Source organism: Centropristis striata, chromosome 12 (assembly GCF_030273125.1).
Source record: "Centropristis striata isolate RG_2023a ecotype Rhode Island chromosome 12, C.striata_1.0, whole genome shotgun sequence".
NCBI classification, from domain to species: domain Eukaryota; kingdom Metazoa; phylum Chordata; class Actinopteri; order Perciformes; family Serranidae; genus Centropristis; species Centropristis striata.
Genome location: NC_081528.1, coordinates 30,361,977 through 30,499,304, shown reverse-complemented (window position 1 = coordinate 30,499,304; position 137,328 = coordinate 30,361,977). Strand labels below are relative to the sequence as shown.

Sequence of the window (137,328 nt, the reverse complement as noted above, 5' to 3'; positions counted from 1 at the left end):
GGAGGCGTGAGTCAGGGTGATGAGCACTGGAAATAACGGGCAGAGGGGTACTGCTGAGTAATCAGAAGTCGGCTGGCCAGTTACAGTAACTCTACAACAGCGCTACACATACTGTCCAGACAGAGAGGTGGTCAAACACACATACACACACTTATTGTGGTGTTTTGTGCCTTAAGAAACCATTCACTTCTATTCCGCTTTTGTTTCTGAGCTCATTCATTTGTACCACTTTTTAATGATGTCACTCCATAGCAACAGATATTTAACACAGTCCTAAAATGTTTTAGAATAGAGTGAATAGCCCTGAAAGCAGTTTTGTGTTCTCTGTATAATAGCATGACATTTTGGGAAAAGCTGAGAATAAGATGAGAACATCAATATCACTCTCATGATTGTACACCAAATGTGAAGATGAAGCCAGGGGATGATTAGCTTAGCTTAGCTTAGCATAAAGACACAGGGGTAAACGGCTAGCCTGGCCCTGTCCAAAGGGGACGAAATCCAAATACGAGCACCTCTTAAGTTAATCAATTTACACCTAATATATAGTGTATTTATTAAAGCATGTATTTTATGTGCAGCCCCTGAATGTTATAAGAAATGCATTTCATTTTAATTGTCCTGAGCCTTTTTAAATACTTTTCTTTCAATAGCTTACTCCATCGGCTACTGCATGAAACTGCACAGCTCTAACAGGTGACAAAATCACTGATTTTTATTATGTAGCATCAAGCTGGTGATTTGATTGTTAGTTTATTGTCCACCATTGTCTGTTATGAATGTTGTAGTCACTGCATTGCATTGCATTGCACAGTGTCCAATTTATGCATACTGTAATATTTCAGAAATAGATATAGAGTAAAAGTATGCATGTCACTATTGGTTTCATACTATTGTTTTTTGGTACTAAATAGAATGTTAGTATGGAATTGTTAATTTTACACTTGAGGTGACCAGATGGATGTGACATGTTCCTCACTCTGTCACCACAAATAGCCATTTTGACATTTCTGTTTGAATATGGATTATATTTAACATTCATACTTAACAGACAGATATGAGAGTGATATTGATCTTCACTTGAAACTCAGAAAGAATGCAATAATGTCAAACTATTCCTTTAAGTAACTTCACATTCCTGAACACAAAACATTAGACTAATAGATGTGAATATGTCTGTGCGTTTTAAAACATGAAATCAGATACTTTTCCTTTGGCTTAATCTCTTTTCCAGAATAAATCTATTGTTATGTCTTTACAATGTGCCTTGGATGATGTGGATAAAGGTTGTGGATCATATATCTATAATATTTATTGAACAAGATGTTTATTTATTTTTCTCCAGTGTGGATATACTGTATTGTAACTCAAGAGAGAATAAATAGTAGCTTTTGTACAGAGCGTGGTGTTATTGGTCATTTGGGAGCCCATGGAGACAAAAAAGAAATGCTTATGGGATTTTTGTTTGCAATGGTTTCAGTTTTATAGGGATGGTTTCGGGTGATTGGCACAAGGGGAGAGGAGTTTGGGGTCGGGGCGTTTTCTGGAAAACAAAGGCCGGCTCACATTCATGACAGAAAAGTAGAGCGAGAGAGAGGCGGAGTATGAGAGAGTTTTTATTTGTCTGTCCTGGTGAAAATTTACGATCTCTCATTTTTCCTTTCATCTCTCTCTTCCCACCTCCCACGGCAACATCCCTCCTCCCACTTTGCTTTCTTTTCTCATCACACTATCTCACGAAGCTCCTCTTCCCCCAAAAACATCCCTCTGACCTGTGACAGTGAGGGATTTACATGCAACAGGCACAGGTACAAACACCCCCCCTGATAATCCCACCAACCGCCCGGGTCTCTTGTTGTGTCTGTGTTTCAACGCCGCCGTTCTCCTGTCTCTGTCACTGCCTCTACCTCTTATCGTTTTTGCTCTTGTTCTTCCGCACCCACTCTTTTATCGCTTCGTCACCGGTTATCTTTTTCATTCTCTTTTTGTTTGGCTTTATTGCTTTTGACTTTGTTTTTCCCCCCATGTTCTCTGGAGCTCTCTCGCTCCCTCTCCTCGCCCCAGGCCAGATATTAAAGGATCAATGAGAATCTCCTTTCTATTACCTCGGAGGTACACACCTGCACACAAGCCCGCCCTGACACCGCACACACACAAATGTGGACGATGCACTGACAGACAAGTGCCCACATGAACCTTTAAAAGCAGCATTAGCTCACCAGGAAGTGACTTATATGGGGGGCGGGGGTCCACTGTGCCAACGCTGACACATCATCACACACACAGTCTCACTAAGTGAGGGAAAGGGTTAACACTGACAGAGACATGACACATATGTATACACACACACACACACACACACACACACACAAGACGCTGTGTTTTTTACATTCAGTAAGCAATGACTGAGGGGCTACCAGTAGTCAACAAAGGCCGCTTTGTATAACCTGTGTGTGAGTGTGCGTTTATCTGTGTGTGTGCATTGTTTGCCCGAGTGTGGGCTTGCAAGCACAGCACGTGTGTGAATCATTATCTCTATGTGTCAGAACTTTGTTGGAATGAGGCTTGTCATGCATAGCTATCTAACAGCCATCACTCAGCAGTGTCTCTCCTACTCTTTCTGTCTGTCTCTTGCTGTCAGCGAAGCAGAGACAAATTGCTGTAACTAATACGTAACAGGATCGCCGAGCCCTGTTCGTATGACTCAGCTAGCGAGTCCTTCGATAATAACTGATACTGTGAGTGACAAGGCATCGACATTACAGGCTTGTTCGGTCTATCAGGCAGCTGCTGACAGAAGAAAGCTCTGCGGCTACGACAGGCCTGTCTGTCTCGCTGGCAAGCTGTGATGTAAGACCTAAAATCTACGGAGGAGTCGACGTGTGACCATCTTGTTAAAGAACTTTTATTTGCTCTTGGAGAGCACCTCTTCTGGTGTTTTTACTGGCTGCTTAACGCCACACTTCACCTCGTTTTAGTCTTAAAGAAACACAGCAAGATTTTGGTGGATTCTTCCATGTCCTCGATGTAGGTCAAATGTTATGATGGCATATTGTATTTTTATCCCACACATTCTTCTCCCCAAGTTAATACCTGGCACCTACATTACCCACAATGCATCCCAACCACCAACAGTTCAGTTGTACATTTCGGGACATCACCAATTAATTTATTTCACTTCACTGCTCTACTGAACATCAGACTCTTTGAAAAAGTAAGAGCATTTGTGCATGAAAATGTAGTCCAAGCATTTTGGATAAGAATTTTTTTTTGCACATGCAGAGATAAGAATAAATTGAAGTTAAAGATTATGCAACTGAAAATATTCAGCAGTTCACTGAGTCAATTTTAGAGAAGCTACGTTTTATACAGTGTCCCAAGTTATTTGGAATCAGGGTTATACCTAGACGTTACCCAGAGGATTTGGATGTGAAAACGAAAATGTCTAAATCAATTGAAGCGGACATTAAACCGACTTTACCCCGCGAGCTCCCTAATAAAATACTTGCGTAATGTCACATTGAGCCCATGTGTGAATAGAGTAGGTCATTGTGTGCCTGTTGATGACGTTTCTCATTTCGCTCAACATGTGGCTACAGCAAATACAGGATCATTTTTTAAAAAAGATAACAAAATATGGATATATGTAGTAAAATTAACCAGAAAACATGTTCACCTCTGAAACACCCAAAAATATCAATGAACTACTAACGTAAGAATGTACCAGTCAATAGACCATACAATGAAGGCTCTGTTTTGCATTGAATTTCATCTTTTTGATACTCAAATATCTTCAAGATGATTTTTGTGAGTGTGATCTCATCATAAGGCAAACCAATCTCCTAAATCCTCTGTATACCTTTAAGATACACAGACGCGCTCATCGAGTCAGACCTCCTCTTCCGCCCTTCTGTCCGCCTGTCTCTCTCCTATTTATCCTCTTTTTGGTCACACTCTGCCTCCCAATCTTTTTTCCATATGTCTCTCTGCTTTCTGTAACCACGTCCATCTGTATGCCAACCTCTCTCTAAACAGCATGAGGGAACATTTTGTGTCATTTTGTGTCACTTTTGCTTCGTTTTCACCCCATGTGTCCCCTCTTCTCGGCTACAATCAAACCCTTTCACGCTTTCGCCTCAAATTCCCTCAGCCACCCCCGCGTTCTCTCCCTCTTTTTCCATCTGTCTATCTCCTCGTCTCCTCTTCCCTCCCTCTCTGTCCTGCTCACCTGCAGCACATAAAAATTCCTCTTTTCTTTCTCCAGAGGATTGTTCAGTCACTTAGGGATTTACTGCATTCCTCTATGCTTTCTTTCCCTCTTTCTCTCCATATCTGTCTCCCCTCGTTTCTCTGTATTTTGGCAGCACTACACAGTGTTTGATTCAGATCTTCTCCTTTGTCTTTTTAACACATTTGTATCCGTCTCTGAGCCCCTCTGTGTTTTCTTTCTCCATCCCTCCCTGTCTTTATGAAAACACATACTAATCCCATACCTGTCGTTTCCATGACCCCACCCTAATTCTTCTTTTTTTTACTCTGTATAGCACCCACTCTACCTGCCCCACCTGGCCTCTCCCTCCTGCTGGGTTTCTGCCATAAGCTGAAACATCCCGCCTCCACTTACTTAGCTGGAGGGTGCAGGGTTGGGCTGAAGCTTCTCACCGCTGTTTTTTTTTTGGTGCGGTGGAGGGGGGCGCTGCAGGGCCCGGGGCCTGGGATGAGGTTGATTTATGAGTTAATCAATTGGTCGTCCGTGTGAGTGAGCAAAACCACAGAGGTGTGTGAGCTCTTTCATGTCACTGTCTGTGCTTGTTGACTTAGTCCCTTAGGAAAACACCGGGAGCTGTCATTGCCCATGTTGCTCAGCTTTCCGACATGTTTTCAAAAGCAATTAGGGAGAAAATGGGACTGGGTGTTCATTCATCTGATGGTTGAATGGCTTGTGTGTGTGTGGATGTTCGTGTTGTGGTTGGTGTGATTGTCTTACAGAAATCTTAGCTGACCATGAAAAGTCATGATATCAGACGTGCATAAGGTAAATTTTGGCCGGAAATAAACTCAAGCATTCATTTACTATGTCAACTTATCAACTTCGTATTAGCAACGAGGCAGAAAACAACTTTTCAACATGACAAGCTCATCCAAGTATCTTCTCACCACCTGTTGACACTTTGCCCAATAACCACGTAAGCGATAAAACTGATTTGATCTATGTGCTCTGTAGACAAATACCTTTGGTTCATTCATTTGATAGATGATGAGAGATGATGTAAAAGACGTTAACAGATTACTGTCAGGGACAATTACACTGAGTACAGATTTCCATCCTTCAATCTTGAGTGTCATGTACAGATTTGTTCTACTTCAAGTCCAAGAAAACCTCAACATTTGATGAACTTCTGACGGCTCAGTTTTTTTCCGAGGATCAAATCACCAAATGGCGTATGAATAACACACCGATTTCTTAAAGGCACCCTCCACTTTTATGCTCCCTAAAATGTCTGACCTTGACTATACTGTCCTGTATCCGAGCAAAGTTTGTCAGTTTTCACAATCCTCTACTGAAGGGGGAGACGTCTGTGCTCTTCCCTAAAAATGCAGATTCAAGTTGGGCAAGCTCACAACTTCAAAATCTCTGAAGTCACGATTCTTCTAACGGCGAAAACAGACACTGACACTGCCTCTGCAGTCTGCAGACATCTGCTGTGGCTGGCTCACACTGCCCTTTCAACAGTCAACCTAACACGGGCAACAGTGGCTGGTGGGGGTATGGAGCCAGATCCACAAGTTATTTTTTTACTTTTTATGTGGGAAAACCAAGTTCAACAAAATATGAATCATATTATTATAGAGTATTATTGTATACTTTAAAATGTGTCAGGAGGGGGGTTTAAAGTAGTTAGCATTTTATCACTACACATTTTTCGAATGTCATTTCACATTTTGGCAAAAATTGATTGGAGCGAGTGCTACACTCGTCAGGTGACATGAGGAAAAAAGGTGAACGTCAGGGTTGATGGATGAGTCAGGCAAACATGAGTTTGGAGTCTTGTTTCCACTATGTGAAACCAAAATTCAACGTTGACTTATTTACATTGACTATTTAACTTGTGTAAATTAAAATATATAAATAGCAATAATTTCATAAATTAATTTATGAAAAAAATATGTTGTTTGAATTGTTCGTCAGATGACGACAATGTGTCTGTATGTCACTAGTTGGGGATGAGAACGAGGCGTTAAATTACACACAAAAAGCTTAAAATGTGTAGACGTGAAACACAGAAAGTCCTTAAAAGAGTTTATATGCTTTCCCATGAGATCACATTGCTAAAATCCTCACATTTTATGTTCTTCATGTTGTTTTTAGTAGAACAGTTCAGACTCCGTGTAATCTTGAAAATCAGGCATTTCAGCTTCAGAGCATTGTGTGTTTCATCATGCTGTTCTGTGTATGTGCTGTGCTAGAGTGCTTCTTTTTCTCTTTTTCTATCTGTCTCTTTCTTCCTGCTTGTCTTGCCAAGGTTTGCATTTGACGCATGTTTGTATGTGTATGTGGGGAGAAAGTGATGAAAAGAGAAAACGGGCAAGAGCTACTTTAAAGGAGGGGGAAAGCAGAGCCAGATGATAGACAGATGATAGAGCAGACGTCTGATGGCATCTAATAAGTCTGATAACTGACATGAATGCTGGCACAAGCACAGACACACAAATTCAAAACAGGAGGGGGAAGCGAAATAGAGCGGGATAAACACACTCATCCAAACACAGGGTATATCTCAGCACCTTTGTTCCCTGAGCCAAGCTATCCTGAGGTGATTCCAGCTGTTATAGCCAGGAACTTCCCTCCGCGCATTTGTTTTGCTCATTTTATGACAATCATATTCCTCCCCATCCCTCGTAAAATTTCATTTATGATAAATGGCTGCAGTGGTGTGTGAGCGAAAAGTTTTTTTTTCCTCTTTTCTTTTCCCCCCGAGGCCTTGGGTGGGAGTCAATGAGGCGTTTTACATGTTGCTGTGTCGCGGTCTACATTACATGTTTGACGTGTCACGGTTTGTTAGAGACTAAAACGCCTGTTTTGGAGCAGCTGTCCACCCACCCCAGGAGGACTTACAGTGCTCTGTCTCACTATCTCTCTCTCTCTCTTTCAAACACACACACACCTCCATCCTGCTCTGCGACCTGAAAATGGGAGAATGGTGCGAAAGGTAAATAGAAAGCTTTTAAACTGTCTGCGGGACACACAAAGACAGGAGATTATGGAAGAACCACAGACTTCCTCACACACACACACACACACACACACACACACACACTCAATAATACACACACATTTGCACACTTGTTTTTGTCCTTTAGGAAGAGACGTTAACTTGCATTAATTCCCTGGAAACCTACCCTATAATCTTAACCTTACATGCCACAACCCCACCTTAAAGTTGAGTGACAATCCATATTTTTCCTACAGTAAACAAATCTCATTGAAATATATAATTAATTTCTTCCAACCACATCTTTGTAGCCAAATCTAGATATTGATTGATTGTTTTAAAACACATCAATGAGTGACATGTTCCTTCATTATGATGAATATGGGCACTATAATGTAATTATGCATTGGGTTGTGTGTGTGTGTGTGTGTGTGTGTGGTTGTGATCATCCTCCGCTAATCTTGCCTACTACTGGATACATCTGTTCATCCCAATATTTTTTTGTGCATATTTATGACTGTATGCTTAAGGACTTCCCATAGTTGCAGTGATTTACAATGAATTAAAAAACCTATTTTATTGACTGTTGTATTGACTGCTGAGTCCCTGCTCTGCTCAATCAGCTTTTAGGGGCTGCAAGCCATCATCAACTGTTTTAGTATGGAGTCTTGTTTCGTGTGTGGCGTACATGGTGGTCATATAACAGTTGTCAGATTTTTCCCCCAGCATTTTTATATTAAAATTGACATTATAAATTGCTAGATTTGCACGCTATGGTGCAAACTGTGGCTTGTATTCATTCAGTCAAACAATACAGCAGTGGTTATTTAAAAACTTCAATAATATTAGCCAGCTGCGGGAATGTATTTAACTCATCACTTATAGTGGCTTAACACTGGGCAACTTTTTGGTCATTAACATGACAGGGCAATATGCTTGCCAACAGATTTAATCCATACTGAATGCCTTTGGAAATATTGCACATTATCACAAAAGGCACTTCTGGCAATCAACTGGGCTAAAAGCAAGCCTTACTTAGCCTGTTGCAGGCCACATTTGGGGCATCCACAAAACTATTTGGTCTGATTTTGAACTGGAGCATCAACAGATTAATTTCATATTTAATATGTTATGGTCCATTAAAGTTTGGCACAAGAAGATGAATAAATCCCTCTTCCTGGGGGAGTAAGTAATAGACTAATTCATCCATGATTTTTGGTCTTTTGGGATTGTAGACAATAACAAAAGTAGTGAATATTGCAAGCCTTTAACCGAAAACTGAACTGTAAACTACTTCATTCCCACACCTCCACAACATTTGATGCACACTTCCACAGACACAACCCACATTTCATCAGACCCACACTCAAGAAAACATTGGACGATTTTCTATTTCTTCTCCCACAGTGCACCATTACAAAAAGCGTAGGAAAAGGCAGAACCAAATACTTTCCCGTTTCAGGCCTGGAAAGTACACAGTGCATTTCTTTTTACGGTCCTCTTAAGAACCCCACAGTAACATGATGCTACTTCTTCATTCCGTCACGCTGTCTGAGTTTTCTTTTCTTTAATTCCTTTCTGGTTTTTCACCATTTCAACACATTAAGACAAGACTGGACCAAAACAAACTCCAGCAAAGCATGACTGCCTGGACAGAACGGACAAAGATGACCTAAGAGAAGTTTAGAGAAAGAGAGTCTGGAATCAGTTTTTTCCCTCTTTCTGATCAGACAGATGAATGCGTCTGAGCGGTTTTGATTCACATCCTATTTGTGACACCAGTTTGATGTTTGACAGAGATGTGAACTCTCAAACCTGCAGAACACCACACGACTACAGATATCCTGAAGAGAGATTCCCACAGTGCTGACTGTTTCTATCAGTGCTAGAAGTTTGAATGCGGAGAGCTTTTACATCTTGAAAATTAAAAAGAAACAAAGGAATAAGAGCACAGCTGCCATGCAACTCTGCCATGCAAGTATTTACTGCTAGGAGCAAGATTTATCAAAGGGATCCAGAACAAGTTGTTTTGAATAAATTGTGCTTTCATGTTCGCTTTGCTTGGTAGCTGGAACAAAGATCAGATGCGTTGGTCAGTTTCGCCCTGGCGTCCTGGGTTCTGTGACAGTCAAAGTTAATCCCTCGGCAAAGAGCTCGGTGGGAGCAGAAATAACGAGTGACTAGAATTAGATTTTGCGCAACATGCCCTGGCTTGATTGACACATTCTACAATCAAATCAAAGTGGTGACAGCTGGTACTGATTTCCCACAACTGTTGTGGTTTAGAGACAGAGAAGCGAACGAATGGGAAAGCAAAATACAGAGAAACTCAGTAAAACAGAGACAGAGCTTGAAATACGGGAGAAGAATAGGACTTCTTTTCCCCTTGACGTCACATGAGATCATTATTTGGAGCTTGGGTGCTATTTGTTTTCTATTACGCTGACTGTTGTCACTTTTTACACAGAGGGTGACTGAAAAGTAGGAAATTGAACTTTACCACAGAGATGCTCGGATATTGTTGCTTCATAGTCTACAGCAGCTACAGAAAGGCCTTTTACAATGGTGTCTATTATGTCATTAGATTAATACGAATGGGTAACACATTGTGTTTACAGTTTCAGATCCCACAACATGTAGAAGCTTAGGCGACTTATGGTATTTATTTATTGATTGATTAATCATTTCCATCAAAGGCAAGTTGCAGTACGCAAAAGTCACAACAATGAGCTAAAAGATGCTAAAACGTTCTGTGAAGCTGAGGGCAATGCAGAGTTACAATTAATTATTTGTGAGTTCATCACTACAAGTGACCCTCTTTCACAATAAATATAGTCATCTGATACATTGTTGACATAAAGATTATAATTAGAGCAGCTTTGTTGAGTTGATGTTAACAATCTTGAAAAACAGCAGTTGCTAACTGTGCACCACTTGAAATTTTCCTGGGAATGTCTCTATAGACACCCAGTTTATAATACTGAAAATGCAAAAGCTTTCATCAGAGGGTCAGAGGCTCAATCACAGTCGTGTTGCTTCATTCTGCGATAAATGGTGACTTAACAGACATTTATTTAAATGGAATAAATTTAAATGGGTGTTGACTCTGATTTCCCTCCCTACTGTTTGGTTGAAACAAACTCGTTGCACCTGGATGTACACACAAAAAGGGATGTTAATATACAATATTTCTGCATGGTTGTTCATATTGGAAGAGTGATTTCTTCCATTTTCAATTGTTAAAGTTAAAGTTAAAGTTTTATTTGGAGAGTTTTTGGGTATCCGAACAGAGGGTCTAATGACAGATGAAGTCTTGTGCTGTTGTAAAGCCCTTTAATACAGATTTGTATTTTTCATATCTAAAATTGACTTTACTAGTTTACAACTTTTAACTTGTAGTTGTAAAAAGGCTAAGAAAAGTCCACCTGTCAAGCCCTTACTCTGACACACGGTTCTAATAAGGGTCGAAGTTTGACTCAGTCACTGTTGATTTGAACAGTGATGAGGTTGCGGTCTCCTTGAATCCTAAACTTGGCCCTATCAAGACTCAGTCGAAGTCACAACATTTCCACAAAGAAAAACTTTAGAGCTTTAAAAAAAAAAAGTTTTCCCTCTGCTGCAAGTTTTGAACACAACAGTGAAGAAAGGCAAAAATCCAACTGTGGCCGTTCAGACTTTAAATAGGGAAACATGATGAGTGTAAAGAATGGTGAGAGGGGGAGTTGGGTTAAACGCAAATATCGGGGAACTCAAAAACATCTACCACGAACATGTATTATCCTAACCTATCTCCTCTTCTCCCTCTCTAATGCTCTCAGTGGAGTTTCATTAAAGTATGCTTTTAAGTTAATGCAAGATCTTATCATGCATCTCCACTCAGCTCAGCTCCTCTCTCTGCCCCTCTCGCTTCATTTGTTATCACTTCTAATCTTCTTCTTCCTTCCACTGTTTCCCACTGCCTCACTCAATCCACCCTCACCCCTCACACACACACACACATACACACACACACACACACACACACACACACACACACACCTTTTCTCTCTCTCTCTCCGATGTTCCCATCTGATTCACTCAGCCTGCTTCAAGGCACTCATTATCTACTTGAAGTTATGGAGTTCCTTAAAAGGCAGAAATAGAAGAGGGGTAATACTTGAGGCCTGAGACACTAAGACCTCCACCATTCTCTCCTCCTCCTTCAATCCGTCTTTTGTTTTGCCTTTTGCTCCCATCCCTTCATCCACAGTTTCTGTTACACCGGTAGCCCTGTCTCTTTCTCCGCTTGCCTTCTTCATGTTTTCTTTCCCTGGCTCATCCATCATGTGCTGTCGCCGGCGGTTGTGACGCTGTCATGTAATTATCTCATATTTATGCGAAGATGCTTGTCCTGGACTAGTGCTGTGTTGGTTTTATGCACACTCAGGGTTCCTTTGACTCCATGCCCCTGACTTAAAAAGCTTCATGTCATAATTCAAGCCAGAAGGGGATGTTTGATTGGCCCACAGGCCCAATGGCACAGCCGGATCTCTTTGATTTTCCACCGCTCTCATTGGAGGCTGTCATTTTCAGACAAACAATGAATGTGCTAATTATTTTAAGGCACCTACTCGCCTCACAGGGTACAAATGCACCATAAGCAATTTGGAGGATACATTTTATTACTGGTCTTTCAGTGCTGCGCAAACATACAGTTTCAATTTAAGGAGCCACAGTGGGAGTCTAACCCCTAACCGCAGCACGGCTGGTGCCATGCTCTGCCCGTTGAGCTTCAGAGCAGGAGCGTGCACAGAAACAGCAGGGAGGGTAATCACAGTCTACACCCGATGCCCTCAAGGTTCAAATGCTTTTTGAAAGTATCGCTCAGGCTACGTTTAACCTGGACTCCATTTTCACATCTTCTTTCAATTCTAACCAAGGTCTTTTTTATTTATAATAAATTCCTTGTACATCATTCTTGCCAGCACAGTCGGCTCCTCACTCCAAAGAACAATGCTCTCAGGGCCGGCTTGATCTGTAATGATGGAAATTGCAAAAAGGTTTGAAGGACTCACACAGAAATCTTCTATTCAAGGAAATATAATATATTATGCTGAAATTGTGTGTGCAAATTTCTCCACTTTTCAGAAGAGAATAAGCCAGTTTAAGCTATCAGCCTTGGTTTCTCTTTTCAATAGCTGACTGACGTCATAGACTAGAGTCACTAGTCAATCACTTGACCTAACACACTAACTCGAAATCAAAACGCCACATCATCGCCAGGAAATCGCTTGCCAGAAGCCAGTTTCTTCAGCTGATGTATTTATGCAATACAAAGTGAACATGCTAGATAGCTGGTGTGAATCAGGAAAGCATTTTATCAGATTCCTAAATATCCTGAAATACGGCAAAATGGATTATTGCAGTAAAACTAGAAGCGAGCAGAAGAAAACTGAGCCACAGGACATCTCAAGCAACAGATTTGGATAATGTAATGACCACTTTATAGAAGGTAAAGAATACAACGCTGACTAACGTTAATATCTTATTCAACAGACTGTCATTATGGCCCTAACACAACCACCCATGGCTTCAACGGATGAGCAGTTAATCGAACGATTCACCTGTAATAAGCGTTTCATGACACTCTAAAGCATGGGTCTCAAACTCGCGGCCCGCGGGCCAATTGCGGCCCTCATGACGATATTTTGTGGCCCTCACCTTGATATGAAAGTTTAATGTGAGTTTTATATGAATGGCACTTTACCGTGTTGTGTGTGGAAGGTCCCTTTAATTAAATTTTTTTGTAATTTTGTGTCTTTTTTGGTAATTTTGTGTCTTTTTAAGATAATTTGTGTCTTTTAATAATTGTGTGTCTTTTTTAATAATTTTGTGTCTTTTTTTAAGTAATTTTGTGGTAATTCTGTGTCTTTTATGTCATTTTGTGTCTTTTTTAAAGTAATTTAGTGTTTTTTCAGTCATTTTATGTCTTTTTTAGTAATTTTGTGTCTTTTTTTGGTTATTTTGATACTACATCCAGCAGCCCCCAGGTACTTTGAGTTTGAGACCCCTGCTCTAAAGGTAACTGTTGTTTATCATAAATATATAATTGCCTGTATGAGATGATGATTTGTGATTAATTCAGACAGTAATGACGTAGGTATGCTAGATACAGACGTTAACTGTTAGCTAACGGCTACTTATGGTTACTTACCCTTCTAGTGACGTCAAGCAGTCTAGCTGGTAGACCCCAACGTTGAATATTATTATGATGTTAAGGCTGAAGTTAGAAGACTCACTCAGAAATATTGGAATGAGGCACAAAATGTCAATAAATATTGTATTAAGTGGGAAATGCCAAATGAAATATGAAATTGCTAAGTACGTAAGGAGATATAGATCTGATCTAGCCAAACAGAGAAGTTCAGAGGAAGACGAGATAGTATCTACTATAACCTCCCTTTCTCAAAAGCCACCGGATTGTCTCTCTACTAGTGAAAAGGAAACTCTCATTGAATGTCAGAGTAAGATAGACAACTTATATATACTCAAAGCTAAGGGTGCCTTCATTAGGTCGAGGCAAAAATGGATGGAAGAGGGAGAACGAAATTCTGCCTATTTTTTCAGGTTGGAAAAATCTAATTGCAAAACTAATTCTATCCACCAACTCAAAATTGATAATGTTATATGTGAAAGAAGTGTTTCTGCCCTTTTAGATTCTATTGAGGTGAATAATATCAGTGATATAGACAGAGATATATGTGATGCTCCTTTAACATTGCAAGAAATAATTGATTCCATCAATAGCCTCAAAAATAACAAGTCTCCCGTTGTGGACGGATTCATCTTTGAATTTTGCAGAGCTTTTGTGGAGCAGTTTTCCCCTTTCTTATTGAAGGTTTTCACAGAAAGCATAGATAATGAATCGCTCCCCCCAACTCTAACACAAGGCTTAATCACACTTATTCCGAAGCCTAAAAAGGATGTACTGCTTATGGATAACTGGCGTCCCAACTGTCTTTTAAACAATGATTATAAGGTGTTAGCAATTGCTTTTGCCAAAAGGCTTAAACTAGTGTTGGATATTGTCATAGACGAATTACAGTCTGGGTTCGTGAATAACAGACACATATGTAATAATATCAGATTGGTTTTGGATTTGTTGGATTATTCTGAATTAATCACTGATAACAGTTACATCCTATTTTTCAGACTTCTACAAAGCCTTTGATTCGGTTGAACATCAGTTAATTTTTAGTTCTTTGGAAAAATTTGGTTTTGGGCATTTTTTTTAATAAAGCTATTCGAACCTTATATGCTAATAATGACTGCTCTATTAAACTGAGTTCTGGCACAACCCCACGTTTTGACATTAAACGAGGAATCTGGCAAGGTTGCCCCATCTCTCCTTATCTCTTCCTCCTTGTCACTCAGCTCTTAGCTATTCATATCAAATCAAGCGCTCTGAAAGGCATCACAATTGCAGAAAGAGAAATAGTTATTAGTCAGCTTGCAGATGACACAACTATTTTCTTAAAAGACTCTTCTCAAATACCTTGTGCTCTAAACATAATCTCTGTATTTTCTAAAGCTTCTGGATTATGCCTGAATGTAAATAAATGTGGGTTAATGGCAGTGAAAGACTCGGATGCTCGCTCAATATCAAACATCCCTGTCAAAGATACAGTTACATATTTAGGAATTTCCATCACTAAAGATCAGACAGCTAGAAATGCCTTAAATTTTGCCCCTGTTATAGAAAAAGCCCAAAAAAGATTTAATCTCTGGCTCCTAAGAGATCTATCATGAAGAGGTAGAACATTAATAACAAAAGCAGAAGGAATATCTAGACTTACTTACGCTGCCCTCTCATTACATATTGACAAGAAAACCATCGAATGCATAGATCAGATGTTGTTCAATTTTTTATGGAAGAATAAAACACATTACATAAAAAAAAATCTGTTGTCATAAACACATATGAGAACGGGGGACTAAATTTTTGGATTTTGATTCTTTGAACAACACCTGGATTAAGCAAATCCTGGGGAAAAAACAGACTCAATATGGAATTTTATCCCCAATTATGTTTTCTCAAAAATTGTTGGTTTAAAATTCCTTTTAGTGTGTAACTATAACATAGAAAAAAAATTCTGTTCACCTTTCCAACTTTCACAGACAAGCATTGCTTGCATGGTCTGATGATATATGATACACAAATATGATATACAAACACAATACAAACACCACACCGTTCCTCTATATGGAATAACAAAGATATAATCTATAAGAACAGATCTATATTGTTTGGGGAATGGTTCAACAATAGTATTATTTGGGTTAAACAACTTTTTAACAGCAACTGTGTTTTATTTTCGTATCAAGAGTTTCTTTAACAGAATATGATACCTATCACTCCTAAACAGTATGCCATAGTCTTCGATGCTGTTCCTTCTGGTGTACTCATGCTATTCAAGAGTAACATGTCTGTTTCTGTGCTTGATGTTCCTTCTACTGATGTAACTGACTCACCAGTTGGTAAAATCTGCTTCAACCCATCTAGCTGTAAGAATAACCGTAAGATCCATGCTCCTTTTCATTGTAATATTGTTTCTGTTTCACCTGGAATATCCTACTGGAATAGTCATGTTGATAACTTATGTTGGGAAACAATCTGGTCCCTGCCTCAAAAATTCTTTGGTTAATAAGGTGAAAGAAGTGTCATTTAAAATTATTCATCGTTGGGATCTTTTTTTTTAATTTTTAATCAAATTCAAATATTTTGATCTAGATCTAAATTGTCCCATTTGTGACTCCCATACTAAGACTATTGTCCATCTCTTTTGGAAATGTAAATATACCCGTAAACTGTGGCAAGATATTTGCGGATTTATTTTAGATAATTATCACCTGTGACTTCAAGCTCCTCTTGCAAGATGTACTTTTTGGTTTTAAAATGAGTCACATTTCAGTTGAAAAAGAATATTATTTAATTAATGTAATTATAATCCTTGGAAAGTTTTACATCCATAAATGTAAATTTTCCAAAGTGAAACCTTTCTTTTGTGTTTTTATGAAAGAACTGGAGATGTACTTCAAGTCAATATCTAATGCTTAAAAAAAGAAAGCTATCAAAACTGTGCGATTATGCTCCCACTTCAGTATTTTTGATTCAATTTAATTTGTCTTTGCTTGTGACTCCTGGCAATTTTTATTTTATATATATATATTTTTTTTTAATTATTATTTTACTACTATTATTATTTTCATTTTCAATTTATGTATTTATTTTTGTATTATTTAGATGTTTCTCAAACAGTATTAATGTAATGTTTACCCTGCTACTTCTGTTACGGCACTACTGCTGTATATGTTCAATAAATGAAGGTGAAAAAAAACAAAAAACTTTGAATATTATTCACAAATCCAGATCCATCCAATCCACAAATCCATATATACCCCTCCAGGTTGTCTGGGACTCTCCAGAGAAAGTTGACCATGTACTTGTAGTTGCCAGGATACTGCAGGTGTTACGGATTGTCGAAAACAGCGTTTTGCCTTTCTTTGTTTGAGAAGGCTGGATAGCTCATCTACATAATACATGCGTATTCAAACAGACCCCAGAGACCAAAGATAAATTTTGTAATGAAAAGGTAAAATAAAATGGCAGCTACGTTTTCAAGACTCGTCAAAATCACCCGGGGGGGCAATAGAAGTGACAGTAATATTTAAAGCAACATATTTTGCAATGTGACATTGACTTATAATGCACAGTGTAAAGTTGTATGGCTTGAAATGACCACTAGTGCCATTTATTTTACTTAATTTTACATTTCCCGCAAAAATGCTGGCGTAAACAAGCAGAGTCACGTCACATCCGGAGCAACTCAACTCTGTATGTATGTACGTATGTATGTATGTATGTATAGATGGATGGATGGATGGATGGATGGATATCTTTAGTGTCATTTTAAGTACAAGAAAACGTATAGATGCAATAGAAAATATTTACAATACAGTATATGGAAAGATATTTCTAAATGCTATGTACTAACAGTGCGAGGTAAATAAGTAATTTAAAACAATCCTATAAAATACAAATAATACACACCAGAACAGGGCATTCTGTGACTTAAAGGTTAGTTATTGGGCTTGTAACCAGGGGAAATTGGTTCGTATTCCAGGACAGACAGATCAAGGACTGAAGGGTCTGGACCACTTTGTTATTGTATCAGTGTCAGAGAGAAAATTGAAGATATGAGAAACTTGGCAAACGTGGTAAGTTCTCCTAAATCACTCAAGAATGAAGCTCTTTGTCCAAGTAGTTTTAGCATGAGGCCCAATGACTTTGTCCGCCTCCTCTTTAACCTTAGCACTACATAAGTTAACCTGGGATTTGAATCACAACACCAAGGTTACCTGTTGTCACACCAAATGAAACGCCAAAATCAACAACTCTTATTGTATTTGCAGCAGGTTGTTTGCATGTGAATACAAACATTAGTTCACATTAAGTCACATTTAGCTAATATTTGCCAGTGATGGTTGCTTTACAGTCACGTTGCCAGTGGTCTTTTGACACTTCTGCGGTTCACAGTTTTCCCCATTCTGTTGCTCATAATTACAATCTAAACTACGTGACATGAACATGTCATCAAAGTCAGACACGCCAGCTGGTTATTTGCCTGTGTGGCCGTTGGAGACGAAGAAATGTTGAACTATATTGTCGACCTACACAGAGACTGTATTGATCCAATAAGAGTCACCTCCACGGAAGAACTTTAATGTAGGAGGCTAAATCACACAAATCCACAAATAATTTAAAAAAAAACAAACATTTTTTCTCCATTTTTCAGTTTTGATTCATTGAGGCAAACCAGGGATGAAAGAGAGACTCAAGTAATATTAACTTATAGAATTTGAATATCACTTTGACTTTGAGAAACATTTCAAAGTCATCTTTTCCTCATGCATATTTATTTTTGTTTTACTGTCTATATAAATGAATGGCAGGTGTGCCTTAGCGTGTTGAAAACATAAAGTGTTTGGGCAGATTCTTGGTAAATCATTAATCTTTCAGGTTTGACGGCCGCACCCACTTAAGGAAGATATATGAGGCTCTGCAGGAAAGCAGCTGATGAGATATTGGGGCAGAATCAGAGCAATGAAAAATAATAGGAAAATACGCTCCAAGTTGGACAAGGTAAGAGTTATATCAAGAGGCAGAAAAGCCTCCAAATCACTGGTGGGAATAAAAGGCTGGAACTGAGGCAATGTGTTGAAAAGATGTATTCATGCTTTGCTTTTTGTGTTTGTGGAGAGCACTGGATTACATTAGGGAGAAACCTCCTGTTCCAAATGTTACCAGAGGGTAAATAACCTCACTGGAAACTGTTTTGTTTCACAGTACAGTCTCCTAAATGATGGCCAGTAGTTAAAGAGGTTAAATACACTTCTCTTGTAAAAAGGAGCACCATGCTGTTTTTACAGGCCTCTGTTGCCCTCCTGTGGTGAACAGTGAGCATTACTATTAGCGGTTCATGACTCCTCAAGACCCCTGAGTGTGTTTGACCACCTGCGTGTAGTTTTGAGCTGAGAAGAATGATGTGTTATGGTCTTCTGCTAATGGAATCATGGGATTAGATATGTTTAATGTTTCAGGTACCGTGAGACGCGCCCGCTCCCCTGCCAACCCACCAACCGTCCTCACATTAATGAAAATTAAGACCACATTGAGTTTGTGTGTGTGTGTGTGTGTGTGTGTGTGTGTGTGTGTGTGCTCACTGATTGCTGTCTGGACCTTATTTAAGTAGAAACAGATTGAAGAATGATAATTAGGTCTAATAAGATGGAATTTCCCTAACTATGTCAAACAGCAGCCGCATCACAGGGCTGCTTTTAAAGGGTCTGCAGGTCAATTGGAACCACACACACACACACACACACTCACACACTCACGCACAACATAGGACCAAAAAGTCATATGATGCCTATGATGACTCTTTCTGTATTCCTCTGTCTTAAAAGGTAAAAATTATGTAAATTTACAGTAAAAAGGATTTAAATTTACAAATAATGTAGATTGTGCGACAAATTTCATGCATGTTAAACTTAATGCAATAGTTTGACATTTTGGGTAAACACACTTGCTTTAGTGTCATAAGTTATATGATGAGAAGATCGACATTACTCTCAGGAGAGGTATTGAACTTCTTATCTAGTTTTCAAGCAGAAGCAAATAAGCATATTTACATAAAATGTCTAACTATTCCTCCAAATAAATGCCAACAGCCACTTAGCTTAGCTTAGCTTAGCTTAGCTCTGTCCGAAGGTTACAAAATCCACTTGCCAGCACCTCTAAAAGTCAAACATTAATACATTGTATATTGTTTGTTCAATGTGTTTAATCTGTGTAAAAAAAATGTGAATGGGTTCTTCAGATAGATGCCATTATAATCAAATGTAAACATCCCATTGGATCTTTGTCGAGGAAACCAGGGCGATGCTAACTTCCATGTTGGCCTGCTTGCTATAGCCTCACATTTAACAGAGTGATATCAATCTTTTCTTACTCTCTGCAGGAACAAAATACCAGCAAGTGTATTTTCAAAAATGCAAATAACCCCATTTTCTCACAGTGGCATCTGTCCTGACAGATTAGGAGCAAGCCTGACAAATGTGTGAAACGTTGGTGTTTATCCATGGGAGAAAAGCACAGGTTTGAGAACCATTCCACGTCATGATCAAACACAATCCCTCAACCTTTCCAGAGGGACGATCTTGACGCCTGTCAGTCTGGAAATTCTTCCAAAATCATTCCAAAAGCTCCAGGACTCCACTGAATCTAGGCCAAATGCATGCCGTACAATTGCAGAAACTGTGGGACAATATCTTCCAAGAAGTGATCATCCTGCCAAAATCTCTCCAAGAGCAAAGAATAAAAATCAGACAGGAAGTCAAACAGAACGCCCATATCAGTGTCTAGGGGTCTGCAGGATCCTTTTGGCCTTGGCTTCGATCAGTGTTCATGAGTCCACCATCAAAAAGAAGCATGAGAAAAATGAGAGTGATGGCAGGGTACCAAGATAGAAACCACTGCTCACTGGGAAGAAAACATGAATGCTTGTCTGAAGTTTGCCAAAAAGCTTCTCGATGACCCTAAAGAGTGAAAACTTTTTGGCCAACACACATACAGTAGGCTTCATAACAAAACTCCTGCTGTTTATGGAAAAAACAACATTGAGATGTACAATATATAAATATTCAAACTTGGTATAAGTCGGGATTCATCAGGTTAAATCAAGTCATTTTAAATTTAAGTCAAATTAAGTCATATGTGTTACTTGTTATTAAAACTGCTGTTCTTTTGCTCAAGAAGTCAGAAAAATAAAAGTATGTTCATATATCAGTTAAGAGTTAATAGAAAACTACCACAGCTCCTGAGGTAATGGGCCTCACAGCAGACATGTAGACTGGTGTTACTCAGAACATTTTTGCATGTTAAATTGGAGTAATCATAATTACAACTTTCCAACTCCGTTTACGTCAACTACACGGACGGATTATGGGCCCCTGGGCACAGACAAAGGAGCAAGACTTACAGAATATGTTTTTTGTTGTTGTTTTGGGTCTTCTCGTTTGGCAACTTCATGTGGTTTGTGTCTCTTTGTGGTCATTTTATGTCTCTTTGTAGTTGTGTAGTTTTGTTGTCTCATAATGTTTCCTTATGGACATTTTGAGTCTCTTCCTTGTTGGTATGTGTCTCTTTGAGTGACACATTTCCCAGTGAAGACTTGGTAGGTCACTTGGCCTGTGCCCAGTTGGCCCGTTAAGTAATCCAACCATGCTTCCAAGTCACAAGTACAGCTGGGGAACTGTAAGTTTTCTTAGAGCTCTGATCTATCCAACGTGGAGCTTACTAACACAGAAGGACAAATATGGACGTGTCATATCACCCAAGACTGTCTTTCAATTCAATTAAACCAGAATTTAATCTATATGGTACTTTATGTCAATGCACAGTTTTAAAATCCTCACACAACATAACTGTTATCATCTTGATTCAATGAGAAAACATCAGTCTTATTTTATTTTTAAACTTGACCTCGCAGTATAAAATGACCTCGAGGATGATTACAGCCTTATGTAACTTTACAACCACAAACCAAAGACCTAAAGGCATTCAGAGGATGTATGGCTTTCCTAGGTAAACCACATAAGGGACCCCCTTATGTGGTTTACCTAGGAAAGCCATACATCCTAACAGGATGTAACAGCAGTTCCTAACAGAAATAATCCCCATTAAGATTCCAAAAATGCTTTTCTAACAGAAATCTCCATGTGAAAAATGTTTGATACCAACTCAAAGTATTTTTAATGTGTGGTTCCCCAATGTCTTGGTGTACTTATTTGGTATTTTGGAGAGCTTTTTGGTGATGCTGTAGAAAGCACAGGTGTAACATTAAAAACAACCACATTCCTTTTAGGTGATTCAGTTTCAGGGTCCTGGTCTTGTTCGTGCTGGCTCACTGTCGTGGCTAAAGAGATGGAATCATTGTTAACAAAATTTTTCTCCCCTTTGCTTTTTCTGCTTTGACAAGTAAAAAAAAAAGGCCTGTTATACTCACTGAAACGTAGAACAAGCACTTAATGCTCTCAAAGCAAAACATCTTTTGAGTTGAATCAGTTCAGACTTTAAGAGCGAGAGGAATGCTGGCTGTGAGAAAGCACGAGACGGAGAGTGTGTTTGACTGCAGAGTTTTGGCTGCTACATGCAATAGCTATTTTTTGAGTTTAAGGGATTTTGAGTTGCCAAAATAGGGCAGCTGACCGTCAGAAAAATTTGACACCCCAAAGAAGAAAAGGGATTTTGCAGTGTTACAGAGGAACATAACAGGCTGTAAATTGAAGGAAATTAAGAGCTTATTCTTTCACTTGTAGGCTTTAATAGGAAAGCCAAGTAAAAGACCACATCAGTTCCTGAGGCTCTCAATGACAGGTCAAGGTCAAGGTCACGTTTATTTGTAGAGCACCTTATACACAACCATGGTTGACCAAAGTGTTTTACATAAATCAATAACAACAAAAAACTAGGACTGCAAGCAGTACTGAACGGGCCCTCGCAGTACACGCGTGTCGGGGCATGCTGCCGTCGGGGTGTGTGCATTACAGGGGCCAGTCTATACCACCCCTATGAATTTCATTGCCGTAAGTGTTATAGTGTGGCCCTGGTACCAAATATGAAATTAGACTGCCACCACAGTGCCACCTAGGGGCCGATCAATAAAACCTTAAAGGGTTATCCTCAGGAGGGCATTGACAATAATTGTACCAAGTTTTGTATAATAATGCACAAACTATCCCTTTAATCCTCATACAGTGTCTGAAGGAGGACTCGTAACTGATATGTATAAGTTAGAAGAGGCAGGTAGCAATGGTGGAAAGTAACTATGTACATTTACTCAAGTACTGGACTTAAAGTAAAATTTTGAGGTACTTTTATGTACATTTTATGTAACTTTATACTTCTACTCCACTACATTTTGAGGCAAATATTGTACTTTTTACTCCTCTACATTTAGCTGACAGCTTGAATTACATTTCAGGTCAAGATTTAAAATGAAAAACATGATACATTTAAAATTATTACCCATTTAATAAATTAAACCACTTAAAAGTTTATTAGGTAGTTAAAATGAGTGGAGTCATTTCACATTGTGATATAAGTACTTTTACTGAAGTAAAGGATCTGAATACTTCTTCCACCACTGTCATTTTTACTTGTTTCCACCATTGCTACCTGCCTCAATGCCCTCCTGAGGATAACCCTTTAAGGGCCAATTTTTAAAAACAAGCATCAGGATCCTAAAATCAATTCTGAAACGGACAGGAAGCCAGTGCAGAGAGGCCAGAACTGGGGATATGTGTTCCCATTTCTTTGTGCCTGTTAAAAGACGAGCTGCAGCATTTTGCACAAGTTGTAGGCGTCGCAATGATCGCTGGTCTAAACCTACGTAAAGCGAGGTCAGAAAGTCAGCACACAATAAGAAGGACACTTTGAGTTGGCATGAGCATGGATGATGATGTAGATAATTAATGATGTTTTGGCATACAAGTGAGTTTCCTATTACACAGTTTTTTCATTGTCTGTTTGGGTTTAAGATGGACATTTTCTGCAATCTGTTATGAATTACTACATTTTCCTGCACATGTGATTAAAAAAGCCCTTCTGCTACTGCATTTCCCCCCAACCATAATTCACTTTAAATTTGCATACAAATCATCTTATTGTCTCAGATAAGTGTATTAAGTATTTCTGTAATCATGTTACTCTTTCACACTTTACAGCGCTCTATCGACAGAGGATTTTCTGAACGTTTAATCTATTTTCTATATTGAGGTCAGATTTCAGTGTTTATCCTCACACTTTGACTGAAATAGAAAAATTGTCTTGTCACAGTCATGCAAACATGTCAATTAATCTCTGAATCAGTCAAAACATGCTCTCTGTGCAGACCATCTCACTCTTTTCAGAGTCATTCATGGAAGTCAGATGTCCTCACTGAACTCATCAGTCTCTGTACTGTTTGTCCAAAGTTTGCTCGTTGCTCATGGTGATAAAACAATTTATTCAATCTCTTGTACTGAGACATCTTAGGAGACAAATCAAAGAGTGTTTCCGTGTCTGTACATGTAGAGTACCAGTCGGTGGCAGTAAATTAGTAGCTTTATACCCCACTTTGATGTTTTATTATAAGTGCACTGACGGCCACTTTAAACAGCATTTGGTCATTATAGCTGTTAGAGATGAACATTTTTTGATAATGACACAAGGCTGTATGGAGAAGCTTCATTAAAGGTATAATATGTAACTCTTCAGCATTAAAATGTCTAATAACAACTGACCCTATGCTGTATATTTTGCTGAGTTGTGTAATTTTCATACCTAGAGAAATTTGTCATTTTAATAGAGGTAGTGGTCCATTTCACTGGCACTGGCACCCTAAGCCAGTGTTGTTGTTGTTGTTGTTTGCCAAAAGCTCTCATAAATTAACTTTGTATCCATTTTAAAGCAGCATTTTTATGATATACTTTTTATATGGTTTTTAGTCAACAGCCTACTTTCCAGCGTCACCAAACTCCATAACACCATTACATAATGCGGGTTTAACACATTTTGTGGTCTTCTGATTTCCTTGGGTATATTCTGAATGTGTCACCTATTAAGTAATTAATGTCACACATCATGGCCATGAAAACATTGCTATATTTCCATGAGCAACTTCAAAAGAAGAGTTTAAGGTGTGTGAATTATGACTAAAACAATGTTAATGAATGAACAATTAAAAAAGTTATGGTTTAAGTTTCTGATTTGAGGGTGAATTTGGATTGATGTAGTCTTCAGACTCTTCTCTGACCTGCAGAGAGAGGACCTGCATGCATGGGGGGACATGAGACAATATGTCCCTGGTCACAGACATGAAAAAGGCCCCAACATCTCTCCTACTGGAGCAAGACACACACTTTTTTGGTGGTTTTGTCTCTTTGTTGTTTTTATGAATTTCTCTTTGGGGCCTTATTTAGTTGTTATTTAATGTCCCTTTGCAGTTCTCCTTTTGGTATTTCTGTGTCTCATTGTGGTAATTCAATTTTATGTTAATATGAGTTGCAGATGACACTTTTGGTTCAGTAATCATTTCATGCCTGCATGAAACTGAATAGTGTGTGTGTATAGTTGAATCCCTCGCCTGTCTGTCCAGCAGATGGAGCTCTCTGACAGGTGGTCAAAACTTGGATCCTTTGCAAGTTTTTACATGGCAGAATGATGAACAGCAAACCAAGTGTCAGACTCCGTATAGGAAAAAAGAACATTTAAAAAATTGTAAACAAAAACTGTGTCTGTCCATACAGTCATCACTCTTTGTTATTAATTTATTTTAACTGGGTTAAGATTTTAGATACACAGATGAACATGTACTAAAATCTAAAGTCTATAAGTTATTGATCAAATAAAAATATAGTAATTCAAATTGCTTGTTTTTAGCATATACATAAAGGAATGATGAATCTGATAAATTATAGTGTGAAGAAATCATTCTTGACACTTAAAGAGCAAAGACACATCAACAGTAATATATCATGTGATATCGCAGCAAGGCCTCAAAGGACTGTAATACTTGAACCAACAATCTCTCTGAAGAAATACTGTAAAAAAACAAAACATGGATCAGCATGATGGTTTAAAGTCTAGATTGTGGCTTTGTTTCTTTTTGTTGTTGTCAGAAGAGTCTGACAAATCAACTCAATGAAAACGTTCATTGCTGCAGAGTCTACCCGGCTGAGAGTCCTTTCAGTTAAGCACACAGGGTGCCTCTCTGTGAGGCATAAATCACCATTTAAAAAATCACTATTTATTAATTCAAAAAGGAACTTTGCAATTTCTGAATATATCTTTTTGGAGCTAAATATGTTTTGAAGCCAACAGAAAGATTACATTACATTAGTTTGTGACACAAAACATTGCCTGAAAATGTGCATGTAACATATTTCAAAACTGCAAAAAAAATTGTTTCTGCATCGTGTAATCACTCAGCAACATATTTCTGCCAGTGTTCCCCCAGTTTGAGGAAAGTACCGTATAACATTGTCAACCTGAGTATAAATCAACCTGACTTTTTCTGGCTCACATGGACATTGCAGTTTGCAGGTGGGGTTGAAGGGTTAGGTGTCCAGGTGCCCGCAGCTGGAGAGAGCTCACTCAAATTCCAACGGGATTATTTTATTAAGAAACTGGGGCCCGGAGTTCCTACATTTGTCCCTGCAGCTGGAACAAATGTTTCATGACCAACTGTAAAGCTATGACTGTCAGGAACCGACTATGGCAAATTGCTGTATGTTTGAAATGGAAAGCTGGGCACTTCCCTGTAGAACCCAGCAGGGTGCAGATTTTCCTTTGTGTTGGGAGCACTGTTGGAGTTAGAGAATAAGCAGGACTTATGCTGGTGGATGGAAAGCAGAATTAGTAGAGAATTACTCAAGGTCAGCTGTCAATCCAAGGAAGTAATAAAGATTGAAGGAAATACAGGAAAGATAAGCTGATGATCGACACTATGTTTAAAATGACTGGCTTTTATGTGTATAGCTTCCCTTTGAAGAATATAATTTTTAAGATGGTTTGTGCTTGATTACCAATCTCCTCAATCTCATTGAAGTCTTGAATCAAGTTTAAAGCTGGTAAAAAGGTAAGATATATTGAGTGCAGATCACCTATGTGCAAAAGTTTTACTTGATCACCTTAAATGTTACTTAAATCTATGCTTGTCTGTTATTTTACTGTTGAAATTCCATTCATTGAACTCTACTCTTGGCCAGGTTTCCTTGTAAAAGAAATCTTGATCTCAATGGGACATTTCATGTCTGCTTCCCCATTTAAAGAAAATTATTCTGACATGTGGCAAAGACCAGGGCCAGGTAATAATCAAACATTAAATACATGCATCAGACAAGATGAATAAACATTCAAAAGCCCATAACTGACCTTCTGTGAAGTTACTTAATATTAATGAACACCATGACAGATAAATCAGATATTTTACTGTATCATAACGCCACAGCTGCATTTTAGTTTTCAATGCTTTGGTAACATTTGAAACAATATGTAGGACAAACAGGTGTGTGCAAGGTTGTTTCTATTATTTGATAACTTAGGAGGGGGTAATATAGAGGAGGTAATATTCCCTGTCTACTAAAAGTACAAAAACCCCAGTATGAGTCCATTTATTTTGGGTCACTTGGTACCAGGGCTGTAATTGGGTATCACTGCTCTGCTTTGTTGACCTATGCTGCATTTTTGCTGAACTGTACTGCATCTAAAATTCACTCATGAACTGTCTAAACACACACCTCCTGGTGTGTCATGAAAATCACAATAAGATAACTTATTCTGCCCATAACTTGGTGACTTGTATATCTACAGGACGGAATGTGGTTCATACATAAGTTGACTTGCACAGTAACTTAAAATAATAATGCAGAGGTTTGGTTTCACAGAGGATGCAAGCACCAGTTTCCTGTTGTTTTCTTTTGAACCACCCATCTATCCACCACTAACTCTCCCTTAGTGGAGTCTTTCACTCTTTTATGCCACCTGACTTCCTCCTGTGCTCCTGTGAAAAATTACTGCGGCCACTAAAAGTAGCCGCCTAATAATAAATGTCAACTTTGGTCGTAATAAGCTGCACCTCCTGGCTCATGATGAGATAGGCCGTATAAGACTTTACATTACTTTTCAAAGGTGTAAGTACCAACTGTGATTGACGAAAATGAAAACATAAAAGAGTGAAACGTGGAGAATCATCAGGTAAAATAGATTATTAAGCTAGTAAAAAGATAAAAGACTCACTTGACAGCACATTTGAAGTAACTGTCTGGAAGATATTTATAGGAGGAAACTGATTGAGCAAAAGGACCACTGCACCTCTTGCACACTTCCTCTGATCTGGTGATGAGCCAAGAAATGCAGCAATGATCCACATAACACATTGGAAACACAAGACTTGATATCATGAAAAAAACTCTACTTTTGTAAATGTTTGATGAAGGAGGAGACGCAGTGAATCCGTTTGTCAGGCCTCAGGGATGCACACAGCTTACATTGATGATTAGCAGGCAATGTAAACAGAAACTTTCCTCATAAAACTTCACAAGGCTGATTTCCATTTTAAGTTTTAAATATCCGCTTTGAGTATTTCTGCTAAAAAACTGCCTGCTGAAGGCTACAATAAAAATATATGTGCATGTTCCATGTGAATATATTTTACTTGGCTATGTTCATGTAAATTCATAGCCAAGAGTTTGAGCAGACATATAAGATTACATGAGAAAAACAAATCATTGTTGCCATGTCTGCATTTTTTGTTTTGTGCTGCTGCTGTCACTTGACTGCTGGTTTCAAATGTCATCATAGAGACATGTTGTATCACACGTTTTGTTTTAAGAGACGGCGTAATTTAATGATATCTGTACTATTGTTAATTAATTATTGTTGATTAAGTAAAATTTTGAGGGTATTCCATTTTGTTTAGACTTCCTCTTATCTACAGTTCATTTATTTGACAACTTTAATTACTTTTAAGATTCAGTAAATATAACCAGCATATAAATGATTAAGCAATATAAAATGTTTTTTTTTTTTAATAAGACTTCATTAATCTGAAAAGCATATTCACAAGCTACCAAGCATCCTGATATGGGATTTTTAAGACAGCTGCAGATACTGATTTTGGAGGGGGAAAATTCATTGATATTCCGATAAAGTGGCCGATATAATTATTTTCTGAGCTGGAATGAAACCACTCTTCAAATGTACCCAGAGAGCTACTTTTTCAAACATAAAACTTTATCAAATAATATTTAACATTGTTATGCATTATTATTCTCATTGTCAGCAAATTATATAAATGATAACTGAGAAAATAAATGATAAATAGGAACTAAATACATAGCTAAATAAACATCACTACTGTTCAGCGTCAGTCAATTGCTGACTATTTAAAACGAAAATGAATATAAAATAATAATAATACCATTTCAAAATCACGCTAAGCAACATTTCCTGCATTATATATTGTGTAAAAAAAGTTTTCATAATGGCACATATCAGACAGTATACACCGATACTGATCTGTCAACTGGCTCTAAGAATTATTATTCAATAATATATATGGATATGTGAGTGGGTAGTTTTGGTTATTTAGGTATATTCTAATACTTGACAGAGTGTTAACACTGTGATAGTGCTACTTCCTCCTCAAGTAACAGGCATGTCTACCTATTTGTTACATAATGTTGTGACATATTGCAGCTCCAGCTTCATTTTTTGAATGACAACTGGTTATCCTATGCTTTTGAGCTGCAGGCTATTTGCATAGAGCCGAGTGGAGTAAAGACTTCTCTCCACCCATAGAAAGAGGGAGGGAATTAGAAGTCAAATTAGGGGAAGAGGGGGGAGTCTGTAATGAAACCAGAGGAAGAAAAAGAAGTGTGGAGTCTTTTAAGGACTACCACGGAACCTCCGCAAGGAAGAGAGGAAGTAGAGAGAGGAAAAGGTTTATTTAAGGGGGTTGACTGCCTTAGAGCCATCAAGAACAACAGAGAGCAGAGTTTCCATCCTTTTTTCACTCTGAGCAACAAAAAAAGAAACAATTCCAGCTTTTTACCCCAATCTTCACAAAACTGAAGTAAGTAAAAGAGTTTTCCCTTAAATATTCACTATATAGAAACTATTTGATGAGCTGTAGGGCCTATAATAGGCCTATTAAGTGTAATAACGTGTGTAAACTGGCGGCATGAAGCGGGACGGACCGGCTGCTGATACACGTGGCACTGAGACTTTTGACGTTAGACACAAAGGCACGTTGTACACATTAAAATATGCGAATATGTGTAACGCAGAAAAAGACTCATTTTGGGGGGGGCGTTCACACAGCGGGAGAAAGTGTCAGTAGAAACCACAAAATGAGGGTGAGTAAAGCTGAAAGGAGCGGGCTGTTTCGGAAGTGACCAAATGACTGCTCTCATGCTGTTACACTAGATTCTGTGTTTATCTTTCTTTCAGCGGTAAACTCCCCAAATTCTGCCACGGTGCTCATTTGTAGGCCTCTAACAGGCACTTTGCTACAATTAGACACATGTTTTATTACACTCTCTTTTAAACGTTATTGTCTGTGGTCGCAGACATGTTTGGGTTAGCCTCTATTGCCTTCATGGGCACCCCTGAAAGTCAGGTTATACTTATATATTTATATTAAAAAAAACTTTTATGATCATGGATTCAAATCATAAAAAAATCCAAAGAGGTCTGAAACAAATGGCATGTTTAAATGTGTGTTTCATGTAGTAACTCAGGAATTTTATGCAAATGTGGGCATAATTAGAATGATAAAACGTGTTTTGTTACCATACATTTTCTTATACATTTGGAATGCAACAATTATTTTTGATGAAATGATGTCAGAAAATAGAGAAACATGCCCATCACATATATCAGAGCCCAAGGTGACATCTTGAGAAAAAAAAAAGTTTGTCCTAAAAATCAGTCCAAAAGATCCAAATGACATTTAATTTCTAGTGACATAAAACACAGGAAAGCACCTAATCCTCACATTTGAGCAGCTGGGCCTGTTCGGTGTTGTGGGTTTCTTTTGCTTTTAACATTACTTTATTAACCATTTCTTAGATTAAATCAATAGATTAATCAGGGAACCACAACTAAATAATATCCCCACATATTCTGATGAATAATAGGCATATTACGCCTAAACTCCATAGCAGAAATGCAGCACAAAGTGTAACAATAATGAAATTACATGATATAAATACTCGTTGAATGAAGAGCCTATATACAAGGTAAAAGAGCCATAATTGATGTGAAAAAAGTAGAAAAGATGTGCTTGAAGTTGATTAAATTCCTCTTTCTTACCACCTCATTCTCACCTATAGACAGGTATTATATCGTGGGAAACCGGTGCTTTTGACATCTTTGTGGGGGTCTTTCCTGTGCATGGAACTCACAATTCCAGCGTTTCGGACAGTCCCTGAATGTGGCAGCAGGCTTGCCCCGGGCCGGGTCTTTTCAGCGGCCGTCCCGGTAACCGGACCCCGGGCTGAGGTCATGCCCGTGGAGAGACAGCTGCTCGCCAGCCTCGGGGGTTGCGCTTTTGGACTTGCGGGGAACAGATGCTCCTAGAGCGCGTGGTTTGTTTTTTGAGGAACTTGTGAGGATAAAGAGTTTGCCCTGCGGTCCTTTATGTCCAGCAGAGGTTGATAAACACGGCCGGTCAAGGTCAGAAACATCCCCACGGGGAGAAAAGAGCAGGGAGCATCCGCAGAGGGACTTGAAAGAAAGCAAGACACGTGATGACTGAAATATGTCATGGTCAACTCAGATTTTAATACAGAAGCAGGGGACATGTTTGATCAAATCATAACAATCCAAAATGTTACACAGCCTCATATAACCCCTCCACTATAAATACCAAAACTGTCCATGACCATAAAAGTGAAGTTAGTCACATTGGTAACATTGCATCAGCCTCTGATGCTCAGGTATTTCAGGAAGCAGATCCATATATGGTGTTGATCTCGGTGCTGGCTTCACCTGCTCTGCCCACACACACACACACACACACACACACACACACACACACACACACTTCACAGTTTCATGACAGGACTCACAAATGCCTGTCAACCCCGAAGGCTCTTTGCCTTTTTTGTGTTTTAGCTTGTTGGCACATCTCTGTTGTGTGTTGACCTTCTCGCCACACAACACCAGCCACTCCTTAAAAGCCTATTATGACAACATGGAGTTCCCAGGTAGCTGCTGTCGTACAAGCAATAAAAAAAACTAGCGGGAAGCAGAGAGTAAGAATGTGTGGAAACCAGAAGTAGAGGCGGAGGAAGCTAAACAGATGGTTGGCTTGAACTTACATGACTCGTGTGTTAGAATTTACCCCTAAGTGATTTAATAATTTTAGTTTCTTCGTAAAAATAATGTAACTTATATTTATTTAGTATTTGATTACTTTTTTTAACAAATGTTTGAGTTGAAAGAAATTTCCCAAACAAGCTGTGCAGTAATGTATGAGCACCCTTCTGATTTCAGAAAAGAGAAAAAAAATGTTGGATTTTCATCAGTGACAGAAAACATGGCCGCCAGCCTTGGCATGGCGGTCTGGTCGCAGGCATGGCAGACATTTAGAGCAATGAGCATCGATTAGACTGGAAGACGAGAGGCCGCGAAATTCATGAAAGACAACCAAACTAAAACAGCCCTCAGAGTGTGTACTGCCAAATGAACGGAGCTGTCTGGATGTAGAGACAGCTGCTTGGAAGCCATTATGATTCTTAATGGTGCTACATTCACATTTATCCCAACAACTTTGCTGACCAATGCTGAAACATTGAAACAGCTGAAACATGTCAAAAGAACGTATTCCTGAAAAGATGCAAAGCAACAGAATGAACGTTATATCCTACATACATGCAACAAAAGTCATATATTTGGATGCAGCCCCTTAGTAATCACCAACATTTTGTTTTATTACGTGTGTGTGTGTGTGTGTGTGTGTGTGTGTGTGTGTGTGTGTGTGTGTGTGTGTGTGTGTGTGTGTTGTATATCCCCTGTGCTCAGATATACACATTAAGGAGCAACTGATACCTTTCTTTCACATGCCCTGTTGTCGTGACACCAGGTAGCCATGACTCTGTGTTGCGTTGACAGCATGGTGTCTGGAGCAATGAGTGTGTGTCATGTGTATTTTTTGTGTTGCAGCCACTGGAGCGTAAAGCCGAACCATGTGACAGTAGGCTCGAGGCCTTTAATGGACCCTGTCTGTTCATGTCTGAAAGAATGCTGTCTGTTCATTCTGCCGGATTAAAATGTAAACAAATAATAACTTTGACGTCTACAGCGTTCCGATTCGGCACTTAACATTTGACTAAAATGTTAACAAAGACACAACCTCTAGCCTCTGACTTTAAAGTCATGCTGCTACCAGAAACAATATGATACATTAAAGTGATGTACTGGTGCTTACAGGGCTGCACAGCTAAGATTAGAGATATTCAAATCTTTTGGCTCGCAGCTTCTTGAACATTTTATGAAGCTATTGTTCAAGCTCATTCAGTTTCTTTAGCTTGATTCCCGCTTCAGGCCTCTATAGCAGTTTGTTGGAGTTATCAAACAGATGCTTAATGCTGAACTTGATATAAGAAAGAATCTGCATCCTCAATTATGTTTCAAGGGGAAAAAAATCCCTATATGGTTGCAGTTTGATTGGTATGATTGTTACATTACTTAAGTTATGCAACATGCTAATTACTTTACATATGTTAAATAAGTTCAAATAAGTCAAGGTTGACAACATTGACTGGACACTAACAGTGGTCTTCTGGGTGAAAGTCCAGTGTGTGCCTACGCTGACTTTGATTAGAAGCGTATTTGTGATGCGTCAAGAACAAATGTAATCCAGGAGAAAATACCTTTCCCTTCTAAACATAATTGGGAATACAGTTTTGTTGTTTGGGAACATCAGGCCTGCATTTTCATCATGTTTCATATGCGATACACTTCATCAAGTAGATTAAATGATTATGCAAACAATCGTTGGTTGTCCTTTGTTTCGCCCCTGATTTTAGTAGACACTCATAGGCAACAAGTCCGTCTTTACAGTCTGTATACTCCAGTTGTTTAATTCACAGATTTATCTGTGGATTAAACATTTACAAGACTGAGTGAATGAGTGCTGTCTCGCTTCGTCGCCTCATTGTTGAAAGTTGGGGAGTTGTGTGTGTGTGTGTGTGAGTATAAGCTGAAGTGGTGGGGTGTCAGTTACACAGAAATCCCCCCTTTTCAAACTCTGTTTTCAGCACAAAGGCAGTTCAGTGGGCTATGGCTAATCGTATTACATGCACGCCTCACGAGCACATACGCAGACACATGGCCACATGCAGAGACAAATCTGTCCCATTAGATCCTCTCGTCTTCTCCCATACACACAAACAAACACAGTGAAGACATGCCCTCATTAGGAACTAATAAAAGTCTTTCCTGTTTGAGGTCTCAGCTCGCACTTCACCCCCACCTCCTCGCCTCTTTTCAAATCAAGTGGCTGAGACTTTTCCTCCCTGTGTTCTTTTCCACTTCTTCTCTGGTTCTCCGCCAAATGGAATAGCAGGTTATATTTGGATCTTTTTTTTCCTACGTGGATGTTTTCTGTGTGTGTGTGATCCTGTCAGGGGGGTCATGACTGGATTCTGTGTCTTGGTCACTCATGTCCCAGGTTACAGTGACCACTGACCTGTCCTGTGATTGTGTGTGTAATCCTGATTTAGGCTTCTTTGGGGACACATTTTAAACCAAAAACCAGTTAATTGCAACCTGTTCTCATCACATATGGAGGCTTTGTCAGAAGCCCTTCGCGTCACTCTTTATCACACTTGGTAGCCTTTTGCATGAAACTACAGTTTGATGCTCCCCTATGGTCATATCTTAAACACGTGGAACATATAGGTACTGTTGTCAAGCCCCCACAAGCAACCTAAGTAAACATGTGTGTGTACTTCCAGGTGGTCATGACTAACCTGACTTTATTTGGTCAGTCACGTCATATGTTTCAGTATTCTGTTCGCGAGTGTGTTGTCTGTTGACATAAAAGCTGCATCACCATGTTGACTTGTTCGCCCCTACAGTAAACTGTAACCTAATTTACATGCTGGTGAAAAGACTCCTCGAACGCAACATTCAGATGGAAATGTCACTCCCTTTTAAGATGCAATCCCTATTTCCAGAACAAAAGCAGACAAGTGAAGCACACAGCATTGTTTCCTCTGGTCAAAATGAGGTGAAATAGCTGCTCTCTTGACAGCTCAGTGGGAGGATTTCTGAGGACAATGCAGTGCAAGGTGTCAGGTACCCAACTGGGATTTACAAAACAATGACCTGTCACATGGGCTCTCATTAGGCAAATTGAGAGAAAAATGCCCGGTCCGAAGGGGCTCCATCAGGTCTCCCCAGTGAAATTAACATAATTCAATAGTACAGATTTTGGGGGAAGAAAGAAAGAAGTGAAAACCTTGTGGAACTTCTTACCCCAAAAAATAGATTCTCATTATGGGCTTTTTCACAATTAACGAACACTTATTTGTAGCCTGATAAATAATAGACGTAATCCTTAGTTGTTGTTTAGTTGCTATTTTTATCTACATTGTGTCTATTTGTATGAAGCCTAATACATTAGGATTCATACATTAATGCAAAGACACTGAGGCTATTATCCATGCTGTGGTAACTGGCAGTGATCCATGTGCCATGTCCATCCAGTGCTTGTTCATGTCAAATCATTGACCGCCATCACCTCTCCTCCGTTACAGAGCGATGGCGCCCTCTCTCCTCCAGGCCTACAGGAGGCGCTGGTGGATGGCGGTGACGGCAGTGATTGAAAACCTGCTGTGTTCTGCCGTGCTGCTGGGCTGGGGCTCCCTGCTCATCATGCTGAAAAGGGAAGGCTTCTACTCCCACCTGTGCTCAGGTAAAAACAGCAGCTCGCCATCACTTAACCCGACTTTTTGTTGCTCTTTAATTCCTCATAAAACATTCCCAACATTGTTTTGTCAATTTAATACTTCATAACCTCCCCTGTTTTTTTTATAATTGCTTATGGATTTTGACCCAAAGACATGTCCATGTACTATTGTAGTGACATTAAAGAATCTTGACTCTCTTGACCCAAGACTCAAGTTTTTGATTGGTCATCCTCTGTTCACATTCTTACCACTCCCCTCTCTTATCTTGTCCCCACAGTGAATGAGTCTGTGGTCGTGTCCTTGGGCAACTCCTCCGACGGTGAGGTGGAGGAGTGGCTCAGCTGCGTGGACCAGGAGGAAATGCTAAATCTGGGCTTCACCATTGGGTCCTTCCTGCTCAGTGCCACCACCCTGCCACTTGGCATCCTGATGGACAGGTTTGGGCCGCGCCCAATTCGCCTGGTGGGCAGGTAATGGCCTTAAAAAAGTCCCACATAGTTCATATTTTTGAGGGAATCTGCATCTGTTAAGTTTAATTGAACAAAAAGCTTCTTTTTTTTTGCGATCAACTTTTTATTGACACCTTTTCAGTAACAGATACATGTGAAATAACGGCAAGCATGACGCTTCATGCATGACACTCAAATGGTGTACAAGAACATAGCACAACAAAACTTACCCCCTCTCCCACCCTCCTCCCAGACAACAACCCATCTTATCCTCCCACTGTTCCCCCAACACACACTTAAAATACAAATCCCAATCCAAAAAGCTTTTTTTAAGATACAGATTTTCTTTATGATTGATGTCATTTGGAAGTTTATGATTTCTTTTGAAATGCTATGATGGTCAGAATCAGGAGTCTGTTCCTCATCTACAACTGATGGATAGTAAAAGAAAAAAGCAGATGGATCACATTCCCAAAGTAGTTTTCCCTCAGTGTGTGAATCAATAAATGTGGGTGTGGCAGTAGAGCGTGTGTGAGCCCGTTGTTTGTATAGTAAGTAGTGAAATTCTTTCTCGTTGGGCGTGAACACAACTGCACTGTCAGAAACAGAGAAGGACTGCCAGTACTACCACATGTGCACCTATTCTCACTCACGTTCAGTTTCGGCAGCTGTGAAAGTGAGCAGAGAGATGCTTTGACAATAAGATGAGAAGTTTATCTGCAGCTGCAGGCTGTTTAACAGTTTCAGCATTTGGCAGATGACCAAAGACTTAACTGCTGTTTTGTGTTTTAATATTATTTCTGTATGAAAATATTGTTTAACTTATGCTGGTATATCCACATCTAGCTAGCCATGTTAAACAAGTCATTTGAATCCCACTTTCACTAAATAACGTGGCGGTTAGATGACTCAAGAGATTTGCAACCACGGAGACTGCTGAGTCATCAGCTGTTCTTCTGGCTTTCTATCATGGCTTCTCTGGGATTTTCTACACGTGTTGCATACGATAAAAATGTATAAAATTTGACTTTCAGTGTGGTAACAGACAATATGCAAGAATTTAAAAAGTCTTTGTTGTTTTATTACAGTTCGTGTTTCGGTCTGTCCTGTGCCATGATGGCCATGTCCGCCTACGACCCACATGGTGAGTACAAACACTAAAACGAGCCAGATAGAAGTTAATCAACTGAAAAATGTGGTCTGAATGTTATCTTTTAGTTTCTGTCTGACAGCTGGAAGCACAAGACACTTACATATGGTGATTATCTCAATTGTTATAAAGCCTGTGGTTTGTCTTGAAGAGCAACATTCTCCATGTTTACATATTTCACCAGTTACGCACATTATACAATACACACATAGCTAAGACGTGAAGCACTAAGTCCTTAGGACTAATATTTACATAACTAAAACTATACATACATTATCAGTAGTAGAACCCTGTAAGTTGTATCACAATTTGATAAGCATCCCTCTTTTAATGGTGGTCTATGGATAAAATGCTTTTTGGATTTTGCGCTGCAATACCGTGAGTAGCCACAGGAAAAGAATGGATGCAAGGTGGAGCAGCAGTGGGTCTTATCCAGTTCCTACAGTCATGGAAAAAAAATATTAGACCACCCTTGTTTTCTCTAATTTCATGTTCATTTTAACGCCTGGTACAACGAAAGGCACATTTGTTTGGACAAAAATAATGATAACAACAAAAATAGCTCATAAGAGTTTCATTTAGGAGCTGATATCTAGCCATTTTCCATGGTCTTCTTGATAATAACCAAAATCATTATCAAGAAGACCTTTACAGTTACTGGCACTATAGCAGCACTTTCTATCTATATAAAGTATTATACATAGCACCTTGACCAGCTTCATAATGGAAAAAAAGAAAAAGAAAATCTCACTTGTTACATTTGTTTCTACGTTTAAACTTATCAGCACAAGACAATTGAATGTCACAGGTGTGCACAGTTGTAAAAATGGGCAGAATTCAAACACTCCACATATAACTTCTTCCACATCCTTCTTTCACAACTGTCCATGTAACTCTTAAGTTTCACCGACTAGCTCTGGCTGCAATGGACACCATGTCATTTCAGATGGAAAGAGTGTGACTGAAAACCAGATCAGGTTCTGAACAATGGCTGACAGCCAGCCGTTATCACACACATCTTTAAAACAGTGGCTCAGCTGGAACTAAATACATACCAGGAAATGTCTGCGTGCTACCTAAAATGCAATGTTTTTTTGTTTTGTTTTAATTGTTCATAGCAGTCTCCAAAAATAAACTCACAAACAAGACACAAAATGCATTAAAAATGTTTAGTTTTACCCTGTTTATGATCAGCTTTTCACATCATGTTCAAGTGTTGCATGTCCACCAATTTTATTCTGAGAGAGTTGATTTGGCCTCTAACCTTTCTGTGTTTTCTGTTTTTCTCTGCAGTTCTGTCAGCGCTCATTTTCTTGGCTCTCTCCCTGAACGGCTTTGGAGGCATCTGCCTGACCTTTACTTCACTCACGGTGAGACACACAGAATACAGATAAATATAATATTAATGTTGACACATGAGACTAAATATTACCTTGTTAATATTGTGGTAATTACATAATCAGTTGTGCAAAATTTAGATACATCATCAGCGTATTGCAGATGTACACTGCACGGAGATAACTTTCTGTGGTCAAACAGTCAATAATCGAATCGTTACTTTGTTTTTTTTTGTTTTCTGTAGTTGAACTGATTTGACTCTGACTCTTCTGTGTGCAAGTTTCATTGTTTTGGTAGATGAGGTCTAGTTCACATGATCAGGGACACCCTTATTTTGGTTGGGTATTGTGTGTCATTTACGCCTATGCAAAGGACCTGTTCTGACCTGGTGGAGAAAGAAAAAAATGACATAGAGGGAGAAAAGGAAAATGAACTGTGCTTCGGGAGTGTTGTTGTATTTTATCAAATGTCTTTGCTTTCACACAATGTACTTTATGTGTATTTAAAGCTGTCTTAGGACAGCCTTAACAAAATGTTATCTTTAAAGGGATAGTTCCGTTTTTGTAAGTGGGGTTTTATGAGGTACTTATCCATAGTCAGTATTGCCTACAGTAGATGGCCGTCAGCATGCCCCTAGTTCGGAGAAGCAGGCAGGAGTAAATGATTAAACATTTTTATGTAAAATGACTGTTTTTGTCAACAACTAGCTTCATGGTAAAAAAAAAATAATATGGGGCACACAAAAATTATTAAATTATTTGCGGTATATTTAAGTCAGGTTTCGAGCTGAAAGGAAATTAGGTATTTATTTCTGTCTCTTCCTCTTGAGTTGCTAAACATAACAACCAACTAATGTGAGAAACAAGCATGTCTCTTAAATCAGCATCATGTTAAGAATTGTCAATGAAGAAGAGGGTCATTTCGAAGGTTGTTAGTACCAATGTGGCACCAAAATGATCCACCATGAAGCCGACCCCCAGTTCCTAGCTCTCTACTGTGGTTACATAACTCATATTCTGAGAAATGACTAACGCAAGTTTGTGTGTGTACCTGGAACAAATAACGGGACAGTTTTGGTAGCTGAGAGTCTCAGCGTGGTCGGGGCCTCTATTTGTCTCAGCTGAGGAAACAGAGTGTGCTGTGACTGGGAGCTGTGTTTGTTTACTTTCACGTCAGGCATGTGTGTTTGCGTGTGATGTGTCAGCTGGTGCCAACATTATCAAGTGTGTTTTATTGGTGCCGCCTCCTGTGTCCTGGCAAGCATTTAGGTATGTGTGTGCGTGTCCGCGCTGCACATGACTTCTCCCAGATGGAAAGTCTCCCATTCTTCTTTCCACCAATAACGGCCCGGGGTTGATTGCACACCCTCCCCAAAGCTCGGCCCTCTCACCTCTAATCAAAACAGTCAAGGCCAAACTTTCTCTTGTCCCTTCTTTTCTCTCTCACTTCCTTCCTTCTTCCTTTGTTCTTGTCTTCCCATCTTCCTGACCTCTGCCGTTTCTCTGTTCTGCCCAGCAGTCAGCAGAAAATCAATGCAGAACCTTTTAAACTCTGCATGACTGTGCACACATGTGAATGTACACGTGTGTGTGTGTGCACGGTTATGCACACACAAGGAAACGAACATGAAACAGATGTTTAGGCAGATGACCTTACCCCTGTATGATAGCTGCAGCCTGGCTCTGCACCAAAGAAAAGCTAAGACACCTGTCTCTGTCTGTGGCTCAAATTAAATAATATGCACCCTTACAGTAAGCTGTGCCAAAGAATCCATAGTATCCATGCAAAAATCGTGTTAATTTTTAATGGACAGATGCCTCACTTTAATAAAGTTGCTCTCATGTCCTGCCATAAAATTATATATTAATGTTAGTTTCCACTTTTACTGAGTAAAACCTTTTAACCAACCAGTCCTGATCATAACCACCCAATAGTATATATTATTTTTCAGCATTTAATCATTTTAAATGCCAGTTTAAATTACGAAGAATTCTAAGAAAATCACATATTTGAATTATTTTGTTTATTTGTTTAGTGGGGAACTTTTTTTCCTTATCAGAAAGAGTTTCATTGTTATGTTTTTATCAGTGAGCCTCCTTCGACCTTATGTTGATCTTCAACCACCCTTTGTTGCTTGCCTTACATGTCGTCACTTCCCCAGACGGAGCTAGCTCTGCACACAAGTTTTGAGGCTTATTTCTAGGTCACAAGTCCACGTTGACACTTGTTTATATATGTTGATGTCTGCATTCGGTTATCTGGAGGTCAAAAGACCCCTTTGAAAATGACCATGCAAGTTTTTCCCTTGCCAAAACTTGGAGCAATATTTACCCGCCTTCCTAACAAGCTACCATGTCATTTTTTTACAACAATTATATTGGTAATGATAACAACTGCGACTCATGGTAGCAGCATCACGGAAACATGGAAACTAGTTTTAGTGTTTGGCCACAAACACACACTCAAAACATTCACACAGGAGGCAGTGTATGCTTTCTACTCTATTAATACTACACAAACACAAAATTATTATCGCACACACACATGTACAGACTTGAGTAATGTTCCGCTCCCCCCTCCTCCCCTCTGTCCCCGTCTGACCTCTGTGTCTTTGTTTCCACCTCTAACTGGTTTGGCTGTCGCAGCACTGACTGACGTCCACACTGTTGTTGTTTTTATTGTCGTTCTGGTGAGCGAATGACAGAAGAGGACAAGGACAGAGAGACATTCGCATGCATTCCATCATGATTTAAACCATGTGTTTTAGAGTGAACCTCAGTTCTTGCACAAGGAAGGAAAGAAATAAAGAGCATGTGTGCCTCCATGAGCCATAATTAGGGACATAACTCCACTGATTCAGAGAGTCTTTTGCAGGATTTAACACAATCACAATTGTTAATTTAAAAATACACAATAATGAAATATATTTTAAAGTTTTCTTGATTGGTGGAAATCATGATACAATTTAAAACAATAATACTTGTGTTCCGTGCATATATACTATTTGTATAGTAATAATACATCAAGTCATACTGAAAACAAAATCTTAAAATTTGCAGAGACATTAAAATTCCACAGAAGGAGCCAGTAAATTACAGTGCAGAGGGCAAAGGATTATTGGTTTAAATTCATGGAGCAGTGTCGGAAATCTTGAATTAAGTGATTTCGTTGACAAAATAACCATTTGAAGATGGCTCAGATTGCCCTGTTTAAAAAAACTCTAAATAGGTAGTTTGTGATGGTTTTATTAAAGACTTCAAAACATTATTGTGTGCTTTTCATTCAACGTTAAATTAGAGTTTTGGGAAACATTATAATACACTATCATGTATAAGTAAGAGTGATTGTTTAACTTTCTGATGAGCATGTGTCACCTTACATAGCCTCAGCCACCATTACATGAATGTGTGTGAATAGGTTAAATTCTGACATGCAGTGCTTTTGGTGGTTGTAAAGGAAATGCAAATGCAATCTATTTATTTATCTTTCTGGCTTATAAATTATCCAAAAAGTGTTTGTTTGTGTGCATGGATGTATACTGTAGGTATGTGTGAGTGTAAGGATGGAAAAATACAATAGAAAAGCATAATAATAAAAAGAAAAGGGAGTTTTCATATAATTTTCAAACGTAAAAATGTGTTACGTAACGTTGCCCTGAAAAAACGAAAGAAACTGTGATTGAAATGTCCAAATGTTACACCGAACTCTTTATTTGGCCTCATTGATCTGTGCTAACACACTTTTGTCGTTTCCCAAAAGCACACAACCTTCAGGTGACCTGGTTTCCAAATACTTAACTACCATTAATGATGCATGTCAACTATGTCACGTATGACTGTCAGCTTGCGTGTCCGATTAACAATGAAGGAATGAGAAACTTCTTGTTGTAACTTGTTGTAACAGATGTAGTATTGTCCTTCAACAGGACTGGCTGCACACAGGGGCATGTCAGATCACATGCTAGTGACAAAACTTGATCTTGGTTGTTCCTTGATGTAATTCATTAGAGCTGTCACTCATCCATGTGCTAACTTTGGTCTCAGCTAGTTGAGAGAGGCTCCGCTTCTTGTAAATTTGCTCTACAAATAGAGGCCGCTACAGGGAATTGTGGATGACTCTTAGAAAGATGCTCACACATTGTGGTTTGAGGCTTTTATAAAGGGCAGCTTGACCACCATCTTTACATCTTCTTTTTTTCATCTTTTTGTTATATAAGTGTAGTGCAGCTGAACATGAGCACTGTGCCAACGCTGTGAGGGCTAAGGGTCTGACCAACAGTATGAAAGGGCGGCAGAGAATTGAGGTAGAGAGAAGAAGCTGGTGCTAATCAGCTGTGGTTTAGTGTTTCCTGCTGGGATCTCCACAGAGAGAAAGGCTGCAGCTGCAGCTTGGGGAGATCAGTCAAACCAAAAAAATGTTCCTCCCACTACTTCTCTTTTTCGTCATTTCTCTCCCTGCTTATTTTTATACACCGCTCTCCTACTTTCTCCTTCTTCTGTTCCATTTTTTCCCCACTTTAGCTCCCCGTATTCTGCCTCGATTCCACATGTTCATAGCTGCATCACAATTTCGGTGCTCATTAAGCCACTATTTGGCCCGTGCTCTCAGTGATTAAGGTCTTAATTAAACTTGGTGCCAACTTCTTACAACACCCAAGTGAGTGAGCACAGCAGGAGTAGAGCCTGAACTGATTAGTCGTGACAAGAGAATGGGCAAAGCTCAATTGTGTGTGACTTCTTGACACCAGTTGACCCTCGGGTTGCCTCCATACAGTCACGTGTTTCTGTCGTTAGCGTTAGCATGCAGGACATGTGCTGCAAGTGTGAAATATGTATTTTATGAGAACAAGAACATGAGTGGTGGGAATCACGCCTGCTGCTGGCACATGCACACACACATTTCACACTTTGTCTTTGCTTTCTGCCTCACACACAAATCTGTCAGACACACTGCTGCTTTTCTGAAAGCAAACATCAGTTTTGCTGTCATCTTGCATGGTTGGAATATCTTTGCTTTAACATTATTAAGAGATGGAAACTCCACTGTGTGCTCAGAGGGCCCTCTCGCCTACATTCCACAAACCAAAGAGTCCAGCGCCGTAGATCTCATGGCCACAGTCAGGCAGTGAAGTATTTCGATTCTCAGAAGCGCTGAATGAAGACGGGTGTTCTCCGGGATGTTTTTTTCCCAAACTCGCCCAGACAGTCAGGCTCTCTCTTGAACATCCTCAGGAAAAGTTTTTTTCCTGTTTACCTGCCAACCTCGTTGTTGTATCGGCCCTATGTGTGACCTTGTGCTTCCCCCTGTAACACATGGAGACACACGCACTAGTCTGCTAGCCACAAACTGTCACCACAGCCTAATCTCCTGACGGCAGCCAACACACTTAAACATCTTTATTCAAAGAAAAGCACACATTAATTCTTCCACCTTTAGGTCTTGCTGTACTCAAGAACCAAAAGCAGCTGTAGGAATGTTCATACGTGGTTTTCAGCCTTTCTTGGAAATTATTTAACAGCTTCTTGGCAACCACTGAGTCTTTTAAAGAACAGTCATATAACAGTTTAACAAGAGTTTATGATAAATTCCCAGTCGTGATAATTAGAAACACATAATGAGATATATAGCTGCTCATATCAATAGTTTTTTATATTAACAAAGCATCAAATGACCACTTGTATGTGTAAGTGGTCACTTGAGTTAACAAAACCACACATAACATACGCCTTCCCCCTCATGATTTATATCTGAATCTTCAGTGTCACTCCACCCAAGAAAGTCAAACATAATGTGAAAAGAACAGATAAATGTCTGAATTGGTAGGTTCTTTGTTTCCATTAATTGCAAAAAGTGCATCATTGTCATAATGTTACCAATTTCTCAACTCTGACTTGACATAATTTAGTCCAGCCTTAGTGAGATCAGTGTGGAAAGTGCACACTGTGGGGGAAAAAAAGGGACACTGACACTACAAGGTAAACTGTGACCAAGCGGGGAGATTAAGTGACGCCAACAGAAGTTTGGAAAACCTTGCTCAGTGTTGAGAGAATAGTGAGCTTGTCAAATCCCCCACATGTGATTTTATAATCATGATTGACCCATTTAAAACTCTAATCAAAGGACACTGAGTGTGCTGGCAGCACAATAGGTCATTGTTATGTTCGCTAAGCTTCTTACTACTGTAAATAGGTCGACCTAATATATGATGTGTTAGTGCCTGGTGCCCACCACCTTGTCCTCTTTGTCGTGTGTCATGCGTGACCCCTCGCCGGGTCCACCGAGCCCTCTGAAGTTCCACAAAAGCTGGCTATAGGTCGGCTCCCACATATTTAATCCCAACTCAAAAGAATTTGTTGAAAAAGCAAAAAAAAAAAAAAAAAAGATGGTGTGCCTGAGTAAAGCTTAGTCTGTGTTTGAACTATAGGGTCACTCAAGGCCCAAACTGGGTCATGACTTTGTTTCTTGTTTCCTCATGACATGGAAACTAATATTTTTTTAATGAGTCTGCTCTGCGGGGAGAAAGAAGTGTGACTGGGTGCAAACCCAAGAGGCACCAACAGTTCACGGTCTGGTTCACCCTGCTGACAGACAGCAGCTGTCTGCCCTCTGCTGGTCAAAATAACACACTGCATCTGGATGAAACAGAGGTCTGCATGAACATGTTTGATTTGTGTAATAACTGACATATATTGTATCTGTCCCTGCAGCTCCCCAACATGTTTGGTGCTCTGAGCTCCACCGTCATGTCTCTGATGATTGGCTCCTACGCCTCCTCTGCTGTCACCTTCCCTGGAGTCAAGGTAAATTACAAAGACTAAGTAAACAGAAATGTAATGTTGTTAGTTTTCCTCAAACAAAGCACATACATTTTAAGCCATGGTACTACATTACATGACTTTTCAGGACATGAACAGTGTTATCGGTAAGATTATGTGTTATTTATTTGATTTTTAAGAAAAAAATATCACATATTTATGAGCTCTATGAGGGTGTGAGGTTAGGTTCCAAGACACGATCAAGTGATGGATTTTCAGAGGACTTCAGAGTGTGAGAGCCCAGGACAAAACATGGTTCAAATCCATTTTTAAATTTAGTACGTACCCTGAGTATGTAGGTACTGTTAACTGCAGTATGCTTACAATTGGGGCACTACTTCATCATGACATTGTGCATTGAACTTTGACCCTCTTGCTCACAATGCTGCACACAGGACTGTGGGTCAGAATAGTCAGAAGAGCATGCTGGCTTCTGCAAAATGTGACCAAATACAAGAGCAATTCCTGGTATTTTTTGGCATACTGCATTTGACAGACATACTAAATATTTTTGCTGCGTAGTAAATTGTACAGCATGATGGGTTTTGGAACACACAGTTTGCTGGTGTTGTCTTTATAGTTTGTTCTGTTGCCCCCAAGTGTCCAAACAGTAAATGACATTGCCTAAAGCACATGTAACTTGCTTAAAAAATAACAATTATATTCCTCCCCTCTTATCTTCATCACAGCTGATCTACGATGCAGGCGTGTCCTACCAGGTGATCATGTGGACGTGGGCAGGTCTTGCCGGATTTGTCTGTCTCAACTGTTTCCTCAACTGGCCAACAGAAGGCTTCCCAACACCTGATGAGGTCGACTACAGGTCAGTGTGTGCTCTGGTTCGGCTGAATCTTTTCCTCAGAGACACAGCAAAAAGATGGTTATCAATTTAATTTCTCCTTCAACCTCAACCTCAAACTCAATGTGTGTGTGTGTGTGTGTGTGTTTATCTATAACAGTAAGATTCTCACCAGGCAAGAGTTGCCTACGTCTGACGAGAAGGTTGTTGGCGAGAGACTGAGCCAGAAAAATGGAGACATCCGACACTCCACAGAGAAACTACCTAATGGATCTGACGCTGCACCCAGTCAGTTAATAACAAACAAACACACACACAACTTTTGCTCCCAGACATTTACTTAACATTAATGCCTACCAGTCTTATCATCTTGTGTACCATGAAAACAAAAGTCAACTTTATTTGTAAAGCACTTTAAAACAACCATAGCCGCAACAAAGTGCTGTACATAAACAAACAGAACAAGAGACAATAAAATAAATACAACAGGTATAAACACTAAAATAAATTTTAGTGAATTTTAGTAAAATAGATTCATTGTTTTTTAAAAAACAGTTTAAAAAACAATAAATAAAAGCAAACCATAAAACACTAAAAACAAGAGCAGAATCTCATGGTTAAAAGCCAAGGAATAAAAATAGGTTTTACCTGGGACATCACATGGTGGATACTTCATCAGGGTGTGACTAATTCAACCAAAAAGCAATTAATTTTTCTTATACTAAGAAGTTAAAGAAATTTAATTGGTCATTTACAGGAAAAGTTATCAAAGAAAGAAGTTTGTTTTGCAGAAATTGGCGTTTTCGGCTTGCCTGTCCTGTTAATCATCTTGTCACATGATTATCAGGACAGGTATAGGGGTTCTCCTGGGTGGGCTGTGACTTCCAGGCTTTGAACAACCTTCTTATACTTATGACAGAACTCCTTTGCTGAAAGACTGACAACTTTTTCACATTATTCTGGTAGAAATTAAGAATAAAAGCGTGTGGATAAAAATAAATAAATTAACTTGTGTCCGATGAAACTAACCGTGTCCCCCTCTCTCAGATGCTGTTCCCTTCCGTCGCTCTGTGTTCTCTCCTATCTTCCTGTGGAGTCTGGTTACCATGGGGATGTCCCAGCTGAGGATCATCTTCTTCATGGGGGCGATGAACAAGATGCTGGAGTTTATGGTCACCCACGGCGAAGAGCATCGTGAGTGTCAATCCCTCAACCACATTCCCACGAAAATAATTAATGTTGTTGTACGTTATCCAGAACATCTAAAAGCTACTGACAGAGTGGGTCTTTGTTTTTATATTTCAGCATCTGAGGAGCTGGTGACTGAGGCAGCAGAGAAAGGTGAGCCATGTAAAAACTCATCTTAAATTCCTGTGGACCAGTCTGGACATTTTTGGCTTTTTAGTTTTCAATTACTTTATTTGTGTTTATGCATTTGGAATACATTTTGGCAAGGAGGAGAAGTTTTCACTCTCCCGAATTTTGGAATTTCAACCTCAGCTCCTATAATGAGCCTAATGAGCCAAAATACAGACACTTAGACCTTTAAGAACAAAATATCCCCATTGAAACCACATTTTTATCCCATGGCCATTACGGCATATAATCACAAATACTATTACATCCAGTAATAGCCCTGGATTTAAAATGTTTTCGTTTTTGCTATTTTTTTTAACCAAATTGAGTCACTTGCCATCTGAGGAAAATACAGTACATGATACTTTTCTGGTTTCCACTGCGTTCCACTGACATATCCCAGACTGTGAAAAAGAAACAAGATAAAATCCCCTTAGCATCTAGTATACAAAATATTTTTTTTTTCTTTCATAAACAGAACAGTAGCATTATGTTAACAAACTATCATTTAAAGGGTTCAAATTCGGAAAAATAAATGGTATAGAGGTGAAAGTGGAAAATAATATAAATATATAATTGTCTTCTGAGATAACAAAAGGGGGCTTTTTAAAGGGATCCACAAGGGTTAAATGCATATAGTTCACATGACTTTTGTATAACTTGTAATTGATTTTTCTTCTGAATTTCTTAATTTCATTTAATGTGTTTTCCTTCAGTTGGTTTCTACTCGTCCATCTTCGGCACGCTGCAGCTGCTGTGCCTGGTCACGTGTCCTCTGATTGGCTACATCATGGACTGGAGGATGAAGGACTGTAACGATGAGAAGACCGCAGGCGCAGAGAAGAAGTATGCCTAGGAGTCTTATATACAATAAAATAAAATAATACAGAGAGGTGGTGCATCACAACTCGTAGAATCAACTATACTGATAAAATTGTCGTGGCAAGGCAAGTTTATTTATATAGCACATTTCAGCAACAAGGCAATTAAAAGTTCTTTACACAAGACCTCAAAAGCATCACAACAAAGGGCAGGATAACAAATTTAAAAAGGACATTTGATTTCAGTTAAATAAAAACCGTTAAAATAAAATAGAAAGAAAAAACAAAATATGTTGTAAGTTAGTAAATTATTAATATAATAAAACTTTCATACAAAAAGAGTCAAAGTTACTGTGCAGCGTTATATACACGATCGCTCATAAAATTAGAATTAAATATGTTCTCAGACACAATCCTCTGTTAATTGTGGTTTCATTTTCATTGTGATGTTTGGAAGATATTGATTAATAAAGTTTTGAGAAGATATACACTTTATCTGTCAAGAATAAATCACATTGTCACAATCATTTCATGGAAATAGGTAAAAAATATTTTATTCCAACTTTATGGGCGACCATGTAATTAAAAAAAAAGTGACATATGAATAGAATAGAATAGAATAGAATGCCTTTATTGTCACTATACACATGTACAATGAGATTTAAGAGCTGACTCGAGAAAGCAGTGTGACAATAAATAAAATACATAAAAGATATACAATATAAACATAAACATACACCTACTTAGGCAAGTAAATGTAAAGAAAAAAATATATATAAGATATAATGTAAAACATAGGCAAGAAAGGGAGGTAAGGTGCACAGTCTTCAATTGAATTTGCCATGATGCTATTTAGTGTTCATTTGCACATTGAAGGACAATTTATTGCACAACTTATTGCACATTGCCAAAGAAATATGCAATGCAATGTAATAAAATAAGTTAGTAAAAGGTGACATGACTTGGTTCAGTCCGTTCAAACATGTATGCGGGATGGTGCCCTTATAATTGTGAGTGGTTGAGCATCACATTAACATAAAAACACCCCTGTGTCTGTTACCTCATCAGACCAGTCAGTGGCAAGAGAGACCGTAAGATCCAGAAAGTGACCAATGCCATGAGGGCCTTCATCCTCACCAACGTGCTGCTGCTCGCTTTCGGATGCTGCTGTCTCATAGACAACCTGCCTCTACAGGTAGCGCGCACACACACACACACACACACACACACACACACACACACACACACACACACACAAACAAGTAAAGAATAAATAGTCCCACATATTCACTAAATGTGCTGCATCTTTTTTCTCTTCCCCTTCCTCAGATCTTGACCTTCATCCTCCACACAATGGTCCGAGGCTTCATCCACTCCTGCTGCGGAGGTCTTTATGCTGCTGTGTGAGTACTGCAATGCCAACATCTGCACCTTCATCACACAAATCTTAGCAGAGACGGGAAAACATAGACCTTCGGGGTGCAATGTTTCACAAAATTCACGCTTAAACCATGAAGCAATCATTAAAGTGGCGTCATGATTGAACACATTGTTTTTTAACAAAGTAGAAATACGGAGTAGCGTGCCTTTAGTTTCCAGTTCATTAATGAGATCATAAACTTTATAACAGTATAATATTTGAAACCTCCCTCATTTAGAGTTGTTTCCAAGCAGCACATAAACACCAGACATAAAGCAGCATTTTACAGTGTGATAAAAGCAACCAGATGTGGTGACAAACACAAGGGATTCTGCAATAATACTGTTAAATAACCACACCTCTGCAACCATTCAACACGTTCTTTTAACAAAAAACACAAACTGTTTGGTAGTCTAGTCTCGAACAATGAAGCAAGATATCACAAGATATGATACAGTTGAACCACTGTTGTTTACTTGCAGAACATGTTGTCATGTATGTATGCCTTTAATGCACAATTAATGGAAAGTATTAGTAGTGTAGTGTGCAGTTACTGGAGTTTTACTTTTAATGTGGTGTGTCAAACTGTCGGTGACCACCTGTATTTTTCCCACAGCTACCCGTCCAACCACTTTGGCACTCTGACCGGCCTCCAGTCCATGATCAGCGCTGTGATCGCCCTGCTGCAGCAGCCACTCTTCATTGCCATGGTGGGACCTCTGAAAGGAGACCCCTACTGGGTGAGGATGCAGACTTATCTCTAACTCATACATATCTCTCATGTGATCTTCATACCTTCACTCTACCTCACTGCATTTAAAAAAAAACAAATTTGCACACTCTTCTAATGCATGGAGAATGTTATCTGAGTAATTCACACCCAGAGGTACTTGTACCTTAGGGGATCTTTCTTTAGTTTGGGGGCGTAGCTCAACCAATTTAAATAACTGATTTGATGATAAAATAAAAAAAATATATATCCATATATTGAGTCAGTTGCATATAAACAGCAATGGAAAAAAAATATTAGACCATTCTATCTTCAATTTCTTGTTCATTTTAATGCCTGGTACAACTAAAGGTATATTTGTTTGGACAAATACAATAGTAACAACAAAAATAGCTCATAATATATATAAATTGTCTTTATGTAAGCAACTATCCTACTTTTTATATATATATATATATATATATATATATATAACCCAATAAATATGATTGTTTTATTGATTAGTTAGCAACATTTTGCTGAAAGTAATGTGTAAATGCTCAAGAACCAGCTAAAAATAACGACTATACAGCTCAGTTAGTTCGCTATCAAAAAGTAGTGGCTAAATGGATGAAATACTTAATTAAAAGTATCCTGTTGAAATAAAATGAAGGGCTTAAAACTTGACTTCCCTACCATCTGTGTCTGCCACTAGCGCGTAGTGAAAATGCAAACTTAACCAAACTAACCTTAATACTCAAAGCTATTCCTGTGAAAACAAAAATACCAATATCGAATATTGTAAAACTTGCTGAATGAACTATGGCACTCAGCAGGAACTGTCTGACTCACACTATGAATTTACATCTCTACCATCCAGATCAACCTCGGCCTGCTCATCTGCTCATTGGCCGGCTTCCTGCTGCCGGGTTACCTGTTCTACCACCGCAGACAGTTGATGAAGGAGAAGGAGTCCAGAGACAAGCGGGCAGCCGAACAGGAGATGCAGGCGCTCAACAACACTGAGTCCAACGGCTACAAACCTCACAGCAACGGCCTCGCTGCTGTGGAGGCTTAGAGCGGCGCAGAGCAGAGGATTGGGGGAAATTGTAGGATTTATTTTTGTACATGCCGTCAAAATGAGCAACAGCAATCGACTCATCCATATGTTTTTTGTCTTGATATTTTTTTTTTTTTTTGCTGGTGCACATTTTGTTGGCCACAAACCATACCACAGATAGGATTCCTCGTGTTTTTTCGGGAGATGTGTCATCATCATTTGTTGCTGTTTATTTATTTTGGTTTAGTTTCCAAAAGCCAAATTAGTGTGATTTAAAGCCATAGATTTCACTCACAAGCACACGCAGAGACACACACACACCCTGGTATGGCCTGTGTGTCAGACTGCAGATATCACGGTACTTGAAATAGTTTTCAAAGACGTCTGATAATCATCACAGTCCTCGCTAACACCAAAGAACAGCTTGAAGATATTAGTAAAGTTACACTCTCTACTCCAGTATTGTTTCAAAAAGTGTGCTTAATGAAGCAGCATTTGAGTATATTGTGCTCTTTCTACTGTAATCCCTCCCAAAGATATAAATATATATCTATAAAACAAAGCACACAAGTGTTTAAAGCATCTGAACATCTGAAAACCAGACTTCTATAAAGAGGCCTTTGGGGTATTTTCACACAGACACACACACACACACACACACACACACACACAAGTACACACACAGATAGGCTGGTTGTAGAGACACCATAACTACCTCCTCGTTTCCTTTGTTTTTGTACCGTCTCTCTGCAACCGACTCCTACATCTGTCTTTTTTTCACATTAGGAATAATTAATTAATTCTTCAATTGTCAAAAAAACCCCAATATTATGAATTTAATCAGTTCAGAATTTCTCCTTGTACATGCATGTTCTTCAGATGTATTGCTCAGTCAGCCCTCACATTTCTGGATTTTTTTTAATGTAGGAAAACATTTTTTAAATGAAAAAATCCACAAGGAAAAATATGACTGACTTTTAAAACTCTGACACACAGTGTGTGTCAATGTAATAAATCACTTTGTACTGCTTTATGCACAAAAATGAACTAGTGTGTGTATAAAATATGTATTTAAGTGTCTTTTTATACTCTAGCTGCAGTAGAATTAAAAAGGGAAGCATTTGTTTCTGTATCAGTTACTTTGTAGTGTGCTAATTATAAATGAAGCTCAGATGATTTGTGTATTCTGCTTTTGCCTTTTTTTTGTTGTGTATTGATTTTCAAACAAACCTCCATCAAATTTCTTTTGTAAATACAACTAAGGTGTGTCTTTTATTTTGTTACATATTCTGCTTGCTTTACTATATATGGATGTGTACGGTATATTAACTGAAGACACTGGCTGTGGTTAAACTTGTTTTTTAAATGTGATTTTTCTGCTTGAAAAAAACAGAAAAATGTGCATTCTTCCAAAGTGATGACAAGATGTGTGTCTATCCTGTACTGTTTGTTCTGCAGATTCTGTAGATTTATTGAATTTGTTGTATATTTTTTAATTTTTTGACTCAATCTATGTCAGTGTCAAGACCGCTTTAGTAGAGTTTCCTTTCTTGCTTTCTAGTTTTCCATCAGAAATGTTTAGCTTCTTGAATGTTTGCTTTCTCTCCATGAAGGAGTTTCTGTTTTATTTCAACTCTGTGCCTTTGCTGCCATCTTGGCTTTATTGCAATATATATGAATGCCTCTGCCAAACATCTTTCTCTGTAAACCAAAGCCATGTGTAGAAACTGTCCATAGCAAGGCCTTAAAACACAAAGCATTAGTGCTGCAATAGATACCGATTTGCCTTTTGTTGATAGTCACAGGTGTTGATTCAGCTTTATGGTAACTTTTGAGGCTGTACTTTGTGTTGTTAAGTATAAATACTGTTGAGTGCATTACAATCAATGTGTTTGTGAGGTTTGTCATTACTTTCCTCTTGTACTGTACATTATTTTGTGATGTTTGAAACATATGCACCAGTGATTCTTTGCAAGTTGCCTTAAAAGACCCAAAGAAATAAGTGCTTGTCAGGTCCTTGTTATATTAGTCTTTGGCTAAAAAAACTCTGGTTTAATCAACACCTGATAGCCTCACTACAACAAAAATGTTTTGGTATGTCTTGCTAAATGTACACCTTTGTTCCCGCCTTCAATCAATATATCCAGCATATGCATTTAATAAACGAATGAATGCAAACATTCTGTCTGTGTAGCATTTTTTTGCCATCCATGCAAATGATTCTCTCACAAGAGGTCTAACAAGGACACACAAGCAAATATAATAACCAAAGTTTATTTGATTTTGGCATTATGGTCAAAAGATATCCCAACAAAATCAAAGAGGGACATACATACAGTGCCTGCTCAGTCATCCATAAACACACAGCTCACCAGCGGCCTTCTGCCTTTTACACTGTTCTGTAACATCTTTCCATCATCACACACATCCACTGAGTCGCTGCTCCGTTCACTCACACACATCATCATACAACCATTTGCATTCTTTGATTCATACCCTCTTTCATTAAACATACTCCCAATAATACAATTATCTGTAAAACACACACACACACATGCATCCTCTTACAAAATTGCACACACACATTCAAACACAGGCGTGCACACAGTGGGCTCCTGTCTATCTGAGGCTGTTGCTGTTGGGTTGTGATCCAGCGAGGCCGGGGTGGTCAGGACTGTGGCGGTTCTGTAGGGGGACAGGGAGAGCAGTGGCACATTGATTTATACGTAATATATACATTTTTGAAGTCATAATCAGACTTGTTCTTTTACCTGTGTAGACATGCAAGCGAATAACTTTTGTATCAGAGATCTGAGCCAAGTGGTGGTGCAATTTTCATTTACATGCACATTAATATTTCACTTCACATGTCACTTAGTTTTGACATGGGTGATGTAAACAGCATATTCTAGTTTGGGTTTTCCAAATAAGGCCTTTTTTCCCAAATGTAGCATCTTCCAATTAAGCCATGAGGTATGCCAATATCATTTGGAGCATTATTTGGACATGTACACAGGATTTGAAATTTGCTTTTTTACTGCAGCTTGCAACACAGTCTCCTGCCTGTTGAACACAAACTAACTAGCCAACAGTTTTCAAGGCTCAGGTATATTTAGACATATCCCAAAACCTGTTCATATCGCTTGTTACCTGTAGTGATTATATACACTTAGCTGCAAAAATGTGAAGATGAATCATAATCAAATCATAAATAAAAGTATACATGTTTTGTTCAAAAGCCACACATGTTCTCAGACTAAAACATGCACATTTATGGATCCTAGATTTATGTACATACATTTGACAAAAAAAATGTAGTAGTAGCAGCTAGTTCTGAATGTTTTTACTCCCCTAGTGGCTGGAAATCAAGTAATATGGCTTTGGGTTTAATGATTAGCTTAAAATGTAAATTTTTCAGTATATGGTGATAACCTTGGTATTGGGCACAAGTTTTAGGAATGGGTTTCATGTGATTAAAAACGTCAGGACATGGGTCTCCTTAGGATCCATAATAACAAGTACAAATGAATAAACTACTGGGTGGTTAATAAAAAAAATGTTTACCTTCTTCTTTTTCTTGTCTTTCTTCTTTTTCTTGCGGTCAGGATCGTCATCCCTCTTCTTTTTCTTCTTCTTGGGATCAGTGTCTGATGGAGTTTCTGTGGTGTAAAAAAGATGCACTCAGTGGCTTGTAAACATGATGCATTTTTAGTGCACCTGTGAATGTATAGTTTATGTCATACCTTGTGGTAAAGGGTCCTGTGGTCGATGGTGTTTGTGCTTGTGTTTGCTCTTCTTCTTTGGAGGCTGTATGTGCATCAGTCTGTACTGTTCTGGTAGCTGGGAAAACAAACACAAAACATGCATACATTATAATTAGGAGATTAAGGATACCTGCAGGCCAGGGCATGCTCACTAAAGAGTCCTTCCTGTAATACTGCCAATATATTCAGTTAGTACCGGTCCTGTGTGTAGTCTGAAGCCTGTGAGCAGAGCGCCCGTCAACGGGCTGAAGGAGTTGCCACACACTGGAGGCTTATCAATCAGAGAGCGCAACGAGCTACCATCTTGAGTGCCTGGACAGTCGATCATACCTGCAGCACAGAAGAGAAAGGACAAGTTAGAATACAATTCAAGAGTAAGGTGGTCGGCATTAACAGCAATAGAAGACGGAAAAGTTTTCAGCTGTGTTCACCATTAAATAGATAATAATTCAGTTTGTATTTGGATAGCAAGTAAATCACAAACAAAACAAAGTGTTTAGAGTCTAACCCCTACATTCTGTTTGGGTCAAATTTGACCCGTAACTATTGCAATGGATATTAGATCCGCCAGTAAGTGCTTTTGGGGAATCTTGAAACAGTGAAACAGCCATATGTCCATAAAAGCACAATGGTACCTGAGCTAGTTTAAAATTAGCAATTTGTTCTCTGGTTATATTGTTAAATGTGAATTAATATTAACATATTAGTTATGAAGACTTTTTATGCCTATTTATGGCCGAGAGGACAGTGCACAGTAACAGTATGTTCTTGCCATTTTCATTTTCTAATAATATGGATGCAGCCTCCATCATTAACACAGTTGACCCACCTGGTAACTCTGGCAGAAAGTTGCTGAGTTTCTCCTTCACCTTCTTCCCACAGAATTTGTTGTAGGCGTGCTCCAGGTTGTAGTGTGTGATGAGGTTGGTGTTGCCAGTTAATTCGTTTCCCACTAGGCACAAAGATCTATATTAGCATTCATCGTGAAAACACCAAAACTCGTGTCATTTGTAGCCTCAACTCATTTATACATCTTGCAATTGAAGTAACGGCAAACAAACGTTGCCAGGTCCAACCGGAGCTAATGTAGATCACGTTTAACTTTAAGAGACGAGTTAAAATATAGCAAAAACTCAGGTGGATGTTTTGTCACACACGAGATTAAAAAAAAATCAACACATAAAAAGCTGGGGGGTAAATAGTAGTAATTGGTTTTCTCAACACTTCTCACGTTAGCTGACGTTAGCTAGCATTGTTTACAAACTGCTTAGCAACCTTCGATGGGAAGTCCACTATTTATTTTTAATTAGCGATTAAATACATAACATACATAAACAAATATAAAAAATAATACAACTGTCAATATTGTCCGACAGTACCAGGAAGCTCCCGTAGTAAGTAGAAAGGTTCATTCATGGCTCCGGGCTTCCGCAAAGGAGGCCCTTCATCCCCGAGCTGCGGTGGCATCTGCCCCGCCATGGAGACTTGATTCTGCGGCAGAGGCGGCGGAGGTTTCCCCGGTCCAAACCCCAGAGACGACGAGCCGGGCGGTCCCTGAGCTTCATTTTGCCCGTACAGAGTTGAAAACATTTCCGTCATATCTATCACGAATAATACATTTATATGGGAAGAAAAAGCCGGTTTCTTCACGCGTGTGGCCTGTTATTTAGTAGGATGTTCACCACGAATCCATCCGTGTCAACTACTCGACTCTTCACTTCTTTGTGGCATTATTTTCATGGCCCACTTACCGTAATACCAGGCAGAAACACGCACATTACCATAATTATTGGTGTGTTGGCACACAAACAAAGATATAATCAGAGGTCACAAAACAATTTTTATATCCAAGACTTCAACTTTATTTATATTCAAGCAAACAACCACAGTAAACAGAATCAATATGTACAGTTAAGTTAGTTGATATATCTGCAGGTCAAATCATTTGAAGATCACACTTCAAAGACATCAGCAGGGCAGAGAGAAGATGCCAGCCTTTCAAACTCTGTGACCGAAACCTAGAAGTGAGAGAGAAAAAAAAATACAAAAAACTGTTAAGTTTTCTTTGTAAGCAACAGCTGTCAAACAATGGCCTCCTTCAAACTACCATTGCTAATGATTTTTTTCCACCTGTATATAGTACACACACATTTTTCTTTTGATGTCAAAAAACCAGTGGCCATATTGCATCACTGCAATCATCATTAAAAACTGTATGTAATAATAATAATAATAGGCCATTATTTCGTATGGATGATTTAGTTATTGAATTCCCAGAAAACATTAAGTTTTGTGATATATATCGTTATTGAGATATAAAAGAAAAGGGATAAAAGACTTTTGCCATATCGCATAGCCTGACAGGACAGTAAAATGAAGATGCTTTTGAATCATACTGCTATAAGTTGCTATTGATGAGACTTAAATTAGAATGTGTTTTCTTTGCATTATATGATGGAGCTTTGGGGCTTTTTTTTCTAGGTGACATTTGATGTCCAAATACAATTGAGAGCTGTATTATGAGACTCAAGCATTACTTACACTTTTATCTCCTCTGTAAACATCTCAAACATGATATTTTGTAAATGTTATCCTGTAGCTCGAATGTCTCTTTTGCCGCTTGTTGCTCTCTCACCTTCCACTCATCAACAGCAGCAGAAATATGATGTTCAGCCTGAGCAACACTCTCTCTTCCAGCCTGGACCTGCTGTGCAAGGGCGGCATTCTCTGCTTGAATCTTTTTCAGCTCCAGTCGCATGTAAGCCTCCTGCTTTTGATAGTATGGCATCAAAAAGCTGCAAAAGTCCTGCTCAGGAACCCCACTTGGCCGCCTAGCAAAACAAGTGAGACGGAATGGGATTTAAACATTTTGTATATTAATTATGTTGCAAAATACATAAAAACCAGTGGTGATATACAGTGCAATAAAGAAAGGTAATGCTCCTATTTTACTGTTAGTGTATAATAATTGTATACAAGTGCTCAGACAATAAGGTGTTCCTTGGTGTTTACCACAATAGTGCTGGTTTAAATCATTGTCCTGCTACCCAACAACTGTCCACAAAGTCTCCCTGTGTATCCTTCTTGCTGCATCAACTTTGAGGAATTGTGGTCATTTCCCATTATGAGGAATTTTAAAATCTTCAAATATTTATCAGTAACATATTTGATCAAAGACAGTTTGCGTACAATTTATAGATTTTTCATATCCTTAGCCTTATCCTTGGCAAGAAAATGACTGCTTACAACTTGCCTGTTGGAACAATTTATAAATGAATGAATGATTAAAATATTTATTAATAATTTGTAAAGAACAAGGTGCCGGAAAGTAAAGAGTTTAAAAACTGTTTACTGACCATGCAGGGTCTGGTTTGTTTTCGGCAGCCTTCTCCAGCTTGTCCAGCTCGTTCAGTTTGGACTCTAACTTTCCTTCTTCGATCAATCTGCTGATGTCATCCTTCACAAACAAAGACACAAGAGTTCATGTAAGCAAAGAAAGAACAAAAGTGGGGTAGACAAGTCGATACTGCATACACATATACAGTATAATACAAACAAGGATAAAGTAGACCTTCCATGTGTTGTTTATTTTTTCATACATGTTATGCCTTTGATGCACTGCTTACCTGTATAGACTTCTGCAACTCCGCAATGAACTGCTTATGAATGCTCTCCATCCTCTGCGGGTTCTTCTTGTACAGCGGACGAAACATGCTGGCAAATCTGTTAAAACTGTAAATGAAAGCAGGGTTAACCAAAAGTGCAGGGAATTGTAGCTTTTCCCAAAACACCAGACCTTTTCTCGGGTAACCAAACCCGAAAATGCCAAATATGAACTGTTTGCTTTTGTAGCTCATCCGTATCTTCATGTGAAGTAGTTTGAACTTTCAGATTATTTAATCCAACCCAATTTGTGCCTTTCATGTAGGACTGTAAGAGTTTTTCATTATTGATGTTTCTGACAATTATTGCAGTATTGATTAATTATTTTGTTTATAAAATGTCAGAAAATAGTGAAAAATGTGCACTCCAGTTTCTAAAAGTTCAAGGTTATGTCTTTAAATGTGATGTTTTGTCAGTCTAAATCCAAAAGCTGTTTCTGGTTGATCAGACTAAAACACAGCACGAAACCATTGATAAAATAAGCCATTAAAAAATATATATTATTACAATATATATTTTTTAAATGGCTTATTTTATGAATATTCACATAGAAGCTGTACAAGAAAATATAGATCCAAGTCAAATTATTTGGCTTTAATAAGGTCTTGTTTGGCGGGTTCCGTGCTGTGTTTTAGCCATTTAAAAATATATACATTATAATAATATATATTTTTAAATGGCTTATTTTATGAATATTAACATAGACATAAACATAAATCCAGCTGAGGTTGAGTTTGGGCATCCCGTTAGAGGTGTTCCGGAAATCAACATTTTAAGTGGCTGCACATTTTTATGATATTTCTCCATGAAACATTACTGCAAGGATTAGCGTTTATTGATTATCAAAATATATAACGATTATTTTTCTGTAATTGTTGCAGATCAACTTTTATACAAATGCTGTTTTGCCATTCTAAAGCTCAAATGTATTTTTTTCATGTGATATTAATAAGAGACAGCTTAACTTTCGTGGAAATGTAATATAAATACACTGCATTTTAAATCAAGGGTGATCTATAACACGAGATTTACAGACTAATGTTACTGCATAAAACTGCTTCTGGTTTTTCGGGACAGATTTCCACCATCAACACAAGTTACCTGGCAAGATCGACGAACTTTTCCAGGCTTTTCTGCATCACCTTGTCGAACAACTTGAGCCGGTTGTAGCGAGCCTCCGTCTCCTCGGAAGGCTGACTAACTGACCCAGGGTTTGACATCTGTGAGGAAACTTCTCCCGTACTTTCATTCACCTGGCTTTCACATGAATCTCTAACACAAACTTTATCTACAGTCTCCTGTTTAGCTGCAGCTTCGCTTTCCCCCATTTTCTCCGTTTGTTTACGTTTTGTATTACCCGCCCAATCTACGGCGAGTTGCTGCGCCAACTCTTCTTCTTCTTCTTCTTTTGAGTTTTATTGGCGGTTGGCAGACCAACGTATATGCGCATTACCGCCACCTACTGGACTACTGGAGTGGTGGCGCAGTAGATTGACAGGAAATTAAACCTCTGAAGTCCAGAATATTTTGGTTCAAATTTGTCAACTTCCTATGCATTCTGTCTCTGTTTAGCATCTTTCAGTTTGTCCTTACATCACATGCATGGCTCCTTTTTCTGTACACAAACTTTGCTATCAGTCAGATTTTTCATTTTATTTTAAATAAAGTATAAAGCTGCCAGGAACCGAAAATACAAACAAAAGACACAGGTGTCTACGGAAATGTACCATTTAAAAAAAACATTTATACACACAGAAACAGCAGGAAAAATAATAAATAATAAAACTACAATATCTAACTACACAGTCTATTTGCATATAAATTAAAAATAGTAATAGTTTTCAATGTAGAAAGAAAATTCACATTTTAAAAATGGTCTAGAAACATAAATGGCACACTGCGGAAACTCCTATGATTGCACTTTCAACTGGCTTTCTCAGCTTGTCTACATATCATATATAAATAAAGTCATTACTGTAAATAAAACATGTGTATTTTCAATAAATAGATGGACTCCAGAGGGTTAAGGAGAGAAAATAATAATACTGATAAAATAAAATAAAAATAAAAATAAAAATAAATAAAGTAATAATAGGCTAATAATAATAATAATAATATAATAATAATAATAATAATAATAATAATAATAATAATAATAATAATAATAATAATAATAATAACAAATAAGATAAATACATTATTTAACTGGAAAAGAGGGAACCAAAGTGTAACTAATAGCATTTTACAATACAAATATAAATAATTAAATACATAACTAAGTCCTATTTCCCTCAGGTAATTAAATAGGGGATAGCTTGTTTTCTTTGCATAACGCTGCACCCATTAAAAACTACAACGCTTTTGTTAGGCGCATGCGCAGTCAGAAGCCGCAGGTTCAGTCAGCTCCTTCAGCTGTCATTCCTCCTCAAGTCCTTTCGAGGTTGACTGTCGTGTCTGCCGGCCAGCATGGGTCTAATCACTGGAGTCTGTACTTTCTTGTACCACCTTCCTCAGATTTACAAATGGCTGCTGAAACCGTATTATATCACGTCGACTCTCATGACCGTTGCCTTCCTGCTGGTGCGAAAGGCTCCCGGTCTGTGCGAGCACCTGGCGACCCAGCGGGAGGACGGCAACTCCTGCGACTTTGACTGGGTGAGCATGGTGGGGACACGCTGCTGCCTGCTGCTAAATATGGTGCTGGGGCTAAGTTAGCTATTGTGTGCTGAATAAGCTGTTTTCTTTACACACTTTATTATTATTATCAAAAAAGTTTTTTCATGTTTTTTATTTTTATTTCAATAGAGAGAGCTGGAGATTCTCATGTTTCTCAGTGCAATAGTGATGATGAAGAACAGGAGAGCGAGTAAGTACACACACACACACACACACACACTCACACACACACACCCACACGTTTGTATATGTGTAAACTAAACCATGTCATAACATTACTTTTTTTGTTTACACTGTAAACAGCCACATCATCAAAAGTGGCCTATGCACCAAGCAGGTGATGCTTAATTTGTGAGTAGGGAACTAGCAGTATGTATATAAAGAAACATAAATCTCATGTTTAACCTACACTGTCCACAATTATATGACTGTGTTCAACATAATATCTAACTGGAACAATAGGCATTAGTGTCCTATACTGTGTAACTGTTACACTTCAACCAAAAGGGTATTTCTGACTTAATGTTTAACTGTTAAATCCTGAGCAGCCCTGCAGCACGCCTCATCCAGGAAGTGCCTCACTAAAAACTTTGCTTTGTTGTGTAAACAACAAACCTCTGACCTTCAACAGCATTATCAGCAGCGTGAAGGTTTTTCCTCTGCTTCATTGTCATACATTGTTCCGCCTCTCTTTTTCTTCTTCTCTCTCTTTTTCTCAGTCACGCTGGAGCAGCACATAGGCAACTTGTTCCTGTTCAGTAAAGTGGCAAACGTCATCCTCTTCTTCAGGCTGGACATCCGGCTCGGCATCCTTTACCTCGCTCTGTGTGTCGGTCAGTGGCCTCATAACACTTATTACAAATACTGCCCCACGCACTACTAAATTTGACTTATGGGAAGGAATATTTATGTAAAAACTGCTGTCCATCAAGAAGGACACATTAAAGTAGTCTTCATTACAAGCAGCAGACAATGGCCCATCACCTCCAGCTCAGATGCAGAGTGTCCCCCAGTAAATTATAGGTCAGACATGAATCCTCACACATTTTTGTTTCAACAACTTTTATTGATTTTTAACAGTGAACAAACAGACACACAAACAATAATAATAATTACAAAATAATAACAATATATATATTAAAGTATATATATATACACATACATACACACATACACACACACACATCCATATATATATATATATATATATATATATATATACACACCTACACATATTCACACATACACACTTCAATTAAATAAATAAATACAATTTTAAAAAAACTTGGGTATCTTATGTATGCACATATATATACATACATATATGTAAACAAAAAAATGAAATAAAATAAAAAAAAGTGTACACAACAAAATAATTGTTGCATTATACAAACAATGATGAAAACAAGCCCACACCTTCCCAGACTCTCTAAACTCTCCCTTCGTTCTCTTTAAGTCCAAAACTTTGTAAGGATATTGGGGTGAATCCTCACACATTTGCTCCATTGAACTAAACTTAAAAAAAAGGAAAACTCATAATATATGTGTTGCTGTGTGAAATATAACACCTGCACATTATGTGTTATTTCATGAAAAGTGTATTCATTATAGTTAAGGCAGGTGGTCCTTATATCTGGTTAATCACATTAAAACACTGCAGGAAACCCTCCAAGTAAGTCCTTATTAAACCAAATATTGACTAGTAGATTTATATTCCTTGACAGGAGTTTATATTTTATAGATTGATAGAATAAGCCAAATGTAAAGAAATCCATTAACGTAAATAGATAAGAAAAGTATCTGCAAACTTTATTGAGAGATCCTGTTTAGTTATAGATGTTTCGAGTTACAGACATCACTATCTAAGATTAAAGCAGCTCTGAATCCAGTATATTTCTTTTATATTCTCCTTCTTTATATTCAAATTCCGCTGAGGTAACTTCCAACAATACTTTTAATTACTTATTCGTTAACCTAATCTGAGATTTTCATAGTTTAAGAAAATGTAAAACTTACATTTAGCCATATTTTTTTCATCCACTGAAATGTAAACTTATCAGTCTCTTTGTCTGTGTCTTGTTTCCAGCGGTCGTCATGACCTGTAAGCCTCCCGTCTACATGGGCCCCGAGTACATCAAGTACTTCAGTGACAAGACCATAGATGTGGGTATTCCACTGCAGATTATGCTGAATTAACAGCTGTTTAAATGTTTGTAAATTCCATTACAATGTGGGAGAACTGATTAAAATTATATTGCTGTAAAAAAAAAAAGGTGTATGTACGTATTCATTATGCAGTATCATGAGAACATAAAGATGCAAGCTTCTTATTGGAAAATACAATTCTGTAATTCTGTGTTGTTGCGTCACCAGGAGGAGCTGCAGAGAGACACTCGCATCACCTGGATTGTTGAATTCTATGCCAACTGGTCGTCTGAATGCCAGTCTTTTGCTCCTGTCTTTGCCGACCTTTCACTCAAGTAAGAGATAAGTAAATGTAGGCCCTTCAGAGAGCAAGATACTGAGGCGGTCACTGTCTCAGTCAGGGTTTCACCACGTCCTTGAACAAGTTAATTAGTCACTCATGGTAAATAGGATATAGTGGAGATCGCCTGACTGTAAACCTACAAATCTTGAGTCATACCTTTGCTTAAATAAGGTACCTTGATAACTATTCACTTTGCAGGAATTATATTGCTTATGATAAATAAACATTTACAAGTTTAACAGCCACATGTTTCTTTTATCCACCGCTATAATAGTGTTTTATTAGTTCCTATCTGTTCTGCAGTAACTGTAAAATCAGAGTCTTTGATTTATTTCAAATGAAACATAATATAATTGTAGTTATTTGATAACAACACTGGTTTCTATCAGTGAGACAGACAAGAACCTTCTGCTACATGATAGTGTGTTTTGTTTTGAGAGCTTTTATTCAATAGATTGGCTTAATAACTCCCTATATCTCATATTTAATACTGTATTTCTGTAATTTTTTTTAAAGTTAAAGTTTTTGTTCACAATAAGCTATAAATTGATTTTAAGATGCACTGAATGTTTCCTTCAGTACTCATATCACATTGCTGGATTAAACTGCCATGTTCCAAGTTCTGCAGACGATTTCTAGTGAAATGCTCTTTAAAAATAAATGTTAAATGTTGGATGTTTTGCCTCATTGTCTCCTGCTTGTTCTCTGTGTTCTGTAGGTACAACTGTGCTGGACTCCGGTTTGGGAAGGTCGACATCGGACGCTATGGAGAGGTTTCAGAGAAGTGAGTCATTTCCTGCACTCTACCACTCTGCATGTTTTTAATGATGCAGCAGCAGTTTTAATATGTAGAAACACATTAAATGATCCTTATTAACACATGGTAAATTGATGGTTAATGAAATAAGTTATTTTACTCTTAAACAATGAAATAATAATCTTTATTAATTGTTAGTAATGCTATAATTTGTTATATTCCCAGTTTATTATTGATGATCACTCAGTGACCACTATCTATAAACACTATTTAAATAGTTAATACTTTATCAATGATTAATAACTGTTTAGTAAAACATATATAAACATTATTTGGATGGCTATGAGAAGGTTGCAACAAATACTTATAATAAAAATGGTTTATAAAGCATCAAGTTATGTCCAGTGGGCCCTATTAAAGCTTTCATTGGTATCACATAAAAGTGATTACTGTGTACTGATAACAGGTGTCTGAATAATGTCAAAAAATGCTTCAGAATTTAAGTATTTGCTCATTTGGTGGTTGAAAACGATAATTTGGTAATCATTAACAAATACTTTTATGTGTACAAAAATAAACAGGTAACAGTGTTTAACCGTAAAATAACTTAACTAAAGTTTAATTCACTATCCATTAACCATTTGTTAGTAAAGGTTATTATGAGGTGTTGCCTTGTTGGTTAATGATTTCCAGAGTTGACAGATTCTCTCGAGGAGTCTCTAAGGAGTTGACTGACCCATGAATTCTCTGTAACAGGTACAAGGTTAGTACTTCTCCGCTGGCCAAGCAGCTGCCCACACTGATGCTTTTCCAAGGTGGGCGGGAACTTATGAGACGTCCAATGGTGGACAATAAAGGCAGAGCTGTGTCTTGGACCTTCAGTGATGTAAGTCTTGACACACGGAGCATGTTCTCTCATACTGACATATACATGCTGACGTGTATCTTATTTCATCTTTAGGAGAACATTATCCGGGAGTTCAACCTCAATGAGCTTTTCCAAAAATCCAAGAAGCTGAAGAAAAGTCTTGGTTTCATAGAGCAAAACGACAATCAGCCAGAGGAGGGCAGCGACGAGCTCCAACCTGAAACAGACGACCTGGAAGAGCCCACAGAGAGCAAGAAAGACCAGTGAGGAGGAGGATGATTCAGAGAGGGTCTGCATGAAGTCTTTCCTTTGCTTCTGACATTGCCATGCCTTACATTACTGCAAAAGTCCAGAATTCAAGGAAGAAAGAAGGAAGCAAGGGTTGAACTACTACTTGATGTCATGTCTACACAAGTCTTTACAGATTAATACCAAAAAAAAGTGACTGGGTATGATGCAGTGTGGGTTGAATAGCTATGCAAAAGATATGCAATGATTTTTGGGACATTTTATTACATTTATTAAGTTATGTGAGAACAAATGCCTTTTTTGTAATTGTTTTTTGGCTACCATGATCACTGCATGTATGTTTTTGCTGCTTGTATTTTGCAACTAATGTGTGATGTCTCCTGTTTCAAAAAAGCCAAAGTTGAAAACATAAATAAAAGATCGTGTGCACAGTAAAGAGTCACAACACATTCAGTTTTTCATCAGTTTGACCTTTTTTTATTCTGAGAAGACATCTTTTTAAAAATTCTTTATAAGGCCATTTTGGAAATGTTTTTTGTAATGTACTCGTTACAGATATTTGTGAAACTCGTTCCATTCATCACAGCCCACAATAGCAATATTTTATCTCACATAGAAGTATATTTACTGTACTCACATAGTTTCAAATTGTTCAGTGGCCACCATCGTTGGCCAGAGCAGGAAGAAAAAGTAACACAGGTTCTCTTCATCTCCGTACGCCGGCTGCCTGTGCCATTAATGATGCTTCTTTTCTTGTTACCACCCCACAACATCAACCAGGTGGGCTTTTGACAATATTCTCACAAGTACACACGTCAGTGAAGCATTCAGCACGACAAACAAAAATCACATGCACACCGACAAAGACATAGCCTGGCAAGGTTGAAAACTTGTAACACGGTCGTTTGGGTTGAACGATGATACTCATGTGCTTCAAGCGTGTACTTTCTCCCCAAAGACGTGTTACATTCAGCCAGCTCTGACATTCTACTGCTAACACCGCCGTAGGCCTTGACTGAATAAAAATAAAATAAAGAAAACGTCAACTGTAATGCCCAATCCTGACACTCCTGGACACACCTCACTCACTAATTTTTCCTTTCTTTACATAGCTGTGGGTAAAAAAAAAAAAAAAAAAGTACCTTTACAGAAGTTTTTCAAAAGTCAATCAAAAAAGAAAAAAATCGAATCAGCCTCACTTTTAAAAAAAATACAAACCAATAGAAAAAAATACAAATGCGCATGCTTCTCTATGAATGGTTTCAAGGCAAAAAGAGAAAAAAAAATCCAAAATGTCCAATTGCAAACCAGTCCCTCCTTGAAATTCTATTTAGTGGCATATCACATTTACAATTTCATTTATAAAGTTTTTTTCATAAAAAATATTCATACTTTTGTTTTCTCATAAAGAAAAACTGGTAGAGACCGGTTTGAAATTGTGACTAAAACTAGAAGGTTGTCTTGTGAAATAAATAAGCCTTTCCCTCGCTGCCCCTGTTTGGCTGTCCATCTGTTAAAGGTTCTGCTAGTATTGACTGACAGACAAAACATTACAGAAAAAGAAAAGAAAACACCAAAAAGACATACAATGATCTTAAAGCTACTAACAGATTTTGCATAATGTCTCTAGCATAAACATTACAAGCGTACATTCCACAAAGATGCTTGTGCTGCAACCGTGATTCAGAATTTCTTTGTGGCTTTTGGAAACTTAAGCTCAATAATTTGCCACTTCAGCTGTCCACCAAATGGTCACCATTCTCTTTGGATGATGAAAAATTCCAGCAAGAGCTCATGAGTGGCTGATGCAGCCATTAAATACAAACAGGCAACTGATTTGAAATCGCTTTCAAGAATAATTACACACACAGTACATCTGCCACCCTCAGCCATAGTCATCTGCAATACCTGACAAGTTGACCCAATAATAATCTGTAAGATTGTATACATTTATATAAAACAATACTTAAAAAAAAGATTTATAAAACTAATATGATACTGTGTTTATATTGAACTCTTCTCTCTGTGACTCGTTTCCATAAACAGGTTGTGTGGTCCGTGGTCAGACAGTGGAGAAGACGTTTCTATTGGTCAACAGTCCCAAATCCTCCCTCTTTAAATTCCACTGGATAAAGGCTATCCTTTCCTTAAGTGTCGGACATACTCTGTGTGCTAATGTACCAAATAAAACAGCAAATCATTGAATAGCTATGCGTGTTCTATAGACATATCTGTACCCAGCTGTGATGATACAGTCACATCAGTCTATGGCTCACAAAGTGGCTAAATGGAGACGACTTTATCCTTTGAAAAATAAACCAGTGTCCCCTTCTACTCTTTGTTCAAATCTGAAAGGCTAGCAGGGAAGAGAGGCCAGTGGCGTTAAAAACATAAAGTGAGTACCCGACAGGCCTGCTCCTTTAGTCCTTTGCAGCGGAAAACAGTCATTTTTCAGGAGCCTGCAGTCGTGAATAATGTCCAGCTCAGGTCAGAGACAAGTGGAAGTAGTCCAGTGACTTTTCCTCCTCCCTCCTCGTGATAGACCGCGAAGGATGTCTGTCACTCAAACCGATATCTCGTAAGTGGTCCCTCCGACACCTGTCACCTTCTTCACTCCGCCTCCTGGTTTGGATGTGGTGTGATTGGCCAAGATTGGGCGAGAGGCGGATCTGATTGGACAGCCATCAGGAAGGGGAGGGGAAGAGTGGATGGGGGGAGGGGTGAGGACAGGATAAATGGGTGCGGAGGTGAGTGGTTCTACTTCAAAAATAACAACAAACAAGCACAAACAGCAAAATGTTTCTCTACCATTGAACTTGTAAGGCATTTGGTAGCTAAACTTTGTGAGTAAGAATAGGACAAGGACAGAAAAGGCTACAGGAGTTTGGTTCGGCATGCTTTCACAGAGCTAAACACACACTGGCATGCTTTTAAAACTAATCATCCACACAATCCACCAACTGAAGCAATAAAACTTCCATACACACTCCCAACTGTTGAACACTTAACAAGCAGAGACTGACTGTAAACCGTGGAGGAGGAAAAGGAAGACTCACACAGATCAGGGAGGAAGAGGAGGGCTGACACAAACCAGGGAGGAAGAAGAAGAGAATTAGGAGGAAAAGGAGGAGGAAGAGTAGCAGGCTGACGGATCTGATGATGGATCACTACTCACTGTTGAGCCTGTTGCCCTCCGGCTCCTCCCCCTCCCAGCACAATGCCTCCTCCTGCAGGCCGAGGCTTGTGCTGAGGCCCCGCCTCCCCGATGTAAGACTGGGACTTGCCGAGGGAGAGGCCGCGAGGGGGCGGGGAGACAGGGGGTGATCGAGCCCCCGGTGAAGAGGATGAGGAGGAAAGGTTACGAGGGACTCTGGAGTCCTGGTTATGGTGGAGCAGGTGCTGGATCTCAGGAGGCCCAGAGGAGGGAGGGGGCGGGCTGACAGCACGCAGGTAGGCCCTGTGGGGGGAGGAGAAAGTGGCAGAGCCCTGGAGCAGCTGCCCCTCCCTCTGCTGGGCGATCTGAGCTGAGAGGAAGGGCGACGTGTAGCCCTGCAGCGGGCTACTGGGTGACACCACCTCAGGCTGGCCTGTGACAGTCGCTGAGGGAAACGGAGCGCGAGGCTTCTGCGGTGACAGCTCGTGAGCGGCTGACTCGAACTCTGGGCTCTCGGATGGTGTCAGAAGGCTGTCATAGGACAGGCTGCCATTCCGAGGCGTTTGATTGGCCAGGCTTTTGTAGCTGGTGTCTGTGGTGCCCTCTGATTGGAGCGTCGCCAGTGGGTTATGTGCTGTGTGCGCTGAGCGCAGGCTGGAGGAGCGAGAGCCGCCAGTGGACAGAACCAGAGAGGATGGGTAGGAGGTGTAGGAGCGCCCAGTCAGGGAGTAACCTGACATCCCCCCTGGCATCATCCCAGCAGTCCCGCCAGGGCCTCCGGGGCCCTCTCCCCTCTCCCCTCCCCCTCTGCGCGCCCCTACACCTCCCCCCACCACTGTGGTCCCGTCCAGGCTGCTCGGCTCCGACCGGTAGCTTGGCTGACGGCTGGACTGCAGGATGGAGGGAGATGGGGAATCGAGACTCTCCCCACGGATCATCTGAGAGGAGGAGAGCAGACAACAGACAGAGAGGGGGAGGAGTGTGATGAAGATGAAGGCAGGAGTGAAAAGGAGGGCGAAAGATGAAAATCATTATGTTACCTCAGGAATAGATAACATAGCACAATCTAGAGATTCTAACAGAAATAAAGAGTGGTGGGGAGAAATTGGATGCTTGACCGGTACTCTACTCCATCATCACACTACTGGATTGGAAACATTGACTGGCTTGAACAAGCACTGACACTGCATGTCAAAGACTAGTGCTGTGTATCAATTCGTGTACTTCTGTACTTACACTTGCTATTTTGAGTACATAAGTGCGTTCACACTATAGGAAAAAATGAGGTGCACTATGATGTTGCACTCATAACGGTCAAAAAGTTGTATGTTTACCGCTGGGTACTTCTCACCTTCAACAATTGCCATCTTTGCAGGCAGAAGGAGAGGGGCCATTCAAAATGGTTAAAATGTCGAGCAAGGAAGCTGCAGTGGTTGCGATTGAAACAGCGAACACCAAACTATACACATTCATCGTAAAATCATCATAATCAGATAGAAGCCATTTCTGGGTAAATTTATCAGTCTGAATTGAATTACTGTCATGTCCGCGGCTGACGATCACCAGCAGATCTAGTGAGCTTCCGGTAAGTGCATCAAAGCTGTGTGTGATTTGAGACAAAATTCACGCACTACGCAAGTAAATTATATCCAGTGTACTTAATGGAAGTGTACTAACAGAAGTATCCGAATTGAGACACAGCATGTGTGTATCAACACATGAATGGAAATACAAATGCATACGGTACATGAACTACACATTCCAGTCAATGCAGTCTCAGGGGAAAAGGATAGATCCACTCAAACACACAGAGACAGCCAGAGGAATACACACAGATGACACTAGCTGAGACTTACTGATCGACCGATGGCCACTGAATGATCAGTTCAAAGTAAAAACAAAAAAAGAGGGGCAGGTAATTAACCACAAAGGAAATTAGAAGGACGTGGGCATATCAGCCACCAGACCATCTGTTACAGTAATCTTTGGGGTATTCTCTGTTCTGTTCTCTTCACTTCTTCGTGTGCAATAAAGTTAACCACATCCCTTTAGGTTTTACAAATGCTTAAACATGCTTGCTATGTAATAATCAACAAGGTCGTATGTACATATATTTAGATTTACATGAGACTGTAGTGTGTATACAGTGTCTACGTAATGTCATGTGAACAGTTTATACCCAATACCTTGAGGTCTGTGCAGGTGTGTATTGAGGTACCTTGTTGGGGTGTGTGAGGGCAGTGTGGTTCCTTCCTGGGCTGTTGTAGGCTGGTCTGTACTTGTACATTGATGGTGTAGGTGGAGCTTCAGTCAATAAGCTGCTCTCTGAGTGGCGAGAAACCAAAAGTGACATTTAAAAAAAGACGTGTTTGTGATGAGAAAACAAACCTCAATCCGGTCAGCTTGGCTGCACCTGATGGTCCACTCTCAGATGTCAGGTGATAAACCTGCAAATACCTAGGCTCATGCTTGTATTATATTTTGTCTCACCCTCCGTGTCAGCACGGGGCAGGCCGGGGTAACGAAGCTCTGGCTTTGGAGGAGGTGGAGGCTCTGCATCAGCTGACTGGCTCTCCATCTGATCTAGACTGCTCTTGGACTGGAGACACACAAAGAAGCCATGTAAGCAGACATACAGGATCCGGCTGTGGTCAGGCTGACAATAGCACTGAATCAAAAAACCAACTCATTGAAATGGATGATGAGAACACAATGCAATATCATCTGCCAATGCACGCACATTGCAGGCAGAGTCCTTTGTAACCCGAGTGGTGTATCCTATTGTTTACCTTGCAATTGTTGCAATGGACGATGAAACCGTTGTTGCCATAACAACTACTTGGAGGGAGAAGTCCTGTTTCATAAACCATTGTTTCAGGTTTTGGCATCTGATAAAGTTTCAAACTCAATGATGTAATCAAACTATTTTCAGTCGGAATGCCTGCTTAAGCTGCTGCTAACACGTGGCCTTCATTATCTAGATGAGGTAGAGTTTTTAAAAAAAAAAACTGCAGCAGTCACAGGTTAACACACACATGCAGCGAAAAAAAAGTGCCCAGTTTGGCAAAACTCAACATTGGAACCAGCAATAGCCCATTCCCTCACTCACCCTGGTGCTGTGTCGGTCATTCTGGATGCCGTTGTCCAGGACCTTGGCTTCTAGTTGGGCCTCAGTCAGATGCGGTCTAAGAAAGGGTGGCTGTACATCAACTGCTTGAGAGCTCCGCCACCGGCCCATGTATCTGTAAGGGGGACATACATACATTTAAATCTAAATAAAACAAGCATTAAGCAACAGGACTAGCAGTGTTGCTCTATTGACAAACATTATTTAACTGCAGAAGCTGCTCACACTGAAGGCCTGAGCTCAAATATTCCGTTAACTAAACTGACAAGAGAGAACAATAAAAGAGAAGGCTGGAAAGTGGAAGTGGGGAGAGAGCAATGGAAAGAGAGAGGCAGTGGAAAAAGAATAATTGGGGAGCGGAGTGTTAAAGGAGGTTAGTAAACAGATGAGTGCAGAGGAGAGAGGAAGGCTGACCTGGGGGCCTGGGAGCTGCAGAGCACATGAGAAATATTCCTCACGCAGCCATTGGTGAAAGGGTTAACACCTCCTCGAAACTTCCCGGTCACCTACAGTGAGGAGGAAAGAAGAACGTTTGAGCTCAGATGGACATTAACATTAATGATAACAGTACAGATATGAAGTGAGTCTGAATGAATTAAATTATGTAGGATTTGAAAAAGGTCTTGTGTGTACCTGTTCGTTTGTGGTTCTACCACGGGCCACCAACACCATGTGGAACCCAGTCAGGCCAGCGACTGGGACAAAAAACAGACCAGCCACACACATTACAGCCATACTGCAAGGAAAGGGTCAAGGAGGAACACATGCAGCAGAGAAAAACAAAAACACCACCACCAGGCTAAAAATCACAATGCAAATAAAAAACGTGAAAAGAAAGTCCCATCATTTTTTCCTGCTTCTTTATGGCTACAGCGTGAACCAGGTGAAGGATACGTAACAGCAGCGTGTGGCGTGTCCAGCTGCTGGCGGTGGTGCAGGACATAAACCAAGCCAAAGCCAAACACGTTCATGATGTGGGTGGTAAGTGACAGCAGGAAGAGGAAGAAATAGCGATAATTTCTCCGACCGATGCAGTTGTTCACCCATGGGCAGTGGTGATCAAAATCCTGAGAGAGCGAAAGGACAAAAATGTGCAAGCACCAGTAAGGATACGACAGAGATGAACATAATGATGACAAACTACAAAATATCAAAATCAGACAGTGTCGACCTCCCACGCTCACACAGAAGACTAAGAATAGGACAGATCTAGGTTGAGCAGTCAAGTCACACAGGAGTTTATAAAAGATCACAAATTAGGAGTTGCTATTGAAACTAGAAGAAACACACAGACACAGACACACACAGACACACAGACACACACACACGTATATGTAAATAAATGAAGATAAAATAGAGCCCTTATCACACACTGTCCGATATACATCCCTGCATAATTATCCCTCATATTTGCCTAATACTGTGAAATTTAAATCTAATTGGGACACACAATACAAGCCTATGACACAATGCATGTGTTTGTGTGTATTTACCTCCACACAGTTGTCGCAGACTGAGCAGTGTGAGCAGCGCGGTGGGCGGTAGAAGCGGCAGGTCGAGCACCACTTCATGCGCACCTGGATCCCTTTGATCTCCACCGTCTTATAGAGAGGAGCGCGGAAATCATCCTCTTTGTCTTCATCCTCCTCGGCTTAAGACAACAGAGACACACACACCAAGACCGTACTTACTTATAATAATACCGGATCATAATGCCCCTGCATAATGTTCTACTCAGTCAATTATATCAGTTAATTTCTAATGGTTTCATGGTCATTATTGATGCTTCTTTTCATTCTTAGTATATTGGTCATGTTCTCAAAAGCCATGCAAATGTTAGCATGTGATTACTTAATTTAAGACTTGCCAACAAACATTGTTCACATGTATTTACCTCTGGGGAAAACTCCAGGGTCCATGAAAGTGGCCATACAGAAGTTGGCGAGGGTGAAGAGGAAGATCACAGCTATGTAGATGGGAATGACAGAGGATAGATACTCTGATAACCATGGACACCTGCAAAACATGAAAAAAGATGAAAAGAAAATTACATTTTGACGCCATAACTACTGGTCTACAATACATCTTGGTCTATTCAGGAGCAGCAAGTAGATATTACACAAGCAAGCTCAAAACCTTGCAATTGCTGGCAGTACACTTCCCATGTTTCAGCATTTTTAAGACTTTAAGACTCTGTATTAAAAACTTAAGAAATTGTAATAACAAGTAGCCCAATTTTTTAGATGAATAAATAAATGCCATAAGGCAAAGAGATATTTACACAAGAAATATGCAAAAACATTGTTAGTTACGGAGTGACACAATGTGCGTAAATACATGTGCACTCTTTGTACCAAGTTTGCATTTGTGTGAGTGTGTCTGCACATACGATCAATACTTACGTGAAGCAGAAGAAGAGGGTGGTAGATCCAACAAGGAAAGTGGTGGCTGCAGACACCGGGACATATCGGCTGGGTCGGAACGGACGGGGAGGAGCAGAAGCAGGGACACCCACTCCTCCACCAACCCCCCCACCACTGAAACCCGGCATCAGAGACGGAGAGAGGGAGAGAGGAGGAAGACAGAGAGAGGTAGATATCTATTGTCTACCTACCGTGAAGGGTGTTTTACAGGTCAAAATAGTGAGTATGGGGTTTGTTTGGGAGGAGGGGCCATGACTGAAGATTGGAAAAGAAAACACTATGCAAAGCAGCAAATAAATAGAAACATGAGGGAGTCTCTTTGTCCAGACACTATATGTCTCCTGGCACTAATATAATCACTCAAAAGATTTTTTTCATATTTAGCAATATTCAGCTTTACTTGCATGTGCCCAGCTTGCAGTAAATATTTAATTTGTGTGCATAATCTTAATAGAGGCTTATAAAAGCAAAACTATACAGGAGCAATGTGATACAAAAATATGTGTAGGTAATTCATAAATATTTTTGTATGGCTTTGATGTAACTGTATTTGGTGCAACAATATAAATAAATCTAATCTTACTGATCCCGGGCACCAATGGAAACCTTAACACTCCTGTGCCTGCAAAGCACAGACACTCACACGCTCTCACAACTAAAACTGGAGCAATCAAGGTTCCTCTCCACTCCTGAAACTCAGTGTTAACATTAATGCTCGTCACTGTGCTTGAGTTCTGATTATGCCTCTCAGAGAAAATGAATATAAAAACAAAAAGACCAGAAAATTAAAGAGGTAGTGGGTGGATAGCCAGCAGGCCAAGAGCAGAAGCACATAGAGGAGAACAGGCAGAGGATTGAGCGCAGCAGCTGCTGATAACTTCTGTGATTGTCCCGAGAGAGCTTATTTAGGCACTGGGTGGGTGGAAGAAACTGAGGATGGCGGCAGGAGGGACAGTTCCAGCGTTTCAAACTTAGTCAGCAGGGAAAAAACAACTAAACAAACAAATTCACTTTCTAACCAGTTGCAGGAAGCTGCTTAACAGCAAACTAAAGTCCAGGCGGAATACATTTTTCAAAAAGCTGATAAAAAATGTTTTTAAAAAAATGATGTGTAGCCTTGCCTTTACAAGTAAAATACCCAAGCAGAGTCCCCTGGGTCTTGTGAGACCCCTGCCTTTAGTCTTTGTGTCAAAACGGGGATAAAATCAACTCATTCCAAAAAGAAGCCCTGCGCATGTCATCGAGGTGTCACCGCACTCTGCCGGGTCTGGGTGTAGAGACCTCTCCCGCCTCCAAATTCTTTGCAGATAGACCTCCTTTCCCATTTTGCATCTCTTAAACAAAGCAACAGTGGTGTTACGCAGTCTGATGCATTTTAGTCCTTTTTTTCCCTCTTCGTCCCCCTTTCCTCTTCTACCCACTGGATCTCTGGATCAGCTGTTGGATGCCCCTGGAAAAAAATGTAAAGTAAATTTAACAATGACACAGTCAGTTGGCAAAACCTAATTAGACAAAAAAATTAAGTTTATTAAATGTATAAAACTAACACTTTAAAAGACCAAAGTCACATCCACATAAACTAAATGATCAAGGAGATAGTAAAGCAGTAGTTGCTGTGGAGCTTATGCTTAAACTGATATGGATTGTTTTTAGGTGGACCTTTTCTTAGGTGGCTAAAATATGTTTAGCTGCTACCCCTGTCCACAGCAGAACATTGCTTAGCTTTTGGACAATTACTCCTGTCTGATTCTTCAAAATAGGTGTTTGCAGATCTTCTTCTACTGAAGGAAATACACAGTATATTGTTAAGTGCTTAATACAACCCCACTCCAAAAAAATCTTAATGATCCCTTTAAGCTTCCCTGTCGAAGAACATTTCCTCGGTAGGTTAAAGGAGTTACCGAAGAGAAGCTGAGGCTTGACTGTGATTTCACAACAATCGGGCTGACTAACCGACTCTGTATGGTCGTTAAAAAAACCTTGCATGACACTGTGTGCCAGGGCTTTTCTCACCGTTACTCATAAACAGAAGAGTTGTTCGACAGCCTGCTATTGTTGAACACACAGCTGTCACCTCAATGCCCTCAGGTGGTCTAAAGAAACCAGCTCCCACTTCTGGAAATTGAAAACACCACGGAGACATGGATCTGTGACAAGCCTTGAACGCCTTTGGCACACATCCTCAGACTAACTCCCATCATCTCTAAATGAAAAAAGTAGCCCGTGCGGTGTGAACAGTGAAAACGGATCTGGAGTAACAGTGTAACCTGATAGTTTGGACACACCCCTCTCTTCAACAACCACCAGTACTAACAGATACAGAGCTGTGGCCGAGGCAGTGAATCGGCGTTGTTAATCATCTCACCTGCCCCACAACAAATCCCCCCTCGACTATAATGGATGTTAATCCTAAAATCTCCGTGTCGAGACTGTCATGTCCCCGCAACAATCTGCAGCCTGAAAGCTGCACCCATAAGTGGCCGGTAGAGCAAATTTAACCAGTTTTCCAGCAACAGTGGCGCACTAACAGCTGCCAACTGATGTGTTGACTTAACCACACCATTTGATTGACTCATCTTCAGATGATACGTTGAAATAGATGAAGCGTTCAACAACAGGCCAGGGCAGTGCTAGGACTCAGTCAAGACAACTCACGTTACCACAATGAACCTCGTTAACACACTTCACTTTATTTCCACTAAGTAACATCCGCTGCCATGTTTTAGCTTGATATTCAGTGTATTAAAGACAGATTTAAACACGACCCATACTTCAGTCAGTTAATCAGTTAGCTCTTACCTAGCCTCGAAAGTTTTTTGCGACACTGCTCAGTCCTTTACCACAGCTAAAAGAGTTAGCTAACATTACCTGGCTAGCATGGGCAGCTTTACAATCGCGGAATAGCTTTCATTGACGGCTGGCGAGATAAATGTAGCGACGTTCAGCCAAACTGTCACCACAAATATCAGGTAAAACAAACAGGGCGTACCTGATACCGAGCATGCGAGCTGTCTTGCCTGGTAGGGTGTGGGTCGTTACGGTCCTCCTTGAGTTAGCCGCTAGCAAACTCGTTAGCTCGCCTGCTAGGCCGACATCGGAATCCCGGAAGCAGTCCGTCGACTCTCAGGTGGGATGAACAGCCAATCAGAGAGCGAGGGGCGTGGCCTCAACAAACACTATGATAATAAAGTATGATAAAAACAATATGAAATCATCCCCCAAATTTATTGTCTTCATGAATGAATTCAAATTGTACTTAAAATCTCTAAAAAAATCTAACAATAACAAAGGCACAAAATTATATGATATCTTGAAATTTTTTCCCACTGAAATGAACAGTTAAAACTCATTCGAATCCCCCTTATTGAAAACAAAATTTAGACTGTTTTATCTGTGTTTTATTTTTTTATTTATTTTAATTTTATTTAAACTGCTCTGAATTAACAATAATTATGTTATTAGTTTTACTGTTGATTGATGTTCGCCTAGCATTCTATCTACACTTATGCAAGGTATGTACTGTGAAAAACGTGCCAGAAATGTTTTGTAATTTTCAATAAAGCATTGAAAAAAAAGTATGATAAAGAAAATGCAGATGGACGCAGACGTTCTTATTTAAAATAAATAAATACATACTTTCACCGTTATTTTACCAGGAACTCCAATTGAGACAGAAAAAAATATTTCACAAAAGAGGCCTGGTCGTACAAAAAATACAACATATTAAAAAATACAACATACACAACATGATATACAGTCACGGAAAAATATAAGTTTTTTAGAAATATTAGAAATTTCTTCAATTTGTTTTTCATTTTAATGCCTGGTTCATTTGTTTAGACAAATATAATGATAACAACCAAAATAGCTGATGAAGAGTTTAATTTAAAAGCTGATTTTCCATGGTTATCTTGATAATCACCAAAATCATTATCAAGAAAATGGCTAGATATCAGCTCTTAATTAAACTCAAACTCTTATGAGCTATTTTTGTTTTTATCATTATATTTGTCCAAAAAAATGTTCCTTTAGTTGTACCAGGCATTAAATAAATAAGAAAGCGAGGAGAAAACAAGGGTGGTCTAATAATTTTTTCCATGACTGTACAAAAATTCACAATAAAATAGAAAAAACAGCTATTCAAAAAGCGGTCTCTGAAGAAAAACAACGATATGCCTCCATTACCTCATTATCTTGGGTAAATAGCATATCCATTCTTGTGGAATTAAAAGTTTAAGGGTTGTACTTCCTCTTTCTCTGTTTAATTTTTGACGATTTTAAGACTTAAAGGTGAACAAAATTGCTCACCATATCTAAATATTTTCTTTTTTAGTTTGCTGCCTTGATTTTATTTTAATGCTCTATTTATCTGATTGTTTTATCTTTGTTGTTGATATTTTTTAGGATGATGTTACATCATTTCCACTGTTGTTTCCACTTTGTTATTCCAACCTTTTTTGTTAAGATTTGTTCATATTCACCTTTTTTAGGTGTCTAAAATACATTTCATTGCTACCGCCATCCACAGCAGTACATTGCTTTATTCACATATTACTTTATATAAGTTTACACCCCCCCCCCCCCCCCCCCCCACACACACACACACACACACACACACATTCTTTTTATCTTATTTTTTTTAGTTCTAGTGTAAGTTCTTTGTTGCTCCTTTTTAATCAAAGGCCACTTGTAAGACATTGTAGTTACTACATGAACTACACTAGAGAAAATAGATCCCTAATTGAAACTGCTAAAACACTAAAAGATCTGTGGATTAACTGGGTCATGAGCTTTGGAAATGTGTATGTTTGACTTTTGGGTGAACTGTTCCTGTAAAATATTGCACATATATCAACCTTGCAACACATTTGAAGGTAACATTTCCCTAAAATAGCTCATTATGCAACACTGAGGAAGAACACTTATTTCATAAATGTCCCTACTCAGCCCACGTCTGAAGAGATACCACTCTACTTCAGGAACTTAAAGAGTCAGATGTCTTGGTTGTGGGTTGTAATACTGGAAAACTCATTTAACAGATGGTTCCATCAAACTTCTGTGCCTTCTTGGAAAGTTCCACATTCATAAGTTAATAATAATTAGTCTGTGGGCTTTGCTTTTTTCCTTTTAACTATGATGGATAATTTTACGTCTACATAAATTCCGCTTCGGTCAAAGCAACGTTCAAACAAGTTGCAATCTGCAAATCAAGAAGAAGTCAAATTCCACCGGACTAAAGTGCCAGAAGTTTGCTGGTGCATGAAGTAACAGCATGGCACTATTAAAGATAAAACGAGTATTATCAAAAAATCTCATAGACATACTGAACCTGTGACACAGGTTTAGAAGCAGACACTGTGTCATTTGAGTCACCATTCCACCAGCTGTGATCCCATCTGAAGGTAGTTAACATGCAAATGTCACTAACAAAAGAGAAAATATTAGCTTTATACAAGAGAATAAATCAATAATGATGTTGTAATAATACCCAAAATTATCTAATTATTGTCCAGATAAAGTTGATACAGACCATCTGTGATTAAAGATCAATTAACTACAATTATAGTAAAAAAAAAAATAGAAATGTGAACATTAACAGTAATTTAACATTATTTATCATTTCCTATGAATAACAAAAGACTAGTACTAATGCGTAGTGGAGATTGGGAAAGGAGTCACAGTACAGTAGTTTGGTCAAACAACATCTTTTATAAGTTTTCACCACAGGTCCCAGATGGTCAACTCAATTCCTCCACAACAAACCCGCCTACGATAAAGCCACATCCTGCTGACTGAAACCAATGTTTTGAGCAATGGCACAGAAAAAAAGGCAAAGACGGCATGCTAAATAACACTAGATTAATGTCCTGCCACTATAAGTCTTCACCAACCAGTCAAGTTTAAGATTACATCCATGCCTGTCCAGACTCATATGTAGCCTGAACAGTGGACAATGATTCAAATATGGATGTTTCTGCAAAGATGCTTCAAATTCTAAAATGTGAATAATTCACAAACGCATGTTCAACCCGGCAGCACAAAAGATGTATAGAGTCACCACAGCTTAATGCTGGACACCCAAGATTAATGTCACCAGTTCAATATCTGACCAAATGTAAATAACGGTCACGAACTGTCCTAAGTGTTAAATAATGGCCAGAATAATGGCCTTTTTGCAGAATGTTATGTCACTGTGAAGCTGACGTTTTAACCTTTTGGATAGAAAATGTCATCACTTCATCATATATCCTATTAGACGTGTGTGAAATTTTGTCATTATTAGCCTATAAATTCTTGAGTTATGGCCAAGAACATGCTTGTTAGGTCACAGTAACCTTTCAGCACCAAATTCTAATTAGTTCATCCTTAAGACCAAGTGGACATCTGCCAAATTAAATTCCCTTCCGGCACTGTTGATATCGCATTGCTGAGAATGGGATGGACGGAGAACCTGATGACATAATGCCTCTGGCCAGAGCTGTCGCTGGCATGGAGGAATAAAAATCAGGACATTAATGAATCATGCAATATTTGCCTTGGCATCATAGTGTGTGTTGTTTCTATTTGAGATACTGTTACTGTTTGTAGTGTATATTGCATCCATCCTAATAACAGGCTGGTAGAATATTTGATGAACGGCCAGGTGTTTACTGTATACACAGCAAACAAGCTCATATTGTGGTGTTGAAAAACAGTTACTGAGATATTGGTGCCAGATGTCAAATAGGATATGACCTACAGTTCAGTGACTTTTGCCCCACTTACTGTAAGTCCAAACATACATTAACATTACAGGTTGTATTCAGCAACATAGAAGACAGGACATGTATTCTATCCACAGACACATTGAGATGTAGGAAATGGCTTTAGGGTAATCTTCAGGCTTAATTAAGTTATCAAGTAAAGACACAAATGTTTTTATAACCAGACCATTAGGTACTGGATGTATGCAAAACTATATGAGCTGACATACAGTTTGTATGTAGAAAAGGACAGAATAGAAAAACAGAACGTTTTGCATTAAAAACATTTATTACGAAAGAGAAAAAAACTGCTCATAAAACAGATTATCAGGAAAATATTCTCTGCACTGATAAAAAAAACCCATCCCTGGACAAAAAAAATGCCCAAACATTTCAACAGTGTGGTTTATAAACTGAATTATTATTTACAGCAGATACAAATTACCGTTCTTAAATCATTGTCTCTTTTGCCCCCTGTATACCCTACATAGCACAAAGAGACAGTTAGGAAACAAAAAGTATTCTCCCCCATTTGAGCCCCACTTCTTTTGCAACAGAGTCCTCTTCCCTGAAGTGTTACTTTATTTCATGTCCATAAAACGGATGTCCATGATGAGTAGAGTGTGTCTGGGCAGTGGTCTGGGCGCTGGGGACAACACTTTCATCACCTGCGCTTGTGTGTCCACATTAGTCACCACAATAAAGCCACACACAGGGCTCTCCACTATCCCCTTTCTAGCACCTTCCTCTCCGTCCTCGGCACTGCTCACGCTCAGCACATGATACGTGAGGTCTCTCCCTGGGGTTACAGGCACCAGTTTCAGCTGTGTGTCATCCTGAGACATTCCCAGAGGCAAGCACGAGTCCGGGATGGATGGTGCTCCGATCTTGTAGATGCGGACGTCTGAGAAACGCACTTCATATGAAAAGGGGTAGAAGGTCACTCCGCGGAAGCCATAGAAATACTCGCGGATCTTCTCATCCCGAGCGTCCCGTCTGCACTCCTTGGATCGCTCCGCCACCCCTCCAGATTTGGGTAGGAGCACAACTCGTACAAAATGAGGGAGGTCTCGTTTGAGTTCATTGTAGAGCCTCTCGTGGTCCAGCACCAGCACCACATCCACCTCGAAGGCAGAGGCACAGTGGACCAGAGCCTGGTATCCGGAGCCCTTCACCCAGCCGCAGGTGTTGATGATGCACCCTCCCACGCTCGCCTTCCTGTTCACCTCACAGCGCTGAGAAAACACCTCTGCCAGACATGACGTCAGCTACACATTATGAAAAAAGAGCAGATTAAACTTGGAAGAGAAAAACAAATAACTGATGACTAACTTTGTAGTTTGGCTGTGGGATTTCGTTTCAAATTGTTGGATTATGCAACAGCCAGAATGTTTAATTTCTCACCTTATTGTAAAGTTTGATGTTGGTCCCTGGGGTAGTAGAGCCAAAGTGGTACACCAAAGGAGCCTGGACTGAGAAACCCTCCTCCACGTCTGCCGGACGCTCAATGCACAATGCTGACACCGTCCCAGGCACAGACACCTGAGGAGCAAAATGCAGATTACACTTAATATTGGTAAGATTTGAGAGAGCTCCAGCACATTTAAAACAACCTTGAGAACACTGTTTGATTAAAGTGGACACAGTATTTATGGACAAATTAATAAAACCATGAACCTTGATGTTTAAAAAAAACGATGGCATGGATAATTACTCCGACTGCCATATATCCAAATGATTGGAAAAATGGCACTAAAACTTTTTCAACACCAGATAGGGCTATACTGAATGTCCTTCATAGATTTGAATGAAGCTTCACACGTCTGTAGTCATTTTTTTTTTACTTAATTGCCAAGGTCACTTTGCATGACTTCAAGATAACATGTCTCTGTGACAATGATAAAGACATTAATCAGTGTTATTCCTCTAATTTCCCTAGTCTGTGTCAATGTTTATTATGATAACTCTAATTCATCTTACCCCACTCTGTCCAACATCCAGTTCCACCAGTGTTGGCCTGCGGCCCACCCTTACAGCATAGCTTAATAGCAGGCGGCACACTGTTGACTTCCCCACGTCTGTAGGACCCACCACCATCACCTGAGGGATGATAAATTATTAAAGATCAATGGAAATACATGTACTGGTTTGTGGCAAGCTTAAATGGCATTTTCTTTTATTCAAACCTACCCTTGGCCCCCTCTCATTGTCCCGCTCTGCTTGTTTTCTCATCTGTTCCAGGGCTGCATGTGTGTTCAGGTAGAGCAGCATGGGAGTATCCTTGGACACATAAGCCACCTGTGGTGATCAGGGAGACACTGGTTATTTGAGACTCTCATTCATCAAATGTCAGACTCACAAAGCCACATAGGGTTACATGTGATACCATATCCTATCAGTGAGTTAAATCACCAAATAAGCCAAAATAGAACCTGCATAAAAATGTCACACATTTGCATGAACTCTCCATCAGGTGCTCACCTCTGGCTTCCCATAAAGATTCACACTGCAGCCTTGCCAGGTGAAAACTGCAATCTTGGAGCCTGGTCCGAATGTGTACTTCTTGTTGCGGTTCAACTCTGAGCCAAACACCTCGGCCATTCCTGTGAGGAGCTCCAGCTCAACTTGCTCTGCTGCGTCCCCTGCCTCCACCTCAAACCTAAGTTCAGTCTCCTTCTCCAGGTCAAACCTGTTGCTGACCTTCCCGGGCACTGGAGCATCTTCACTCGTCGTTTCCACACCCTCTGTTGCCATGACTGGCAAGAGAAAGACTATGTTACAAATACATGGCAATAATGGCATACTGAAAAAAAACCTGACATGCATATACAGTAAAAGTTGTCACAATGTATCTTAAATTGTACTGCTTTTAAAGACTATTTCTATTTGTATCAATACATTTCTTTCTGACTAATCATTGACATAATTTCTGTTACACAAGAGACCAAGCCAAAATGACGCCATACGGTACTCAACACACAGCCACATGAATAAACAATGTATTTACTATATTCACAAACAGGAAGATACAATAGTTTAGTAGTAATAAAGTATGAAAGATAGAGGGCGCAGTTTTTGGCTATCGCTAATGTTTTGAGCTTGACATTTTAATCTTCCTCCTTATTTAATGTTTTATATTAAAGTGGAGCGGTATACAAAAAATATTAAAGCGTTAACTTAATCTTGTCCTACCCACACAGCCAGAGTGTGATGACTAATGTAAACAGTAAGAACATTTTAACTCATGGCTCTGCTGCAGGGAGACCAGCTAGTTAGCAGTTAGCGACCCGTCGCTAACTTAGCTCTACTCGGCAGTTAAGAAGGAACGACAGCCTACACACGCTTTAAATGTCAGCAAACCACTCCCATGTTGTCAGATGAATCTCTGTGAGTTAATTATTTTTAGTGTATAGTACTTACGGATTAATTTTAAGCGTTTTTTGTAGGATAGAAAAATAGGCTTCCAACTGTTGAACAGCCAATACTGTGACTGGTCGCATGATGATGAGGTCACGACATTCGCTACCAATCACGTTCGACCGTCTCTTCGGAAAAAAAGAACACCACTGTACAGATTTTAGATATAATCCTACTATATGTTTATTATTATTGATATATATTTTTTTTTATTGATTCACAGTTGCGGTAAACAATACAATCAAAGAGACATATTTTCATTTTTCTATATAACCCAGGACCCACTCCACTCACCCCAGAAACCCTTACATCGTTATATCAACAGGTTAATATACCAGATCGGTTTAAAACAACAGTGCGTACTTATAAAGAAAATATATATAATAAGAAAATATATATTTACATATTTATACACACACACACATAGGTTGTTTGCTGCCTGAGTCTCTGCATGTTCAACAGATCCGCCCATCGTTCCTGGACTGGCCTGGGTGTATGGAATTATATCTAAGGGGGTTTATCGACATAGTCAAGTAGTGGTTTCCAGTGTAAGAAAAACTTCTCGGGACAAACTCTACAGCTGATTTGATTTTCTCCAGTTTTAGTAGAAATAATAAATCATGTAGCCAGGATTTAAAAGGTGGCTGGGAGGATTTCCATAAGAGAATAATTTTCCTGCGCGCAATCAAAGACGCAAAAGCTTTAACATTTTCCTGCAAAGATGTGGTGACAAGTTCATCTGGAGGCACTCCAAAACAGCTATCTGTGGCGAGAACAGATATGCCCAATGTGTCAGAGATAGATTGAAAACATGATTGCCAGTAGTTAGAAAATTTGGAACACGTCCAGAACATGTGTGTCAGATTGCAGGGCGTCTGAGATCATCTGTCACAAGCTTCAGTAGTCTTGTCTGGACAAAGTTTGAAGAGTTTGTCTCTGCTATAATGCAGTCTAAAGAGTACTTTAAATTGGATAACAGAAAGTCTGGCACTTGTATGTTTATTATTGACATGGTGGTGGTTTTGTACTGGAGCGCATTATGTTGACTTCTAGCACTGATATTGATTTCTAGTATTCTGCAGTTTAACCTCAATAACAAAGTGCAATAAAATGAATACCTCTCTGGTAGCATCAATCAAAAGCAAACATTAACTTTGTAAAATCATTATTTAGATCAAAGCTCTAGCATGTAATTACATCGGATTGTATAGATGTACATAATGAAAAACCAACCAGTGTAAATTTTTAGCCAAATTTCCAGCTTGTGTGAAAATAATTCATTGGACAAAGAGACACCTGTAAGTTTATGATATGGCTACAAGAGGTACTTCTAGGCTTTGAATGTCATTGAGCCAATAAGATATTCAGTCTTTCATCTTTCCTGAGTGCTGGGATATGTGTTCAGTGATTTAAATAAGTTATTAAAATAAATTCATGGTTTATGAATCCAACCCAGTACTGCAAAACATTCATGACTTTTTTCTAAACTTAAATAATAATACTCCTGAGAGAAACCTCCACACTTAGAAATGAGTTCTTGGCTTGGGTAAAAGTACAAAAAACACAGACACCCACAAAACAACTATCAAATAAGGAACATTTTAATCTTATCAAAAAACAGATATAAAAGCTTAATTAGTTGTTGAGGAATGGGACGGACACAGCAGGACTATGCATATGAGAAATGTGTTGGCTCAGAGATGCTCCACTAGGTGTCACCGTGTGTCCAGGATATGTGAGCTGCTGGAGCTTGGATCATCAAAGGAGAGACTGAGAATATCCCATTCGTCACTCCTCATCATTGTGCCTCCATGGTCAGATCTCCTGAACTCCTGGCTGCAGGAAAGACGAGAAGTTCTTTTGTTTAACTTTTGAATATAAGCATTTTTCTAAACACACCACTGCTGTGTGCTACAGCCTCAAGCAGCAGCAGTGTGGACACATCCACAAAATATGAAGTTGAGGTAGTTTTGATCATTGAGCATTGACTAAAACTAATTGGATGTGGTTTATTGAACACATACAGGGACTAGCCACTAGCCTGTGTAATTATATGTAATGTTAGTAAACTGTGGGCTGCATTTCATTTTCAACCCTGCTCATTTCATCATATAGAGGGGGTCCACACCACGTAGCCTCTGAAAGTAAGAAGCCTGTTAGTCCAACTGCGTCATTGCGTCATAAGCCCGACTAACAAGCAATTAACGCCTCCCCTAGGCTGGTGACTCATAAAATGCGAAGATTTGAAAGGAAATCCAAGTTTAGGCTATGACACATGGCTGGAGGGGGGGCGAGAATTTTACATCATATTGTAACAACAAAAGCAACAAAATAACTTTTTGGACATTAACTTTTCCAATATGAACTCTTATTAGCGTGTGTTTTTACAAAATGAATGTTAAATCCATGTTTGTTATGAGACTGAATTTCAAAGCATTTTGCATTTAATTAATTTTGGTCTGTTTCAATTTATTCAAGCTGAACAAAATTAATTAGTCAATCAACATGACAGTAAAATGCTTGACTAAATTCCCATTTAAACTCATGTTTTTCTTATTATGACAAACCTTCACTGGACGTTTACTCAGCCTTCAGAGCCTCCTGCAGAGCAGCAACGACAACATCAGGTTGAGGAAACTTCATCTTACGAGGCGGACCTTTCTTTATTCCAGTCCACAGAGAGGTTTCTTTAGGGATGAGAAGGAAGAATAGTGTCATTTGTAGGATCAAAATAGAAGCTAAGCAATACTATTTACAGTATGTGCTACTATTGCCTCCAGTAAAATTAAATGCTCTCAAGATGATTAAAGATGAGTTGAGTGATGCTCAAAGGGGTTCTAGGGCCCCTGCGCTTTTTGCCTCATATTAAAAAGTGACCTCTGAGTGTTTTGTTTTTTAAATAACATGAATAAATAGGGATGTAAAAAAATTGCGCTACAAAAACTCCACGGTATTTTACCGTACCCATTTTCTTGTAATATGGGGTTGTTGTGTGTGTTGAGCCTGTCGCTTCTCTGTCTGTTGCATCGCGCACTCGCCGCCAGAGAGATAGAGAGACAGAGTGAGAGCGGTCGAGTAAGTGAGAGGGAGAGAAGCCGTTGCCCCCTGGATAACTGAGGAGACGTGAGAGTAGAGCAATTTGGACCTGTGAGTTACGGTCTAACTAGTCGCCGTCCACTTATTCGCTTAAATATGGGTCATATTTCAGAAAAACGCCCTATTTTAGTCAATGTGTCAGCTTCCATCGGCTGCAGCTCTGCTGTATCATGGATCGTTTTTACCAGACGTTGGAGCATGGCGCAGGAAATCGTGTACAAAATACATTCTTTTTTTTCTTCCAAAATAAATTTTAAAAAATAAAATGCACCATGTTTACAGCGGATCATATTTCCCTCACTACAGGTCTGAGGTTTTAACATCACAAAATAGGCAGATCAACAGGTCTGCACCGAGTTGTTGTCCTACTTTCTTCTGTAGAGGAAGGTCTGGTGGCGAGACTATTTACCTACTACTCTTCTGGATTAAAATCAGGTGTTTTTTACAACCCCTATAGTGTGGGCTGTTTATCATGCCACAGTTCTGAAACCTGCTTTTCTAGTCTAGATATAAAGTTTATTGTGACTTTGCTACTACTGTGTGGGCTAACAAAATAATAATGATAATAATAGCTAATAATAATAATAATATAGTAATTTCAGCATTCTTGGGATATAAACTGTAGGTTATCTGTGTTTTAAATATTATATTATCATTATTATATTACCATCTGTATTTTTTAATTTTACATTCATTTCCATATTATGTAAAGGACCGGGAAAAAAAATTGGGACGCGCGTCCCTGGGGGACACATTACGTGTTAGATATGGGGATATCACATGTCTCATCTTGTGCAAATGTTATTCTCTCTGGTGGCTTTCCTGCAGGCCTGGTAGACACAGCCTCCTGTTGATGTTCAAACAGGGTATAAAGAGGCAAAAGAGACATTTACTCCGAGTACAAGATTGGGAAATATTTTGCTTTCCGCATTTATTAAATTAACAGATTACCCGTGAGGGAAAATTAAATTGTATTAAATACAAATTTGAGGTGTGTTTAATTAAATATGGCTATATCTGAAGTTTGCACTTATATACACCTGCTGTATATAAAGCTGCTGAAATGTCTCATGTCCTTGTTGGTCTTCCCAAAAACAATTACCCGATTATTGTTAAGGATCCATAGGACTCGCTATAAACGTTTTTTAAATGTGAACTGTTTTAATCGTCAAGGTGAGGCCAAAACTCTTATCCTAAGTAGCTGGGGCATTGCTTCTGGGAATAGCTAATTGATATTTATTGTTATCAACACCAAATTAAATTCCATTCACCAGGAATAAAAACAAACAAGGTCAACTGCAAGCATCAGTTAGAAAAATACCGTGTTTTTGTGATTTGTAAATCTAGTGAGCTGAATCTTCATTAGCCCAGACAAATGAGTAAAAATCCCGAACTGAGATACTGACCCCCGCCCTTCCCTTTGGGAGTTATTCTAGTATTTCTCCTTTTAGTCCTCACCTTTTCCTCCATCCAGCAGAGTGATTTCGAAGCTGTTCCTGCGGGGTTTCTCAGGGTTGAGGACCACAGTCAGTTCAGGGCTTGCAGCCAGGAGGGCAGCTTTCACCTCCTCAGCATTACGCCCATACACTCGTCAACTCTTACTGCCAGAAATAACAGCCATCATATAGACATCTGTGAGGTCTACTGAGGTTATCATAGCGGAGCTTGACTGCATATGATAAAGCAATTATCTACATTCAAGTACTGTCCATAAGTGCAACTTTGAGGTTCTTAAATTGAGTCCTGCCTTTTCACACTTCTACTGAAATGCATTTTAAGTCAAAACATCATGTTAGGTAAGAACTACGTGCAGCAAAACAAATACAATAACTTGAAAAATAGGGATGAACACTTGCAGTATACTTTACTTAACGTTTGTCCATCATTCAGAGCTGCTGCTTCTTATATTATCATACTTGTTTGATACCAAAAATGCATTCCCAACTTTTTCTGTCCTGAAAGCCCTTCCACACGGGCTCATGTACCTCTATATTGTACCCCTTCAATAGATGGGATGATTTTTGTGGCGTTGTCCTGTAATAATTTACTGCAGAGAATATAGAGGTTGATCTATGTCTGCACGGAAGATAAGACTCTTTATCCAGAGTGGGAAAATTCAGGCATGACAGCAGCATAAGATACAGACAGGGGAGTTTACATAACATATAAAAAATAAGACATTCACGTAAAATACTAACGTTATTATCAATATTGCACAGGGATTGTTGCATATTAAATAGATTAAATAGATATGTGACATGTATATCCATAAAAGATTTGGTGATCTTGGAAGTGTGTAGGATATTATTATTATTTTTGGTCAAGTCTTGCAACTGTATTAGTGTTATATTGATAATCTACATTAAAAGGCTTATGTTCAGTCTAATGAGTAAAAATGCATTCAGCAGAAGAGTTAAAGTTAAAGTATACTATAAGTGCCTATTTCACTGCAGCCTTTGATGTGATATAACTCACCAGTGTTCAATAACCACCCTTTGGCCGTCCTCCCCCTCTCCTTTGTCCTTCTTCTCCTCCACGGATGGTGTCTCCTCCTCCGGAGCTTCCGCTTTGCGCTTTGTCCCTCGACGACCTGAAAACGCATGTGATGTTTGTTTTCATAGCATCAATTACACTTTGCAGAATAGCTACTTAAGGGAAATGTTTTACATAGGTTTAGATATGGGGAGAGTCATATCTTTGAACCACAATTGACTGCCATGACCTCAGTAAGTTGTGGCTGGTGTTATATTTGTATCATTACGTCACACTGTTAAAATAATCACCCAAGTCATTTTTTTGGTTAAAATTGTTTTGTTTTTTTTGCCTAAATCATCTCCTCATGACGCCAGCCACCTATGGTAAAATCGCCTACATCCTCAGTTGATCAGATCATGTGATTTTACCCCTTTGAGATAATGGCCTATGTCAAGTGTGCGACTTAAGCGGATTTATTATGCTTAAGTCAAAATAAAATGTGACTTAGACAATTTTTTGAACATGCCTTTGTGACTTAAGCAAGATATGGTAACACTTTATTTTGAAGGTGTCTACATTAGAGTGACATGAGCGTGTCAAACATGACATGGGATGTGTCATGAACATTAATGACACTTTGAAGTAACATTAATGCTCATGATACTTGTCATGTCATGTTTCTGACAGGCTTGTGTGACTCTTATGTAGACACCTTCAAAATAAAGTAACTCCTGCTTGGTGCTTAACTCCTCTTAGCAACGAAGCTAACGGTAGCTTCATGGCAACGAACAGCATAAAAGAACAAGTCAAACCAAGATAACACCAGCTGTAACAAGTGTTATGACCTGACACACCGTACCCGTATATCAACAGGAAATAAGATACATCCCATGTCTATCGTGTTACTACGAAGCTTTATGTGTCCACAGCATGTATTTATACAGCAACACACCCACCTGCTTTGGACGCCATCGCTGTTAGAAGAATTTCGCGCGCATGTGGACCGTACCAACATATATGGCTGTAGGGGTTTTCAGTATGGTGGACGAAACCATTCTTCTTCAGCTTTTTAGGAAGAAGCCGTTATTAGGATGGTTTTCTCTCAAGCATTACCGTCAATTAAACGACAGAATTTCTATTAAATATGTACAGCATGTTTTAGCAAAATACATGTTTTAATAAATCAATAGGCCAATTTTGCTGCCACAATTTCAAAAGCTAGACCTAGAGCTGCAATGGTTAGCCTGCAAACTATTTTGGTAATCAATTAATCATTCACTTTTATGAATGGAAAAATGTCAGATTATACAGTTTTAAGACTCTCAAGTAGGTTATCTGTTTTTATTTGTCTTACGTCATATTAAACTGAAAATTCAACATTTACAGAGGAGAAACTTGAGAAACTGGGATGCACATTTTCCACAAATTTCTACAAAATTTAAAGACCAAACCAATACTCTAGAAAATAATCATCAGATTAATCAATAATGCAAATGATAAGTGCAAATAATAATGAAATGCAGTCTCATTGTTTACGATTTAATTTATTGTTAAATAGTTAATTATAAAGTCTGATTTTATTGTTTGGTTGGTTTGTTGCTAATCTGACTAACCTCACTTCTGAAAAAGACGAAGTGATAACAGATTTCAGCTCAATGGCAACAATTGAACCTTTTTTTTAATTGCACATTTAACTAGGCTACAATAATCTAATTCATCAATAGATTCAAACAAAGTATCATATGATGACAACTTCTCTCTGGTGATCATCTCCAGCCCCCACGACCAGAGTTCAGATAAGCAATTAAGGATAATGCATGAATGAACCTCAGGTGACAATGAACTTTGTAACCTTTTGTGTGCTTCACAAGAAACTTTCCTCTGCTTGTAGAACCAACATAGATTCATAATCTGGCAGGTCACCAGTGTCTTTTATATAAAGTAATCCAAGCTGCTGTTCCAACATGATGCCAACACAATCATCACGTACTACATCAACACATTGTTTTTTTTGTTTCTGTTTTTTCTTTTGTTTCACTAATTGTGTCATAATTGATTTGATAATGACATAAAATGCTGCATATAATGTAACACATTTTAGTTTAATTAGAAAAGAAAGCACTTTTGATACACAGATGGGGTGTTAGGACCTTAGACAGAATTATCAACCAGACAGACTTTTCTGGCCTCATATTTACGTCATTGGATTCAGCTAAAACCTAAATACACTGAGACCAATTCCGCCTTCTGGCTTGTCCAACTGAAGATCTGCGTAAAGTCTTCTGCAAACAGTGGGACAGATGAATGCAGGTCCCAAGGGTTGTGCTCTGATGTTCTCTAATTGTTGTTATTCTTTGTTTCATAATTCCCAATGGTAGACTTGCGAGAGACAGCAGATAGACTGCATCCAAAACAAACAAGGAGAAAGTGAGAGAAAACCCTGCAGAGCAACAGACGGATGTGTTTGAGTACTCCAAAGTCAGGAGCAAATATGGTGTTCCCGGAATAGCGGTACTGAATCCACGTGTCATTCACAGTAGATATGGCAGTCACATTTTTGGGCACTCAAACAAATCGTCTAAAGGACGTCACAAGCTGCGTCTGTGCCAACAAATATGGGCTATACAACCTCCCAGAGCGAGGCGGTGTGTCTGACTCACACATGCTCGTATAACAACTGTTCTTTTGTTCACAACAAACTCAAGGTCCACACTTTGTCTTAGCTGTGCAGTCACTTTTATTCTTGCTGTCTTTGCCACATGATTAAATCTTTCACTCAGTGTCACAATCTCTGAAAAAAACAGACACAAAGACCAATCATGTCTCTATAGTGTCCATGGATCCCCATTTGTCTGTGCAGTCTGTTCTGGAGTATTTTTAGCCGTGTGCGTAAAGCTTCAGAGGAGTCGACAGACTATAGGACAGATGTGTCTGTCTTCACCCCCATCTCCTCTTTTAGTCCGTTCCTGATTGACTCAAAACTGGGTGCACAGAGCTCCTGGTGCCTCCACACTCAGTGTGTAGTGTTTAGTTTTCTGATCAACAAACAACAAGCATGCAGATATTCCTGTGCGTACACACGAGGAAGAGGAGGAACAACAGAAGGCAGATTTTTCATTCATAAATGTAGGCCTTTTTTTGGCATGTTTGCTGCTCTCAGCTACAGAATCTTATTTCCTGATCCTTCAGGACTCTCCAGCTGGGAAAGACATATTCTGATTTTAGTTGTTTTTAAAATCCTGCTGCATTTCTTCCTTTTTCAACAAAAAAAAGAGTCTTAAATCTGTTAAGCACTTTCTAGCTTCACACTGAAACATTGCAGGCTGGTTCAATTAAAAATGCTATGTCCCCTGCTGTCTTGAACTGAACTCAACAAGTGATAAAAAAGCAGTTAAGTTCATACGCCAGTGACCTTTACAGTTTACCCCCTAATCAAAAACGCATATATTTCATCTTACCTGTCGTGCTTTTTTATCATGTTTAGTTAATTGTTATTGTGTAGAGATGTCTCTTGAATAAAAAATAGGAACTATTTGCTTTCTACCAGATTACGATATCTACACTAATGGCATCTTAATCTGCTGAGCTGTAACATTAGTTAGTTCAGGTAAGAAAGCAGTATCAAACTTTTCCTTTGCTGTAATTTGCATGTGTAGTTCAGTACAGAGAAAATAGTTCCTGCATGAAACTGCTCACAACAAGGTCTGTGGATTATCTTGAGTAACTGGGTCATGATGTTGCTGTTGAGTTTTTAACCCATAAGAACCCAGATCCAGTCATCCTTAAAGGGAAATTATAGGGGATAGTGGACCACATAGAACACATTTATGATGTTTTTAAAGAAATTCGACCATAAATGTCAAAGATCTGTGATGTGACATATATACGATACATTGGGCGTTTATGGTATTTTTGTTGACGATATTTCTTATTTTAAAATAAAGAAAAATAGACACATTTTCTGCTTACAGAAACGCAAATTTGCCTTTTTGTTTGCATCTCCACAACATAAATCAAATTTGTGACTTTAATTTGTTCAGGAAATATGGTCAGAACAAGTTAAATGCAATACAGGACACCCTATTAATGGATTATAATTGTTAAATGGGTTTAAATTTAGCCTCGTAACAAAAAATAAGCTTTTTGAAATTAACTACTTTTTCACATTTCTGTTTCCAGTCACAGCCACATTTTGGAGATGTCACTACTTGTCAAAGTCACATGACCACCACGCCAGGGTGTTGAGTATGTGTCGCTTAGGGATTTAATGAGTTAAGGTGAAGCATAAAGCTGAATATGGGAGATTATAGAAGATTTAAAGTGTTTGTTACACAGGTGTCACCATGGGTTCTTATGGGTTAAGATATCAAGTTCAGTCAAGAATGGTCAGACTGTCACACATTACATTCCCTCAGTTTGAAGAGTCTGTTTGCAGGCTTTTACTTATGCCAAGAATACAAAGAAATAGAAAGTATATCAGTTGCCCATAAAGTTGGAATAATTTTGTTCTCAGCCACATTCCTAATTGTGGCTTCATTTTTATTGTTATTGTTTGGAAGAGATGGATTAATAACATTTTGAGAAGATATACACTTTCTGTCAATAATAAATCACATTGTCACAATCATTTCATGGAAAGAGGTAAAAATATGTTATTCCAACTTTAAGGGGCGACGTGTATATATCAATTGTAGGAAAATAGCAAAAATATACAGACTTAACAAAACTATTATTGCACAAGAATGCAGCTGACAATAATTAATAACAAATGAAGGCGTGAGGTGTAAATGGACTAACATAACTAAAAGTGTGGGATCAGTCTATTGACTCAGAGTGTCTGACGCTCTGAGGGAGGAACTGAAAAGACAGATGACCATAGGCAGGAATGACTTCCTGTAGTGCTCTGTGGTACATCTCGGTGGAGGGAGCCTAACACTGACAAAAGTACTTTTACTAAAATAAAAGATCAGCATAATTCTTCCATCACTGTATGCTCTGAGGCCCCTATGTAAATGTTGAGCATGCCCAGTTGACCTTGTTTTCTGAGTGATCTTTCTCCAATGATAAAACATTTCTACGAGGGTCCACTGACAATCATAAAAAAAAATAATTTATGTTGTCTGGCTTTCTCTTGCCAGTTGAAGACCAATGGGAGCCTTCGCACAGCATTTTCCACCACCATCATTAAAACAGCAAACAAGGAGTATCTTTTGAAGAACCATGCTCCAGCAGAGTTCCAGGGACTTGAAAATGCAACAACAACAACAACAATCCATCTATCTATCTATGGTAGCATCTATCCAGTCACACACACACAGGCAATACACTCGTAGCTGCTCAGCGGGCTAACTCCAGCAAAGTACTGTTGAGTGAGAAGAGTCATTGTTTCCATGTTTTATTCAGAGAGTTAGAGGATGCCCTCATCTCTCTGTTTTCGCTCTTCTTTCCTTTTCCGTTTGTTGAGTTTGGAGTTCCGCTGCGGAGGCTCATGTTTCCACGTGCTGTGCAGCGCAGGGCTGGTGGGTGTGACAGTGCTGCAAATGATGTTCATCAGTTATTAATGTCACATTGACTGCAGATCTGCATTGTCACTCTGTAGTTTAAAGCAATGCACTGTAAAAATATTCTGTAGTCATTTCATTTTACTTAATATATTTGATAAAATGTATTAAATATAAACGCGTCCTTGATTTTGAGGCAGTTGTTTAAGTAACTTTAATATAAAAATGTTTGAGATAGAATCTTCTTAATTTTGATCACATTAAATAGAATCTTTATGTGTATGTAATTCTAAATCAAGAGAATTTTGAATGAATCCAACACAATATAATTAGTCAGTTTTTAATTGACAGGCACTTCCTGTTAAGTTTTTATTAACTCAACTTGTAACGTAGTTAGATTTAATAAATAAAATTGCATGCAATCTGTTGCCTTAATTTTATTGAGTAGCTATTTATCTTTTTTTACAGTGTACTCTTCTATGAAGTAAGAAAAAAGATAACAATTGAATGATTCATATCTCTGTTTTTATTTTTCTAAATCATGTTTTTTGTTTGTTTGTGCAATCCAGGAAATGTCAGTCAAACTAGTGTGTGGTTGTTTTGACAAGATACCTCTGTCTTTTAAAAAAATATTTCATAAAACAACCTTTGGCCTTTATCTGTTTTTGCAAACTTGCTTATATTTTTTAAGAGAAACACTCTGAATGTCAGTGAATGTGATATGATGCAAGAGGAAGCAAAGAATTAGCGTTCAATCCACATTAAATGCACACAAGCTCAGATTCAATTCTCTCATGCGGAAGAATGAATAAAGAATACATGACAGAAGGAGCTTATATAGTCACACATACCTAAGTATTATTTTTGTCCTGAGTCCAACAGTTACATGCTGCATATGATCATGAAAAAAGCATTCTAACAGAATTAAATAATTGAATCTTTCCAAAAGTTTCTCTCAACCTCGTTGTTTCCTTCCTGGCCCTCTGACGTCAGGGTGTGCGTCCCAGTTCATTCTCTGCAAATAAGAACATGTGCAAGTATGAACGTCAGAGATCACACCAATGACACGCAAACAAAGACGCCAACTCACATGAGCCAACATACAGGCTTGGCCAAGACGAGCATTATCCATGTGGGAGAGACTGTGTGACAGGCGGAGAGAGAGAGGGAGAGAGAGAGAGAGAAAGAAAAGTGCTGGACTGATAGAGTTAAGACAAAAAATGAGTGACAGCCTATGAAAGGCAGACAAACACACAAAAGCGAGGAAGAAAGGCAGCAGCAGGAAAAACCGGATAAAGAATTGGGGGAGAAAGAGTGGGCACAGAGTGTGAAGTGCACATCATCAAAGTATGACGACTTCAGAGACATTTCCTCTGCTAATGGCCTGCTGGTTGTGTTCCTGCACTGGAAAAACACTGAAGATGTCCCATGACCACCCAGGCAGCTGCTTTCAGGCATAGAGGAAGAACGCCTTTACTCCTGCCATGAAATAACAACTCGGATATATAGCAAGAGTAAGCACGTTGGTCACGATTCAAGTTGTTGATGTGCATTTCTCGAGGTGGTTAACCCTGGCAGGACAAGAAGCCCCTGTCTGTTCGCTTTCTGGTGGAGATATAAGTGAGAAAACTGCAACCTCTCTCAGTCCTGAGTGGTATCAACCATTCATTTAAAGCACAAACACTCTGACATCAAAGAAAAACTCTACCCCTGGCTAGCCTTACATTATAACACTGATTTCCATGCACCGGAGAGAAAGAGCAAACTTGTAACAGTCAGTAATTTGGTATGAAAAGAGAGATAACTGTGAATAGTAGCAGTAGCTTGTTGGGAACAAAAATTGCACTTCTTTCTCAAAACACAGCACAGTAGGTTTGTGACAGGCTTACAATTGATGGATATTTAATATAATTTGCCTCCTCGGGCTACAGCCCAATGTTTTTTGTTTTGTTTTTTTAAAAGCCCTGGATACAAACCTAGCAGATTTGTCAGCTTAACATTCATTCTGTGACCTCTACTGCAGCACTGTTTGACAAAAAGATGCCAAATGTTCTGCCTCTTTTTAGGTGGCAGGAGTGAAAATTAGTCATCCTCAACATTTGTTGTGTTCTGGTTTCAGAAGGATGAAGACAGTTGCATAATATAAGTTAACCCATAAGAACCCATGGTTACACCCGTGTAACAAACACTTTGTTTCAACCCATTTAACAATTCTAATCCGTTAATAGGGTGCCCTTCAATGCAATCCTATTGCATTTAACTTGTTCTGACCATATTTCCTGAGCAAATTAAAGTCACAATGTTGGTATATGTTATGGAGATGCAAACAAAAAGGCAAATAGTTATTTGTTTTTATTTATTATTGATTTATTCTTATTGTTACTTTAAAACAAATCTGACAAATAATTTGTTGTTAAACAGCACTATTAATGTCACAATTTTGATATATGTTATGGAGATGCAAAGAAAAAGGCAAATTTGTGTTTCTGTGAGCAGAAAATGTGTCTAGTTTTTTTTAAATTTAAAATAGCAAATATCATAAATATAAATACCATAAACGCCCAATGTAACATTTATGTTACATCACAGATCTTTGACATTTAGGGGTAGAATAAAAAAAAAAAAAAACATCATTAATGTGTTCTATGTGATCCACTTGTTCTGTTGTGTAACCCCATAATTTCCCTTTAAGGATAACTGGGTCTGGGCTCTTATGGGTTAAGATAAGATTTATTCGTCCCACAACGGGGACATTTTGGGTGTTACAGCTGCAAGCGGATAGCAAAAAAAGAAGAAGCTTCAATAAAATAACAATTTAAACAAGAGGATATAGAAAAGTAGGAACAGAATATACAATACAGACAGACCATTAGACCATATTGACAAATATTGCACATTTAAGTTCAAATTATAAATTCACCTGAATTAAATATTGCGCAGTATGAAGTAACATTACAAATTATCATGTAGTTATTGTTAGTTTTGGTGTGTGTGGTCTACATGGAGCTGTGCTGATTGTAGAGTGGAGAACAGTTATAGATACAATGAAGGCTCTTCTAGGATCATTTATTACTTGGCATATCAGGCCTTTCTCCATGATGTAGGGATTTTAAAGCATTGCTTGAAAAATAGTAAATATTGCTACCATAAATGGGGGGAAAATCTCCCTAGGTTTGAGATGAGATCTGAATATCTACGAAGTCTGGCTCTGCCTAAGATTAAGAAAAATTAACATCCAGAGCAACTTTAATGACAAAACATTGAAATGACTGCATGGGATCGCTATTGTGTTTGCAGGAAAACAAAACACACAACCTGACAATAAAATTAAACAATTCATCAGTTCTGAACAAAAGATACTGTAACAGACAATTATGTATGTGGGTTTGATGACTTATCTGTGGTAAACGATGACTAAAAGGAGCGAGGGAACTTTCGTCACAGAGAGGAGAAAAATAAAGGAGAGCAAAGAAAAAAGAAGGAGAGTGAGGTGTGAAAGTGATGAATAATTTGTAAGCGGGAAGATAAAAAAAATGGAAGGCAGCTTAATCAAACTTCTCTGAACTTTATAGTGTGTGTCTGTGTGTGTGTGTGTGTGTGTGTTTTGTGTAGGTATATGTGCAACACATGAGTCTGTGCATCACCATCGGCATCATAATCATGGTGAGCGTTAATCTGTTGAGGGGGTGTGCTGCTGATTCCGGGACACATCGGCACATTTTCATCCTGGCGTGTTCCCCATTCAGCCCCTTCCCTGAATCATACCCGCACTTACACATACACACACACACACCCTGAACCCCCACAATCACAAACACACACACACACACACACACATACTCACACAACGCAACATTCACCCATCTCTCTGTATAATATATATATAAGCCCAATATAGCTGTCTTCTGCACATGGTGAGACAAGTGATTGGGGCGAGGAGTGATCACAGTTCAGACTGGTGACCTTCACCGAACACACTCACACTGTCACATACACTTCACACACTTGTGTACACACACACACACACACACACACACACACACACACACACACATACACACACACGACGTAATCTCCTAAAAACAAAGTCCAGACTGTTGACTTAATTGCACGAGGACGTCAAACCTATCAGATGTCAAAATTAAAGACTGTTTTGATGTTTTGATTTTGATGATACTGACCACATTCAGGCTCATGATTACTTATTTCACTTTCTAATCAAAATGTATTTAGTTGGCGATGATGTTGGAGGTGAATGAATTGTTGCAATGCTAGCCTGTCATCACTGCTTTCTACCATCTATTATTATCAGTTTACAATGTGTTTATACTTTATGTGCCAGCTTATGAAACTTCTGCCCATTTCTTGTATTCCTTTGTGGCATCATTATTGGACATAGAAAAGAGTGAAAAAACAGTAAAACCCACACACACTTTTGTTTGTTTGTTTATTTTTCAATAAAGCAAGACACTTTCCAAACTACTTTTTCCATTGAAAAATACAGAATCTAACAGAGTTACGTTATCTGTCATGTTCTAAGTAGAAACTCACTCCTGGTTTGGGTTCATTGGTATGGACTTACTAACATTTGGGGATGACAAGAAACTTGTGACCTCCAGCAGAATAGAGCTGCAACAATTATTCAAAAATTATTGACAACCATTTTGTTAGTCCACAAATTTAAAAAAAGTGTCAGAAAAAGCTGTTTTCTCAAATATGGTGATTTCATGTTTTTTGCTGCTTTATATCATATTAAACTGAATAGCTTTGGGATTTGGATTGAGAGAACAAGACATCCACAGACATCACCTTTTATTTTGACAATCTGGGAGTCATTTTTCACTATTTTCTGACATTTTATAGACCAACTGATTGATTGATTACTTTAGAAAATAATTGTTATTTGCAGTCCTAATGTAGATCACAATCAGGATCTATTGACATTGTGTTGAACAGACTGCTCAGTAAACACCCATCCCATTATCCAAAAACACACAGTGGAGTCGGAAAGGTTATCTTATAAAGTACAGCTTTAATATGAGACAGATGATTTTATGTATAACCAAACAAAATTTTGGGATTTACCATAAAATCAGAAAATAGTATAAAACCAGACCAAGATTCCCATGCATTTCAGAAACGATAGAGTTAATTTAAACACATATGGGTCCCAGCAAGTTTATCTGTGCATAAATGACCTTTTCAACTATCAATCTGAGCTGAAAGGAAACACACGTCCTCATACATACAGGTGCATTGCAGGTGTAAGTGTAATCTTGAGAAAAAAGTCTGTGCACATCTGAAAGTGCAATCTATCGAAAGTGTAGTCTATCTAGTTTTCATCAGGAATTTATATTTTACATACATTTATCAGGTGTAGGTATGCATTATATATACCTGATGAAGAGTGGACATACCAAAACATAGTCTCAATAAATATTTCAGCAGTAAGCGAACAGTGTGTGGCAGAATTTGTAATTGTTTTCAAGGTGTAAGTGTAATGTAACAGGAACCAGCAGGACAGAGACCTGAGGCTTCAAACAACACAAAGAGCTGTGTAGGATTCAGTCCAGGTGTTGTTTTTACCTTGCTCTTTTAAAGAAAAAACATAGACACAGACACTCATTTAAAGAAGAGACCTATTTAAACTGGTCTTCTCAGGACTTTGGTTATTACACACACACACACACACACACACACACTACAACGCACATACCTTCCCTTTAAAATATGTAATATCTCGAAGAGACGAGAAAACACACACAGGGCCAAAAAAAGGAGTTTCCACATTTCATTAGTTTACCTTCCATTCACAATCTAAGTAGCTCTTCTATCATCACAAGATGCTAAATGGTACTAAAATGAAAAGTAAAAATGCAGCTATTCTAAAGTAGAGAGCAGTTTAAGGATGTTTGTATGTGCACTGATGATGAGTAGTATGTACAAGTGTAGGTGGTGGTGGTTTGCTGGCATCTCTGGGAGAGCCGCTCTTGGCTGCAGTTCTAATGATGCTCTCATTCTTTTTCCGCCTTAAGATGAATATCTTAAGCTCACTCTGCTCACGTTGTGTTGATTTTCTTTCCACTTCTCGCTGTTATTCTTTCTTTTTATTCTCTTTCCTCCTAAGACTCTCATTATCTTTGTTAATCCTCATCTTTCTCCTGCTTCGGCTTTCATTAATCACCACCTTTATTCATGATGAAATTAATAAAAAAGTGAGGGACAGCGTTAGCGGTGATGGTGAGCACTAGTTGATATAGAAAATAGCTGTCGACGAGTCACAACGCCTGCGTTGTTTACAGCTGTGATATCAAAAAACATCTGGAGACACCACCAGCTGTCTGTGTGTTGTGTCTCTGTCATTTCATCATGTCGTTGTAGTTTTCTGCCTTTGTACCGTCACTATCAGAGTCAGTTTCCATGTTCTGATCTCTGCTTTTCACGCCTGTACTATTAAGCAGCAGCTACCTCGACACTGAAATCGTGTTCTGCTCTACATCTACTCTTATCTCTGCTCTTTTAAAACAGCTCCCTGCTGCCTCGCCTATCTCCTGCGTCAGTGTAGCACCTCCTGCAAGTCGAGGAGGTGACTGAAAGGAATCAAGACTCAGGTTTTTGTTAGAGTTGGAAAGAGCAGGGAGAGAAATCAGAAGGGGGAAATGGGATTGGCGGGGAGAAGAGTTCAGCCAAAAAGGAAATGAAGGGAGAATGTGACTATGGAGAGGGAAAGGAGGTGGAGGAGGGTTGGGGTGCTGGGTAAGGAGGAGGACGAGGGGAAGGCTGGGTTATCATAGCCTGGAGCACACTCCAGCTCTAAGCAGCGGATGGAGGAATCTTCGTTGCCGTAGTTGGCCCAGTATTCTTCTGGGTCCAGCTTTGGGAGCGCTGCTTCAGCCTCGGACAGTTCATACTTGGAGGAGATGGTTTCAACGGGAGTTTTGGGGAGGTACTGAGACTTTCCGCCGGAGAAGGCTTTCACCTCGCTGTTCTTCTGGTATGAGGACTTGGATGAAGATGCGGGCTTGTTCTTGGAGAACCACCAGCGGGTTTTGGTGCTGAAGGTGGTCGTGGTGGTTCCCGCCATTGAGCCGGGGTCAGGCAGAGGGCAGAGGGCGAAGTCCATCTCGCGGAGGAATCGGAGGTCCTGGCCACGGCGATGGGATGGGGAGCTGCACATGAGCTCAGAGGAGGAGATGCGGGCCTTGCGGAACCACTCCCACAGGGGACGAGCCTCACATCCGCAAGACCAGGGGTTAGCGTTGAGGCGGAGAAACTGGATGCCTTGGGTGTCTTTCATGGCCTGGCCTGGCAGCTCGGCCAGGGAGTTGTTGAACAGGTAAAGGATGGTCAGGCGGCCCAGGTCACGGAAAGCCCGTCGGTTGACCTGTCGGACACGGTTGTCGTGGAGAAGAAGGCGGTCTAGGTTGACCAGACCTCTGAACACATTCTCAGAGAGGGCACGGATGCGATTTCCATGCAAGAAGAGATGGGTGAGGTTGACCAGATCTGAGAACAGGTCATCTTGCAGAAAGTGGAGCTGATTCTCCTGAAGCAAAGTCAAAACACAAGAAGAATTTAGTGCCGTGGTAAAGCATGTGGGAAATTAAGGCTGATGGGTTTTTCTAGCCAGTTGTCAGTGTTTACTATCAGCTGGGATAAGAGGTAAAAAATCACTTCCTCTGAAGTTACCATATATGTACAGATCAGAAGTGACCTCTACCAACTGGAAACAAACAGAATGTAGGAGAGATGTTTTTTTTCTTAGCAGGAACTTATTGCCTGATTGGAACAATTGGTGGATTCAAGGACAAACCAACAGCTGAGATCTCGCTGTCAGCTGCCAAATAACTACAGGGGACATCTTATTAAAACCTCCGCAAGCTATTCCATAGTGCACAATCAGTTACATTTATATGAACTTACAAAAAGAAATTGAAATAAAGTTTTAAAATGTTATTACTCTTATTATTTACTTAAATTAAATATATAAATATACAAGTATATAAAGTTATAAAGTTAAATATAAAGTTTGATTTAAAAAAAAGAAGGCATATCTTAAAGATGATGATGTGTATTGATAGTTTCAATTTGCATGAAAGGTATTGGATCGTTGATTGTGGTATTGTTACACCCCCAGCAAATTATACAGTATTTTTTTTTACTCTCTGTGCTTCAAAGCGAATTGGATCTACAGTTCTGGGTATTAAGTGCTATAAAACCTGACGTTTGGAAGAAATGTTGCACTGTTATTCTATCCTTGTTTCTGGAGTAATGTTTGATAATTTTGTTTCAAATGACTTGCAGCTAGAACTACTGTTGAGAGGAAAACGTGTGGGCATGCACTCCCTTTGTGCATGATAGGCGGAAAGTAGGTGTCTCCTTACAAGGAGTTTGCTTTGGTGTATGCTACGAACAATAAACTACATATTAAGTGGAAATAGGAGGCAAAGTGCTGCAGCAATTAAGAACATAAAATATCTATGTATAAAATATATGTATAATATACACATACAAATATAACAATTGTAATTAGAATATTAACAACATCTCATAAAAATATTATAACAAAAAAAAAAAGTACAATATAACAATAACTCTGTCTTAGAATGAGTCAAAGTTGTACACTTAGTTATATACAGTTTCCTGCAATCAATCTTAGAGCAATGTGTTGTGCTTGATTTAATAATGTGATAGAAACTGAAAATGTAATATTGTTTTCTACAGTAGAAAGGTGCTAATTGAAACTAGTGAGAAGTGTTGCTTTGGTTCTTAATGTTATGAGTTATGTGTTTATCTTGTGACTTTGTGCTGCGTGCAACTCACTAAACCTCCTTACAACAATCCTTCAACGTGCACAGTACAAAAAGCATCTCTATGCGTGTGGGTGTTCAGCCTGCACGTTGGCAACTGATGTGTCGGTAAATCAATTCTACAACAGGAGCGTGTATTCTCATCAAGTAGAATGTACATGGAGTTTATACAATAATCAAGTCAATTGAGTAAATATTCATACATGACTATCAAAGGTGTATCTTTGCATCTGTGTTTTTAGGTGCGTTTGTGTGTGTGCATGCTGGTTTTACCTGCAGGTAGAGGAATTGCAGGCTGTAAAGCTTGTGGAAGAGGTCATGGGGGAGAGTGGCCAGCTTGCAGCGATGCATGTGCAGGCTCTGCAGCTTCTCCAAGCCCCTGAAAGCTCCACCTTCAAGACGGTGTAGTGGGTTATCACCCAGATCCAGCTCCTCCAGCACCCTGAGGTTACTGAAGGCTCCGGCCTCGATCCATGTAATGTTATTGCCATACAGCCAAAGCACCTGCACAGATTTAATAAAAAATAATGTGATGAGAGAGAAGAAATAAAAGATTTTCTGCAAATATTGCTGGGAATGCAACAGATGCAAAAACAAACCTGTGTCTCGAAGCCAAAAGAATCAGCACGCAGCTCTGTGATGCGGTTGTTCTGCAGGAAAACACGTTGTGAGTCATACGGCACACCGGACGGAACTATGGTGAGGTTCTGGGCCTGGCAGCTGACCGTCATGGGCGTGGGGTAACACACACACAGCCTGGGGCATGCTGACACCCCGCCCGGCTTCACCACCACCAGATACAGAATCAGCCACAAAGTTAGTCCACCTGGAGAGAGACAGAGAGACAGAGGAGGTTAATTATCATGGGAACAAAAGGAGCACAATTGAAGGTCAGGTTATAAGCAAAGGGACATTGTTGCAGTAGTTTGTCCTGGAAAGAGAGACAGACAAAGACAGACAGGTTGATTTCAGCTTTTGGCACCAGTCTTTCTTTGCTGTCTGTCTGTCAAGCCTGTTGCTGTTGTCAGTGATTCTTTTTAGCACTGCTGTGCTCTCACCCGTGACTTGTTGATGGCTCCCAGAACTTTGAGGTTCATATATTATTTACCAGATAACATTACAGAAATCATTCACCCATTCATATCCACCAGATCACTTTACATAGGTCTCCATGGCTGTTGTGACACGTTACATAACTCTGGATTCCAGCTGTTTAAAATACGAAATCACCGTAAATATCCTATAAAGACATTTTAGAGGCAGGACACATGAACCACACGTGAACCACGCGTGCTGCAATGCATTACATTAACCTGGTTTCCTAGTTCTCAGGCTAAAAAGGATGTTTCCGTTCGGGGTTTGACACGCAGAGGGCACGCGTAAAACCGGTAACCAGACCCGGATCAGTTTCGGTTCATATTAATGTTGCAACAGCTTCTTGGCACAGCTCGGATAACGGCGCACAAAAGTGACCAACACGGGAAAAGTACATGCATGAAAAAATGATGAAGTTCCCATTCATCTGTTGTGCGCAAGATTTTCCAGCGACTCACCTCTTGACCTCTTAACAAGTTGGACTATTAGCTGCCCTGGACGCTGAGGGAGAACTGAAGCTGTGACTTTTCGGTGGGATAAAACATATTTCTGAGTCTTCGTACGTCTTATGTACTTAAGTCGAAATAAATCAAGTTATACAGTTAAGAATAATCGTATATCGTGTAAAAATATATATCTGCATCTCTCCGTGCGTAAAAGTGGTATGGAGAGTTTGAATACTGAGGTTTTGTAACTTTTATAGGACAGACCAAACATATAAGCTAAGTTTGATCACGTTTTGTAAATTACGATCCTCTAGATAACACGTAAATTACATTATGCTGCCAAATCTTAGGCTGAATTTGCTCAAAATGTGGGCATTTTGGCTCCCTCAATATGCTACATTTTTCTGAATTTCTAACATCCATAATTGTCAAACATGATTAAAAAATGTAAAGTCTTGGTAAACAATTTAAAATATACGGGCAATGACTGTGCGTAAAAGCATCATTAAGTAAATTCAGAATAAATTCAGCAATTTCCGACACACGAGCGAGTGAGAGGCTGAAACAACTAAACTAAATCACAGAAATGCATTTGAAAAATCCAAAATACTCTCGGTGCATTCAAACTGCAGGTGCATAATAAGAAAGCAACTCACCCTTAAAGTTGCGGGTCCTTGAGCGCCTCATGTTGCAACGAGTCTCCATCTCGAACCAAAGCCGAAAGCGAGTTAGCCTGCGCGGCGTGGAAGTGCCTGCTTGCTGCTATCTCTGCTGAGGTTCAGCTCTGGTGAACGAGTTGCTGCGGCTCTTGCAGTGACGAGCTGGAGTCCCGGGAAGCTGTTTATACCCGCGGCCGGGTCGTCGCCCACAGCCGTGGGCAGCGAAGGATCTTCTCTACGTCAGCCCGGGAGGAGGAGTGAGAGCCACCGGAGGAAGGGACAATAAAGGCAGTGATAGGGCGGTTTTTGTCACGTCTTTACTGTGGCGTTCCCTAAAAGTCAGGCAACAATGTCTGTCGGTTGTTACTTGGTTATTATTCATTCTGATAAGGTAATTAAAGGCACAAAGCAAAGAGAAATGTTGGATCCTTTTTCTGAACATGAGCTAATTTCCTACATTTTGCCATTCTTGGACATAGAAAAATGACTAGTAACTCTTCATTTCATCATTTAAGACTCATTTAAGAGGCAGTGTGGGAGGAAGTCAACTGACTATGAAGAAGTCGGATTGGGGTTTTCAGTGACAACAAACTGAGAATTTCTGGGATAAAGTACACATATTTACTGCACAAGTATACTGGTTATTAAGAGTGTTTGTTTGTGTGGTACCACCGTGCCAAATGCGTTCACAGGGGGGTTGGAGGAGGACAGGAGGTGGGAAAACTCATTTGGCATTAAAGCTAAAAAATCATCTGTCTCATTTAGTGTGGGCCAATTTTGGACGGAAGCCGAGAGCCGCCTACAATTCAGAACAACAGATGAACATGATAGGGAAACCCAGCGGTGGAGTGCAGTGATCTAATGCAGCATATGGACTGATTACATTTGTGTGAGCAGGAGAGGTGACATGCCACTGAGAAATATCACAAGGAAACAATATACGGAACATGTGCGTGTCACCAACAAGTACTCTATTTTATGAATTAAAGCAATGGAATTAAAGATTATTTTTCTGTAAATGGTGTTATGGGCAAAAGTAACATGGATGGAGAATGTGATAGAGGACGCAGTGCAGCATTTCAATGGGAGGTGGGATGGGACATGGAGGTCTGCATGTGAAATAGGACATGGGTGGATTGGGTTTACTCACAACTGAGTCCTCCCTGCATGACACAGGTCAAGGCCTGGTCCACCATGATCCATCATCTGTTCCCAAGTGGACACACTCATGAAAACCTGCTCCACTGAAGGTCATCTGCAACTCCAAGCTGTGAGCAGTGCAGGGCATAAGTTGTGCGTCTGGAGTCTCACTGTTTCTTGGCTGTGGTGTAGTGGTTAGGGGAGGCAGACAGCTCACCAGTCAGGCTTTGGTAGCCTCTACGGGGTCTGTGGGACACAGAAGGTCGTGTGTGTGCGTGTGTGGGGGTGCAAATAATGTTTCACACTGTTCTTGGCCCCAGGGCAACAGAGGGGGAGGCAGCCAGCTCACCACCAGACTCCATCTACAGGGAGGCTGTGGGAGAGTGTGTGTGTGTGTGTGTGTGTGTGTGTGCATGGGAGGTTGTTGGCGCCCCATCCACATAAACCGTGTGTCCACCATCAGTCCTCATTAGTTAGTTACAGGTTACAACCTTTATTTTCACGTTTCCATTTGCAAAAGTTACAGGTTGGACCAATAGAACCACTTCTGTCTAGTTTTTTGTTACCCCTTTGATAAGGTAGCACACTGACCCAGCACTATCAAGACAGAGCTTCTAGAAAACTGCAGTCTGTCAATTACGCAAACCTATTATTTTTTTGTGTGTGGATACAGCATTAAGTTATTACATTGTGCTCATTTATTGGCTGTCTCATAAAAAATGATGGGAACAAAGCTGATCAGTCTTCTGCTGATAGCGATTTTCCTACACTGTGACAGGAGCGTGTAAACGAAGCATCGAGCTGTTGAATTTTACTCATTTACCAGATGGTTTAATAAGCCAGCTAGCTTGGGGGCTACTCAGTTGGTAAAGCGGTCGTCCACTGATCAGAAGGTCGTGGTTTGATCCCTGAGCATGGCAGCCTAAATGTCGAAGTTTCCTTGGGCAAGACAGATACTGAACCCCAAATGGCTCCCGATGCTGCGTTCATCAGTGTATGAATGAATTCCCAGTGGTGGCAGGTGGCACCTTTTAGGATTGCCCCGGCCACCAGTATGAATGTGTGTGTGAATGGGTGAATGAGCCCAGTCTGTAGTGTAAAGCGCTTTGGATAAAAGCGCTATATAAGTGTAGTCCATTTACCATTTACAATTTGTTCATTCCACCAAGCTTTCTTGCCCCACTGGTGACAGAAAATGAGTCGAGCAGCTCGCTGGTGGTAAGCAACAGCGCTGGATCCAGTGGTATGATGGTCCCTGAGTAAGCTGGAGGTACCGCAGAGTGCACTAGCTAACCACAAGCTAATGCTTGGTCTGATGAGCAGTTCAAATTCATCGACACAGCTGTCACATGGAAGTGGCTTTGATTTTATTGCTGTGTTCTATATGTAATCTAAAACACATCTAGGATTTACATAAAGCAATACGGGTTATTACATATTACAAGGGGTACTATACTCAAAGTGTTTGTACTGTATAAAAGAAGTGGACATCACCTCCAGGTCTGAAATGTGAAGCTAATGTGGAAATGCCGTAAATCTGCATTCTTTCTTATTTCCAGCAGGAGGTGACTCCACAGGATGAAAAACAAGTCTGATCGTATAGAAGTCAATGTGAAAATGACCCTATTGTATTTATTACCTTAGTAAACATTTCTCCTACTGAGATTTTGGTCTCAATCACAAATCATTTTCAAATCTTCTTCAATAAAGCATGATGTTCAGTTGTTAAATATAGTTCTATTTAAGGTTATATAGGGCGCCACAGGAATGAGTTCCTAAACCTAGAAGTAAGTTAGCATTTTAGTTCCCTAGGGTCTAACCTCTCAAACTCAATGAGGATTTTGAATGGGTTAGAGCAGCGGTTCCCAAACTTTTTTAGCCGTGCACCCCCTTCTATGTCCCAACCGGGTTGACGCACCCCCAATCCCCCACACCTTCAAAAAAAAAAAAAAAAAAATGCAATAAGCTTTTTTATAGCCATATTAAAGGCGGCATGTTTATTCATGCTCAAATGGCCAGAACACACATACAATAAAATAATAACGATCACAACAATGCGCTCTCGCATTTGAATTAATTTGAAATACAGTTTCAATATAATGCAGCAAAGTTATTCGTAGCTTCCACTTTTAAGAGCAAAGAGGATGATGACAGGCTCAGGATCAGAGGCAGAAAGCAAATAAGTTGGGGAAAATGATATTTTGAGCCACATTGAACAAAAATTGCAGCAAATTGAAATGACCGTGGAGGTTACCCAACCCCGTCATCATAACACAGGTTGGAAAAATGGAAGAAGAATGCACTTCATTTTTAAGATGAAGTGCATTTTGAATATACTGTATTTATTAATTAATTAATATTACAGTTTTTGATTTTACATTTTACGACGAGAATGTTTATTTACAGGTCTTTATTGTGTGGGGGAAAAAATTTTAATTGTGTCATCAACAGACCGCCATTAAATTTTTCATCTCGCGCACCACATAGTGGCAGCTCGTGCACCCCTGGGGGTGCGTGCATCACACTTTGGGAATCTCTGGGTTAGAGGTTAGATGCCTGAAATAAGGTCTGTGGTGATTTTGTTTGTTATATTTTGTTGCACGACATAAAATACGCAAATACCCTCACAGTTTTTATGTGTCCTTAAAAAGTGTTTTTCAGTGCTCCTGCAAACTCTACGGCTATGGTTTCGCTAGCATGTTAAAACGGCTGGAGACTGTCTAAAGCTAACAGTGGTGACATTAAAGTCATGCGACCTCGATGTAGCATAATGTTAGCTTTTTACTTCTGTCGGCTGCGTTAATGCTTCAAACATAATAAAAACATAATTTGTGAAGATTATCCTGGTGAATAAAACATGAAAGCATCAGAAACATGTTTGCCACAGAGCTTATTTTCTGCAAAACCCAATGCAAAAATCCCCAGGTGAATTCTCAATAGACCCCATGGTGATGCTACTTCAGGATTGACCTGCAAGAATCTGTAATTGTATTTAGTCTTTATAGATGATAAAGCAGGGTATGCTTCTGACTGACCAGTTGAGACCATGGCGCATCATCTTTGAACATTGACCCTTTAAAAATGTCAAACTCAAGGTTTTAAAATGGTAGTCCACAAACCAATGGGTGACATGAGGAGGGCTTCATCCACAGTCTATGCTGTTTCACATTATCTATCATGTATCCAGACTGACATTGGACATGTGTCAGTCAATGTGCATTCCTGTGTGTGCTTGTTATGTAAACCATATCGTGCATAAATGTATCTAACCAAATACCCAGAAACACATCTCTGCTCGCAATCCCATCTTTTCATCTTCTCACCAGCCTGTTGTGTCAAAGTGAATCACAGGCACACTGGCATTTGAACTGGTGTAAACACAGCATGTCCTAGGATCTGTCCTGATCCTAAAAAAAATGTGTCGCTGACTCTGTCTATTACCCCCACTCACACACACACACACACACACACACACACACACACAAACCCCTAAACACTCTCACACAGTACTGAAGACTTTGTGTGTGGACAGGGTGTGTATTGCTGCCTACCTGGTGAATCACAGTTCAAAAGACGAAAAAACCCCAGAAGCTGGAGCTTTTGGGATTTTTTTCTTGCCTCCTCGGAGAACTTGGGCTGGATCACGAGTCCCCCCACGATGATAATTTCGTGTACACTTTTACTTTATTTCATTTTTGTTTCATCTGAAATGTGACTGCGTGGTAAAACAGTCTGCGGTTGTCAAGTCAAACATCTGCTTGTAGTAAAACAAAAAAGTTTTCACATTTTTCAAATTAAAATGCAGCTCGAGGCCGATATGTGTAGAAGTTTATGAATCAGACACAATGTGGGTGTCATTTGGGACAGCAAAGGTCTGACAAGACTTTGTTAACGAGATAGTGAATCATCTGATATTTAGTTTCAGTGTCAGAAGACAAGCTTCTGTGTGTAAAGTTCATATTTGCAATCAATTTTGATATACGCCTGCTGGGGTTATTAAAGGCCTCAAATTGTAGTTAAATGTGATGTGGGTATCAAAATTTCATGGTTTCTTGTATGAGAGAAATTAACTCAAGATGAATTTTCAGTTAAGTTAAATTCTTAAATCACATACATTTGGTTTTAGAAACATGGAAAGACAAGGTGAAGTGAAGTCTTGATTATGAGTGTGTTGTGTGTTTGTGCTGTATGATGACTGGCAGCCAGATAAAGGGGGAGAAAAAACATCTCTTTCAAGTCAAGTCAATTATATTTATAGGCTACAATGCAAACCCTTTTTCATAGACCCTAGAATTTAAATATCTACTCTCACTAACAACATTAGGAATGGCTCTGTTTTATAAAATATGAAATTATATCATTGATGTGATGTCACGCAAACTTTTTAAACGGTAAACAAACATATCAGTTGGTGGTGGTAATGCACCAATTTGTTTTTTTTCAGTGGCTGTTGGCAGCACGTGTTTGCAGTTGGGTCGGTAATCAGTTCACACTACCCAATTGCGTCCAAATTCTGCTAAAAAAATTCAAACATGTTTGATTGACTGCGACTGAGGTCGGGTCGGGTCTTTACCCCTCACACACTAACAGATGTTTGTGACCACTAGCCATGCCCACTGTCCCCAACTAGTGCAGACTGTTGCAGACTTTGCCGAACTGGGACTTCTGGGAATATCTGGCAAAAAAATCTTGTGGTGTGTCCTCAGCCTAACTTGTGTTTCTTTGCTGTGGTGTATTTTCTGTTACTTTTAATCCTAAATCCTCTGCTTTACTAAAAGGCCCCAGTATGACCTCCTAATTATGTAACAGCTGGTTTAAACCAGAAATAACGTGTTATAGGGTCTGGAATTTGTCAGATATTAGAGGCGTGGCTAAACAAACATTAAAAGAGTGAAGACTACAGACAGTGAAACAAAACAAAAATCTGCAATAACTGCTTTATTGTTGAAAAATGGAATAGACATAAAGGGTCTTCCATGTTTGCAATGGGGTTAGGGGTGAAGTGAGATTAGGCTTTCGCATCAAGAGGGCACAGCCTAAACTAATACAGAGTTGATAATACAAAAAAAAATGAATGTAAATTTATTCCTAAAATATTAACATGGAATGTTTTCTTGCTTAAAATAAAGTACAAATATTTAAAAAATGTTGAGTCCTAAAGTAAATGTAAAGCATGTAATACAAACCATGAAAACAGGCCCTAAACCATCACACGCATATGGCTGTTTAGTGTGATACTAAAAAAACCTCAGCATTGCCATGCATGTTGTTGCTTTTTAGTCATTCAGAAATCATTTGTTTTCCCACCAGCTCCACACAGCAGATGGAAAACAACACATTAAAACTGTTTAAGTGAAGCCATTCCAGTCTTTTCTCCTGTTGCTCCAATCAAAGAGAGCTGGGTTAGCCGGCACATTTTGTCAAAACCTATGCGTCATAAAGACACCCTCAGTCACTGCGACAGATTCAGTCCGATTAAAGAAAGCAAAACACTGCATAACAAATCCTCTCATTAACAGTCTGGCTTATTTTGTAGCCTCCGCTCCGCCTGTCTTTGCTCCTATTTCTGTCATACATTTGTAAATGCATGTCTGTATTTTTAAATCGGCAAGAGGTTTTTATCATCAGTGACGCAGATGCTAGGGAGGAACCTGTCACCATGCACGTGTTCCCTGAACACACACACACACACACATAATCAAACACGCACTCGATGTGACAGACTGTGCAATTGCATCAAGTTTTTCTGGGCCCACTGTGTTGTCACACAGCAGGTGTACAGAGAACTTGAGAGAGGCTGTTGTGGGGGTTGTTGTGTCCCTGTTACTTCAGGTTTAAACCCTGCCAGAGAAAGACTCTGCCCCAAAACTCTCCACAACTATCAGGGACAACATGGCAACTCCTACTCAGAATGCCAACTGGAGATGGCATACTGTCCCCTGAGACTGCAGTGGATCCTGCAGCTTGACATCACTTGAGACTTTTTATCTGATTTCTTGTAGCTCCCTCTAGAGCCACAAAAGGCTTTGTGCACCTTTCTCACACAGGCAGCAGTGGAATGCTGTGGAATTCCTCTTAAAAAAAGGGTCCAGTGCTAAATGTAGGAAGATCCAAACCAAGGAAAAAAAAGAAAAAAAGTCTCTCTCCCGGGAATCTTACAGAGGAAAGGTGTTGGGCTGCACACCAGAAGCTCTGGTGAAAATTAGGATCAATAAATTCTGTCAGGCTGTTAGAGAGTGGCAAATATGTTATAACTGCACGCAGAATGACACTTCACTGAAATGTTTTTACAAACACTTCATGATACGTTTGGCACCACAACACAGACATATGAGCACCAATAAACAGACAGACTGAAGAGGTAACAGTGTCACTGGTGATTTTAAGGATATTTTGAGTGCGAGTCTCATTTCACAGACTTTAGGAAGAGGTATTGATGGCTCTCTTGGATGCGCGACTTCAACAGTGCAGGTAGACAAAGAGTGGATGGATGAAGGCGAACTGGATGAGCAATGTTGAGGGAAAAAACATGGAATTCGAGTTCAGTCTTTAAATATAACTTTGATGTTTATTTGAACATAGTAAGGCTGTGTATAACATATATTTCTCTGCATTGAGTTTTTAAAAATTAATAAAGATCCTTTCAGTACATCACAATTTCTGTACATGTACACTGTGCATTTTCTGTACCATCTGTAAAAGGCAGTTTCCTGCAAGTTTCTCACAGTAGTTGAAGGCGGAAACAAAGTGCCATTCCACATCACTGAAGTTGATACATTTAGTTTGATGCAGCACAATGAAGAATTTGCATATTTTAAGTTACATTTCAACAACAGTAACTTCTGTTTTGGTATTTTTTTTAAAACCCCACTCAACCTATATCATAAACATACTGGTAAAAACATTTCCCTTTTTTCATTAAGCAGAGAGAAGAGCACCAATAAACAGACAGACTGACTGAAGAGTGTCACTTGTGATTTTAAGGATAATTAAAGTCGTAGAGTCATACACATCCACACACTTGAATTACAATAAAAATATGTTGTGGATTTCCCCAAATTAAACCGTCTACTTCACCTTTAAATAGTGTAGATAAATCCTTCTGTGAACATGATCCAAGAGTGTAAAGAATGCTCCTGGACCGCATTTCTCTGCAAACTGAAATGCACCCACAAGCACTTGATACATATTTCAACACAACAGACATAGACAAACACACAAACAAACAAACTGAAGAGGTAAAAGTGTCACTGGTGACATTAAAACATTTTGAGTGCAAGTCATTTCACAGACTTTAGGAGGAGGCATTGATGGCTCGCTTGGAGGCGAGACTTCGACAGTGCAGGTAGACAGAGAGGGGATGGATGAAGGCGAACAGGATGAGCAGCGTCAGAGCGATGTTCACCTACAGACACGTAAAGGGAGAGAGAGGAGGAAGCAGTTAGAGGAGAGATCATAGATAAGATGGAGATAAAGGGAGTAAGATTTACTGTGGTATCAAGTTAATGTGGTGTACTCACATATAAAGGATCTCCGTCCAGAGGTCCATTCACCAGGGCGAAGCAGGCGTACTGCAGCAGAGAAAACACTGCAGACAGAGCCATGACCAGACCATACAGCTTCCCAAAGTGGCAGGGTGGAAATCTACACATGCACAAAGTGATGACATGGCAAAGAGAAAGATGTGGTTAAAAAAAAGTTTAGAAAATTGCTCCCATGCTACTCTCATCTTGAGTTTTTAAAGTCATTTTTAAAATGTGTATATAATGGAAGCCCTTTGGGGGGCGTCCTTGTGGTAAAGGGATCAATTGGCAATACCCATCAACACAGTAAAGGAATAAATTGAACTAGAAAACAAAGTGATCTCTGTTGCACCGTACAATTATTCATGAAAGTACATGAATTGTGTATAAAATGTGTTTCTATGTACTGCCCACAACAGGAACACACTTCATTTTTGTCCACAAAACGAATATGTGCTGTGTTTAATACATGAATGTGTTTGATACTCACGCCACACTGATGAAGGCTGCGTTCCCACCGAAGAGGAAGGAGCGGTTTATCACCTGTATGACGAAGGTGAAGTACTGAAGCGGCAGGTTCGGGATGGTGGCACAGACTGAGAACACCACACACTGCAGTGCCGTCAGGAAGAGAGAAAGGACCGAAGAACGCAAGTCTGCTTCCTGTTCACTCTCTCCTACAAACACAAAGAAAAACACACACCAGTAAAATGATGAATACCCTGCACTCTATGCACATTTCATATCTATCATCAGATTTAGCTTGTGTTCTTTTTTTTTTAAATTCTGACTGATTCAAACTGCCACTGCCTATGTGCCAGTGTAGTCAGCTTGGAGCTTCCAGACTTTACTGTCCTGCTCCTGTTGGCTCCTTGGCACTCAGAAAGCCATGATCCAATGCGAAGAAATCCATGACAACTGGATGTCTATCACAGCTGAAGCTCCTTTCAGACCTTAAAATGTTTCCCATCTTTCCGACATTCTAAAAGTCATTCAATTTTCAAATCCCCTTAAAACTTTTAAAATTATTAAAACGTAATTGAAGCTTAGTAAAAAAGCTTTTTTCCTCACATTTTTACAATACATTACGTAGTATGTATTGCACCGAATGTTCAGAGCTAGAATGGATGACCTCACAGTTAGAGTGGAGAGGAGCAAACTTGTGTTCATGTCCATAATTTTGAGTCTTCATAAATAATTTCCAGCTTAAAAGTTTGGGAAAATGTGCGCTTGTCGTAGACAAGTTACAATTGAAACAAACAGACTTAAACTTTTTGGCTTTTTGGCCCCTCAATGTGACAGAAACTCCAAGACACAATCCCCTAGACACTAATGTTAACTGAGAGCAGAACAATTTAAATTTAAACTCATTAACACATTTTTAACACTACACTGACAAAAATAACACTGTGTTCCTCAAGGTGTCCTACAACTCGCTGTAAAGAAATAAAACTGGAGAGTCATGTTTTTTAACTGAGAAGCAAAAGGTCAGGAGGAGCGACTTCATGTGTTTTAATGATAGTCAGCAGCAGTGTTCTCCAAGCAGCGACATCGCACTGCACTATAGAGATCGGATGGATTTGATGTCCTGATGAACTGATTAAGATCAGCTAATGCAGTATGTCACATTCAGTCAAATCAGGAACAAACACACAGACAGACACATAAACCCACACACAACATTCCCTACTGATTTTACAGATTAAAGCCCACTATTATTGTTTTTTGTCTCTCTTTAAAGTATAGCCAGACATGACTCATCACTTCCATTATTCATCATATCTCATCAATAAGTCTCCATAATTTTTTCTCTGTTTCTGATTAGAACATTGCTCTTTAGCCATCCTTGGGACCTCCGTCTCCACACACTACAGTTCATCACCATTATTCAGCACTTTTCCTACTAGTTAAGTGTAGGGTCAGCTCTTCATTTTGGATACATTATTGGTATTATTGAACTTTTCAATGACATTAATTCCACCCAATCCCAATTTAAAAAAAAAAACCTATTCCTACTTCAACTTCTTCTGACAAATTCCTGACATATTGTCAGCTATTCCAACAGCAATTTCCTTAGAAAGTGCATTCTCTAATTAGTTTTAGTTTGTTACCTGCAGCACGAGGTTTGCCCTTGTTTCTGTCCATGATGAGACCGTTCCAGGGAGCACACAGCACGCCACACAGCTGCGTTATGGCAAAGGCATTAATGTACCGGCTCACTGCAGGGACACACAAGCACAGACAAGAGAGTGAGGAACAAAATACTCCTATAATCTACAGCAACTTTTTGCTCATATAATATAACTTTAGTCACGTCCTCTTTGTTGAAACACAAACTACTTGGAATTAGGAAGGTTTATACAAACATGCACTGTGGCTATCACAGTCGGACATGACTTAGTGTTTGTACCCAGTGAAGGCTCTCCCTCTGTCAGCCGCTGCAGCATGGGGTTAAGGGTGCCAATGAAGAGGTAATGTCTGAGCAGCATCACTGACAACCAAAGCACGTGCAGCCAAAAGAGCCTGGACAGCACACACTCACGGAGACTCTTCTCTGAGAGGGATGAGGAAAGATCAAGAGAAATAGGATGTATAATTACTTTACTCTGGCATAGATAGATAGATAATTACATAACATGTAACAGAGTGAAGTCAACAAACCTTGTTTGACAGGAATATCCTCGACTTCCTCTGTCGCCATCTCTGTGTTATCATTTGCAGTTATGTGCAAGGTCAGAGTCTTTGATTTACCACAGGTTACCCTGACAAAGGTCAAAGGTCACAGGGGGTCAGACACAGACTGAGGGCGTTGTGGGAAATAATAATTTACTCTAAATAAGGTTATATTAACATTACACGATAACAGAGATATTTCCAAGGAATGTGGCACAATGATTTGAAAATAGTCAGTGCTGATAAAATTAAAACATGTGTTTTCTGGGGTTTTTTTTGACAAGAAACTTGAATTCGGTTGTTTCTTTGCCTTTCAATTCTTGCATAAATGCATTTATCATGAAGCAGTATTATTTGGATTTGTTAGAAAGCTCCGGGTTTCTGTTTATTTGTGGATTTTTACTGAAAACTATGCACATTTTTGTAAAAAAAAAGAAGAAGAAAAAAAAGCTGATTGGCCTTTTGTTTTTTTACACATCAAAAACCTGCTGGTCTTTCTTTCTGTAAGAGTACAATGATTCAACTGAAAACTATAGTAGCAAAGAGCATAAATGATATATTTTGTTAAACTTTAATTGTTTGTTTGCGTGTATGAGGTGTGTGTATGTGTGTGTGGGGGTTTTTTTGGGGGAATTTGTACCCGTATGTGTAGTCATCAGGCAGCGGGTAGGGAATGTGGCCTCTGGGCATCAAGAAGATAGTCCTGAGCAGGTGAATGACGCTGCAGGCGGACAGGAAGAGGAAGGGAGGGAGCAGAGAGATTCCAGCCTCATATATCAGCTGCAGGATGGGGATCATTGTTTCAACATGAGATGGTATATAAATTTAATTTACGAGAGTGTATATATGTTTCTCACCTTGATAACAAAGAAGAGTGCTGACGATGAGTCAAAGGCCCCGTTATAGAGAGTGATGATGGTGGAGCGACGTGAGCCGAACAGGTTTCCCACCTTACGGAGAGAAATTGAACTGATTAAAGTTGCATTTAAGTGTGTATGTTTTTTTGTGTCCTTTTTGTATCTACTTCTCTATCATTTGATTAAAAAAAAAGTATTCCTGTCAAGTTGTATCACCTGTTTGAACATGAGGATGTGGTTTTGGAATCACAACTACACCATTAAAATGTATTAAAACGTCACAGTTTCCCAGAGAGGGCTTTGTGCACAGACACTGTTTATTTGGTAAACATAACCTTGAACATAAAAACTCTTTCGCTTCCAAAAATAGCTCTTACAACTGAGTTAGTGGTTCCTTATCATGTGTTGTTTCCACTCACTAAATACTACATTAAAAGAGTACACATACAATAGAGGCAGGGGCCGGCTGCACATTCGGAAGTTTGGCTTTGGATTTAATTTCATTATAGTAATAATATATATTTTAAAAAAACAGCATTTTTATATTATGATTTAGTTGCATTACAGGGGACAGTGTCTTAGAGGACATAATTGTAGAGTCAAACCTCATTTTGTTTTTTTATATGTATATTTATTTGCCCATGCAGCAGTTTTCCAAATGCAGTTTAGAGCAAATATCAATCAGAAATTGTGGATTTTAATAATTAAAGTAATGAATGAACGAGATGAATAAAAAAAAACCCCAATAATATTTATAATCTGAATGCATCAGTACCGGCATGTTGGTAATTAGAAACAGTATTCCACCCATTGCTATGAAGGAGAGAGCTGGGAAGAGCAGGTTGGACATAACTGAAAAGAAAAAATGTGGAAAATGAGAATCTACAGCTGCAACATTTGAGAGGAAAAGCACAAAGGAATGTTTTTCACCTGCAGTCGAGAAGGCCACCAACAAGGTACCCGCTGTGTAAAGAACTCTGATGGGAGAAAGAAATACCACTGTCACCTTATCATTTTATTGGCTGAATGGGAGCTTTACAGTAATCAGGCATGAGATTGTTGTTTACAATTGTTGGATTAAGAGATATCTGGGCTGTAAGCGACTTCTTCATCACAGGGTCTCTAAATCGGCACCAAAAATAAACATTGTGCTGACATTTCTCTTTTCCCCTCATCTTTTCACCTTTTCTCATAAGACACTTTAACATTCTGCATTGCTAAGTGTCAGGCTCTAGTATGTATCCCGCATCTCTATTGGCTTGTTCTGGAGACCTCACGCTCACTAAAAGGGTGCTACTCTTTGTCTACCCCCTTGCTGTGTTAGTTTTGTTTGTTTGTCTTTTTTTTTTTTTTTTTATCTTATGGATGCATGACTTACTTGGTGATTATGTTATACGTATATACAGGTGCATCTCAATAAATTAGAATATCATAGAAACGTTTATTTATGTCAGTAATTCAATTCAAAAAGTGGAAATAACACATTATAAAGCTTTAAAATATACCATACCATATGCCATTAAAAAAACTCCAAACTATCCCTTTAACTCCTCAAGAAATTAAGATGTTGCTAAACTCACATTGCAATGAGCCTAGACACTGCGGTCCCAAACCGATCAAAGAAGAAACCACTAGGCAGCGTCATGAAAATGCATAGAAAGGAAGCAATAGTGAAAACAAGCGAGAACTGTTCATCCTGTCCACTGCAATCTGTAAACACATAAACAAAAGAGCCAAGGTTGAGAAATATGTGTTTAAAAGAAAGATGTTTAGAAATGTTGCTTAAAATTCAAAGTAGTGGAGGCAAAGACATCAAACTGACCTAAGTCTGTTCCATTGGCTGTTGTGGTGTTGATGCACTCAGAGCTGAAGTAGTCCTCTTTCTTCAGTACAAAAACAAGCGAAGCCCATCCAAAAAGGGCTCCAGCAAAACACAGACACTCCACCAGACCTGTAGCAAAGGTGAGGCCACGCTGCACCACCGAGCTTTTCCCAAGACCCGCCATGGTCCCTCTTTGTTAAGATACTGGTAGGTCATGAGACTTTTAAGAAGAGGAATCAATTAAAATGTGCCAAAGTGTTTTTAAATCAAACCAGCCATTTAGAAATTGTAAAATGCACAGGTAAGTTGTGTAATTCTCTAACTTGCTCTCTAGTGCTCACAGTTCAGTCTCTCTGGGTCTCCCCAAGTGTCCTCACAAACCACACCTGTCTGCTCTTGATCCACTCTCTTTCTTTATATAGACCTTCTCTTCCTTTCTCTTCCTCAACAGTTACCTCCTTCCCCTTTCTGTCATGGGCTCTGGTGCAGCATGCCACGCCCCCTCATCAGAGGAGAACTGCTGCACCTGCAGAGCTCAGCTGGAGCTCATTCAGAGCTCATCTAGCTCCAGCATTTAAGCCTCACCAGGCCAGCACCACTTGCCAGATTGTCTCTTTCATGCAGAACTTTCCTGTGCTTTCTCTTGGTTTGAGTTTCTGAGTCTGTTCCTGATTCTGTCTCCTCGTCTCTGCCCTGGTAAACCTGCCTGTCTTCTGTCCCTCACTCTGATTCCAGCCTGTGTGTTTCCTGGTTGGATTTTCACCGTTCCTGTGTTGGTGTCTGCTGCTCAGGCTTCTCTGAAGAGGATTATTACTTGCCGGTCGCCTTCCCTGCTTCAGAGCTGTGCTCGGGACAGTGGTATTTCTGTGGTATTTCTGTGTCATTCAGAGACTCTAGTTGCAAGACTGTTTGAGTTTATTGTTTCCTGTTGTGTGTAGAAAAATAAAAAAAGACCTGGCTCTCAATCTTGGTTGTACTGCATTTGGATCCTGCTGGATTCATGACACCTTTCCACCCAAATGTTTCCCCTTTCTCCCCCTATCCTTTCTGATAGCCTGTCAAGGAAGAGGCTGCAGTAACTCATGACTTCCTGTGATGCTCTTGGCTTCACCTGAGTAAAACCTCAACTTTTTGCAGTAACAGAAGACCCTGGAAAGTTGCGTTATGGGAAGTGTAGTGACCCGTACTGAGAAATAAAATTCTGTGTATCAGGGTCTCTGATGCATAGATTGTTACAACTTTTTTTTTTTAAATCTTCCTTATTCACGTCTCCAGACTACATGGAAGTGCACTACTAAATGGCTGAATTATGTATGACACGATAAACTCTTGGAAGTAAAGTTCTTAAAGTTTTTTTCTTACCATCAGCTTGACTTGTTGTTCTTACTTCTCCTCTTCTCAGGCATTTTTAAAATCTCCTTACACATCTTTCATTGTAGAAAAGTAATTCAAACATCAAAATATTCAGCTCAGAACATTTCCGTATGCATTTTTCCAATTAGTATCTTTGATAATTTCAGAATTCCACATATTCTGGAATTTTTCGAGGAACCTGACAGAAATTCAACTCTTGACACTTTTTCATGCATCAATTACTCATATTACTTACTCACATTATTGTCATCATTAAACTCATATTAATTGCAGCCAATTTCACTTTTCAAACTATTTCTACTTCAGTTTCTGACACTTTCCTGTGCCGGCATGGCAGTGTACTGTCAGCGATTCAGCATTCCCACTGCAATTTCTTCAGAAATTGCATTCTGTAATTACTAGTAATATCCTTATTTAAAATCTCTAAGATTGTATTAGTTAAGCTGCATTTTATGTCACGAAAAGTGCTATATAAATAAAGTTTATTGGTGGAAATGCTGGAGGACACCTTGTTACATGGCCCCATTGTAACACACTTAATTACTCCAATTGTAAACACACACACACACACACTGTGTGCTGTTTGTCCAAGACTGCATATCAATTGAGGGACAGTTGAGTTGTCAACGTTTGAATTACTGTAGCAGTTGTTTCCTAAGGACAGGACTGCTGTTCGGTTTCGTGACCATCTTTTGTTTGTTTGTTTGTTTGTTTTAGTACACTCTTTTACAGTTTCGGTGGTGCCTCCCTTGCATCACAGTAAATTCCACTGACAATTTACCCACACAAGAAACTGAATAGCTTTGTCTTTGACATTTCCCTTTGACGTTGCCCAATCAAAACAGTTAACAAAAAGATAATAAATTGTAATTAAATATAAAAAGCCAACACAAATTTTAAGATTTAACTAAACACAAAATAAGAATAGGGGCTTAGGAAAGTATTAATCCACAGGAATTTAATAGACTATGGGAGAGCCAAACCATCTTGGGGGGTTTGGGGTAATACTTCCCCGGGAGAAATAATTGTACATTTTTAAGTTAAATGCTAGCCTGGCTAACACCAGACCAAATCTCATTGGAGATTAGGTCTGGACAACTTCAATGCTTTTCTCCGTAGAGGAGGTGTGGTTTACGATCGTCCAGAGCCGTTTATTGGGAGCTTAGAATGTCTATCAAAGCGTCTGTAGGTAGCTCTTAGCCAATCAGATCAGTTATACCAGATGATGTAGTAGAGCAACAGAGATGGATGTTTGTTCTGTGTGTGCCTGTGAGAGAGTGTTGTTTGCTGCGTTGCTTCTCCAGTTCTCGCTTTCTGCAAGATTATTTATTTTCACGCTTTATTCCCCCTCATGTCATTCTGCCACACACATCCACTGATTTTATGGGCAATAAACAAGCTGCTGCGGGCCTCTCGGCGGCTCCGCTGTCCCCCGGCTGGTAGCGAGATCACCGGTGGAGACCGCTAATAGCCCCGCTACCGGTGATCTCGCTACCAGCCGGGGGACAGCGGAGCCGCCGAGAGACCTTTCGCCTTTCAACTTTCGCTCTAAACTATTTAAAACACCATCTACAGCTAAAGAGAGTTTCGCGTCTGCAGCAGCCATGTTGGATCCGGAAAGCTTCCAAGTGCCGAGTAGTACGCGTCATCGTCTCACCGTCCCTCCCCGATCTGTGATTCGATCCCTAAAACAGGGCTAAGATCTCCCTCTAGTTTCCAGACCCTGCCACAGTTCGAAATTAAATTCGAGCGCGCAAGGCAGTCTGGGTATACCCAGGCTAGTTAAATGCATCAATCTTGTGCACTTTGAGAGCTAAACATGAGCACCTCACATAACATCTTTCATTTGGGAGAAACTAATATATAAGCCTTATCGTTATCCTACCGTGACATTATTAATAGCCAAATTCTTTTTTCTGTAAAAGCCCAAATTTGGTGTCCTCTCACATATTCTCATGTCACTATTCCATCATATACACTGATCTTAATCATTGCATATATTAATGAGTTTGCCTACCTGATCGTAAACATGTAGGGATTATTGTAAAGGAGAATAAGGGATTTTGTGTGTTTTATTTAAGAAATCATATTTTGACAATCTTGAAAATTCTGTGGTGAATTCTGTTATTTTGTTAACACATTCGTTTTTTGGGATTAACTCAACTTTAATTGTTAGCTAATGTAGCTTGTGGCTGCTGAATGGCATATACAACAGTGTGTTTGGATCACCTCTGACCCACACACACGAGAGATCGTGTGGGGGCGGGACTGATACAGCACATTTCTCTATCATGCTGGCATTATTTTGAAGCGGAGAAGCGGGGTGTAAAATGTACATGCTGTCGTGAATCGCAACTTGTTTATTAAAACTATTTCATTAGAATCAAAAATAATACAGCCTAATACAGTAGTCGATTTTGCATAATTATCTAATAGGCTTTGCTATGCAATTAATTTAATGTGGGCGTATTTTTTCATATTAAGAAATAGTGAACATCCTTGCTAGGGTTTTCTTTCCATGCTACATGCAGTAAAGAATTTTGATTAATCACAGAGCGTCACCATTGTTATTATTATTTTTTTATTTGTTGTCTTTTAAAAATATTTATTCTATATCAATGGTATAGCCAAACATGACTCATCACTGGGCGCAACAATGTGCTGCCCACTGCTCCTTGCATGGTGTGTTCACTTGTGTGTAAAAAAAAAGGATGGGTTAAATGCAGAGGGTCTAATCTAATCTAATCTAATCTAATCTAATCTATCTAATCACTTGCATTACTCTTAAGATGGTTTTGGGACCTGTGTCTGAACAACTAATTCAGCACTTTTCCTACTACTTTACCTTTATCTTTCCCCTTTAAGCCACCATTGCAGTGAAATGTCAGCTCTTCAATTAACTTTAAGATATTCCATTTTTGTATACATTATTAGTATTATTCAGCTTTTTTAATGACATTCATTCAATCCCCATTTTCCAACTTCCCTGTCAGCTACCAGTGACCTCTCCCTCGACCTGCTGGATCTCACTACAGACAGCCGCGAGGGAGGCAGTCAGAGGAAGGACAGTGAGGTTTTAGGCTTCAAACGTTTTTGAGGAGACACATCTGTGCAACCTAAACTTAAGAACTCATATTGTGACCAGTGTTGTGTCCCAACTGGTTTTCACACTAGTTGCCATACTTGTGTGTGCATCAACAGCAGCAGCTGTGTTCTGACTCTGTCAGCAGATTTGTCACATTTTCATAAACAAGTAATTGACGATGTCCAATATGCAATTTTCCATTTGTACATTAAGGTATAATACATAAAGCTAAATTTATGTTTCGTTTCTGGCCTTTATTTATTTTCAATATCCACTTAATGTATTTTCTATACCAAGTGCATAATGTTTCTTAGAACAGTTGAAAACTGAATAATTTACTTGGAGAAAAGTACAGATTAAATACTGAGCATTCACTTAATGACAAAGCTTGAGTGCACATCAAAAGATTGTAGCTAACAGTTAAACTAAGAAGCCAACAGATGGCAGCGTTGTTTCACTTGTTCTATCTGATCTATCAGAACGAACTGACATGGTAAAACAATCAGTGCAGAAACATCAGAGTCATGTGAATGAGCAAAGTTTAAGTCTCATTTCACAGACTTTAGGAGGAGGCATTGATGGCTCGCTTGGAGGAGAGACTTCGACAGTGCAGGTAGACAGAGAGGGGATGGATGAAGGCGAGCAGGCTGAGCAGCGTCAGAGCGATGTTCACCTGCAGACACATAAAGGGAGAGAGAGGAGGAAGCAGTGAGAGGAGAGTTCATTGACAAAGATGGAGATAAAGGGGATATATATATGTGTACTCACATATAAAGGGTCTCCATCCAGAGGTCCATTCACCAGGGCGAAGCAGGTGTACTGCAGCAGAGAAAACGTTGCAGACTGAGCCATGACCAGACCCAACAGCTTCCCAAAGTGGCATGACGGGAATCTACACACGCACATGCACATGCACTATCAGGGGTATTTTATGCCAGTACACTATACTTAAAAGCCTAAAACGCGTCGCCTGTGCCAGCATAAAGTCTGATTAATAGGCATGCTTACAGACACGCGTATTGCGAGTACACCAGATAACATGGGTGACGGGTGAAAAGTGCCACCAGCGAACGTAGCGGACGCCTGTGTGTGTGTGTAACGCGTGTACGCCTATAACAGTTCAGCTGTTACACAGAGTCTCAGCTTCATACGGGATTGTGAAAGCAGAATTTATAGATGAACTCCAAGCCCCAACAGAGCTGTCAGGATATTTCTATCATTTTCAGGCCCGTTTTTATTTTCTTGATGATATTTAATGATAGCATGGGTGAAAGGGATAATTAAAATAATTTCAGCTACTTAAAAATAGTAATAGTAAAGTGCGACGCTCACAGCCAGTTCCCAGTTCTCTCTTGGACATACAGTTCATTACGCATCAGCTGTAATGTACAAATTGAATATTAAGTAGCCATGCAGACCTGTCCAATGAATAAGGATGCTTCTTGAGTAATTTTATGCGCTTGGACATACAGTTCATTAAGCATCAGCCGAGTCGTGTACTTAAATTGCATTTAGGTAGACTGAAACAGCCTAAACTGTGTAATAGGTCTGTCTTGGTAAAACATGGATTGCTTTAATTGTGAAGCGAAGCGGCTGTTAAACTCAAAATTTGCCATCATAGTTTGATAAAAACATATTTTGTTACAAAAAGTAAGAAAGGAAATAAATGTATAATTGCATTTGTAACTCGGCCCTTGTGACCACCCTGGAACTCTTCGTTGACGGGTGGTCGTTATATTTGCGGCTCGCACCGCGTCATGCTTTATTTCTTCTGCTGGTAACAGCTGGCGGCTCAACCTTAAACAGTACAAGTAAATACTGGCGTGAGACAACAGAAAGATTAAAGGCCGGTGTTGTGTCCTTAATGGTTTCCACACTAACTTGTTGCCGTAGGCTATGCGCATGCTCTGTTACGCATGAGCTGTCCGTGGTACTGAAACAACAATCGCCGTTAATGTGAGGATTCTATCTGATGTTGTGCTGTTCCTTAACACCTTATCTACTGTTTGGGTTCATCTGTAGTCGGCACTTTGTGCAATAAAATGATTTATTGTGCCGTACGATAGAGCCTATACGCATGTTTTGTCTTTACTGTTGTATTGTGTACAGCCTTTATAGAGCTCTGTTGGGAGAGCTTGTGTTATATAGGCAGTGTTTTATTATTTCTGCCTTCGCCACTGACACACAGTCTCAGCTTCATATGGTATTGTTTATAAGAAAGCATAACTTATAGATGAAGAGAAAGACTATCTCGTACATACCAGATAAACTTAACGTTTTTCCGGCCAAAACCGGAGGCTTAATTAGCCTGTTTTAGGAGTGAAAGTCAGCAAAATGCAGCTTAAACAAAATGTTTTACCTTATTAGCTAACTACAAATATCTGTAAAACATAATGGATCTGTGCATAAGTGCCGAATTGGGTTAAACTGTGTAGATATAAGGCCCTATGGAATCATATTGTGGACTGCTGTCCACATGGCTACTGAATATTCATTAGATAGGTCCGCATGGCTACTTAATATTCAGGGGTGACAGCGATTATGGTGTCTGCAGGCAGGTAAACCTACCTAATTACAGCTGGTGCATAATGAACTGTATGTCCACCCGCGAAGCTGGGAACTGGCTGTGAGCGTCGCACTTTACTATTACTATTTTTTAAGTAGCTGAAATTATTTTAATTATCCCTTTCACCCTTGCTATCATTAAATATCAATTCGATATCATTCAAACCGAGAGAGAGAGAGAGAGAGAGAGAGAGAGAGAGAGAGAGAGAGAGAGAGAGATTTCGTTAACAAGAAAATAAAAATGGGCCTGAAAATAATAGAAATATCCTGACAGCTCTGTGGGGGCTTGGAGTTCATCTATAAGTTCTGCTTTCTTATAAACAATACCATATGAAGATGAGACTCTGTGTAACAGCTGAACTGTTATAGGCGTACACGCGTTACACACACACACAGGCGTCCGCTACGTTTGCTAGTGGCACTTTTCACCCGTCACCCATGTTATCTGGTGTACTCGCAATACCCGTGTTTGTACGCCTATGTAGAATTGTACTTAACAGTCACGCGGGTCTTCATGTCACGTATTTGAGGCGTAGTTCACCCGTCACGCAGCCGTCACGTAGGCGTATGTGCAACAACGCGTGTACAGCGTCTGTGTGACGCCTACGTGACGCCTGTCTGTCCATTGAAAGTGAATGGAATTTACACGCGCACGTTAGACGTTTGATGTCATCGCATAGGCGCTGTACACGCGTTTTAGTATAGTGTGCTGGCATAAAATGCCCCTCATACATGCACATGCACACGCACGCACACACACACACGCACGTACGCACACACACACACACACACACACACACACACACACACTCTGTTACAGAGTGTCCTGAGGACAGCAGGCTTGTTGCTTGTTGTTGCTTGAGCCCAGAGCACAAGAGTAGAGTTTGTGTTTACACTACACAGGTTGAGCGTTGACGCGCTCATCCATACAAAGTATATAGATAAACATCCTCCTCGTTGTGAAAAATACATTTAAACAAATCGATAGCAGTCCAACTAGATAACAAAAAAAGTAGAGGGGTGATGCCAGTTTATCATACAACAGCAGTCATAGTGTTTATGTGTTGTCAAGATATTGTTGTCATAGAAAGAATCCTTGTCTGCCAGGGAAAAAAGCTTTATCTGCAAATCCCTCTGGATTGGTAATGAACTCCAATAAACGGTCAGTCTGTGGCCTAGAGGTTAGGAATCAGGCTTGTAACTGGAGAGTCACTGGTTCGAATCCCAGCACTGACATGTCTAGGATTGAAGTGCCCTTGAGCAAGGTACCTAACCCCCCCTCCACAGCTCCCCGGGCGCAGTAATGTGCTGCCCACTGCTCCTTGCATGGTGTGTTCACTTGTGTGGTTTTTTTGGTGGAAGTACAACTCTGAGTTCTGCCACATCCAGAAGTACTTGGACGACACTGCTATTGTGGCATGTATCAGGAATGGACAGGAATCTGAATATAGGGATCTGATAGAAGCCTTCAGTGACTGGAGTCACAAGAACTATCTCCTACTGAACACCTCAAAGACTAAGGAAATGATCAGAGATTTTCGCAGGTTCAAGCCCCCCCTTCAGCCAGTGAATACCTGTGGGGTGGACATGGAGGTGGTGCCAAGTTCTAAGTATCTAGGTATATACCGGGATAATAAGTTGGACTGGTCCCTAAACACAGACGCTCTCTACAAAAAGGGGCAGAGCTGCCTCTTTTTCTTAAGGAAGCTCAGATCTCTGGACGTCTGTAGTAAGATGCTGCAGATGTTTTATCAGTCTGTGGTGGTAGTGTGTTGTTTTATGCTGCAGTCTGCTGGGGAGGCAGCATCACACACAGAGATGCAAGGATGTTGGACAGACTGGTCTAAAGATCTGGTTCTGTTGGAGCCAGGTTGGACACACTGGAGGAGGTGGTGGAGAGATAACCTGTCAAGATGTTCGAGGCCATCTTAAAAATACCCAGATCATCCGCTACAAAAACCTTTATGGACCAAAAAAACAGCAGTGGACGGCTCCTCTCTCTCCGTTGCAGGACGGAGAGATACAAAAGATCCTTCGCTCCTACAGCCATCAGGCTGTCTCATTCTAACAGAGATTCTACCAGACTAACTGAATTTCCCCTTGGGGATAAATAAAGTAATTTTGATTTGATTTGATTTTGATTTGTAATGCAAAAGTTGTATAACACATTAATCTACACAGACAGTGATATCATAAATAAACTTGTTCCATGCAAATGATGGTAACTAGTCATATGCAATATTTTGAAAGTTGAAAGTGACTTGCTCAACACTGTTTATAAAAATGTGTATGTATGTACTGTGCAGCTCAGGAACATATATCAGAGTAGCCCACAGGGACCTACAGTATGTGCTGTGAGTTGTGCATGTGTTTGATACTCACGCCACGCTGATGAAGGCTGCGTTCCCACCGAAGATGAAGGATCGGTTGATCACCTGCAGGACGAAGGTGAGATACTGAAGCGGTAGGTACGGGATGGTGGCACAGACTGAGAACAGCAGACACTGCAGCGCCGTCAGGAAGAGAGAAAGCACTGAGGCCCGCAGATCTGCTTCCTGTTCACTCTCTCCTATAAACGAACAAACAAATGGAAACAAACACCTGTGACATGATAATCCACAGATACAGAAAAGAGCAATCAACAGCATCTTTGGGTTTGTAGGGTTTTATTCCAGCTGAACGCAAGAGATTAGTACTGAGAGAACACCAGGGACACACTGATAGTAGATCAGCCACTGCTTTGGTCGGTTGCGCTCATTTCAATTCCTTATTAGTTTTAGTTTGTTACCTGCAGCACGAGGTTTGCCCTTGTGTCTGTCCATGATGAGACCGTTCCAGGGAGCACACAGCACGCCACACAGCTGCGTTATGGCAAAGGCATTAATGTACCGGCTCACTGCAGGGACACACAAGCAAAGACAAGAGGATGAAAGACGAAGGATAACATTTACACATTTACACATAACAACATAACCTGGATAAATAAAAAAAGTAGTTTTTATTTGATTTTTGATTTGATTGATTTGACCCTACTGCTAAATCAAGAGTGCTAACCACTACACTCCATGGAGCCCTATTATGTTATTATTATTATGCCCTATTAACTTGCTCAAAATAAATTAATCAATTTTTCCCGCTGAAACAGAATGATACAAGCTGACCTGGAGATTTGTTCAAGTTCTAACAGTAGTGTTTATGTGTTTGTACCCAGTGAAGGCTCTCCCTCTGTCAGCCGCTGCAGCATGGGGTTGAGGGTGCCGATGAAGAAGTAATGTCTGAGTTGCATCACTGACAACCAAAGCACGTGCAGCCAAAAGAGCCTGGACATCACACACTCACGGAAACTCTTCTCTGAGAGAGATGAGGGGAGACCACAGAGATAAATGAATGAAGAGGAAAGATGACAAGAAATAGGTATAATCATATGTATGTATAATCATTTTAATTTGTTATGTCTTACTCATCTTTGTTACATGAAAGTGAACAAACCTTGTTTCACTCTGACGTCTTTGAGAGGAATTTCCTCTGCCGTCTTCTGAGTGTCACCATTGGCTGCTCTCTGCTCTAAGCTCAGAGTCTTTGATTTACCACAGGTTACCCTGACAAAGGTCAAAGGTCACAGAGGGGCAGACAGAAAAAAAATATTTGGGTAGCGCTTTATATTAAGGTCCTTGTAATAACCATTCATTAACTAACAAGTAATAAGGCCCTTGTAAGTCCTTACAAGATTCTTATTAACATTATTGTGAGTTTATAAGCTTATATAAGTGTTAATAATGGCATTACAAACACCCATGACCCACCCATTATGTCTTTGCCATGCCTTTATTAATCTTATTTTGTTTGCTTATTGATAATAAAATATACTTTATTGCTCATCTATTATAAGTTAACTATGCTTTTTGCAACTACCGGATCTAAAGCGAGAACAATGCCTTATTACTTGTTAATTAATGATTATTAAGGACCTTATTATAAAGCGTTACCAATATTTGTTGTTTCCATATTAGGAATTAAAGCTCATGAATACACTGAGGATGGAGGAATGAGAAATGGGACCACCTGAGGAGCAAATGAACAATTGGCCTTGGTGTAGTTTGACAATTACGGTGTGTCATTCTAGTTTAACTTGTAGTTTTGCGTGATTGTTTTTCAAATTCGATCTTTTTGTATCTCTGAAGAATTAGCAAGGTGTTGGTGTGTGTGTGATTTTGGGGGGATTTGTACCCGTATGTGTAGTCATCAGGCAGCGGGTAGGGAATGTGGCCTCTGGGCATCAAGAAGATAGTCCTGAGCAGGTGAATAACGCTGCAGGCGGACAGGAAGAAGAAGGAGGAGCGGAAAGAGATGCCAGACTCGTGAAGAAGCTGCAGGAGAAGACATCAAGATCATCATTACAACATCAGATCAGAAAAATATATTTCATATACGAGAGTGGTGAGTGAATGTTTCTCACTTTGATGACAAGGAAGAGTGCTGCAGAAGAGTCGACGGCCCCATTATAGAGAGTGATGATGGTGGAGCGATGTGAGCCGAACAGATTTCCCACCTTACGGAGAGACAAATTCTTGTTCATTACAACAGATGAACGTAGCATTTAAGTGCTTATTTGTCTGCTTCATTACCTGCATGTTGGTCATTTGAAAGAAGCTATCACCTGCTGCCAGGAGAGCAAGAGCTGGGAACAGCAGGTTGGATGAAGCTGATGGTGAAGGAAAAATGAGCATCCACAGGTGTTAGAGTCACTGTTACTTTTTGTCAGCATTTCTTCAGACAGATTTCTTTTATTTTTACCTGCTGTGGAGAATGCCACCATCAACGTTCCAATGGTACAAAGAAATCTGGTGGGAAATATATAAGATGTTATAAAAGACAGTTTAAACAGTTAATAAATGCATGTAAATGCCAGAAGTGAAGTAGTTAGTGAAATAGTAACAAGGGTGACGTGACCTTAAGTGACATACAGTTACGTAAAAACATGATTTACAAAACGTGAGGAAGGAAGTTCCATGATGTTTAAATCACACCGTTTGCTGTTGTTTTCACAATTGTGAATTGTGTGATTGTGAATTCCACCATTTAAACTCTGCATTGCCTTTAACCATTACTACTTCGCCCACTAGAGGGTGGCATGGGACAGTCTATAACAGGGGTGGGCAATTCATTTTCCCAAGGGGCCACATGACCAATACCACGAAGGTTGCAGGGGCCGGACCAAAACTCTGAACTAAATTCTGCTCAATATTAATTTAATCGCTTTGTAAAATAAAGTAAATTATCTGGTTTTGAGCTGCTACTGATAGGAATACATGTTTTGATAAGACTGTAAATCAAATATAGCAGTAAAAAGTAGTAAATACTCCAATCACTATATCACTAGTCCATTTATTTTAAACACAACTGTAAATGTCCTTTAGTAAGCTTCCTATTTGTGTTTTTGTATTATATAGCTTGTTTTTCATGTTTGTACATTTTCAAGATGTTTAACAATGTTGAGGTGCTTTTATTTTGAAAAGGTGCCGTCCAGTGTGAAACGGGTGCTTTCATTTTGAAAGGTAGTGACAGGAAATAACCGGTAGAACGGTTAAATGAAAAAACGAACGGTAAATAATAACGAGTGCGTAGTAATTCATATAAAGTTGATATAAAGTATCAAAAAGGCTTCTAAAATGGCTGACTGACAGGACACAAGGTTTGTTAAAGTTTATTTTCTTCTGTCATATATAAATATTAGTGGCTATATTTGTTGTCTTAACTATAGTAAAAGTGTTGTTAGCTAGTGCTAATGTTTGCTATTTTTTTCAAAATAAAAGCACTGCGGTTATATTGATTTCTAATTTCTGGGTAACATCACGCGGGCCGGACAAGGAAAGCCAATGGGCCGGATGTGGCCCGCGGGCCGCCCAATGCCCAGGTCTGGTCTATAACGTAGACATAAGTCGTATTTTACTGCCTGTACAAATGACCTATATGGTTGTTTTTGAAGGGAGATCAGTCTTATCAGGCCCTATGGGCAGAGCAGGTCTGCATGATGACCAGGGTAACAGAAACTTGGGTGGAGCAGGTCTGGATGACAACCTGAAGGTTGATGACGCAGGCAGAACTGACTTGGAGGCTGACCAAAAGGCTGGAGGCTTGGAACATCATGAGCAATAATTACACTAATAATCACCCGCTTATTTTTGTTCTTTACCAGTCAATATTTACTGTTTCTTTCCTCCTAACTTTCTGACTGCAGGGCTTTTAGTCCTATACTGAGCCACTGTTTTAATACAACAAAAGCAATATTTTAAATCCACTGACTTTATACTCTGAAGTAATTAAGGTAATGTTGGACTTACATCGCAAACAGCCGAGACACTGTGGTACCAAACCGGTCGAAGATGAAACCATTTGGCAGCGTCAGGAAAGTGAACAAGAAGGAGGCGATGGTGAAAACAAGCGAGAACTGTTCATCCTGTCCACTGCAATCTGTAGATACATAAACATAGAGAAAGAGAGATCGGTGTGGTTCAAAGACATGATCAGAGAAGACCACATAAATACGGCCTGTGGCTAAACAGGTGACAATGTTGTTGACAGTTAAGGTCAGAGGAATTTGAGATATCATCAGATACAACTCTTTATGCAGGCCTCTCAGACCTTTATTGTCACCTTTATAGTCACCTGTTCACGAGAAGTGACAATGAAGGTCAGAGAGGCCTGAAATTTTTTTGGAGAATATATTACCCCAGAAATAATCCTTTATATTGTCAGTTTAAGATCATATAATGGGCCATTTTTTAAGAAGCACTGGACTTTTAATAGTGTGTGTGTGTGTGTGTGTGTGTGTGTGTGTGTGTGTGTGTGTGTTCTTGTACTTCCTACATAGTGAGGACCGGAACATGTTTTTAACCAACAGAGTGAGGAGATTTTTGCAAAGTGAGGACATTTCGGCCGGTCCTCACTTCTTTAAAGGCTTTTTTGAGATTTCAGACTTTGTTTTAAGGGTTAAAGGTTACATGATAATGATAATTAAGTGAAACTAACTAAAATTATAGTGAAAATGTCCTTCATTTTCGTCTTTTTCATTTTTTTTCATACATAATGAAGATGGATAAGACAAAGGAAATAAAGGCAAAATTTACTGTGACCTCTTTTAATCTCCCACCCAACAAATATGCCATTACAAAAAACTAAAACAAACAATACAACTAATAAAAACTAAACTAAAACTAAAGCATTTAAAAACTAAAACTAGCAAACTCACTCCAAAAATCAATTAAAACTAACTGAATTTGAATTTGAATTTAAAACTAAAACTAAAACTAATGAAAAATTCAAAACTATTATAACCTTGCAAGGGAATTCACTGTTCCAATGAGGGTCCTCACAAAGATAGAAGTACAAGAATGTGTGTGTGTGTGTGCATGCGCAGGGACTTAATGTTACATTTTATTTGTTTTGGAGAAAGAGTCTTATTATTGAAGAGAAATCCCTGCCATGTTATGGCATCATGGTGGTGGCTTGTTATGTCAACAAACAGTGTGTGTGTGAGTGTGCGGGACCTCAATAACTACAGGGCCTGATAAATCAATGTTGTAATTACTTGACAGACTGTGTTTTCATTGTTTTATCCAGGTGTTTAGTGGAGGTGAAGACATCAGACTGACCTAGGTCCCGTGTTCCATTGACTCCTGTGATGTTGACGCACAGAAAGCTGAAGTAGTTCTCCTTCTTCAAGACAAAAACAAGTGAAGCCCATCCGAACACAACTCCGGCGAAAATCAGACACTCCAACAGACCCGTAATTAAGGTGAGGCAGCGTCGGAATGACAACCTGTTTACAAAACCTGGCATGGTGCTACATATATAAAGAAAGACACATACAAGTGGCTCCTGTCACCTATACCTGGCAAATAAAGGAATAAAATAAATAAATAGAGTCAGTCAACCTCCAAATATAGACAAATCAAAATGTACAAAAGGTACTGTACAACAAAATAACCTACTGTGTAGCCACAAAAACAAAATATATATTTGTTAAGTTTTATTATTCTCCAACTTACTTTCTAGTGCTCAAAGTTCAGCCTCTCTGGGTAGCCGCCAATGTCCCCACAAACCACACCTCACTGCCCTTGATCAACTCTTTTTCTTTTCATAGGGCAGCTCTTCCTTCCCTCTCTCTCCTCCCTCCCAAATGTTATTTTATCTTACCCAGTCAATCTTTCTGCTGTGCAGCTGAGAAAATCCCTTCCCCTTTGTGCTTTTATTGGCTGCCACAAGGTAAACCTTCCTGTATCCTCACAAAGCCAAATTGCAATAAAACTGCCCCTAAAGTTTTGAGACATCCCCCAGATATCGACGCTCATGCTGATAGTGCTGACAACACCGGTTCAGCCAAACTATCCTATGACTTGCACACAAACACAAGAGAAAAAAACTACTCATTTTACTTTTACTCTTGGTAGTAAAGGTGTTGTTGGACTCACATTGTAAAGAGACAAGACACTGGGGTACCAAACCGGTCAAAGAGGAAACCATTGGGCAGCGTCAAACCTAGCCGATAGTAAAGATCACACTGTTGTCTGATTTTGCAAAATGCTCGTTATGAAATGTTCACTGTAATCTGCTGACACATTAATAAAAGAGAAAGAGACAACAAAGGCGAAGCTTTGAAATGAAATTGAATGAAATGACATTTTTTTTAAATGTATGTGTTCAAAGTAAGGTTAAAAAGGTCATTTAATAAAAAAAGGAATGAGAGTAAGGAGAAGTTTTCAGGTGTGGCTGCTGAGAGAGCTGCACTAGTTTAGGCTGGTCTGTATAGTGGCAAGAAAAAGTAAGTGAACCCTTTGAAATGACCTAGTATTCTGCATTAATTTGTCAAAAAATGTGATCTGATCTGCATCTAAGTCCTAAGTATAGACAAACACAATGTGTTTAACCTAATACCAGACAAACAATTATAATATTTATATAATATTTCATGTCATATTTCAAGTCTTTATTGAACACATCCATTTTACATTTATAGTGCCAGTGGGAAAAGTAAGTGAACTGTTGGATTAAATAACAGGTCGAACCTCCTGCAATAACTTCAATCAAACGCTTCCAGCAGCAGCTGATCAGACTTCCAGAAGTGTTTAAGCTCAGTTCAGTAAAGAGTTGGGTCTTTAGTCTCTTCTTAAAGATTGAGAGGGACTGAGCAGATCAGATGCATTTTGGAAGTTCGTTCCACCTTCAGGTGCTGCAGAGGAGAACAGTTCAGTTTGAGACGTAGGGCCCTTCAACGGCAGAAGAGCCAGACGCCTTTCGCGGGAGGGTTTGTGGACCTGAATAAAGGAGCTCAGGTAGGCCGGCAGGAGCTGTGCCAGTTTCTGTTTTGTAAGCAAGAGACAGGGTTTCAAATTTAATGCAGGCTGCAACTGGGAGCAGATGCAGAGAGATGAGTTGCCGAGTTACATGTGCTCTTTCAGGCTGGTTGAAGACCAGATGCGCTGCTGCGTTCTGGATCATCTGCAGAGGCTTGACGGTGCATGCAGGGGGACCTGCCAGTAGAGAGTAGTCTAAGCACGATATCACGAGGGCCTCGACCAGTGTATTGATTGCTCGGTCAGGTAGGGTCTGATCTTTCTGGTTGGCAATCTTGGCCACATGAACATTTAGAGGCCAGATGGTCATCAATCATGACACAAGTTGA

At 39.4% G+C, this 137,328-nt stretch overlaps 10 protein-coding genes and 1 long non-coding RNA gene across 14 annotated transcripts; 3 read left to right on the top strand and 8 right to left on the bottom strand.

Annotated features, from left to right (window-relative positions):
• The first annotated feature begins 29,253 nt into the window (after positions 1-29,253).
• On the top strand, positions 29,254-52,923 carry slc43a1a (solute carrier family 43 member 1a). The gene is made up of 15 exons (XM_059346577.1): positions 29,254-29,431; positions 35,127-35,284; positions 35,557-35,749; positions 36,817-36,872; positions 38,172-38,248; positions 44,924-45,016; positions 45,721-45,854; positions 45,991-46,118; positions 46,878-47,024; positions 47,136-47,171; positions 47,903-48,032; positions 49,076-49,202; positions 49,337-49,410; positions 50,044-50,167; positions 51,017-52,923. Exons 2-15 carry the CDS (start codon positions 35,131-35,133, stop codon positions 51,212-51,214), a joined length of 1,671 nt encoding a protein of 556 aa, XP_059202560.1. The 5' UTR covers positions 29,254-29,431; positions 35,127-35,130; the 3' UTR covers positions 51,215-52,923.
• Positions 52,924-53,454: 531 nt separating this feature from the next.
• On the bottom strand, positions 53,455-56,700 carry med19a (mediator complex subunit 19a). Its single transcript, XM_059346578.1, has 6 exons — positions 56,340-56,700; positions 55,790-55,912; positions 55,157-55,290; positions 54,940-55,036; positions 54,761-54,855; positions 53,455-53,881 (listed from the first exon to the last, which is right to left on the bottom strand). Exons 1-6 carry the CDS (start codon positions 56,557-56,559, stop codon positions 53,816-53,818), a joined length of 735 nt encoding a protein of 244 aa, XP_059202561.1. The 5' UTR covers positions 56,560-56,700; the 3' UTR covers positions 53,455-53,815.
• A 98-nt stretch (positions 56,701-56,798) lies between these two features.
• si:dkey-6i22.5 (polyamine-modulated factor 1) lies at positions 56,799-59,998 on the bottom strand. The gene is made up of 5 exons (XM_059346579.1): positions 59,725-59,998; positions 58,587-58,692; positions 58,317-58,417; positions 57,596-57,791; positions 56,799-56,978 (listed from the first exon to the last, which is right to left on the bottom strand). The coding sequence occupies exons 1-5, from the start codon at positions 59,949-59,951 to the stop codon at positions 56,913-56,915; spliced, it is 696 nt and encodes a 231-aa protein (XP_059202562.1). The 5' UTR covers positions 59,952-59,998; the 3' UTR covers positions 56,799-56,912.
• A 1,028-nt stretch (positions 59,999-61,026) lies between these two features.
• On the top strand, positions 61,027-66,105 carry tmx2a (thioredoxin-related transmembrane protein 2a). The gene is made up of 8 exons (XM_059345929.1): positions 61,027-61,278; positions 61,429-61,489; positions 62,019-62,132; positions 63,386-63,462; positions 63,673-63,779; positions 64,506-64,571; positions 65,301-65,430; positions 65,506-66,105. The coding sequence occupies exons 1-8, from the start codon at positions 61,090-61,092 to the stop codon at positions 65,677-65,679; spliced, it is 918 nt and encodes a 305-aa protein (XP_059201912.1). The 5' UTR covers positions 61,027-61,089; the 3' UTR covers positions 65,680-66,105.
• A 1,667-nt stretch (positions 66,106-67,772) lies between these two features.
• On the bottom strand, positions 67,773-77,492 carry zdhhc5b (zinc finger DHHC-type palmitoyltransferase 5b). Of its 3 annotated transcripts, XM_059345928.1 has the most exons (13): positions 77,355-77,492; positions 74,345-75,815; positions 73,837-73,958; positions 73,436-73,593; positions 72,837-73,009; positions 72,576-72,678; positions 72,357-72,448; positions 71,925-72,057; positions 71,306-71,414; positions 71,034-71,140; positions 68,837-69,753; positions 68,718-68,741; positions 67,773-68,330 (listed from the first exon to the last, which is right to left on the bottom strand). In XM_059345928.1, the coding sequence occupies exons 2-12, from the start codon at positions 74,491-74,493 to the stop codon at positions 68,723-68,725; spliced, it is 2,082 nt and encodes a 693-aa protein (XP_059201911.1). In that variant the 5' UTR covers positions 74,494-75,815; positions 77,355-77,492; the 3' UTR covers positions 67,773-68,330; positions 68,718-68,722. The 3 variants fall into 3 exon arrangements, with proteins under 3 accessions (XP_059201911.1, XP_059201910.1, XP_059201909.1); XM_059345927.1 differs by having other exon boundaries at positions 67,773-68,741; XM_059345926.1 differs by lacking the exon at positions 68,718-68,741.
• A 3,886-nt stretch (positions 77,493-81,378) lies between these two features.
• Positions 81,379-84,622, bottom strand: clp1 (cleavage factor polyribonucleotide kinase subunit 1). The gene is made up of 6 exons (XM_059346332.1): positions 84,529-84,622; positions 83,590-83,864; positions 83,299-83,406; positions 83,089-83,208; positions 82,513-82,650; positions 81,379-82,376 (listed from the first exon to the last, which is right to left on the bottom strand). The coding sequence occupies exons 2-6, from the start codon at positions 83,860-83,862 to the stop codon at positions 81,690-81,692; spliced, it is 1,326 nt and encodes a 441-aa protein (XP_059202315.1). The 5' UTR covers positions 83,863-83,864; positions 84,529-84,622; the 3' UTR covers positions 81,379-81,689.
• Positions 84,623-86,108: 1,486 nt separating this feature from the next.
• On the bottom strand, positions 86,109-91,090 carry selenoh (selenoprotein H). Its single transcript, XM_059346472.1, has 5 exons — positions 91,053-91,090; positions 90,097-90,211; positions 89,080-89,222; positions 87,093-87,212; positions 86,109-86,361 (listed from the first exon to the last, which is right to left on the bottom strand). Exons 1-4 carry the CDS (start codon positions 91,066-91,068, stop codon positions 87,106-87,108), a joined length of 381 nt encoding a protein of 126 aa, XP_059202455.1. The 5' UTR covers positions 91,069-91,090; the 3' UTR covers positions 86,109-86,361; positions 87,093-87,105.
• An 8,937-nt stretch (positions 91,091-100,027) lies between these two features.
• Positions 100,028-106,833, bottom strand: LOC131982323 (reticulon-4 receptor-like 2). Its single transcript, XM_059346939.1, has 4 exons — positions 106,605-106,833; positions 105,007-105,233; positions 104,681-104,911; positions 100,028-103,143 (listed from the first exon to the last, which is right to left on the bottom strand). Exons 1-4 carry the CDS (start codon positions 106,651-106,653, stop codon positions 102,280-102,282), a joined length of 1,371 nt encoding a protein of 456 aa, XP_059202922.1. The 5' UTR covers positions 106,654-106,833; the 3' UTR covers positions 100,028-102,279.
• A 7,459-nt stretch (positions 106,834-114,292) lies between these two features.
• On the bottom strand, positions 114,293-121,001 carry LOC131981784 (equilibrative nucleobase transporter 1-like). 2 transcript variants are annotated; one of them, XM_059346256.1, is made up of 13 exons: positions 120,946-120,990; positions 120,623-120,842; positions 120,381-120,510; positions 119,731-119,777; positions 119,576-119,652; positions 118,801-118,893; positions 118,584-118,723; positions 117,932-118,032; positions 117,681-117,824; positions 117,382-117,489; positions 115,761-115,947; positions 115,268-115,391; positions 114,293-115,152 (listed from the first exon to the last, which is right to left on the bottom strand). In XM_059346256.1, exons 2-13 carry the CDS (start codon positions 120,804-120,806, stop codon positions 115,042-115,044), a joined length of 1,446 nt encoding a protein of 481 aa, XP_059202239.1. In that variant the 5' UTR covers positions 120,807-120,842; positions 120,946-120,990; the 3' UTR covers positions 114,293-115,041. The 2 variants fall into 2 exon arrangements, with proteins under 2 accessions (XP_059202239.1, XP_059202238.1); XM_059346255.1 differs by having other exon boundaries at positions 120,623-121,001.
• Positions 121,002-121,275: 274 nt separating this feature from the next.
• LOC131981323 (uncharacterized) lies at positions 121,276-121,989 on the top strand. The gene is made up of 2 exons (XR_009395299.1): positions 121,276-121,480; positions 121,677-121,989. It is a non-coding gene; the product is annotated as an uncharacterized LOC131981323 (long non-coding RNA).
• Positions 121,990-125,359: 3,370 nt separating this feature from the next.
• LOC131982078 (equilibrative nucleobase transporter 1-like) lies at positions 125,360-135,485 on the bottom strand. The gene is made up of 12 exons (XM_059346642.1): positions 135,299-135,485; positions 133,988-134,117; positions 132,441-132,487; positions 132,272-132,348; positions 132,103-132,195; positions 131,874-132,013; positions 131,136-131,245; positions 130,854-130,997; positions 130,435-130,542; positions 130,029-130,215; positions 125,850-125,973; positions 125,360-125,754 (listed from the first exon to the last, which is right to left on the bottom strand). Exons 1-12 carry the CDS (start codon positions 135,483-135,485, stop codon positions 125,644-125,646), a joined length of 1,458 nt encoding a protein of 485 aa, XP_059202625.1. The 3' UTR covers positions 125,360-125,643.
• Between the last annotated feature and the right edge of the window lie 1,843 nt (positions 135,486-137,328).

Excerpts from the sequence above, each read along its gene's own strand:
- slc43a1a (XM_059346577.1), top strand. The coding sequence starts at position 35,131 with ATGGCGCCCTCTCTCCTCCAGGCCTACAGGAGGCGCTGGTGGATGGCG. Across the intron at positions 36,873-38,171 it reads GTCCGCCTACGACCCACATG|TTCTGTCAGCGCTCATTTTC; the intron begins GTGAGTACAAAC and ends TTTTCTCTGCAG. Across the intron at positions 47,172-47,902 it reads GACTGAGGCAGCAGAGAAAG|TTGGTTTCTACTCGTCCATC; the intron begins GTGAGCCATGTA and ends GTTTTCCTTCAG.
- med19a (XM_059346578.1), bottom strand. The coding sequence starts at position 56,559 with ATGACGGAAATGTTTTCAACTCTGTACGGGCAAAATGAAGCTCAGGGA. Across the intron at positions 54,856-54,939 it reads ACAGGACCCTTTACCACAAG|AAACTCCATCAGACACTGAT; the intron begins GTATGACATAAA and ends TTTACACCACAG. Across the intron at positions 53,882-54,760 it reads AAGACAAGAAAAAGAAGAAG|AACCGCCACAGTCCTGACCA; the intron begins GTAAACATTTTT and ends GTCCCCCTACAG.
- si:dkey-6i22.5 (XM_059346579.1), bottom strand. The coding sequence starts at position 59,951 with ATGGGGGAAAGCGAAGCTGCAGCTAAACAGGAGACTGTAGATAAAGTT. Across the intron at positions 57,792-58,316 it reads AACAAACCAGACCCTGCATG|GCGGCCAAGTGGGGTTCCTG; the intron begins GTCAGTAAACAG and ends TTGTTTTGCTAG. Across the intron at positions 56,979-57,595 it reads CTGCTGTTGATGAGTGGAAG|GTTTCGGTCACAGAGTTTGA; the intron begins GTGAGAGAGCAA and ends TCTCACTTCTAG.
- tmx2a (XM_059345929.1), top strand. The coding sequence starts at position 61,090 with ATGGGTCTAATCACTGGAGTCTGTACTTTCTTGTACCACCTTCCTCAG. Across the intron at positions 63,780-64,505 it reads TTTGCCGACCTTTCACTCAA|GTACAACTGTGCTGGACTCC; the intron begins GTAAGAGATAAG and ends TGTGTTCTGTAG. Across the intron at positions 65,431-65,505 it reads TGTCTTGGACCTTCAGTGAT|GAGAACATTATCCGGGAGTT; the intron begins GTAAGTCTTGAC and ends TTTCATCTTTAG.
- zdhhc5b (XM_059345926.1), bottom strand. The coding sequence starts at position 74,493 with ATGCCGGGTTTCAGTGGTGGGGGGGTTGGTGGAGGAGTGGGTGTCCCT. Across the intron at positions 72,679-72,836 it reads ACGCCACACGCTGCTGTTAC|TATGGCTGTAATGTGTGTGG; the intron begins GTATCCTTCACC and ends CTTTCCTTGCAG. Across the intron at positions 71,141-71,305 it reads GCCCCGTGCTGACACGGAGG|AGAGCAGCTTATTGACTGAA; the intron begins GTGAGACAAAAT and ends CTCGCCACTCAG.
- clp1 (XM_059346332.1), bottom strand. The coding sequence starts at position 83,862 with ATGGCAACAGAGGGTGTGGAAACGACGAGTGAAGATGCTCCAGTGCCC. Across the intron at positions 83,407-83,589 it reads ATCTTTATGGGAAGCCAGAG|GTGGCTTATGTGTCCAAGGA; the intron begins GTGAGCACCTGA and ends TGATCACCACAG. Across the intron at positions 83,209-83,298 it reads ACAATGAGAGGGGGCCAAGG|GTGATGGTGGTGGGTCCTAC; the intron begins GTAGGTTTGAAT and ends ATCATCCCTCAG.
- LOC131982323 (XM_059346939.1), bottom strand. The coding sequence starts at position 106,653 with ATGGAGACTCGTTGCAACATGAGGCGCTCAAGGACCCGCAACTTTAAG. Across the intron at positions 105,234-106,604 it reads AAGGACCCGCAACTTTAAGG|GTGGACTAACTTTGTGGCTG; the intron begins GTGAGTTGCTTT and ends GTCTCTCTCCAG. Across the intron at positions 103,144-104,680 it reads TGCAATTCCTCTACCTGCAG|GAGAATCAGCTCCACTTTCT; the intron begins GTAAAACCAGCA and ends ACTTTGCTTCAG.
- LOC131981784 (XM_059346255.1), bottom strand. The coding sequence starts at position 120,806 with ATGGCGGGTCTTGGGAAAAGCTCGGTGGTGCAGCGTGGCCTCACCTTT. Across the intron at positions 119,653-119,730 it reads GGTGGCCTTCTCGACTGCAG|TTATGTCCAACCTGCTCTTC; the intron begins GTGAAAAACATT and ends TTTTCTTTTCAG. Across the intron at positions 115,392-115,760 it reads GCAGCCTTCATCAGTGTGGC|ATTTCCACCCTGCCACTTTG; the intron begins GTGAGTATCAAA and ends GTGCATGTGTAG.
- LOC131982078 (XM_059346642.1), bottom strand. The coding sequence starts at position 135,485 with ATGCCAGGTTTTGTAAACAGGTTGTCATTCCGACGCTGCCTCACCTTA. Across the intron at positions 130,543-130,853 it reads AGAGGGAGAGCCTTCACTGG|TGAGCCGGTACATTAATGCC; the intron begins GTACAAACACAT and ends GTGTCCCTGCAG. Across the intron at positions 125,755-125,849 it reads TGGATGGAGACCCTTTATAT|GTGAACATCGCTCTGACGCT; the intron begins GTGAGTACACAT and ends ATGTGTCTGCAG.